The sequence below is a fragment of the Anomaloglossus baeobatrachus genome, chromosome 1 (assembly GCF_048569485.1).
Source record: "Anomaloglossus baeobatrachus isolate aAnoBae1 chromosome 1, aAnoBae1.hap1, whole genome shotgun sequence".
NCBI lineage: Eukaryota > Metazoa > Chordata > Amphibia > Anura > Aromobatidae > Anomaloglossus > Anomaloglossus baeobatrachus.
Window position 1 is genome coordinate 801,004,534 of NC_134353.1, and position 144,179 is coordinate 801,148,712.

At 44.4% G+C, this 144,179-nt stretch overlaps 1 protein-coding gene across 1 annotated transcript; it reads left to right on the forward strand.

Annotated features, from left to right (window-relative positions):
- Positions 1-44,417: 44,417 nt before the first annotated feature.
- On the forward strand, positions 44,418-101,213 carry LOC142254227 (uncharacterized). Its single transcript, XM_075325261.1, has 5 exons — positions 44,418-44,684; positions 45,386-45,536; positions 45,672-46,161; positions 53,218-53,276; positions 101,060-101,213. The coding sequence occupies exons 1-5, from the start codon at positions 44,498-44,500 to the stop codon at positions 101,211-101,213; spliced, it is 1,041 nt and encodes a 346-aa protein (XP_075181376.1). The 5' UTR covers positions 44,418-44,497.
- The last annotated feature ends 42,966 nt before the right edge of the window (positions 101,214-144,179 follow it).

Here is a 144,179-nt window from a genome sequence, read left to right on the forward strand (position 1 = left end):
TATCGTGCTAAACACCACTGTACTGACCATAATCTAAAATAGGTAACATTGCTTGTAAAAGCAAACAACTGTGCAATTTAAATCTTATTAAAAATCTCCTATGTTGTCAAGAACAGAGAGAGTTTTAAAATTTAAAATTGTGACCTACATCAATGGTGGAAATGTTCAGTTTCAGGAATCCGTCTGTGTTATTGACCTGAGTCTAGACAAAAATGAAGCAAATCTTAGTAACCGTAAATCAGGATAATAGTACACGGCATAACTAAATTAACAAGTTCATCTAAACTAATGCATCAATATACTCATATAAGCGGCGTATTATACTTACCATGTTTCCTATTGTAATACTGTAGCTGTCATTTGAGAAGTCAGTGCAATTTTCAAGACCCTTTAAAAGAAAGAGTTCCAATTAGAATTCAATATATAGGGATTTTTCCTGTAATATGTAACAATAATATTTAAATGTAAAATAGATAATATGAATATCAATGCCACACATACATCCAATATTAATATTCTAACATCATATGATATAGTATCATCATAACCATACAAAAGAAATTGCATTTTTTCCTATATAATTCTATGACTATCTGCAAACCATGCACATATGTAATTTCATTTTTTTAGTGTGATAACCATGACAAATACCATGTATATATTATTCTGGTAAGATCATCAACACCCAGCATACAAATATAACATTTTTATATAACCAATACCATACATGATTCTTGTATACTATGATCATCGACACCAATACCATACACGCAAATAGATTATTCTTATATAATATGATGACAATCACCAATACTCTAAATATATCTTACATAGAGAGAATACTATCATGGAAACCAGTCGATGTGTCTACTAGCCCGCTTTGTATGTACTTATGAATTCTACATAGTTATGGGCTTTTAGAAAATATGGCTGTATACTTGTAAACTTACACTCCTCAGCTCCTTGGCAATCTCTTTAGAAATGTTTCTTATATGTGGTACTGAGCAGTTTGGATAATTTCTTCTAGAGACAGGATGACTGTGTAGTGCCATGGATAGTCCAAGCACCAAACTGAACATGAAGGTGATACTGAGAAAAGCTGTGGAAAGAGGTAAGTAAATTATGTATGGCCAAGTTACGCTTAAAAGACACATATAATGTGCAGGAGAAGAAATCCATGTCTCACCCATGACTTGAGGTCCTCTTGAACAGGTCTGCCATTTGCCATGCTGAATTCATGTATATATACACCTTCCTTACGCCTACACTGGACTTTTCCCTTTATGCATCACTATGAATAATGCTAGTGTCATGGATATAAAAAAAACCTTTTATTAGTAGAATTACGTCTTCATTCTCATTAACAGATAAAGACCCCACTAGAAAAACTGAATATTTATAATACTAAGCTTTATTGTATTACAGAGAGCGAATAATTATCTATATAGCTATCATTAATGTGGATACACGATTGTTAAAAATCAATATAGCAAAATGTTTCTTTACCTGTGTATTTTAAAATACAAACTTTGTTTTATGACATTTTTTATTATTAGAATGGGAAAAAAGGTTACTTTTTTTTACTTTTAGAGTAATAAAACATTCAACTCAGAGAGGATTGTCCGCACAGGTTCTGCTCTCAGTTTCTAATACACAGAGGGAAATATTTTAATAATCTTTTCTCTCTGATTAATGAACAGGATGGAGCTCACCTTAATGGGATGTTACAAGGCTGATCATTCACAATCAGTGCAGAATTAAGTGACAGAGACCCCAAGACTATGGATACATCATATACTGGTTGTCTTAATGTAGTTAGCAGAACATCGTTGAGAATCCACAGAAGTAGCCGAGTCCTGGAGTCCTCTATTACGCGTGTATGCACCTATGTCCTCGATGTTCAGGAAGTGCCCTCTGCCAATGATTGGCAGCTTTAATCCTATAATTAGAATAGGGTGAAAGCTGTCAATCAGCAGCATAAGGGCAGGGCTTGTTCTCTGCTCACGTTTTCTGACTACCAAACTGCAAGTTTGAGTACCTGCAAGTATTAACCTAAGACAATCTTCATGATAACATGATGAATCAATCCACATTTTACCAAGGGCAAGCCGAATACATAATATTGATGATTCTGAAATTTTACCGTGAGTTGTGCAATAATACAACAATAATAAGACACATAAGTACTTCCCATATCATATAATAATCAAATAACGTCCAGCATACAATTATGCAAATAATAAGATATGATTTGGTAAGAATTTATTTTTTAGGATTATTTTTATATTATTATTTTATTTTAGCATTTACTGTTGCGTCTCCTATGATGTCGAGGAAACTGACACAGTCAGTGAAGATGCTGATGCACACATTGCTTCTCTCCACTAGAGGGAGTTCTCTCTCTTTTGCGTATTTGTTTGAACAGGAAAAAATCACCAAGAGGCAGCGCATTTGATATGAAGTCATTTTTTCTCATGAAAATTGCATCACTGAAACAACTTCAAATAGTATTATGATGATTCCTCAAAGGTAATAGTCACTCTAGTGTAGAAGGAGATCCCAGCCCCACACATTTAATATTTTGTTTACCTTGGGAATCACCATAAAGTGAGTAAATCATCTAATACCTTCTATATTCTAGAGATATATCTATCTATATATATATATATATATATATATATATATATATATATATATATATATATATATATTATATATCACATCCCGATTGAGCTAAAAATTAAATAAAAACTTTAGAAAATTGAGACGTTGGAAATGAAAAGGGGAAATCTAATTTTTTTCTTTTTTTCCCTAATTCCCAAAAAATAAAAACACCAAGTTTTATGATAACTTCCTGCATTTTGTCCCAGCATATATTTGTGGAACATTGATTGGATGGGCCACTCATTGTGCAAAAAGCTGCACCGCAGTTCTATATAATTGTTAAGGATAGCTTTAAACTAAAGGGATATTGCTATCACATACTGGCAGCAAAATTTGGTGGCAGCAGGCACTACTAACATTTTTAGTTTGCACAATATGATGAATTCTAAATGCTAAAGATTTCCATGCCCAAACCCCAAGCAGTACATAGTCACTGATATAATGTTCGATTGGGGATTTTGTTCTGTGGAGCGATGAAAAAAATGGCACTTTTTGTGCTTATGGATCAGTGGTATGAATGGAACAGAATGATTGACGTTATGCTTAAAAGAGCACACTACCTACCGTGAAACATGATGGTGGCTCAATGGTATTCACGGGCTCCTCCGGAAATCTGCACTGTGTTGAAGGCAAAATAGATTCAAATCAAGTATTTATTTTAGGTTGTAGGCCTGTCAAAAGAGGAAAGTCTTCAGGTTCCTTTTGAAGGTTTTCAAGATAGGCGAGAGTCTGAGATGTTGGGGTAGAGAGTTCCAGAGTATGAGGGAAGCGCAGGAGAAATCTTGTATGCGATTGTGGGAAGAGAAAATAACGGGAGTAGAGAAGATCTAGTGAGGATCGGAGTTTGCTTACAGGTAAGTACTTGTAGACTAGTTCACAGATGTATGGAGGAGACAGGTTGCATATGGCTTTGTATGTCATGCTTACGATTTTGAACTGGAATTTCTGGGCAGTGGGGAGCCAGTGAAGGTAATGGCAGAGAGGAAATGCCGGTGAATAGTGGTGACAGGTTAATTAGTCAGGCAGCAGAGTTTAGGATAGTTTGGAGGCTGTGAAAGTGTTAAAAAGGAGGCAACAGAGTAGGAGGTTGCAGTAACTGAGGTGGAATATGATGTAGGCAAGCACTAGTGTTTTTGCAGATTCTTGGGTAACAATTTTAACAGATTCGGTAAATATTTTTCAGTTGGCGTCGGCAGGTGATGGAAAGGGCTTGGCTATGGGGTTTGAAGGAGAAAGCAGAGTTAAGGGATACCCCGAAGCAGTGAGCTTGCAGGACTCTGGAGTGTAAGCAGCTATAGAGTCTGTTGGATTGATCTGTTGGGGGTTGAGTGAGATGGGGGAAAAAATGATGAAATCTGTTTTGTTCATGTTAAGTTTTTGAAATCAAATAGAGAAGGATGAAATAATAGACAGACATTGTGATGTTCTGGTTAGTAAGGAGGTGATATTAGGTCCACAGAGGTAGATATGTGTGTCATCAGCATCGAGATTATACTGAAAGCAATGGGACTCTATTGTCCCAAGCTGAAGGTGTAGATGAAGAAGGGAAGGGGTCCTAGAACTGAACTTTTGTTAGACACCGAAAGATTGGAGGCAAGATGAGGAGAGGGTGTGTGAGTGGGTGACACTGAATGTCCAATCTGTTAGGTATAAAGAGATCCAAGATAGGAATAAGTCTGTGATACCAAGAGATGAGAGACTCTGTAGTAGAAGGGAATGGTCCACTCTATAGAATGCAGAGAACATGGACCAAAAAGAGGAGGACAGAGTAGTGTCATTTGGTTTTGCTGGTTAGTACGTTATATTGGCGATTTTAATGAAGGCAATTAGAGGAGGAGTGAGGAGGGCAACACAAACCATCCGATATGTAGCACATAAATCTTAAATTTGCTAGATTATTGACTGTCAAAAAACATTTTTTGTAGAAAGATGACTCTCTATCTATAATTGAAAATCAGTCTAATCACATGGATAATAATGATTTTTCCAGCCTTCTATTTAAGGAACAGTTCACATTGCTATCCTTGCAAAAAATACAAAGTGAAAGTTTAAACATCCATCCCCTTACTGATAGGGATATTTATGTTTAATATAAACTCCAGTTTCTATCCACTGGAGTCCTGTGCTTCGGCCCTTGATCTATTCCAAGATCTTGTAGAACGGGACTTAAAAGAATTAAATGATGAAATAAAAAATAAAGACAACCCACACACTAATCTAAGTCCTCGCCAGCTCGTGGCCATGAAGGAGTTAAAGAGTAAAGCTGGGTTCACACATAGCGACAGCGACAACGACGTCGCTGTTACGTCACCATTTTCTGTGATGTAACAGCGACCTTGTATGTAGCTGTTATGATTGCTGCTTAGCTGTCAAACACAGCGATGCAGCAGCGATCATAACGTCGCTACATGTGCAGAGAGCAGGGAGCCGCGCACACTGCTTAGCGCTGGCTCCCTGCTCTCCTAGCTACAGTACACATTGGGTTAATTAACCCGATGTGTACTGCACCTACATGTGCAGAGAGCAGGAGCTGGCAGCGTGAGAGCGGCGGAGTCTGGTAACGAAGGTAAATATCGGGTAACCACCTTGGTTACCCGATGTTTACCCTGGTTACAGCTTACCGCAGCTGCCAGATGCCGGCTCCTGCTCCCTGCTCGCTTCATTTTGTCGCTCTCTCGCTGTCACACACAGCGATCTGTGCGTCACAGCGGGAGAGCAACAATAAAAAAACGAACCAGGGCTGTGTGTAACGAGCAGCGATCTCACAGCAGGGGCCAGATCGCTGCTCAGTGTCACACACAGTGAGATCGCTAATGAGGTCACTGCTGCATCACAAAAACCGTGACTCAGCAGCGATCTCAGCAGCGATCTCGCTGTGTGTGAAGCACCCCTTAGTATCACCTTGTTATTGGGCAATCTGACAAATATGGATCAAAAATAGGAAAGAGATTCCAGGGCACTGCTCAGCAATCCACTGTGTCCAATATAGGAAAAAAGTCTCATGTCCAGAGGCCAGAAACAAAGCAAGACCAGGGTGCATATATATGGGTCAATTGTCATTCAGCATCAACATAGAAAAAATATAGCACTCACCGGTTATTTTGCTGTGCATAGTGCCGTTTATTCAATGGTGGAGGTTACATGTGCGGAGAGGGCTGGTGGGGAGAGGGAGTACACGCCGTACGTGGCAGACGACGGCCGTTTCGCACCTGTCCGGTGCTTCAGCTGGTCTGATTAGGTATGACATCATGTCCGTTTTATCCACAACCAAAATGTGGCTGATGTCAGGCAATTAAAACATATATTAAAATCAAAATATACATACAAAACTTGAACATTAGCAACAATTTGTAGCAAAAGTATAAATATATATATCTGAAGCCAATTGCCTCATAAATCAACCTAGAAACACACTTAGATCATTTTTTTCATTTAACCCTAGAGGGCCTGTTGCATTAAATCTCATAATATATTCAGCTTCCCTCCTCAATAACATTTTATGAGTATCACCTCCTCTAGCACTAGGCTCAATCAATTCGATACCTGCAAAGGACAATACATTACAATCAGAATTATGATATTCATTTATGTGGTTTATTAACCTTGTTGCCCCTATTCCACTATGGATGGAATTCCTATGCTCTCTAAATCTTACAAAAAGCTGTCGTATAGTCTTTCCAATGTAAAAATATTGGCACAGGCAGAAAATCACATAAACGACCATTTTTGTCCTACAGGTAATCAGATGCCTCACATAATGTGAATGGCCACCAATTGTAAAGGAATTACCCGTCATGTGAAAACTGCAAAATGAACAGTTTCGACATCTATAGTTACCTATAGGACCATCCTGGTATAACCAGGTTTTAGGACAGACCTGGGCAAGGGGCGGCCCGCGGGCCACATCCGGCCCGCCTACTCTCTGTGACCGGCCCGCCTGGCTCAGGGCGTCCTTGCTGGCCGGTCACTGATGAGGGCAATCTGACCTGTTGTCCGGAGCTCCAGGCTCCGGGAGGCCCGTGGTCAGATTGCCCTCATCACACGCTGCGTGCCGGGTACAGGAAACAGAGGACAAATCCTGGCTGCAGCTCCGCACAGTCAGTGCAGGCAGCGGAACGCAGGAATCTCTCCTCTGTTCCCTTCGGCAGCTTTTCTCTGTGACACACGCGCGCCCTGATATCGTCAGTACGGCGCGCGTGTGTCATTTGAAAAGTTCCCGCCCAGTAGGAGAAGCTGCAGCAGCCGGGGCCGCACGGAGAGAAGCAGCGGCTCCTAGCAATACAGCGTCGGCGCAGCCCGGGCATCTGAAAGAGAAGCCGCTCAGCAGGGGGAACGTACAGAGGAGCCTGAGCAGGGGACAATAAGAAGACAGGTGAGTGGTTACTAGTAACCTGCGGGGGCAATGGGGGGGGGGTGTTGTTTACTGTTGACAAATATTTGGGGTGTAGGGGTGCAGTATATGGGAATGTAGTTTTACAGGTGTGGTATATGGGGGGGGGCAGGGGGTGTAGTGGTGTACTATATAGTGGTGTAGTATAATACAAGTGTATATAGTGGTGTAGTGATGTAGTATATTACAGGTGTATATAGTGGTGTAGTATATTACAGGTGTATATAGTGGTGTAGTGGTGTAGTATATTACATGCGTATATAGGTGTGTAGTGGTGTAGTATATTACAGGTGTATATAGGGGTGTAGTGGTGTAGTATAATACAGGTGTATATAGGGGTGTAGTGATGTAGTATATTACAGGTGTATATAGTGGTGTAGTGGTGTAGTATAATACAGGTGTATATAGTGGTGTAGTATATTACAGGTGTATATAGTGGTGTAGTATAACACAGGTGTATATAGTGGTGTAGTGATGTAGTATATTACAGGTGTATATAGTGGTGTAGTATATTACAGGTGTATATAGTGGTGTAGTGGTGTATTATATTACAGGCGTATATAGGTGTATTATACTACACCACTACACACCTATATACGCCTGTAATATACTACACCACTACACCACTATATACACCTGTAATATACTACATCACTACACCACTATATACACCTGTGTTATACTACACCACTATATACACCTGTATTATACTACACCACTACACCACTATATACACCTGTAATATACTACATCACTACACCCCTATATACACCTGTATTATACTACACCACTACACCCCTATATACACCTGTAATATACTACACCACTACACACCTATATACGCCTGTAATATACTACACCACTATATACACCTGTAATATACTACACCACTACACAGGTGTATATAGTGGTGTAGTATAATACAGGTGTATATAGGGGTGTAGTGATGTAGTATATTACAGGTGTGTATAGTGGTGTAGTGGTGTAGTATATTACAGGCGTATATAGGTGTGTAGTGGTGTAGTATAATACAGGTGTATATAGGGGTGTAGTGGTGTAGTATAATACAAGTGTATATAGTGGTGTAGTGATGTAGTATATTACAGGTGTATATAGTGGTGTAGTATATTACAGGTGTATATAGTGGTGTAGTGGTGTAGTATATTACAGGCGTATATAGGTGTGTAGTGGTGTAGTATAATACAGGTGTATATAGGGGTGTACTGGTAGTATAATACAGGTGTATATAGGGGTGTAGTGGTGTAGTATAATACAGGTGTATATAGGGGTGTACTGGTGTAGTATAATACAGGTGTATATAGGGGTGTAGTGGTGTAGTATAATACAGGTGTATATAGGGGTGTACTGGTGTAGTATAATACAGGTGTATATAGGGGTGTAGCGGTGTAGTATAATACAGGTGTATATAGGGGTGTAGCGGTGTAGTATAATGCAGGTGTATATAGGGGTGTAGTGGTGTAGTATAATACAGGTGTATATAGGGGTGTAGTGGTGTAGTATAATACAGGTGTATATAGGGGTGTACTGGTGTAGTATAATACAGGTGTATATAGGGGTGTAGTGGTGTAGTATAATACAGGTGTATATAGGGGTGTACTGGTGTAGTATAATACAGGTGTATATAGGGGTGTAGCGGTGTAGTATAATACAGGTGTATATAGGGGTGTAGCGGTGTAGTATAATGCAGGTGTATATAGGGGTGTAGTGGTGTAGTATAATACAGGTGTATATAGGGGTGTAGTGGTGTAGTATAATACAGGTGTATATAGGGGTGTACTGGTGTAGTATAATACAGGTGTATATAGGGGTGTAGTGGTGTAGTATAATACAGGTGTATATAGGGGTGTAGTGGTGTAGTATAATACAGGTGTATATAGGGGTGTAGTGGTGTAGTATAATACAGGTGTATATAGGGGTGTAGTGGTGTAGTATAATACAGGTGTATATAGGGGTGTAGTATAATACAGGTGTATATAGGGGTGTAGTGGTGTAGTATAATACAGGTGTATATAGGGGTGTAGTGGTGTAGTATAATACAGGTGTACATAGGGGTGTAGTGGTGTAGTATAATACAGGTGTATATAGGGGTGTAGTGGTGTAGTATAATACAGGTGTATATAGGGGTGTAGTGGTGTAGTATAATACAGGTGTATATAGGGGTGTAGTGGTGTAGTATAATACAGGTGTATATAGGGGTGTAGTATAATACAGGTGTATATAGGGGTGTAGTGGTGTAGTATAATACAGGTGTATATAGGGGTGTAGTGGTGTAGTATAATACAGGTGTACATAGGGGTGTAGTATAATACAGGTGTATATAGGGGTGTAGTGGTGTAGTATAATACAGGTGTATATAGGGGTGTAGTGGTGTAGTATAATACAGGTGTATATAGGGGTGTAGTGGTGTAGTATAATACAGGTGTATATAGGTGTGTAGTGGTGTAGTATAATACAGGTGTATATAGGGGTGTAGTGGTGTAGTATAATACAGGTGTATATAGGGGTGTAGTGGTGTAGTATAATACAGGTGTATATAGGGGTGTAGTGGTGTAGTATAATACAGGTGTATATAGGGGTGTAGTGGTGTAGTATAATACAGGTGTATATAGGGGTGTAGTATATAGTGGTATAGTATATAGAGGTGTAGTGTATAGGGATGTATATTACAGGTGTAGTATGTGGTGGGTGTAGTGATGTAGTATATGGGGATTGTGTGTATGTATACATTGTGTGTATGTGTATATATTATATACACACACAGTATGTGTGTGTGTATGTATATGTATATATATGTATATATATGTATATATATGTATATACCGTATATGTATATATATGTGTATATATGTGTATGTGTGTATATATATATATATATATATATATATATTTATATTTATTAGTAGAACCGAGTTAATTATAATAGTCCGGTCCTCTAAAACCATCCCAACTTCTCATGCGGCCCCATAGGAAAATTAATTACCCACCCCTGTTTTAGGAGGTATATAACCTTTCTTTACTATGATATCGCCAATATTTTTACATCTTCTATGCGTCACCAGGGGTTTATTAAGGGCCATTTCTCTGAGCTCTGATACTCCTTCAATTATGTGCCAGTTTTTATTTATAATTGTTTTGATCATCCGATCCATTGGGCCATATGTAAAATTAAATATGAAACGATTTAATTTTTTGACAGGTGTGTTACCCAGATTTTTGCTGGAGAGATTTTTCTCAGATTGAATCTTGCATTCTGCTTGTTTCTGCATTAAATTAATAAGATTAGAGGGATACCCCCTTTCCGAAAACCTTTGCCTGAGGTCATTTGTCTGGTTAGCCGAAGTATCAGGATTATTGGTGACCCTATTTAACCTTAAAAATTGGCTGAAGGGAACAGATCTCAATACATGCCCCGGGTGGGCACTGTCATAATGCAACAAAGCATTTACAGTGGTGGGTTTCCTATAGAGTTCCCGTATGATTCTCCCATCCTGGACTGTCAATTTTACATCAAGGAACTCTATAGTTTTATCACCAAAAAAATGTGTAAATAACATGTTGTAGTTGTTGTTCATATTCAGGTATGCCACGAAGGATTCAAATTGAGATCTGTCCCCATCCCACACTATCAGTACATCATCAACAAAATGCATACATTTCTTTATGTGTTTTATAAAGGGATTACCAGGGCCGTATATGAGATTATCTTCCATGTGCGCAAAAAAAGGTTTGCGAAAGTGCAAGCCACCGGAGTGCCCATCGCCACCCCGCTGTTTTGCTGATACCAGGTATGGCCGAATTTAAAGGTGTTATGCTTTAATACAAAAGACAAAGCCTCCTCCACAAAATTTATTAACAGATCATCTTCACCGAGTCCTCTCAGCATCTCAATTATAACATCGGCACCCAATTGCTGCGGTATTCTAGTAAACAAGCTTTCCACGTCCAATGACGCCCAGCAAAAAGTGTCTTGCCATTCAAACTGATTTAATTGTGTCACCAAATCCCCTGTGTCCCTCACAAAGGAGGGAATTGTGCCTAACAGGGGATGTAATAACCAATCAAGGTATGCTGAGAGAGGCTCCGTGAGTGAACCTGATCCGGAGACAATGGGTCTCCCCGGTGGTCTAAATTCAGATTTATGCACTTTTGGTAGCCAATACCAATGTGGCTTTGTCGGGAATAAAGGGAAAAGTTTTTCTGCCCTATTTTTTGTGATAAAACCTGAGACAACATGTCTATTCAGAAGGCTGCGCAATTTTTCTTTCAACTTATTAGTGGGGTCACTCTCTAATTTCTGATATATTTTACAATTATCTAGATGGCGTTTTGATTCCTCCAAGTAGTATTCCGTGGTCATAAGGACCGTGGCCCCACCTTTATCCGCCTTCCTTACTACCACATTTTTGAGGGATTTAATTCTTTTCAAAGCTGATTTTTCAATATTAGACAAATTATTTTTCAAAACCGGGTATTTTAACGCTCTCATATCCCTCATAACAATTTCTTGAAATAAATCAATGTTATTGCCCGGGGATATGGGTGGAACAAATGAGGATTTTAAACCTTTTGAAAATCCTACAATAGCAGCTGCATTATTTTTCACTGAGGGAAAAGGTGCGTTATCTACGCTATTGTCTGTCAAACTCAAAAGCTGTAAGGCGTCTTTCCTGATCTTACTAAATTCCGAACCTTCATATGAAAAACCAAGGGGACTGCTCTGACACTGCCTTTCATTTTTGCAATCTTGCACTGTGCCTTTATTAATGCCGGCAAAATGGTTTTTTTAGGTGTAATTTATGACATGCTTTATAAAGATCTACTTAAAACTGAACTAGATCAAACGGTTTTGGGATGCAAAAGTTCAGTCCTTTCTCTAGGACAGAAATCATTCCTCTATCAAGTGGATAGTCAGTAAGATTGTATATTTTTTTCTTTTCAACATTTCTTGCAGGGTCCGATGTTATTCCATCCATAGTGGAATAGGGGCAACAAGGTTAATAAACCACATAAATGAATATCATAATTCTGATTGTAATGTATTGTCCTTTGCAGGTATCGAATTGATTGAGCCTAGTGCTAGAAGAGGTGATACTCATAAAATGTTATTGAGGAGGGAAGCTGAATATATTATGAGATTTAATGCAACAGGCCCTCTAGGGTTAAATGAAAAAATGATCTAAGTGTGTTTCTAGGTTGATTTATGAGGCATTTGGCTTCAGATATATATATTTATACTTTTGCTACAAATTGTTGCTAATTTTCAAGTTTTGTATGTATATTTTGATTTTAATATATGTTTTAATTGCCTGACATCAGCCACATTTTGGTTGTGGATAAAACGGACATGATGTCATACCTAATCAGACCAGCTGAAGCACCGGACAGGTGCGAAACGGCCGTCGTCTGCCACGTACGGCATGTACTCCCTCTCCCCACCAGCCCTCTCCGCACATGTAACCTCCACCATTGAATAAACGGCACTATGCACAGCAAAATAACCGGTGAGTGCTATATTTTTTCTATGTTGATGCTGAATGACAAATATGGATGTGTGGTGTTTATGGATAAGGCACTATATATTAAAAATGATACAAAAATGGATCCAGCTAACACAGCAGGGTGTTAATAAAAATATTTCTTTCAGCTTTATTTTGAAAAATTTCTTTTAAAATAACTTAACACTAGTTAGGATGTCTCAGACAACATTGTAAATATAAAATATGGGTGATGTAAAAAGAGAACCATACGCGTTTCGAACGAAAAAGTTCTTGAACCCTGGTCTGAGATGTCCTAACTATTGTTAGGTTATTTTAAAAGGAATTTTTCAAAATAAAGCTGAAAGAAAGATTTCTATTAACACCCTGGTGTGTGAGCTGGATCCATTTTTGTATTATTCATTTCTCCATTTGCAGTGCAGCAGCAGGATTCCTGTGCTCCTATCCTGGATTGGAACTACGCCTCAGGGGTGAGTTGACTTTCCTTTTCTTGATACTATATATTAAACAAGCATTTTTTTATACTCGATGATGTAAACACCTATAGACGCTTAGGATCTGACTCCACAATTGTGTTCAAGGAGGAACTAGATGTCTGGATGAAGGCATTGCTTTAGGAGCCATTACTCAAAAGGAGAAAAAACTTTTACTACTGGATTTTCCCACAATAGCAATTTTTAATGGACTTCCTAAGACTTTTAAAAATGCTTTCCCAACATATTTACACCCGATTATTTCGGGTACTGGGTCTCTAAATGAAAAATTCAGTCAGCGGCTTGATGCACATCTTTCCCCTTTGGTGTCTATAATCTCGAGATAGCTTTTGGATAGTTATTATTATTATTATTTATTATTCTACTGTGTTGCGGTTTTTTATAATTTTCATAGGGCTGAAGATCTTAATTTTGTTACGTGTGATGTATCTAATTTGTATTTTAGCATTTCTCACCATCTGGCCATTGATTTGATCCAATACCACATTACTGGATATACCTCTTATTCTGATGAACTTAGACAATTTATCATTATTGCAATACAGTACTTATTGTAGCACAATTTGTTTATGTTTCAAAATGAGTTTTATCTCCAAATTGTTGGCACTCCAATGAGCGCCAAATTCTTGCCGATGGCTTGTTATTCCCAACAGTAATCCTTTTATTGATTCCATTTTGTGGTTTGGCCGATATGTGGATGACCTTCTCCTCATATGTAAACCAAAAGAAAAAAGTGGAAGCTCACCACACTGTATGTAGCAATTTCAGTCCATGAAATGGGTGCCAGATCCTCTGGTAAGGCGTCGACTAGAAAGGTAGAAACGAAGGAGTGAAGGAATGGCATCTTCCAAGGAGCGATGAGCAAATTAAAAAATCTTTATTCAAAGCATTTTAAAAACACTAAAAAAAACTGCAGCATGTTAACACCTGACGCATTTCTGGCGCACAATAAGATGCCCATAGTCATAGGAAACCTATACATGTGATTTTTAATTTTACTCATCGTTCCTTGGAAGATGCCGTTCCTTCATTCCTTCATTTCTCCTCGTATGGTCTGGTGACATATTGGTCATACCACTTTTGAGGCATATTTGAATTCCAATAATTTCAATTTAACTTTACATGGAGTCTACCTTCCGCCTCGGAACCTTTCTTGGACATTTTTTTACAAGGTGAGCTGACATCCAATAGGAAAGAGATATCAGGGAACACCACATTATTGCCATCTAGTTGTCATCCTCGACACACCACCATAGCCATTCCATATGGCGAGCTTATCAGAGCTAAAAGATGTTGTTCATCAGATGAACTTTTTGAAGCAGAAAGTATTACTGTAAAAAACAAATTGATCAGGAGTGAATATAGTAAGGGTCTCATTAATTCTGGCTATGAAAAGGTTAAACATAAACAAGGATCCTCGAATAATACCACTTTGCAGTACATGATTCCCTTGTCACCTTTCCACCCCTTTCAGTTCTCAATTCAACAAAATAAAAAATATATGTAAATATCTACCTATACTAAATCAAGATAGTGATCTTAAAATTATTAAGGGAGATTGTCAGTATGTGGCCAGGTGTTGATTATCACAATATATTATTCCCTAGTATTCTGCCTGATAACCCCATTAAAGATACGTAGTTAACACAGAAAGGTTTCTTTAAATGTGCTGGCAACACCTGTAATATGTGCAAATTTGCCAGGAATAAAACTCCTAATTTCACATTCTCCAATGGTAAAAAATATTTGATTGATGATTGTATCTATTGCAATACACTTCCTATTATTTATTGTGTAGAGCGCAGTGAATGCAATGTAAACTACATCAGATGCACTATTAGAAAACTCAAAAAACGCATTGCTGAGCATGTATCCAACATAAATAATGGCAATAACTCTTACTGTGGTGGGGCCAAGCATTTTAACTGCGTGCACAATAAAGGCTTCACTAATTTTTGTTTTTGCGGCATTGAGAAGGTCAGATGTACAAAGAGAAGAGCTGACTGGCGAAGGCATGTAACCACTAGGGAAGCTTTTTGGATTCTGAATTTGGATACCAAGTTCCCATTAGGCATGAATATTAAAATGATCTCCTATATATTTATTACCATAACATTTCCTTGTGTCTTTTATATTTTTATTTTTTTTTTGCAGTATTTTTGATGGTTTGATGATGGATGAATTTATATACATATGTGTGTTTTTGATTTATCATATTCATGCATTGTGATTCTATGATGACTTAGGTTTACGTGTCACCTGCAATCCTTCTTTGTTTTTTGCAGTAGTTTTCATGGTTTGATGATGGAAAAATTAATGCACTGCAATTCTATGATGATCTAGGTTTGTATCACATGCGATCTTTCATGTATGTATATATATATATATCTATATATATAATTACCTTATTCTGTCTGTCTGTCTTGCTCCAAAATAACGTCATTACAGTGACAACCGTCGCATTGGCCGCTCGGCTTCGCCCGGCCACACCCCCCGCACGCAATGGCCGCTCGGCTCGGCCACGCCCCCCGCACACTGTGCCCACTCAGCCACGGCCCCCGCACACTCTGCCCGCTCAGCCACACCCTCGCACACTGTGCCGCTTGGCCACGCCTCCTGCATACTATGCCCGCTCGTCCACGCCCCCCGCACACTATGCCTGCTCGGCCACGCCCCCCGCACACTATGCCCGCTCAGCCATGCCCCCCGCACGTCATGCCTGCTCGGCCACGCCCCCCTCACATTATGCCCACTCGGCCACACCCCCCACACACTTTCTCTGCTCGGCCACGCCCCCCGCAACCTTTGCCCGCTCAGCCACGCCCGCCGCACACATTGGGCACCTATACACCTCCCCCCACGACTACTCTACCTATTAGTCACCTCCCCCAAGGACTGCTCCACCTATTAGACACCTCCCTCCAGGACTACTCCTCCTATTAAACGCCTCTCCCCCCAGGACTACTCCTCCTATTAAACTCCTCTCCCCCAAGGACTACTCGTCCTATTAGACTCATCCTCCCCAAGGACTACTCCTACTATTAGACTCCTCCCCCTCCAGGACTACTCCTCCTATTAGACTCCTCCCCCCAGGACTACTCCTCCTATTAAACTCCTCTCCCCCCAGGACTACTCCTCCCATTAGACTCCTCCCCCCAGGACTACTGCTACTATTAGACTCCTCTCCCCCAAGGACTACTTCTCCTATTAGACTCCTCTCCCCCCAGGACTACTACTCCTAATGTCCTCCTCTCTCCCCAGGACCACTCCTATTATCCTCCTCTCCCCCAGGACTAGTCCTCCTATTATCCTCCTCTTCCCCCAGGACTACTACTATTATCCTCCTCTCACCCAAGGACTACTCCTCCTATCATCCTCCTCTCCCCCCAGGACTACTCCTCCTATTATACTCCTCTCCCCCTAGGACTACTCCTCCTATTATACTCCTCTCTCCCCAGGACTACTCCTCCTATTATCCTCTCTCCCCAGGACTACTCCTTCTATTATACTCCTCTCTCCCCAGGACTACTCCTCCTATTATACTCCTCTCCCCCCAGGACTACTCCTCCTATTATCCTCCTCTCCACCCAGGACTACTCCTCCTATTATACTCCTCACCTCCAGGACTACTACTCCTATTATCCTCCTCTCCCCCCAGGACTACTCCTCCTATTATATTCCTCTCCTCCAGGACTATTCCTATTATTCTCCTCTCTCCCCAGGACTACTACACCTATTATACTCCTCCCCCCCAGGACTACTCCTCCTATTATACTCCTCTCCCCCCAGGACTACTACTCCTATTATACTCCTCTACCCCAGGACTACTCCTCCTATTATCATCCTCTCTCCACAGGTCTACTACTATTATCCTTCTCTCTCCCCAGGACTACTCCTCCTTTTATACTCCTCACCTCCAGGACTACTCCTATTCTACTCCTCTCCCCCCAGGAATACTCCTCCTATTATACTCCTCTCTCCCCAGGACTACTCCTCCTATTATACTCCTCTCTCCCCAGGACTACTCCTCCTATTATACTCCTCTCTCCCCAGGACTACTCCTCCTATTATACTCCTCTCCCCCCAAGGAGTACTCCTATTATACTCCTCTCCCCCCAGGACTACTCCTTCTATTATACTCCTCTCCCCCCAGGACTACTTCTCCTATTATCCTCCTCTCTCCCCGGGACTACTCCTCTTATTCTACTGCCCTCCTCCCAGGTCTACTCCTCTTATACTCCTCTCCCCCCAGGACAACTCCTATTACACTCCTCTCCCCCCAGGACTACTACTCCTATTACCCTCCTCTCTCCCCAGGATTACTCCTCCTATTATCCTCCTCTCCCCCCAGGAATACTCCTTCTATTATACTCCTCTCCCCCCAGGACTACTCCTCCTATTGTACTCCTCACCTCCAGGACTACTCCTATTATCCTCCTCTCCCACCAGGACTACTCCTCCTACTATAATCCTCTCTCCCCAGCAGTACTCCTCCTATTATCCTCCTCTCCCCCCAAGACTATTCCTATTATCCTCCTCTCCCTCCAGGACTACTCCTATTATCCTCCTCTTCCCCCAAGGGACTCCTCCTCCTATTATCCTCCTCTCTCCCCAGGACTTTTCCTCCTATTGGACTCCTCTCCTCCCAGGACTAATCCAATTAGACTCCTCTCCCCCCAGGACTACTACTCCTATTATCCTCCTCTCTCCCCAGGACTACTCCTCCTAATATACTTCTCTCCCCCCAGGACTACTCCTCCTATTTTCCTCCTCTCCCCGCAGGACTACTCCTCCTATTATACTCCTCTCTCCCCAGGAATACTCCTCCTATTATACTCCTCTCTCCCCAGGAATACTCCTCCTATTATCCTCCTCTCTCCCCAGGACTACTCCTTCTATTATACTCCTCTCTCCCCAGGACTACTCCTCCTATTATACTCCTCTCCCTCCAGAACTATTCCTCCTATTATACTCCTCACCTCCAGGACTACTCCTCCTATTATCCTCCTCTCTCCCCAGGACTACTCCTCCTATTATATTCCTCTCCCCCAGGACTATTCCTATTATTCTCCTCTCTCCACAGGACTACTACACCTATTATACTCCTCCCCCCGCAGGACTACTCCTCCTATTATACTCCTCTCCCCCCAGGACTACTACTCCTATTATACTCCTCTACCCCAGGACTACTCCTATTATCATCCTCTCTCCACAGGTCTACTACTATTATCCTTCTCTCCCCCCAGAACTACTCCTCCTATTATACTCCTCACCTCCAGGACTACTCCTCCTATTATACTCCTCTCCCCCCAGGACTACTCCTCCTATTACACTCCTCTTCCCCCAGGACTACTGCTACTATTATCCTCCTCTCCCCCCAGGACTACTCCTCCTATTATCCTCCTCTCCCCCCAGGACTACTCATCCTATTATCCTCCTCTCCCCCCAGGACTACTCCTCCTATTATCATCCTCTTTCCCCCAGGACTACTCATCCTATTATCCTTCTCTTCCCCCAGGACTACTACTCCTATTATGCTCTGCTCCCCCCAGGACTACTCCTGCTATTATCCTCCTCTCACCCCAGGACTACTCCTTCTATTATCCTCCTCTCTCCCCAGGACTACTCCTCCTATTAGACTCCTCTCACCCCAGGACAACTACTCCTATTATCCTCCTCTGCCCCAGGACTACTCCTCCTATTATCCTCCTCTCCCCCCAGGACTGCTACTATGATCCTCCTCTCCCCCCAGGACTACTCCTTTTATTATCCTCCTCTCTCCCCAGGACTACTCCTCCTATTATCCTCCTCTCCCTCCAGGACTACTCATCCTATTATCCTCCTCTCCCCCCAGGACTACTACTCCTATTATGCTCTGCTCCCCCCAGGATAACTCCTGCTATTATCCTCCTCTCACCCCAGGACTACTCCTATTATCCTCCTCTCTCCCCAGGACTACTACTCCTATTAGACTCCTCTCCCCCCAAGACTACTACTCCTATTATGCTCTGCTCCCCCCAGGACTACTCCTGCTATTATCCTCCTCTCACCCCAGGACTACTCCTATTATCCTCCTCTCTCCCCAGGACTACTCCTCCTATTAGACTCCACTGCCCCCAGGACTACTACTCCTATTATGCTCTGCTCCCCCCAGGACTACTCCTCCTATTAGACTCCTCTCCCCCAGGACTACTCCTGCTATTATCCTCCTCTCACCCCAGGACTACTCCTTCTATTATCCTCCTTTCTCCCCAGGACGACTCCTCCTATTATCCTCCTCTCTCCCCAGGACTACTCCTATTAGACTCCTCTCCCCCCAGGACTACTCCTCCTATTAGACTCCTCTCCCCCCAGGACTACTCCTGCTATTATCCTCCTCTCACCCCAGGACTACTCCTTCTATTATCCTCCTTTCTCCCCAGGACGACTCCTCCTATTATCCTTCTCTCTCCCCTGGACTACTCCTCCTATTATCCTCCTCTCCCCCCAGGACTACTCCTCCTATTATCCTCCTCTCCCCCAGGACTACTCCTATTATCCTCCTCTTCCCCCCGGACTGCTACTATGATCCTCCTCTCCCCCCAGAACTACTCCTTTTATTATCCTCCTCTCCCCCCAGGACTACTCATCCTATTATCCTCCTCTCCCCCCAGGACTACTCCTGTTATTATCCTCCTCTCCCCCCAGGACTACTACTCCTATTATGCTCTGCTCCCCCCAGGACTACTCCTTTTATTATCCTCCTCTCTCCCCAGGACTACTCCTCCTATTATCCTCCTCTCCCCCCAGGACTACTCATCCTAATATCCTCCTCTCCCCCCAGGACTACTACTCCTATTATGTTCTGCTCCCCCCAGGACTACTACTCCTATTATGCTCTGCTCCCCCCAGGACTACTCCTGCTATTATCCTAGTCTCACCCCAGGACTACTCCTATTATCCTCCTCTCTCCCCAGGACTACTCCTCCTATTACACTCCTCTCCCCCCAGGACTACTACTCCTATTATGCTCTGCTCCCCCCAGGACTACTCCTCCTATTATCCTCCTCTCTCCCCAGGACTACTCCTCCTATTAGACTCCTCTCCCCCCAGGACTACTCCTCCTATTAGACTCCTCTCCCCCCAGGACTACTCCTGCTATTATCCTCCTCTCACCCCAGGACTACTCCTTCTATTATCCTCCTTTCTCCCCAGGACGACTCCTCCTATTATCCTCCTCTCTCCCCAGGACTACTCCTATTAGACTCCTCTCCCCCCAGGACTACTCCTCCTATTAGACTCCTCTCCCCCCAGGACTACTCCTGCTATTATCCTCCTCTCACCCCAGGACTACTCCTTCTATTATCCTCCTTTCTCCCCAGGACGACTCCTCCTATTATCCTTCTCTCTCCCCTGGACTACTCCTCCTATTATCCTCCTCTCCCCCCAGGACTACTCCTCCTATTATCCTCCTCTCCCCCAGGACTACTCCTATTATCCTCCTCTTCCCCCCGGACTGCTACTATGATCCTCCTCTCCCCCCAGGACTACTCCTTTTATTATCCTCCTCTCCCCCCAGGACTACTCATCCTATTATCCTCCTCTCCCCCCAGGACTACTCCTGTTATTATCCTCCTCTCCCCCCAGGACTACTACTCCTATTATGCTCTGCTCCCCCCAGGACTACTCCTTTTATTATCCTCCTCTCTCCCCAGGACTACTCCTCCTATTATCCTCCTCTCCCCCCAGGACTACTCATCCTAATATCCTCCTCTCCCCCCAGGACTACTACTCCTATTATGTTCTGCTCCCCCCAGGACTACTACTCCTATTATGCTCTGCTCCCCCCAGGACTACTCCTGCTATTATCCTAGTCTCACCCCAGGACTACTCCTATTATCCTCCTCTCTCCCCAGGACTACTCCTCCTATTACACTCCTCTCCCCCCAGGACTACTACTCCTATTATGCTCTGCTCCCCCCAGGACTACTCCTCCTATTATCCTCCTCTCTCCCCAGGACTACTCCTCCTATTAGACTCCTCTCCCCCCAGGACTACTCCTCCTATTAGACTCCTCTCCCCCCAGGACTACTCCTGCTATTATCCTCCTCTCACCCCAGGACTACTCCTTCTATTATCCTCCTTTCTCCCCAGGACGACTCCTCCTATTATCCTCCTCTCTCCCCAGGACTACTCCTCCTATTAGACTCCTCTCCCCCCTGGACTACTCCTCCTATTATCCTCCTCTCCCCCCAGGACTACTCCTCCTATTAGACTCCTCTCCCCCCAGGACTACTACTCCTATTATCCTCCTCTCCCCCAGGACTACTCCTATTATCCTCCTCTCCCCCCAGGACTGCTACTATGATCCTCCTCTCCCCCCAGGACTACTCCTTTTATTATCCTCCTCTCTCCCCAGGACTACTCCTCCTACTATACTCCTCTCCCCCCAGGACTACTCATCCTATTATCCTCCTCTCCCCCCTGGACTACTCCTGTTACTATCCTCCTCTCACCCCAGGACTACTCCTCCTATTATCCTCCTCTCTCCCCAGGACTACTCCTCCTATTAGACTCCTCTCCCCCCAGGACTACTACTCCTATTATGCTCTGCTCCCCCCAGGACTACTCCTGCTATTATCCTCCTCTCATCCCAGGACTACTCCTATTATCCTCCTCTCTCCCCAGGACTACTCCTCCTATTAGACTCCTCTCCCCCCAGGACTACTCCTCCTATTAGACTCCTCTCCCCCAGGACTACTACTCCTATTATCCTCATCTCCCCCCAGGACTACTCCTTCTATTATACTCCTCTCTCCCCAGGACTACTCTTCCTATTAAACTCCTCTCCCCCCAGGACTACTACTTCTATTCTCCTCCTCTCCCCCTAGGACTACTCCTCCTATTATACTCCTCTCCCTGCTGGACTATTCCTCCTATTATACTCCTCTCTCCCCAGGACTACTCCTCCTAATATCCTCCTCTCTCCCCAGGATTACTCCTTCTATTATACTTCTCTCTCCCCAGGACTACTTCTCCTATTATACTCCTCTTCCCCCAGGACTACTCCTCCTATTGTACTCCTCACCTCCAGGACTACTCCTATTATCCTCCTCTCCCCCCAGGACTACTCCTCCTCCTATACTCCTCACCACCCCAGGACTACTCCTCCTATTATCCTCCTCTCTCCCCAGGACTACTGCTCCTATTATATTCCTCTCCCCCAGGACTACTCCTCCTATTTTCCTCCTCTCCCTCCAGAACTACTCCTCCTATTATCCTCCTCTCCCCCCAGGACTACTCTTTCAATTATACTCCTCTCCCCCCAAGACTACTCCTCTTATTATACTCCTCTCCCTGCTGGACTATTCCTCCTATTATACTCCTCTCTCCCCAGGACTACTCCTCCTAATATCCTCCTCTCTCCCCAGGATTACTCCTTCTATTATACTTCTCTCTCCCCAGGACTACTTCTCCTATTATACTCCTCTTCCCCCAGGACTACTCCTCCTATTGTACTCCTCACCTCCAGGACTACTCCTATTATCCTCCTCTCCCCCCAGGACTACTCCTCCTACTATACTCCTCACCCCCCCAGGACTACTCCTCCTATTATCCTCCTCTCTCCCCAGGACTACTGCTCCTATTATATTCCTCTCCCCCAGGACTACTCCTCCTATTAGACTCCTCTCCCCCCTGGACTACTCCTCCTATTATCCTCCTCTCCCCCCAGGACTACTCCTCCTATTAGACTCCTCTCCCCCCAGGACTACTACTCCTATTATCCTCCGCTCCCCCAGGACTACTCCTATTATCCTCCTCTCCCCCCAGGACTGCTACTATGATCCTCCTCTCCCCCCAGGACTACTCCTTTTATTATCCTCCTCTCTCCCCAGGACTACTCCTCCTACTATCCTCCTCTCCCCCCAGGACTACTCATCCTATTATCCTCCTCTCCCCCCAGGACTACTCCTGTTACTATCCTCCTCTCACCCCAGGACTACTCCTCCTATTATCCTCCTCTCTCCCCAGGACTACTCCTCCTATTAGACTCCTCTCCCCCCAGGACTACTCCTATTATCCTCCTCTCTCCCCAGGACTACTCCTCCTATTAGACTCCTCTCCCCCCAGGACTACTCCTCCTATTAGACTCCTCTCCCCCCAGGACTACTACTCCTATTATCCTCATCTCCCCCCAGGACTACTCCTTCTATTATACTCCTCTCCCTGCTGGACTATTCCTCCTATTATACTCCTCTCTCCCCAGGACTACTCCTCCTAATATCCTCCTCTCTCCCCAGGATTACTCCTTCTATTATACTTCTCTCTCCCCAGGACTACTTCTCCTATTATACTCCTCTTCCCCCAGGACTACTCCTCCTACTATACTCCTCACCCCCCCAGGACTACTCCTCCTATTATCCTCCTCTCTCCCCAGGACTACTGCTCCTATTACATTCCTCTCCCCCAAGACTACTCCTCCTATTATCCTCCTCTCCCTCCAGAACTACTCCTCCTATTATCCTCCTCTCCCCCCAGGACTACTCTTTCAATTATACTCCTCTCCCCCCAAGACTACTCCTCCTATTATACTCCTCTCCCTCCACGACTACTCCTCCTATTATCCTCCCCTCGCCCCAGGACTACTCCTCCTATTATACTCCTCTCCCCCCAGGACTACTCCTATTATCCTCCTCTCCCCCCAGGACTATTCCTCCTATTATACTCCTCTTCCCCCAGGAATACTCCTATTATCCTCCTTTCTCCCCAGGACTACTCCTCCTATTATCCTCCTCTCCCCCAGGACTACTTCTCCTAATATACTGCTCACCTCCAGGACTACTCCTCCTATTATACTCCTCTCCCCCCAGGACTCCTCCTCCTATTATCCTCTCTCCCCAGGACTACTCCTCCTATTAGACTCCTCTCCCCCCAGGACTACTCCTCCTATTATCCTCCTCTCCCCCCAGGACTACTCCTCCTATTATACTCCTCTGTCCCCAGGACTACTCCTCCTAATATACTCCTCTCCCCCCAGGACTACTCCTCCTATTATCCTCCTCTCTCCCCCGGACTACTCCTCCTATTATCCTACTCTCCGTCCAGGACTACTCCTCCTATTATCCTCCTCTCCCCCCAGGACTACTCTTTCAATTATACTCCTCTCCCCCCAAGACTACTCGTCCTATTATACTCCTCTCCCTCCACGACTACTCCTCCTATTATCCTCCCCTCGCCCCAGGAGTACTCCTCCTATTATACTCCTCTCCCCCCAGGACTACTCCTCCTATTATCCTCCCATCCCCCCAGGACTACTCCTCCTATAATACTCCTCTCCCCCCAGGATTACTCCTATTATCCTCCTCTCCCCCCAGGACTATTCCTCCTATTATATTCCTCTTCCCCCAAGAATACGCCTCCTATTATCCTCCTTTCTCCCCAGGACTACTCCTCCTGTTATCCTCCTCTCCCCCAGGACTACTTCTCCTATTATACTCCTCACCTCCAGGACTACTCCTCCTATTATACTCCTCTCCCCCCAGGACCACTCATCCTATTATACTCCTCTCTCCCCAGGACTACTCCTCCTATTATACTCCATTCCCTCCAGGACTACTCCTCCTATTATACTCCTCTCCCCCCAGGACTACTCCTATTATCCTCCTCTTCCCCCAGGACTTTTCCTCCTATTATACTCCTCTTCCCCCATGACTACTCCTCCTGTTATCCTCCTCTCTCCCCAGGACTACTCCGTCTATTATACTCCTCTCTCCCCAGGACTACTCCTCCTATTATACTCCTCTCCCTCCAGGACTACTCCTCCTATTATCCCCCTCTCCCCCCAGGACTAATCCTTCTATTATACTCCTCTCCCCCCAGGACTACTCCTCCTATTATCCTCCCATCCCCCCAGGACTACTCCTCCTATTATACTCCTCTCCCCCCAGGATTACTCCTATTATCCTCCTCTCCCCCCAGGACTATTCCTCCTATTATACTCCTCTTCCCCCAAGAATACGCCTCCTATTATCCTCCTCTCTCCCCAGGACTACTCCTCCTGTTATCCTCCTCTCCCCCAGGACTACTTCTTCTATTATACTCCTCACCTCCAGGACTACTTCTCCTATTATACTCCTCTCCCCCCAGGACCACTCATCCTATTATACTCCTCTCTCCCCAGGACTACTCCTCCTATTATACCCCTCTGTCCCCAGGACTACTCCTCCAATTATACTCCATTCCCTCCAGGACTACTCCTCCTATTATTCCCCTCTCTCCCCAGGACTACTCCTCCTATTATACTCCTCTCTCCCCAGGACTACTCCTCCTATTATACCCCTCTCTCCCCAGGACTACTCCTCCTATTATACTCCTCTCCCCCCAGGACTACTCCTATTATCCTCCTCTTCCCCCAGGACTATTCCTCCTTTTATACTCCTCTTCCCCCAGGACTACTCCTCCTATTATCCTCCTATCTCCCCAGGACTACTCCTTCTATTATCCTCCTCTCTCCCCAGGACTACTCCTCCTATTATCCTCCTCTCCCCCCAGGACTACTCCTATTATCCTCCTCTCTCCCCAGGACTACTCATCCTATTAGACTCCTCTCCTCCCAGGACTACTCCTTCTATTAGACTCCTCTCCCCCCAGGACTACTCCTATTATCCTCCTCTTCCCCCAGGACTTTTCCTCCTATTATACTCCTCTTCCCCCACGACTACTCCTCCTATTATCCTCCTCTATCCCCAGGACTACTATTCCTATTATCCTCCTCTCCCCTAGGACTACTCCTCCTATTATCCTCCTCTCCCCCAGGACTACTCCTTTCCCTCCAGGACTCCTCCTCCTATTATCCTCCTCTCCCCCTAGGACTACTCCTCCTATTATTCTCCTCTCTCCCAAGGACTACTCCTCCTATTATCCTCCTCTCTCCCCAGGACTACTCCTCCTGTTATCCTCCTCTCCCCCAGGACTACTCCTCCTATTATACTCCTCTCCCCCCAGGACTACTACTCCTATTATACTCCTCTCTCCCCAGGACTACTCCTCCTATTATTCCCCTCTCTCCCCAGGACTACTCCTCCTATTATACTCCTCTCTCCCCAGGACTACTCCTCCTATTATACCCCTCTCTCCCCAGGACTACTCCTCCTATTCTACTCCTCTCCCCCCAGGACTACTCCTATTATCCTCCTCTTCCCCCAGGACTATTCCTCCTTTTATACTCCTCTTCCCCCAGGACTACTCCTCCTATTATCCTCCTATCTTCCCAGGACTACTCCTTCTATTATCCTCCTCTCTCCCCAGGACTACTCCTCCTATTATCCTCCTCTCCCCCCAGGACTACTCCTATTATCCTCCTCTCTCCCCAGGACTACTCATCCTATTAGACTCCTCTCCTCCCAGGACTACTCCTTCTATTAGACTCCTCTCCCCCCAGGACTACTCCTATTATCCTCCTCTCTCCCCAGGACTACTCCTCCTATTATCCTCCTCTATCCCCAGGACTACTATTCCTATTATCCTCCTCTCCCCTAGGACTACTCCTCCTATTATCCTCCTCTCCCCCAGGACTACTCCTTTCCCTCCAGGACTACTCCTCCTATTATCCTCCTCTCTCCCAAGGACTACTCCTCCTATTATCCTCCTCTCTCCCCAGGACTACTCCTCCTGTTATCCTGCTCTCCCCTAGGACTACTCCTCCTATTATACTCCCCTCCCCTCAGGACTATTCCTCCTATTATACTCCTCTCTCCCAAGGACTACTCCTCCTATTATCCTCCTCTCTCCCCAGGACTACTCCTCCTGTTATCCTCCTCTCCCCCAGGACTACTTCTCCTATTATACTCCTCACCTCCAGGACTACTCCTCCTATTATACTCCTCTCCCCCCAGGACTACTACTCCTATTATACTCTTCTCTCCCCAGGACTAGACCTCCTATTATACCCCTCTCTCCCCAGGACTACTCCTCCTATTATACTCCTCTCCCCCCAGGACTACTCCTCCTATTATACCCCTCTCTCCCCAGGACTACTCCTCCTATTATACCCCTCTCCCCCCAGGACTACTCCTATTTCCTCCTCTTCCCCCAGGACTATTCCTCCTATTATACTCCTCTTCCCCCAGGACTACTCCTCCTATTATCCTCCTATCTCCCCAGGACTACTCCTTCTATTATCCTCCTCTCTCCCCAGGACTACTCCTCCTATTATTCTCTTCTCCCCCCAGGACTTCTAATCCTATTATCCTCCTCTCCTGCAGGACTACTCCTCCTATTATCCTCCTCTCCCCCAGGACTACTCCTTTCCCTCCAGGACTACTCCTCCTATTATCCTCCTCTCCCCCTAGGACTACTCCTCCTATTATACTCCTCTCCCCGCAGGACTACTCTCCTATTATACTCCTCTCTCCCCAGGACTTCTCCTCCTATTATCCTCTCTCCCCAGGACTACTCCTCCTATTATCCTCCTCTCCCCTCAGGACTACTCCTCCTATTATCCTCCTCCCCCCAGGACTACTCCTCCTATTATCCTCCTCTCTCCCCAGGACTACTCCTCCTATTAGACTCCTCTCCTCCCAGGACTACTCCTCCTATTAGACTCCTCTCCCCCTAGGACTACTACTCCTAGTATTCTCCTCTCCCCCCAGGACTACTCCTCCTATTATCCTCCTCTCCCTTTAGGACTATTCCTCCTATTAGACTCCTCTCCTCCCAGGACTACTCCTAATATTATCCTCCTCTCTCCCCAGGACTACTCCTCCTAATATACTCCTCTCCCCCCAGGACTACTCCTCCTATTATCCTCCTCTCCCTTTAGGACTACTCCTCCTATTATACTCCTCTCCCTGCAGGACTTCTCCTCCTATTATACTCATCTCTCCCCAGGACTACTCTTCCTATTATACTCCTCTCCCCCCGGACTACTCCTCCTATTATACTCCTCTCCCCCAGGACTACTCCTCCTATTGTACTCCTCACCTCCAGGACTACTCCTATTATCCTCCTTTTACCCAGGACTACTCCTCCTACTATATTCCTCTCTGCCAGGACTCCTCCTCCTATTATCCTTCTCTCTTACCAGGACTACTCCTCCGATTATACTCCTCTCCTCCCAGGACTACTCCTTCTATTATCCTTCTCTCCCCTCAGGACTACTCCTTCTATTATACTCCTCTCCCCCCAGGACTACTCCTATTATATTCCTCTCCCCCCAGGACTACTCCTCCTATTATACTCCTCACCTCCAGGACTACTCCTCCTGTTATCCTCTCCCCCCAGGACTATTCCTCCTATTATACTCCTTTTCCCCCAGGACTACTCCTCCTATTATCCTCTCTCCCCAGGACTACTCCTCCTATTATCCTCCTCTCCCCCAGGACTACTTCTCCTATTAAACTCCTCACCTCCAGGACTATTCCTCCTATTATACTCCTCTCCCCCCAAGACTACTCGTCCTATTATACTCCTCTCTCCCCAGGACTACTCCACCTATTATACTCCTCTCCCCCCAGGAGTACTCCTATTATACTCCTCTCCCCTCAGGACAACTTTTCCTATTATCTTCCTCTCTCCCCAAGACTGCTCCTATTATACTCCCCTCACCCCAGGACTATTCCTCCTATTATCCTCCTCTCCCCCCATGTCTACTCCTCCTATTATCCTTCTCTCCCCCCATGACTACTCCTTTTATCCTCCTATCTCCCAAGGACTACTCCTCCTATTATCCTCCTCTCCCCCCCAGGACTACTCCTCCTATTATACTCGTCACCTCCAGGACTACTCCTCCTATTATACTCCTCTCCCCCCAGGACTACTCCTCCTATTATCCTCCTCTCCCCCCAGGACTACTCATCCTAATATCCTCCTCTCCCCCCAGGACTACTACTCCTATTATGTTCTGCTCCCCCCAGGACTACTACTCCTATTATGCTCTGCTCCCCCCAGGACTACTCCTGCTATTATCCTAGTCTCACCCCAGGACTACTCCTATTATCCTCCTCTCTCCCCAGGACTACTCCTCCTATTACACTCCTCTCCCCCCAGGACTACTACTCCTATTATGCTCTGCTCCCCCCAGGACTACTCCTCCTATTATCCTCCTCTCTCCCCAGGACTACTCCTCCTATTAGACTCCTCTCCCCCCAGGACTACTCCTCCTATTAGACTCCTCTCCCCCCAGGACTACTCCTGCTATTATCCTCCTCTCACCCCAGGACTACTCCTTCTATTATCCTCCTTTCTCCCCAGGACGACTCCTCCTATTATCCTCCTCTCTCCCCAGGACTACTCCTATTAGACTCCTCTCCCCCCAGGACTACTCCTCCTATTAGACTCCTCTCCCCCCAGGACTACTCCTGCTATTATCCTCCTCTCACCCCAGGACTACTCCTTCTATTATCCTCCTTTCTCCCCAGGACGACTCCTCCTATTATCCTTCTCTCTCCCCTGGACTACTCCTCCTATTATCCTCCTCTCCCCCCAGGACTACTCCTCCTATTATCCTCCTCTCCCCCAGGACTACTCCTATTATCCTCCTCTTCCCCCCGGACTGCTACTATGATCCTCCTCTCCCCCCAGGACTACTCCTTTTATTATCCTCCTCTCCCCCCAGGACTACTCATCCTATTATCCTCCTCTCCCCCCAGGACTACTCCTGTTATTATCCTCCTCTCCCCCCAGGACTACTACTCCTATTATGCTCTGCTCCCCCCAGGACTACTCCTTTTATTATCCTCCTCTCTCCCCAGGACTACTCCTCCTATTATCCTCCTCTCCCCCCAGGACTACTCATCCTAATATCCTCCTCTCCCCCCAGGACTACTACTCCTATTATGTTCTGCTCCCCCCAGGACTACTACTCCTATTATGCTCTGCTCCCCCCAGGACTACTCCTGCTATTATCCTAGTCTCACCCCAGGACTACTCCTATTATCCTCCTCTCTCCCCAGGACTACTCCTCCTATTACACTCCTCTCCCCCCAGGACTACTACTCCTATTATGCTCTGCTCCCCCCAGGACTACTCCTCCTATTATCCTCCTCTCTCCCCAGGACTACTCCTCCTATTAGACTCCTCTCCCCCCAGGACTACTCCTCCTATTAGACTCCTCTCCCCCCAGGACTACTCCTGCTATTATCCTCCTCTCACCCCAGGACTACTCCTTCTATTATCCTCCTTTCTCCCCAGGACGACTCCTCCTATTATCCTCCTCTCTCCCCAGGACTACTCCTCCTATTAGACTCCTCTCCCCCCTGGACTACTCCTCCTATTATCCTCCTCTCCCCCCAGGACTACTCCTCCTATTAGACTCCTCTCCCCCCAGGACTACTACTCCTATTATCCTCCTCTCCCCCAGGACTACTCCTATTATCCTCCTCTCCCCCCAGGACTGCTACTATGATCCTCCTCTCCCCCCAGGACTACTCCTTTTATTATCCTCCTCTCTCCCCAGGACTACTCCTCCTACTATACTCCTCTCCCCCCAGGACTACTCATCCTATTATCCTCCTCTCCCCCCTGGACTACTCCTGTTACTATCCTCCTCTCACCCCAGGACTACTCCTCCTATTATCCTCCTCTCTCCCCAGGACTACTCCTCCTATTAGACTCCTCTCCCCCCAGGACTACTACTCCTATTATGCTCTGCTCCCCCCAGGACTACTCCTGCTATTATCCTCCTCTCATCCCAGGACTACTCCTATTATCCTCCTCTCTCCCCAGGACTACTCCTCCTATTAGACTCCTCTCCCCCCAGGACTACTCCTCCTATTAGACTCCTCTCCCCCAGGACTACTACTCCTATTATCCTCATCTCCCCCCAGGACTACTCCTTCTATTATACTCCTCTCTCCCCAGGACTACTCTTCCTATTAAACTCCTCTCCCCCCAGGACTACTACTTCTATTCTCCTCCTCTCCCCCTAGGACTACTCCTCCTATTATACTCCTCTCCCTGCTGGACTATTCCTCCTATTATACTCCTCTCTCCCCAGGACTACTCCTCCTAATATCCTCCTCTCTCCCCAGGATTACTCCTTCTATTATACTTCTCTCTCCCCAGGACTACTTCTCCTATTATACTCCTCTTCCCCCAGGACTACTCCTCCTATTGTACTCCTCACCTCCAGGACTACTCCTATTATCCTCCTCTCCCCCCAGGACTACTCCTCCTCCTATACTCCTCACCACCCCAGGACTACTCCTCCTATTATCCTCCTCTCTCCCCAGGACTACTGCTCCTATTATATTCCTCTCCCCCAGGACTACTCCTCCTATTTTCCTCCTCTCCCTCCAGAACTACTCCTCCTATTATCCTCCTCTCCCCCCAGGACTACTCTTTCAATTATACTCCTCTCCCCCCAAGACTACTCCTCTTATTATACTCCTCTCCCTGCTGGACTATTCCTCCTATTATACTCCTCTCTCCCCAGGACTACTCCTCCTAATATCCTCCTCTCTCCCCAGGATTACTCCTTCTATTATACTTCTCTCTCCCCAGGACTACTTCTCCTATTATACTCCTCTTCCCCCAGGACTACTCCTCCTATTGTACTCCTCACCTCCAGGACTACTCCTATTATCCTCCTCTCCCCCCAGGACTACTCCTCCTACTATACTCCTCACCCCCCCAGGACTACTCCTCCTATTATCCTCCTCTCTCCCCAGGACTACTGCTCCTATTATATTCCTCTCCCCCAGGACTACTCCTCCTATTAGACTCCTCTCCCCCCTGGACTACTCCTCCTATTATCCTCCTCTCCCCCCAGGACTACTCCTCCTATTAGACTCCTCTCCCCCCAGGACTACTACTCCTATTATCCTCCGCTCCCCCAGGACTACTCCTATTATCCTCCTCTCCCCCCAGGACTGCTACTATGATCCTCCTCTCCCCCCAGGACTACTCCTTTTATTATCCTCCTCTCTCCCCAGGACTACTCCTCCTACTATCCTCCTCTCCCCCCAGGACTACTCATCCTATTATCCTCCTCTCCCCCCAGGACTACTCCTGTTACTATCCTCCTCTCACCCCAGGACTACTCCTCCTATTATCCTCCTCTCTCCCCAGGACTACTCCTCCTATTAGACTCCTCTCCCCCCAGGACTACTCCTATTATCCTCCTCTCTCCCCAGGACTACTCCTCCTATTAGACTCCTCTCCCCCCAGGACTACTCCTCCTATTAGACTCCTCTCCCCCCAGGACTACTACTCCTATTATCCTCATCTCCCCCCAGGACTACTCCTTCTATTATACTCCTCTCCCTGCTGGACTATTCCTCCTATTATACTCCTCTCTCCCCAGGACTACTCCTCCTAATATCCTCCTCTCTCCCCAGGATTACTCCTTCTATTATACTTCTCTCTCCCCAGGACTACTTCTCCTATTATACTCCTCTTCCCCCAGGACTACTCCTCCTACTATACTCCTCACCCCCCCAGGACTACTCCTCCTATTATCCTCCTCTCTCCCCAGGACTACTGCTCCTATTACATTCCTCTCCCCCAAGACTACTCCTCCTATTATCCTCCTCTCCCTCCAGAACTACTCCTCCTATTATCCTCCTCTCCCCCCAGGACTACTCTTTCAATTATACTCCTCTCCCCCCAAGACTACTCCTCCTATTATACTCCTCTCCCTCCACGACTACTCCTCCTATTATCCTCCCCTCGCCCCAGGACTACTCCTCCTATTATACTCCTCTCCCCCCAGGACTACTCCTATTATCCTCCTCTCCCCCCAGGACTATTCCTCCTATTATACTCCTCTTCCCCCAGGAATACTCCTATTATCCTCCTTTCTCCCCAGGACTACTCCTCCTATTATCCTCCTCTCCCCCAGGACTACTTCTCCTAATATACTGCTCACCTCCAGGACTACTCCTCCTATTATACTCCTCTCCCCCCAGGACTCCTCCTCCTATTATCCTCTCTCCCCAGGACTACTCCTCCTATTAGACTCCTCTCCCCCCAGGACTACTCCTCCTATTATCCTCCTCTCCCCCCAGGACTACTCCTCCTATTATACTCCTCTGTCCCCAGGACTACTCCTCCTAATATACTCCTCTCCCCCCAGGACTACTCCTCCTATTATCCTCCTCTCTCCCCCGGACTACTCCTCCTATTATCCTACTCTCCGTCCAGGACTACTCCTCCTATTATCCTCCTCTCCCCCCAGGACTACTCTTTCAATTATACTCCTCTCCCCCCAAGACTACTCGTCCTATTATACTCCTCTCCCTCCACGACTACTCCTCCTATTATCCTCCCCTCGCCCCAGGAGTACTCCTCCTATTATACTCCTCTCCCCCCAGGACTACTCCTCCTATTATCCTCCCATCCCCCCAGGACTACTCCTCCTATAATACTCCTCTCCCCCCAGGATTACTCCTATTATCCTCCTCTCCCCCCAGGACTATTCCTCCTATTATATTCCTCTTCCCCCAAGAATACGCCTCCTATTATCCTCCTTTCTCCCCAGGACTACTCCTCCTGTTATCCTCCTCTCCCCCAGGACTACTTCTCCTATTATACTCCTCACCTCCAGGACTACTCCTCCTATTATACTCCTCTCCCCCCAGGACCACTCATCCTATTATACTCCTCTCTCCCCAGGACTACTCCTCCTATTATACTCCATTCCCTCCAGGACTACTCCTCCTATTATACTCCTCTCCCCCCAGGACTACTCCTATTATCCTCCTCTTCCCCCAGGACTTTTCCTCCTATTATACTCCTCTTCCCCCATGACTACTCCTCCTGTTATCCTCCTCTCTCCCCAGGACTACTCCGTCTATTATACTCCTCTCTCCCCAGGACTACTCCTCCTATTATACTCCTCTCCCTCCAGGACTACTCCTCCTATTATCCCCCTCTCCCCCCAGGACTAATCCTTCTATTATACTCCTCTCCCCCCAGGACTACTCCTCCTATTATCCTCCCATCCCCCCAGGACTACTCCTCCTATTATACTCCTCTCCCCCCAGGATTACTCCTATTATCCTCCTCTCCCCCCAGGACTATTCCTCCTATTATACTCCTCTTCCCCCAAGAATACGCCTCCTATTATCCTCCTCTCTCCCCAGGACTACTCCTCCTGTTATCCTCCTCTCCCCCAGGACTACTTCTTCTATTATACTCCTCACCTCCAGGACTACTTCTCCTATTATACTCCTCTCCCCCCAGGACCACTCATCCTATTATACTCCTCTCTCCCCAGGACTACTCCTCCTATTATACCCCTCTGTCCCCAGGACTACTCCTCCAATTATACTCCATTCCCTCCAGGACTACTCCTCCTATTATTCCCCTCTCTCCCCAGGACTACTCCTCCTATTATACTCCTCTCTCCCCAGGACTACTCCTCCTATTATACCCCTCTCTCCCCAGGACTACTCCTCCTATTATACTCCTCTCCCCCCAGGACTACTCCTATTATCCTCCTCTTCCCCCAGGACTATTCCTCCTTTTATACTCCTCTTCCCCCAGGACTACTCCTCCTATTATCCTCCTATCTCCCCAGGACTACTCCTTCTATTATCCTCCTCTCTCCCCAGGACTACTCCTCCTATTATCCTCCTCTCCCCCCAGGACTACTCCTATTATCCTCCTCTCTCCCCAGGACTACTCATCCTATTAGACTCCTCTCCTCCCAGGACTACTCCTTCTATTAGACTCCTCTCCCCCCAGGACTACTCCTATTATCCTCCTCTTCCCCCAGGACTTTTCCTCCTATTATACTCCTCTTCCCCCACGACTACTCCTCCTATTATCCTCCTCTATCCCCAGGACTACTATTCCTATTATCCTCCTCTCCCCTAGGACTACTCCTCCTATTATCCTCCTCTCCCCCAGGACTACTCCTTTCCCTCCAGGACTCCTCCTCCTATTATCCTCCTCTCCCCCTAGGACTACTCCTCCTATTATTCTCCTCTCTCCCAAGGACTACTCCTCCTATTATCCTCCTCTCTCCCCAGGACTACTCCTCCTGTTATCCTCCTCTCCCCCAGGACTACTCCTCCTATTATACTCCTCTCCCCCCAGGACTACTACTCCTATTATACTCCTCTCTCCCCAGGACTACTCCTCCTATTATTCCCCTCTCTCCCCAGGACTACTCCTCCTATTATACTCCTCTCTCCCCAGGACTACTCCTCCTATTATACCCCTCTCTCCCCAGGACTACTCCTCCTATTCTACTCCTCTCCCCCCAGGACTACTCCTATTATCCTCCTCTTCCCCCAGGACTATTCCTCCTTTTATACTCCTCTTCCCCCAGGACTACTCCTCCTATTATCCTCCTATCTTCCCAGGACTACTCCTTCTATTATCCTCCTCTCTCCCCAGGACTACTCCTCCTATTATCCTCCTCTCCCCCCAGGACTACTCCTATTATCCTCCTCTCTCCCCAGGACTACTCATCCTATTAGACTCCTCTCCTCCCAGGACTACTCCTTCTATTAGACTCCTCTCCCCCCAGGACTACTCCTATTATCCTCCTCTCTCCCCAGGACTACTCCTCCTATTATCCTCCTCTATCCCCAGGACTACTATTCCTATTATCCTCCTCTCCCCTAGGACTACTCCTCCTATTATCCTCCTCTCCCCCAGGACTACTCCTTTCCCTCCAGGACTACTCCTCCTATTATCCTCCTCTCTCCCAAGGACTACTCCTCCTATTATCCTCCTCTCTCCCCAGGACTACTCCTCCTGTTATCCTGCTCTCCCCTAGGACTACTCCTCCTATTATACTCCCCTCCCCTCAGGACTATTCCTCCTATTATACTCCTCTCTCCCAAGGACTACTCCTCCTATTATCCTCCTCTCTCCCCAGGACTACTCCTCCTGTTATCCTCCTCTCCCCCAGGACTACTTCTCCTATTATACTCCTCACCTCCAGGACTACTCCTCCTATTATACTCCTCTCCCCCCAGGACTACTACTCCTATTATACTCTTCTCTCCCCAGGACTAGACCTCCTATTATACCCCTCTCTCCCCAGGACTACTCCTCCTATTATACTCCTCTCCCCCCAGGACTACTCCTCCTATTATACCCCTCTCTCCCCAGGACTACTCCTCCTATTATACCCCTCTCCCCCCAGGACTACTCCTATTTCCTCCTCTTCCCCCAGGACTATTCCTCCTATTATACTCCTCTTCCCCCAGGACTACTCCTCCTATTATCCTCCTATCTCCCCAGGACTACTCCTTCTATTATCCTCCTCTCTCCCCAGGACTACTCCTCCTATTATTCTCTTCTCCCCCCAGGACTTCTAATCCTATTATCCTCCTCTCCTGCAGGACTACTCCTCCTATTATCCTCCTCTCCCCCAGGACTACTCCTTTCCCTCCAGGACTACTCCTCCTATTATCCTCCTCTCCCCCTAGGACTACTCCTCCTATTATACTCCTCTCCCCGCAGGACTACTCTCCTATTATACTCCTCTCTCCCCAGGACTTCTCCTCCTATTATCCTCTCTCCCCAGGACTACTCCTCCTATTATCCTCCTCTCCCCTCAGGACTACTCCTCCTATTATCCTCCTCCCCCCAGGACTACTCCTCCTATTATCCTCCTCTCTCCCCAGGACTACTCCTCCTATTAGACTCCTCTCCTCCCAGGACTACTCCTCCTATTAGACTCCTCTCCCCCTAGGACTACTACTCCTAGTATTCTCCTCTCCCCCCAGGACTACTCCTCCTATTATCCTCCTCTCCCTTTAGGACTATTCCTCCTATTAGACTCCTCTCCTCCCAGGACTACTCCTAATATTATCCTCCTCTCTCCCCAGGACTACTCCTCCTAATATACTCCTCTCCCCCCAGGACTACTCCTCCTATTATCCTCCTCTCCCTTTAGGACTACTCCTCCTATTATACTCCTCTCCCTGCAGGACTTCTCCTCCTATTATACTCATCTCTCCCCAGGACTACTCTTCCTATTATACTCCTCTCCCCCCGGACTACTCCTCCTATTATACTCCTCTCCCCCAGGACTACTCCTCCTATTGTACTCCTCACCTCCAGGACTACTCCTATTATCCTCCTTTTACCCAGGACTACTCCTCCTACTATATTCCTCTCTGCCAGGACTCCTCCTCCTATTATCCTTCTCTCTTACCAGGACTACTCCTCCGATTATACTCCTCTCCTCCCAGGACTACTCCTTCTATTATCCTTCTCTCCCCTCAGGACTACTCCTTCTATTATACTCCTCTCCCCCCAGGACTACTCCTATTATATTCCTCTCCCCCCAGGACTACTCCTCCTATTATACTCCTCACCTCCAGGACTACTCCTCCTGTTATCCTCTCCCCCCAGGACTATTCCTCCTATTATACTCCTTTTCCCCCAGGACTACTCCTCCTATTATCCTCTCTCCCCAGGACTACTCCTCCTATTATCCTCCTCTCCCCCAGGACTACTTCTCCTATTAAACTCCTCACCTCCAGGACTATTCCTCCTATTATACTCCTCTCCCCCCAAGACTACTCGTCCTATTATACTCCTCTCTCCCCAGGACTACTCCACCTATTATACTCCTCTCCCCCCAGGAGTACTCCTATTATACTCCTCTCCCCTCAGGACAACTTTTCCTATTATCTTCCTCTCTCCCCAAGACTGCTCCTATTATACTCCCCTCACCCCAGGACTATTCCTCCTATTATCCTCCTCTCCCCCCATGTCTACTCCTCCTATTATCCTTCTCTCCCCCCATGACTACTCCTTTTATCCTCCTATCTCCCAAGGACTACTCCTCCTATTATCCTCCTCTCCCCCCCAGGACTACTCCTCCTATTATACTCGTCACCTCCAGGACTACTCCTCCTATTATACTCCTCTCCCCCCAGGACTACTCCTCCTATTATCCTCCTCTCCCCCTAGGACTACTCCTCCTATTATACTCCTCTCCCCGCAGGACTACTCCTCCTATTATACTCCTCTCTCCCCAGGACTACTCTTCCTATTATACTCCTCTCCCCCCAGGACTACTTTTCCTATTATCCTCCTCTCCCCCCAGGACTACTCCTTCTATTATACTCCTCTCCCCCAGGACTACTCCTCCTATTGTACTCCTCACCTCCAGGACTACTCCTATTATCCTTCTCTCTTACCAGGACTACTCCTCCTATTATACTCCTCTCCTCCCACGACTACTCCTCCTATTATCCCCCTCTCCCCCCAGGACTACTCCTCCTATTATGCTCCTCACCTCCAGGACTACTCCTCCTATTATCCTCCTTTCCCCCCAGGACTATTCCTCCTATTATACTCCTCTTCCCCCAGGACTACTCCTCCTATTATCCTCCTCTCTCCCCAGGACTACTCCTCCTTTTATCCTCCTCTCCCCCAGGACTACTTCTCCTATTATACTCCTCACCTTCGGGACTACTCCTCCTATTATACTCCTCTCCCACAAGACTACTCATCCTATTATACTCCTCTCTCACCAGGACTACTCCACCTATTATACTCCTCTCCCCCCAGGAGTACTTCTTCTATTATACTCCTCTCACCCCAGGACTACTTTTCCTATTATCTTCCTCTCTCCCCAGGACTGCTCCTATTATACTCCCCCCCCCTTAGGATTATTCCTCCTATTATCCTCCTCTCCCCCCAGGACTACTCCTCCTATTTTCCTCCTCTCCCCCCATGACTACTTCTATTATCTTCCTCTCTCCCAAGGACTACTCCTCCTATTATCCTCCTCTCCCCCCAGGACTACTCCCCCTATTATACTCCTCACCTCCAGGACTGCTCCTCCTATTATACTCCTCTCCCCTCAGGACTACTCCTCCTATTATACTCCTCTCTCCCCAGGACTACTCCTCCTTCTATACTCCTCGCTCCCCAGGACTACTCCAACACACACACACTGCACAAAACATACCTCCTCCAAAACACACACACTTACCCACACAAACCGCGCAACACTCACAGCACCACACGCACACAACTCTGCAGACACACAGCGCTCCACAAACAATACAACACACACAACGCAACACACAAACAACACTGCTCTCACACACCCTCACACCCAGACAACACCCAGAACATTTACAGCGCCCTACACAAACACTTGGCAACTACACACAACAACATCTATATATATATATATATATATATATATATATATATATAGAACAAAAATCATACATTAACTACACAATAAATTCTAGAATACCCGATATATATGTAGTAGATACCATATACCTACAAAGAACATTGCTACTAAATGTACAACGTTATATATACTAAGAAGGCATACGGTAGGAAAATAACGTCTCATATGAAGGCAGGATTTTACATAAAAGAAATATGTCAAGGATATAGCTAGTTACATGTGAAAAAATTTTGGTACCGTGTTAGCCAGTTGAAAATTTAACTGTTAAGGGTACTTTACACACTGCGACATCGCTAACGAGCTCGTTAGCGAAGTGAAATTCTAGATCGCAAGTGCGATCTTTTGAGATCGCACATGCGTAAAATGACCTATGTGCGCTCTCAAAAGATCGCACTTGCGATCTAGAATTTCACATCGCTAATGAGATCGCTAGCGATGTCGCAGCATGTAAAGTAGCCTTTACATGTTAACTCTGAGGACACAGGACTCATCCTGTCACGAGGATTTACGGCCCATTATAAAATCTGAAGAGTCTATTCCAGAGACTGACCAGACCTCTGATCCTACATGAATATTGGGACAATAAAACTCTTACACTAATCAAAGCTAATTTAGGATTCACTTTCTAAGCTCAGTGTTTGTTTATTTAAATGTTTTTTATTATGCCATCCCCTGCTCTGTTTGTGCATATATTTGTGTTTCTTCAGATATTTTGTCATACCATGCCTGAGGAAGAGACCTGAGATGTCTCGACAGCTTGCTTTGTAACATCACTTTATTTTATTTTAGTTAGCCATTAAAAGGTATCACAAGATTATAATTTTGTTCCTCTCCATGAGAACATTCAATAAGGATATAGCTAAGCAAGTTATATTGAAAGAGGCAAATGGATATAGCAATATTACAAGGATAACAATTCATTAATGCCTATGGGGAGGAACAAAAAAAAAATTCTCCTCTCCCCTTATTTAAGTATCATCTCACTTATGCCCCAGATGTCTCTCTGATTATAATCTATATATATAATTGCCTTATTCTGTCTGTCTGTCTGTCTTGCTCCAAAATGATGTCATTACAGTGACATCTGTCGCCACAGCACGTGCGCTAAAGAGCCTGCGACCAACGGCTCAGCTAAGTGAACAGCACAAAAAACGGCGTGACAGGACAACGCCCGACACCTTTCCCCGCACCCGCACGAGCCCCGACTCCCAGGTGACTGCTGCACCCCTGGGAGCCCACACCGGCAACCCAGCCGAGACACACCCTTGCGTTGCTGGGATGGTGGCGGGAGCCGGCGTACGCTGGTAACCATGATACACATCAAGTAACTAAGCAAAGCGCTTTTCCATAATTACCCGATTGTGTACCATGGTTATCAGCGTAACTCGGCTCCACCCCACCTGCACTCCGCCCTCCGCATGTATACACTGAACACACACACGCGCACACACACACACACACACGAATAGTCACATGTCCCCAGCCATGCAGTCCCCGGCACTGACGTCCTCAGCTCCATGGCCCCGCTCAGCTCCACCCCCTCTTGCATCCTGCCCCCGCATGTATACACTGAACACACACCCCGGCACTACTGCACCCATCATCCCCGCACACACGCAGGCACTACCGCTCCCATCATCCCCGCACACACGCAGGCACTACCGCTCCTATCATCATCTCTGCACACATCCTGCCACTACTGCACCCATCATCCCCGCACACCCGCAGGCACTACGGCTTCCATCATCATCCCAGCACACACCCCGGCACTATCGCACTCATCATCCCTGCACACACGCAGGCACTACCGCTCCCATCAACATCCCCGCATACACACAGGCACTACCGCTCCCATCATCATCCCCGCACACACTACCGCACCCATCATCATCACTGCATACACAAGCACTACCGCACTCATCATCATCCACGCACACACCGCGGTACTACTGCACTCATCATCATCCCCGCACACACCCTGGCACTACCGCCCCCATCATCATCCCCACACACAAGCAAGCACTACTGCACTCATCATGATCCCCGCACACACGCAAACACTACCTGAGTGAAGTCTTCGGTGACAGCGCGGCTCACTTCAGTTGCTGCGTGGAGCTGATAGAGAGCGGTCGTGTTCTACGGCGCTCCCTGTCAGCTTCATGTAACAGAGCTGAGAGCGTTGTGTGGATTACGTCGGACCTGGATGGGTGTTTGGGGATTAATAAAGTGGTAAATGGTTTTTTTTTTGTTTTATTCCAAATAAAGGATTTTTTGTTGTGTGTGTTTATTTACTTTCACTTCTAGGTTACTCATGGAAGGTATCTCGGGGAGACGCCTCCCATGATTAACCTAGGACTTAGTGTACCTTCTTATTACCCCGATTGCCACCGCACCAGGGCAATTCGGGATGAGCCGGGTAGAGTCCCGGGACTGTTGCATCTAATGGATGTGGTAATTCCGGGTGGCTGCTGGCTGATATTGTTAGGCTGGGGGGCTCCCCATAACGTGGCGCTCCCCATCCTGACAATACCAGCCTTCAGCCGTGTGGCTTTATCTTGGCTGGTATCAAAATTGGGGGGACCGCAGTTTTTTTTTATTAATTATTTATTTATTTATTCTACCACACGATATAGACCCGCCCACCGGCGGCTGTGATTGGTTGCAGTGAGACAGCTGTCACTCAGTGTGGGGGCGTGTCTGACTGCAACCAATCATAGGCGCCGGTGGGCGGGGGAAACAGGGAATACGAGATTGAATAATGAGCGACCAGCATTTTTAAAAGCAGGAGAAGCCACCAGAGCAGTGTGTGTGCTGTGCAGCGCGCCGCGCTGGTGATCAGTGAGTATGAGAGAGTGGGTGAGAAGGGGGCGAGAGAGGGGGGGAGAGAGACCAAGAGTGATTTTAAATGATATAGATCGTTCTGCTGGACATGCTGAGCATGCACAGTAGAATTTGACAGGATCCGTCAGTGGATTCCGCCGCTTAGTGCATTGCGGCGGAATCCGCCCCCATAGACAATCATTAGACACCTTGTCAGATTCTAACAGAATCCATCAAGGTGCGATATTTTAAGGACTCAACAAACGCTACATGCAGCGTTCCCTCCGCCCGACGCTTCGTCAAATTAACGACGCAAAGTCCTCCAGCGGATGCAACGCAGACACTTGCGTTACAGTGCGTCATCAATACAAGTCTATCGAGAATAGCGCAGTGCGTTAATGGACTGCGCTATTCTCCATAGCGGTGGATTGCGCTGAATGCAAGTGTGAAAGCGCCCGAACACACACACACACACACACACACTTGGATAGTTACCTGTCCCCAGCCATGCAGTCCCCGGCACTGACGTCTTCAGCGCCATGACCCCGCTCGGCTCCACCCACCCTGCACTCTGCCCCCGCAGACATTACCCCGCAGGATGGGGGCACATGTCAGGATGGTGGCTGCACCACGATGGGGGCACATACCAGCATTGGGCCACATCACAGCATCAGCATATTTTTACTTAACTTTACACTGTTCATGGCCTTCTTTCATTACAAGCCATGGACATCATTAAACATTAGCCTCACCTATTAAAACTGTTCCTTCTGTTGTTTGTCATTTTAAAACCAATAAACAATTATAAGAATAGTAAATTAAACCTAACCCATCCAGTCCATTCATTACCTTATTATTCAATCTGCTAACCTACATACACATTCTAGACTACCCAATACGTTAGAATCGGGCCACCTTCTAGAGTAGAATAATATCCGTACGATTATTGAATCCTAGAGGAGTTCTTGTGCCCATTTCAAATATCCACTTGCTTTCTCTACTTTTTTAGAGAAAGCAAGTGGATATTTGAAATGGGCACGAGAACTCCTCTAGGATTCAATAATTGTACGGATATTATTCTACATTATTGAGACATCTGGGGCATAAGTGAGATAATACTTAAATGAGGGGAGAGGAGAATTTTTTTTTTCCTCCCCATAGGCATTACTGAATTGTTATCCTTGTAATATTGCTATATCCATTTGCCTCTTTCAATATAACTTACTTAGCTATATCCTTGACATACTTCTTATATTTAAAATCCTGCCTTCATATGAGATGTTATTTTCCTATGCCTTCTTAGTACTTATAATGTTGTACATTTATTAGCAATGTTGTTTGTAGGTTCACATTAGCAAATGGTTAACCCTTTTGTCTGTATTCCTTTGCTTTGCTTGAGAAATCATGGGTCTCGTTCTGTGAGAGCCAGTTGATTGGTCTGGGCCTTCCACTGGAGGTTTCCTGAGAAACCTGGAGGTCCAGTGGCCCCCTCTTGAAGAAGGGGTACTGTCACGATCCTTCTGTGCACACAGGTGATGTTTTGCGGTGTCTTCCTGAACTTCAGAGGTGGCAGTTATATGTTTCCTTTGTGCAGAGCATCTTGCATTTGGATATGCTTTTGTCGCAGATGTGTCTGGACCTCTAGGTACTGCTACTGGGACCAGGTGCAGAAGGGGCCGGCGATCGTCCAGACATTATTGGATGCTGTCCCTTTAAGGGCTGGATTTAGGTTTTTTTCTGTTCCTTGCCAGGTTGGAGGAGCCTTTCCTCCAGCTGGTAATTATGGGCCTTTATAAGGTTGGGCCTCTCCTCCAGTGCGGGTTATACTCTTCACTTGGAGAAGTTGCTTGCTCTGGTGTGCATGTTGCTTCAGACTACTGTAGCTGTATTTTCTGAAGATTCCCTCTCTAAGATAAGTTGTTGTTTTTCCTTTTTCCCCTTTTGCTGGTTATTTTTGTTTTTCCCCCTTGGATTGGTGGGTGGTGGGATTTAGTCCTAGGGTCTGGCTAAGAGACAGGGTCACGTTGGCAGGCCACACCTTCTAAGGCTAGCGCCACACATCCGTGCCTCCGGTACGTGTTTGGCATTTTTTACACGTACCGGAGACACGTGCTTATGTTGACACAGTCCTTTTAATATAAATAGCCTCACGTCAGTGTTTTGGCACGGAGCGTGTGTCCGTTCCGTGCCTACGTTTGACCGTGCCGAAAAAGCGCTGACATGTCCGTTTTCCCCCGGCATAACGTCCTCACGGATCCATTAAATCCTATGGGTCCGTGTTTGCACGTACGTGATACGGATGGCCTCCGTATGCTATCCGTGTGGTCCGTGTCCGTGTTTTAAAATTCAAAGTTGTTACAATTTCAAATACTTTCAGGTGGCGTAGCTAACATATTTTTTTTGCACAAAACTTACTGTGCATTTGCAGAAGGAGTGAGCAAGCAAGCAGTTGTAGTTCTGTGTAGTGAAAGAACTTTTTTGAGCACAATTTCTGCTTCCAAATATAATAATGGCTCCACGGGTGGACACGGAGAAACTGATATCAGCTGTCGAGACTCACCCACCATTATGGGATACACGTGTTGATGGTTACCATGACAGACTGACAGTTGACCGCCATTGGCTTCAAGTTGCTGAGGAAGTGTACCCCAATAATGCATGGGATAGATGTTCGCCTTCAAAGCGTGCTAAATATGGTAAGTTTTTATATAATTTTTATAGAGGTTTTTTTTTAATATATATTTTTTTTTTTTATAATTTCAAACTGTGAATGTTTTGTTATTGTAATGTTGTTTTTTATTTAAATTAACTTTGTGAAGAATTGTTATATGTATTAATCTATTTATTGAGTTAATGTTAAATTTTAAAAAAGGTTACCTAACATTTCTAAAGTTCAAAAATTCAAAGTAATCTTTAATTTGTAATATGATTTTGAATTCTTCATGAAGTTAATTAATTAACAGATAAAACTGTCATGTGAATTTCAATTCCATGTTTTATTAGTCTAATTTTTGTATCCCAATTTCTAATCATGTTTGGTTTATTTTGTTTTTTGTGCTTTATTTTAATAACATTTCAATATCATGACCTAAATTATTAAAATAATATTTCTCTTTTTTTTTTTGCAAATTTTTCTTGTTAATAAAAAACCAAAACTTTTTAAAATATATATCACAATTACTTCCAAGAAAATTACTGAGAAATATTATTTTGTTATGTGTGAATGTATAAAAATGCTTTTTAGTGAATAATATCTAAAATAATGAATTTTCCTATAATGTATTTGTCCACCTTTATTATGTAAAATTGTATATTACATTTAGCAAACATTATTATCATTAATGTGTGCAGAATTATGCTGAATGTTGCAAGTGACATATTTTGTTAAATTCAACAGTTGACTTGGTAAAAAGGCGTTGGCGTTCAGCACGTGATCAGTACCGAAGGGAGTACAACCCTATACCATCATCATCCAGCCAAGGCCGCAAACGCAGATATGTTTACTATGAACAAATAAGCTTCCTAGCACCCATCTTAGAAGTAACACAGTAAGTTTTTTGTTATATATTTTTATTTTTTTTATTTTTTTAACAATAATTTTTCTTTACAATTCATTTATTTTCTGAAGTTAATTTTAAAAATATAAATGTTATGATTGTAATATGTTATCTAATTTAATATAGAACGGAGGATAATCTAGACGATTCTGATGAACAACCAACAGCTGGTCCCTCTGCTACAGCCACCTCAGCATCAGAACAAGAACCTGGCAGAGAAGACAGTGAAAATCAAGAGATTCAACAAGATGCAGCAGCAGCAACTGAATCACATGATGGTGGGACAGAGAGTGCACAAACCAACAACCAAGGCACATCAACACAACAAACAACAACACCAGCAACACAATCAACACAAACAAATGTACTTCCACGTTTTGCACCACAACCTCTCCGTGCAAGAAGAATCCGCAGACCTGATGAAATGAGATCCTTACCGGAAATAATTGACACACGCATTATTCACATAATGAACACTTTAATTCCAGAAACAGATGCCGAGCGTTTTTGTCGGTCTTTATCTACTAGCTTAACCAAAATTGCATCCGATAGGCAGGAATGTGTACGTGCTGCTATGCTGACACTACTTTCAGCTAGTCAGGCAGAACAGGAACCAGTGAGAGTTTATGAGGCCATAGAAAATTGGCGGACCATTATGCAACAACATACAGTCCCAAACACAACAGACAATCAAAATACCATTTCAACACAAACAACAATGGCAACAGTAATTGTCACTAATCCAGTATTACAACAATCTGGTCAACCTTCTATTGCTTCAAGTACGGTATTCCCAACACCAATTAGACAAGGGTATGTTTCAACCAATACTGGCACCTTAAGCACTGTACAAAGTGCAACCTCACAGCAACCCATAAACTATATGAATTTACAACCCACTCCAAGTACTAGTTACTTTACTCAACCCACAAATATTGGTGCTTTACCTAACTTGCTTCCTGGTTCAACATACCCACAATCATTCATGATGCCTCATTATCCAATCTCAACTATGTTACCTACACCACACTTACAAACATCAGTCAACTATCCTCAAGGTCAACAACATACACACACACAATACCCACTTACCCATGTAGACCCACAGGTGTACTCAACAACAGGCAATGTGTTGGGCCAAACAAGCATGCAACAGACTGTTCCACACACTACTGTAGTTAGTAATAGGAATGTTGTTCAGCAAACAACTGCTTCCATTCCTGAAAATACTATTTCTGAGGCCACCCAAAACAACATACTCAGCAACACTCAGGTTACTTCCCTAGAAGATCTTGTAGACTTATGATACACATTTTTGTTAATCTTTACATTCAACCAACAAATATGATGAAGGGCCCAAAAAAAAAAAAAATAGGGTTTGCCAAAAATGTTTAAACTCAGAGTCTTAAAAATTTAAAAAAAGGCATGTGTGATTATATTTTGTGCCGGATGACATATATGTTTTATGCCATGGATATGTTTAATTTTTTATGAACACATTTGTACACAAACAATTTGATAGGTAGATGAGTTCTTATATTCTCAAAACAAAGTTTGCAATTATTATGTCTATGTAAATGTCCAACATGAGACCAACATAATTGGTCGAAAATTTCACAACATTGTAAGCAATGCAAACATTTTTGCAAGTGTACTATTTTAAGTAAAGTATATGAAAAATGTTTAAAGAAAAAAAACAAATGTTAATTTTGTAAAAGTTTCCAGAAGATGAGCAAGAAATTAATTTTTTTTTTAAACTAAAAAAGAACATCATTACTTTTTGGAATAATAGGCATATTATTAATAAAAAAAAATGTTTTCAAAATAAATATTGTGTTTGTTTTTTAAATTTAGATATAATATTGCATTTTTCCCATAGACGATTAACATTATTAATTTTGTAAGTTTAAACAAACAAAAAATCATGATACTAAAACAGAAATGTACAAACACATACATACAACATTCAGAAATCCATGTTGTTAACAGAAATGTCAGTTGGTGATTAACGCATTTTCACTTTAATACAAGTAAGCTTTAAGCTCTTAGATTGTTTAAACTAATTAAACATTTTCGTCTAAGTGAAAAAAATACATTTTTACAAAAATAAACCCATAAAAATATTAACAAACATCAATATTATTATTAGCATCAAAACAATTAAAGTAATCAGTAAATAATTTTCTGATTTGTAATCCAGGTGTCACGGAATTATGAGACATAGGTTCACCTGTTGGATTAACAACATGGTTTATCTGAGATTCATCATCAACATAAGTTCCTCCTTCATGTATCCAACAGAAATTGTGAAGCACTATGGTAGCCTTGATGACAGATTTGACAGAGTTTGGCTGCAACTGAATAGTTGTGTGATAAATGCGCCATTTGTTAGCTAAAATACCAAATGCACACTCCACATAACGTCTTGCTTTAGTTAGCCAATAATTAAAGTACTGTTTCCTGTCATCAATTGATCTCCTTGGATATGGTCGCATAACATGTTTGGATAATGCAAATCCTGCATCTGCTACCATGACATATGGTGCCAACGGTCCAGATGTACCAGGTAGGGCAACTGGGGGTGGGATCAATAATGAATTTTCTTGCAGGCGTTGGGCTAATCTTGATGAGCGGAAAATACGGGCATCTGAGGCACTACCATAGGCCCCAATGTCAGCATAAATAAAACGGTATTCTGTGTCAACCAATGCCAAAATAACAACCGAAAAAAACTTATGAAAATTGAAATAACGTGAACCAGAGTTTGGTGGTTTTTTAACTCTGAAATGCTTGCCATCCAAAGCTCCTATGCAGTTAGGAAAGTCCACAGAGTCCTTGAAGCCCTTAGAGATTTTCAACCAATCTTCTCTGTTTTGCTGAGGCATCATTTGGTCTTTTAAATGTTGCCATATCATGTCGCATGTGTGACGTACTATAACGGCAATGGTTGATCTCCCCAACAAAAAATCAAAATGTAACGCACTAAAAGATTGACCAGTCGCCAAGAATCTATGAAAACAAGACAAACAATGACTTTCAATTATCAATAAGTTTTTTTAAAGAAAAGCAAACCAAACAAACCACAAACATTGATTAAAAACATAGATTAGATCAAGAAATATCAATTACACATTTCAATGTGAAACCAAACACATTTCAAAAAGATTAAAAAAAAAAAAAAAATACCTCAGAGTCACCACAAATCTCTCCTCAGGGGAAATGGAAAGCCGCATCCAAGTGTCCTGATGTTGCAAATGAGATCGTAAAATATTTAGTAAGTAATCAAAACTCTCAACTGACAAACGGCAGTATGAAAAAAACTTATCTGGGAAATTCCGTAACTCAAAAAATAAAGTATGGAAATGACCATGCATAGGCCGCATCATGATTAGTGGATGCACCCACAATCTGTTTCTTCTTACATTATCATATTGCAACATGTGCCGTCTAACACCAAAACGACGAGATATAATCCAACATAAAAACACTAAGGCCTCCGTGGATAATGGCATTGCGAAAAATTTGTCACAACACATAGGTGCTCCAAGGCAGAATACAAGCAGGAAACAGTTTATAGGTAACTTATATTTATGTCCTAATCACATACACCTATGTGTCATTTAATTCCAACTGATCACCATTATCTCAATGTGTGAAACATGTTAAACACGCACAAAAAACAGACTGCACACGGAACACACACTGACGTATTTCACGCACAGGAAAACGCACACACGTACACACGTATGACACACGATATGCATACGGACACTACACGGAGGGGAAAAACGGACAGAAAATACGGAACACGGACACAAAAAACGGACTACAGCACACGTACGTTTTTTAAACGTGAGTGTGGCAGAAGCCTAACTATGATAGGTACCTGTGGTTTGAGGATAAGCGCAGGGCCCCCCAGTGTCAGGGTCAGCACAGGAGCCCTTGATTTCCCCCCTCTTTGAATTACAGCCTCCTTTATGCCCTGGAGTCCACTTGCTGGGTGTCTCTCCCCACACCCAACATGACAGCTCTGTTGTGTTTCTTTGAGCACTAGCTTACAGGTTGTTTGACAGCACAGGATTCCATGCAGATTCTGGGAGTTGCTTTTACTCAGGTGTTCCACCTTCCTTGTAATTGCTCTGTTTCATTACTGAGGATGCTCCAACTTTGCCAGTCATACTCTCTGGTTCTGCAGTTGTGCTCTTGGCTTGTGTTTGTGCTTGTGTTCTGATCTAAGTTTTCTGACCCTGCACTGTTGATTGACTCCTGTGAGTGTGTGTAAGTTTGTGGAGTGCTGAGTGCACTTGGAAAGAAAAGGGAAGATAATGTGAGTAGGTTGTGGTCAGCAAGGGGGAGAGGTGAGTTAGAGAGTTTAGATAGGGAACAGAGGCGGGAGAAGATGAAATCCAGTGTGTGGACATTTTTATGAGTGCTGCAGAGGACCATTGAGAGAGGCCAAAAGAGGAAGTGAGTGTTAGAAGCATATAGATAGCTGAGTGGAAGTGTCATTGGAGATGTTTAAGTCACCCATGATGATAGTAGGGATGTCAGCAGAAAGGAAATTAAGTAGCCAAGTGGTTAAAAAGGTGTTTGGCCCTGGGGGCAGTAAATGACAGCCAGTTGGAGGGGGGTAGATGCGGACATAGTGCACCTCAAAAGAAGGGAGAGTAACTAAGGGTGGCAGTGGAATTTGGGTGAAAGAGCAGTTATCTGGCCGCTAGAAACCAACTCTTCCAGCAAGCTTGTGTCTGCGGTGGTGGTGAGAATGATGAACTCAACCATAAGAAAGTTCAGCTGGAGAGGCTATGGCAGAAAGGGTGAACCAGGTTTCTGTGATCTCGAGGAAGGAAAGTTTGTTAGTGATGAAAAGATCATGGATGTATGAAAGTTTGTTGTAGACAGAGCGAGTGTTCCATAGAGTTTCAGATAGAGGGAGTGGGGAAGTAGAGACTGGATGAATGGTTATAAGGTTAGAAAGGGTCTAGAAATTTGTGATAGATGGTGGATGGGATTTAGAAGTGACTGTGAGAATATTGTGAGGAGGACCAGGATTTGGAGCGATATCACCAGAAATGAAGAAGATCAGAGAGTGTTAGTAAGTAGGAGCAGGAGAGGGCATGTGATGGCTGTGTGTGTTTGGAGACAAAAGATTTTAAGTTGAGGAACAGTTCCGAAGAGGAGGTGAGATGGATGGGGAGTGTAGAGGGAGAGATGACCAGTTCATTACTAAGTGGAGGGATTAGGGGGGAAGTGAAGGACTATAGGGGTGATAGAGGAAATAAACAGAAACGTTGTTTACAGTGACTAGGTATTCAGTTCCCTTCTGGTTCAGTTCTGGTCTAATGCATTTTTGTACACTTATACGATGCACAAGCAGACTAAAGTCTATGCAGACTTGTTGCTAACAATATATACGCTTAAGGTACCGTCACACTAAACAACTTACCAGCGATCCCAACAACGATACAACCTGATAGGGATCGCTGGTAAGTTGCTAGGAGGTTGCTGGTGAGAGGTCACACAGTCAGACGCTCCAGCGATCCCTGACCTGGCAGGGATCGCTGGAGCATCGCTACACGGGTTGCTGGTGAGCTGTCAACAGCAACCAGTGACCAGCCCCCAGCCAGCAGCGACGCACTGAAGTGATGCTGCACTTGGTAACTAAGGTAAATATCGGGTAACCAACCCGATATTTACCTTGGTTACCAGCACACGCAGCTACACGTGCAGAGAGCAGGGAGCAGCGCACACCGCTTAGCGCTGGTTCCCTGCTCTCCTAGCTACAGTACACATCGGGTTAATTACCCGATGTGTACTGCAGCTACATGTGCAGAGAGCAGGAGCCGCGCACACTGCTTAGCACTGGCTCCTTGCTCTCCTAGCTACAGCCCACATCGGGTTAATTACCCAATGTGTGCTGTAGCTACACGAGCAGGGAGTAGCGCACACCGCTTAGCGCTGGCTCCCTGCTCTCCTAGTTACAGCACACATTGGGTTAATTACCCGATGTGTACTGTGCTACACGTGCAGAGAGCAGGGAGCCGCGCACACTGCTTAGCGCTGGCTCCCTGCTCTCCTAGCTACAGTACACATTGGGTTAATTACCCGATGTGTACTCTGCTACACGTGCAAGGAGCAGGAGCCGGCACTGACAGTGAGAGCTGCGGAGGCTGGTAACGAAGGTAAATATCGGGTAACCAAGGACAGGGCTTCTTGGTTACCCAATGTTTACCGTGGTTACCATTGTCCACAGAAGCCGGCTCCTGCTGCCTGCACATTTAGTTGTTGCTGTCACACACAGCGATGTGTGCTTCACAGCGGGAGAGCAACAACTAAAAAATGGTCCAGGCCATTCAGCAACAACCAGCGACCTCACAGCAGGGGCCAGGTTGTTGCTGGATGTCACACACAGAAACATCACTAGCGACATCGCTGCTACGTCACAAAAGTTGTCCATCAGCAGCGATGTTGCTAGCGATGTTGCTTCGTGTGACGGGGCCTTTAGAAATGCATTCACGCATAAAACAGAGGGAAGGGGCTTGTACTTCTCTTAATCAGTTAATCAAAGTATCAGGGAATTCTTGAAGAAAGCAACATGTCTTCTGAGAGTGAGCTGAATCTTAGGTGCCATTGATCCCAAGAATACCTCAAAGTCCACCATATCTTGGGTTTATAAGAAATTCTGGGTGATTTTATAGTGCTCATCAAAGTCACTGAGTTGAACCCCATAGACATTTTTTGGGGTGGAAATTAAGAAGATGGTTGTATCACACAAACACAAGAATATTAGTGAACTGGAAGCAATTGCCTATGAAGCATGGGCTAAGATTCCTCAGGTGTACTGCTGGTGTTTGGCTAAGCTTTGTGTTTGCAGAAGGCCATAACAGCAATAGGTGTTCTGCTAGTTCTAAAGACAATTATCATGAATAATTCTGAGACTGCAATAGTCATTAAAAGTTGCATTTTGTACTGAATTTGTTTAGGTGGAAAACAACTTATTATATTAGCTTTGTTGAAGTATATAAATTGTTTGGGCTCATTGATTTATTGCAAACAGTAGAACATTTAGTCAATAAACGTATTAAACGATGAGGAGCCCTCTCCGGTGGTGTCAGTTCTTGGCAATTCAGGAGTCAGGGCAACGCTGGCGGTCCAGACTTCGCCGACATCTGGCATACCTCTGGAATAGGGGACAGTTTAGGGTCCCTTGTCTGAGGGCTAGTTTATGTAATTTTCAAAATCTAGTATGTCAAAATATTACGCACCAATAAAAATAAAAGCTTGCCATACAAAAAAAATAAGAATTCACTCAGCTTCATCAATGGAGAAGCAAAAAAGTTATGGGACTGTAAAATTAACAACACAAACCAATTTTATTTTTTTTTTTTATAAAGTTCAGAATTTGAAAGCCACTAAAATAACGAAAATTCAATATATTTGGTATTGTAATTGTGCTGACTTAAAGAACCATGTTGTCAGGTCATTTTTACTGCACAATAAATGCTGTAAAAACAAAGTAAAAAAATGAAATAAGAGAAACTGTTTTCTTTTTGTTCTTTTCATCATTATCTTCGTCATCAATGCAATCCTATCGACCTGCAGAATAAAGTTAACATGTCTATTATGTTGCATTGTAAACTCTGTAACATATAAAATATTACAACAATTCCAGATTTTATGTTCTTTGGACATGCCTACTACCAAAAATGGAATTAGTCGTAGCAGTCAAAAGTAAGTACAGTTATTCACACGAAAAAACAAGCCATAATACATTTCCATCTACATAAAAAAAGTTTTAAGTGTTAGAATATAGTGACCTTCCAGTTTTATGTTTTGTTTTTTTTAAAGGGAATCTGTTATTAGGTTTTTCCCATATAAACTGCGGCCAGCACAAGTAAGCCCTTATTTACAGCAGTCTAGAATACGGTATATAAGTGCCCAGGCAGATCTGATCCCCAGTACAATGGGCATCACTGATCTTGATCCGGCACCTTTGTTCTGCTTGTGATCGCCGTCCTCCTTCCCTGTCAATTATTCTAATCACCGCACACTCAGAAATAGTTTGCAAAAGTGTTCAAAGTTTATTTACAAAACATGGTATAGGGCAGTAGGTGCTGCTGGGCATGAGCGACTAAAACACAAAACGTTTCGACCCAACGCAGGTCTTGTTCACGTTGACACTGAAAGAGTGAATAAAAAAACATCTACTTACATAATCACCATTTTTTTCTGTTCTCCTATTCTGTCATGCACTGCGCCACTATCAGTAGCGCAGGTGCAGTTTGCACTGCCCCTGTGCAACTGACATAAACGTCACCCGCAGCTCCACACGCGGGCTCCGGCCCCCCGCACATTACATGACACCCGCACTCCACCCCCCGCACTTTACATGACACCCGCGGCTCAGCCACCCCCGCACATTAGATGACACCCGCGGCTCTGCCACCCCCGCATATTACATGACACTTGTGGCTCTACCACTTCCGCACAATACATGACACTCACTCTCCGCCCACCGCACATCACATGACACCCGTGGCTCAGCCACCCCCGCATATTACATGACACCCGCGTTCCGCCCCCGCACATTACATGACACCCGCGCTCCGCCCCCCGCACGTTACATGACACCTGCGCTCTGCCCCCGCACATTACAAGACACCCGCGCTCCGCCCCCACACATCACATGACACCCGCGATCCGCCCCCCGCACATTATATGACACCCGCGCTCTGCCCCCTGCACGTTACATGACACCTTGATAGATCGGGCATTTCTGAACACACCAATACCAAATATGTGTATATTTTTCTTTTTTTAACCCTTTAATTTTCAAAGGGTTAAAGGGGGGTGATTTGAACTTTTAGGATTTTTTTTATTTTTTAAAACTTTTTTTTTTTACTTTTTTTTTTTATTTTTCTAGTCTCCCTAGGAGGCTATATGGATAAACATTACGATCGCTCTGCCCTATCTGTAGATCTCAGCTTCAGAGCTGAGAACTGCAGAAATGCTGCTTTACTCTCAATGCCGGAAGTATGCCGCCACTGAGAGAAGTGACTCATCACATGACCCTGTGATACCATGGCAACCACCAAAAGTCATGTGATCACGCACGTGACTTCCGGGGGGTCGGCGGTAAGTGAAAGTAATATCCGCGCGCACATACATCTCGCTGCCAGACTTTGGCAGCGAGATGTAAGGGGTTAAAAGTGTCAGGTGGAAGCGATTCCACTCGTAACTTGCAGGCACACGTCAGTTGTTAAAAACAGTTGATGTGTGCGGATCGCCGCAACCTGCCCACGGCAGGGGTGGGGATTAGCCTCACACGATCCATGACGGATATATCCGTCATGGGTCGTGAAGGGGTTAAATGTCCATGCAGATTACTCTAATTAGGGGAAACTACACAAAATGTTAAGGAGAGAATAGCAAGTCACAAATCCACCATCAGATGCAAAAATAAAAACCTGGCTACCCCTACGACACCATTTCAAAGAAGCACGTCACACCATAGCACAATCACGATTCCAAATCATGAACACATTCCTAGACCTAGACGAGGGGGCAACCACATTAAGATCCTAAAACAGCGAGAAATCCACTGGATCCACACACTCCAGACATTGTTCCCAAAAGGTCTCAATAGGGAAATCGATTGGCTAATGTAAAATCTCTCCCCCAGACACGCTGATATATCCACGAGCCACGATTGGTTTTGGGACCCTCCTTCCCTACGACCTTGTTAGGTGAGTAAATTCCAGTGCCTATAAATACATTTAATTTATAAATGCTTTTCCCAGATGGCCTTATAAACCGTACTTGTTATGGGCATCCCACAAGCTGGACCCCACGGATCCCTCTAAATATCAATTGCCCTTGTGTTTTTTTTAATATATATATATATATACATATATATATACAGTACAGACCAAAAGTTTGGACACACCTTCTCATTCAAAGAGTTTTCTTTATTTTCATGACTCTAAAAATTGTAGATTCACATTGAAGATATCAAAACTAGGAATGAAAAGATGTGGAATGGAATACTTAAAAAAGTTTGAAACAACTGAAAATATGTCTTATATTCTAAGTTCTTCAAAGTAGCCAGCTTTTGCTTTGATTACTGCTTTGCACACTCTTGGCATTCTCTTGATGAGCTTCAAGACGTAGTCACCGGAATGGTTTTCCAACAGTCTTGCAGGAGTTCCTAGAAATGCTTAGCACTTGTTGGCCCTTTTGCCTTCACTGAGGTCCAGCTTACCCCAAACGATCTCGATTGGGTTCAGGTCTGGTGACTGTGGAGGCCAGGTCATCTGGCGTAGCATCCCATCACTCTCCTTCTTAGTCAAATAGCCCTTACACAGCCTGGATGTGTTTTTGGGGTCATTGTCCTGTAGAGAAATAAATGATGGTCCAACTAAACGCAAACCGGATGGAATAGCATGCCACTGCAAGATGCTGTGGTAGCCATGCTGGTTTAGTATGCCTTCAATTTTGAATAAATCCCCAACAATGTCACCAGCAAAGCAACCCCACACCGTCATACCTCCTCCTCCATGCTTTACGGTGGGAACCAGGCATGTAGAGTCCATCCGTTCACCTTTTCTACAAAGACACGGTGGTTGGATCCAAAGATTTCAAATTTGGACTCATCAGACCAAAGCACAGATTTCCACTGGTCCAATGTCCATTCCTTGTGTTCTTTAGCCCAAACAAGTCTCTTCTGCTTGTTGCCTGTCCTTAGCAGTGGTTTCCTAGCAGCTATTTTACCATGAAGGCCTGCTGCACAAAGTCTCCTCTTAATAGTTGTTCTAGAGATGAAAAGGTGTGTCCAAACTTTTGTACATCTAATATATAAAGCTGAATGTGTGTGTGTGTCTGTGTGTGTGTGTGTATGTATGTCCGGGATTGGCATCTGCACCGTCGCAGCTACAGCCACAAAATTTTGCACTCTCACACGTCTGGACCCTGAGAGCGTCATAGGCTATGTTTTGAGGGGAAATTTTAACCCCGCGCTTTACAGTTATTCACCAAAAAACCTGCCTCCATTAAAGCGAATGGAGCTGGGAGTCGCAGTGCGGCCAGAACTTCAGAAGAATGCGCAGCCACGCCCTTAAATGGAATGTTGGCATGTCACAATGCAGCCAGGGAAAGAGACAGACACAGACAGGGAAAGAGGCAGACACAGACAGGGTAAGAAACAGACATAGACAGGGTAAGAGACAGACACAAAGAGACAGGCAAAGACAAAGAGACAGACTGACAGGGAAAGAAAGAGACAGGGAAAGAGAGGGAAAGAGAGAGACAGGTTAATAGACAGACACAGACAAGTAAAGAGACAGACACAGACAAAGAGACAGAGACAGACACAGGGAAACAGGCAGACCGGGAAAGAGACAGACAGGTAAAGAGACAGACAAAGAGACAGACACCGAGAAAGAGAGAGAGGGAAACAGACAGGGAAAGAGACAGACGGAGAAAGACAGAGACAGACAGGGAAAGAGAGAGAGACAGAGAGATATATACAGAGGGGGAGACAGACATTATAATTACATTTATATCTATTTGTATTGTGGTTTTTGTGTGCAGAATACATTTTTGTTAATAGATTCTATTTTGTTAACAGCAGTTATTAACCCGAGCAAAGCCGGGTAGTACAGCTATTTTATATATATATATATATATATATATATATATATACAGTCAGGGCCAGAAATATTTGGACAGTGACACAAGTTTTGTTATTTTAGCTGTTTACAAAAACATGTTCAGAAATACAATTATATATATAATATGGGCTGAAAGTGCACACTCCCAGCTGCAATATGAGAGTTTTCACATCCAAATCGGAGAAAGGGTTTAGGAATCATAGCTCTGTAATGCATAGCCTCCTCTTTTTCAAGGGACCAAAAGTAATTGGACAAGGGACTCTAAGGGCTGCAATTAACTCTGAAGGTGTCTCCCTCGTTAACCTGTAATCAATGAAGTAGTTAAAAGGTCTGGGGTTGATTACAGGTGTGTGGTTTTGCATTTGGAAGCTGTTGCTGTGACCAGACAACATGCGGTCTAAGGAACTCTCAATTGAGGTGAAGCAGAACATCCTGAGGCTGAAAAAAAAGAAAAAATCCATCAGAGAGATAGCAGACATGCTTGGAGTAGCAAAATCAACAGTTGGGTACATTCTGAGAAAAAAGGAATTGACTGGTGAGCTTGGGAACTCAAAAAGGCCTGGGCGTCCACGGATGACAACAGTGGTGGATGATCGCCGCATACTTTCTTTGGTGAAGAAGAACCCGTTCACAACATCAACTGAAGTCCAGAACACTCTCAGTGAAGTGGGTGTATCTGTCTCTAAGTCAACAGTAAAGAGAAGACTCCATGAAAGTAAATACAAAGGGTTCACATCTAGATGCAAACCATTCATCAATTCCAAAAATAGACAGGCCAGAGTTAAATTTGCTGAAAAACACCTCATGAAGCCAGCTCAGTTCTGGAAAAGTATTCTATGGACAGATGAGACAAAGATCAACCTGTACCAGAATGATGGGAAGAAAAACGTTTGGAGAAGAAAGGGAACGGCACATGATCCAAGGCACACCACATCCTCTCTGTAAAACATGGTGGAGGCAACGTGATGGCATGGGCATGCATGGCTTTCAATGGAACTGGGTCACTTGTGTTTATTGATGACATAACAGCAGACAAGAGTAGCCAGATGAATTCTGAAGTGTACCGGGATATACTTTCAGCCCAGATTCAGCCAAATGCCGCAAAGTTGATCGGACGGCGCTTCATAGTACAGATGGACAATGACCCCAAGCATACAGCCAAAGCTACCCAGGAGTTCATGAGTGCAAAAAAGTGGAACATTCTGCAATGGCCAAGTCAATCACCAGATCTTAACCCAATTGAGCATGCATTTCACTTGCTCAAATCCAGACTTAAGACGGAAAGACCCACAAACAAACAAGACCTGAATGCTGCGGCTGTAAAGGCCTGGCAAAGCATTAAGAAGGAGGAAACCCAGCGTTTGGTGATGTCCATGGGTTCCAGACTTAAGGCAGTGATTGCCTCCAAAGGATTCGCAACAAAATATTGAAAATAAAAATATTTTGTTTGGGTTTGGTTTATTTGTCCAATTACTTTTGACCTCCTAAAATGTGGAGTGTTTGTAAAGAAATGTGTACAATTCCTACAATTTCTATCAGATATTTTTGTTCAAACCTTCAAATTAAACGTTACAATCTGCACTTGAATTCTGTTGTAGAGGTTTCATTTCAAATCCAATGTGGTGGCATGCAGAGCCCAACTCGCGAAAATTGTGTCACTGTCCAAATATTTCTGGACCTAACTGTATATGTATATATATATATATATATATATATATATATACACGCACACTATACATATTTTGTATTATAAACGCCTTTTTAAATGGCAGCGCAGTTTTTAATTTATGGCAACAGACATCAGGTTCAGCTGTACATTATCTTCCTCATATCAATTATAATGCGTGTTTCCTTGTTGACTGTACCAATTACAGTGCGCAACAATGATTTTGCTGCTAAGAGAAAAAAAATGTGATTTATACTAAGTTGAATGCACTGATTCCAATATGAACTTTGAATTTGCCTGGCACGTCTAGCTGTTGGCTGTCCACTATAGTCAGGGCCGCCATCAGGGCATTACTGCTGTGCCTGGTGTACTGGGCCCGGTGAAGAAGGGCCCGGCTGAGCCAGGGGCAATTACTTAGTTTTATTATGCCTCGTGCCAGCTGGGCCCTCCACCCTCTTCACCGGGCCACAGTCACAGTCACAGCAGAGGGGCCTGGCAGTGCTGCTTTTGTCACTATACACGTGGCTAATTTGCATAACATGCAAATTAGCGATGTGTGCTGGAGATACCGCTTATGCAGCTGCACTGGGCCCCGAGGTTCAGGGGGACTCTTCCTGGTCTGTCGGTAATGAGGGCAATCTGACCTGTAGCTGCTCAAGGCTTTGGGGGCTTCTGGCCAGATTGCCCTCAGTGCATGCAGCGTGCCGGGCAGGGAGCGATCCACAGCTCTGTACAGTGTAGAGAGCGGAACTCAGGAGTCCGTCCTCTGCTCCCTGCCCTTTTCCATGTGACACAGGCGCACACTCCTTGATGACGTCATCACGCTGCACGCGCCTGTCTAATTTGAACAGAACGCGGGAGCTGGGAGGTGAAAAGACGGTGCGGCGCTGATCCATACATCCGGTACAGGAGAGGTAAGTTTTAATTACATTTTTTTTTTTTTTAAATAGACTGAGGAGGGGATAATTAGGAGGGGGACTATTGGTATTGGTAGAGGGGATTCAGGGACTTATGGTGATCGCGGGGGAGGGGAAAATCATGTGTGAATTTACAGGCATCCTGTCAGGTGCTCTCTGCCCTCCAGCAGCATTCACACACATTATATATATATATATATATATATATATATATATATATATATATATATATATATCTCAGAATTCCCTGCCTCACCAACTTTGATGCAAGAAGGCCTGCGGAGACACCATCACATGTTTCTCAACGCTGGCAGGAAACTAGCCAGGTCTTTCACCGGGAAGGAACAACCACGGGAAGGGCAGTCTCCAGTCAAGGAGACCACCTATGCCAAACATGGTATCCATCCACAGACAGCCGTTTCGGGGTATTTGCCCCTCATCAGTGTGGAGTAGGAATCTGGCTAGTGGGACATTGCCTAGTAAAAGACTATGTGAGCAAGGATGGTTGACCTTAGGGAGATCAACATCCACCACTGCGGAGACACCATCACGTGTTTCTCAACGCAGTGATTCTAGAGCAATGCCCCCTGGGAAATATTCAAAGCAAGAAGGCCTGTGGAGACACCATCACATGTTTCTCAACGCTGGCAGGAAACTAGCCAGGTCTTTCACCGGGAAGGAACAACCACAGGAAGAGCAGTCTCCAGTCAAGGAGACCACCTATGCCAAACATGGTATCCATCCACAGACAGCCGTTTCGGGGTATTTGCCCCTCATCAGTGTGGAGTAGGAATCTGGCTAGTGGGACATTGCCTAGTAAAAGACTATGTGAGCAAGGATGGTTGACCTTAGGGAGATCAACATCCACCACTGCGGAGACACCATCACGTGTTTCTCAACGCAGTGATTCTAGAGCAATGCCCCCTGGGAAATATTCAAAGCAAGAAGGCCTGCGGAGACACCATCACATGTTTCTCAACGCTGGCAGGAAACTAGCCAGGTCTTTCACCGGGAAGGAACAACCACGGGAAGGGCAGTCTCCAGTCAAGGAGACCACCTATGCCAAACATGGTATCCATCCACAGACAGCCGTTTCGGGGTATTTGCCCCTCATCAGTGTGGAGTAGGAATCTGGCTAGTGGGACATTGCCTAGTATATTTCCCAGGGGGCATTGCTCTAGAATCACTGCGTTGAGAAACACGTGATGGTGTCTCCGCAGTGGTGGATGTTGATCTCCCTAAGGTCAACCATCCTTGCTCACATAGTCTTTTACTAGGCAATGTCCCACTAGCCAGATTCCTACTCCACACTGATGAGGGGCAAATACCCCGAAACGGCTGTCTGTGGATGGATACCATGTTTGGCATAGGTGGTCTCCTTGACTGGAGACTGCCCTTCCCGTGGTTGTTCCTTCCCGGTGAAAGACCTGGCTAGTTTCCTGCCAGCGTTGAGAAACGTGATGGTGTCTCCGCAGGCCTACTTGCTTTGAATATTTCCCAGGGGGCATTGCTCTAGAATCACTGCGTTGAGAAACACGTGATGGTGTCTCCGCAGTGGTGGATGTTGATCTCCCTAAGGTCAACCATCCTTGCTCACCAACTTTGATAGCAGCTGTTTCTGTGCTAATTAGGCCTGTGACTAGTTGCAGGGGCCGTTGTTTCCCCAGATTAGTCGGCCGTCTTTCCATGCTATCCCACCCCTCTGGGCATAATAACATGATTTCCACAAGTCGGCGTCACCACTAACTCCTGGAAATTTTGCGCATGCACGCCGCTGTGCTCACTCACCCACACGTCCCGGCTACATTGAGGCGCACTGAGCATAATTAGAGGTGCAGAAGCTGTTCCTCCGATCATGTACAGTGCGCCTCTCTGAAGCCAGGACTTGTACACCCAACTTCAGATGAGGCTCAATGTGAGAGAACACAGCAGTGCACATGCGCAAAATTTCCAGGGGCTGACGATGACGCCGGCTTGTGGAAATCATGTTATTATGTCCACAGGGGTGTGATAGCATGGAAAGAGGACCAACTAGTCTAAGGAAACAATTCCCCTGCGACTAGTCAGAGATCTAATTAGCATACAGTAGAAACAGCTCAGTTTATAAATTCTCTTTTTTTAAACATTCATTTTAGTGAATAACATTACACAGGGCTGGTGAGCCCGGGAATTTCAACATACAGACGTGAATGCTGCTGAAGGGCACAGAGGACCTGACAGCGGGTTTCCTTTAAAATGAGTTGGATGGTAGGTGAGGATGCTAAGTTCCTCATAGCTTCCGCTCGAAAATGTATTATATGGCCCTGATAACCTCCTACACAAACTAAAATTCATTATAAAGCCCTAGTTGTGTCTTGTGCCCCCCCTACAATTCATTGTGAAGCTATTATGGACGTATGATAAATTGTAGGTGGAGGACACATGACAGGGACTAAAGGGCACTTTACACGCTGCGATATCGGTACCGATATTGCTAGCGAGTGTACCCGCCCCCGTCGGTTGTGCGTCACGGGCAAATCGCTGCCCGTGGCGCACAACATCGCTAGGAACAGTCACACATACTTACCTGCCTAGCGACGTCGCTGTGACCGGCGAACTGCCTCCTTTCTAAGGGGGCGGTTTGTTCGGCGTCATAGTGACGTCACTAAGCGGCCGCCCAATAGAAGAGGAGGGGCGGAGATGAGCGGGCCGAACATCCCGCCCACCTCCTTCCTTCCTTAATGCCGGCGGTCGCAGGTAAGGAGATGTTCCTCATTCCTGTGGTGTAACACATAGCGATGTGTGCTGCCACAGGAACGACAAACAACCTCGTTACTGCATATACAACGATTTTTTCTAAATGAACGACCTCTCCAAAACCAACGATTTTTACCTCTTTTGCGATCGTTGAAGGTCGCCCATACGTGTCACACGCTGCGATGTCGCTAACGGCGCCGGATGTGCGTCACAAACACCGTGACCCCGATGATAAATCGTTAGTGATGTTGCAGCGTGTAAATGGCCATTAAGGCTTTGTGCACACATTCAGTATTTGCAGCATAAAATTGTGCTGCAAGTGCTGATGTGTTGGCAGGAAGAACACTGCATAAAATATGCGTTTTGCTTGCAACTGTAAAACGCTTCGTATTTTCCGCTACAAAATCGCAATGTGTGCACATAGCCTTATAATTAATTGGGGGAGTGTCACATAGACTGATTAGTTTATATGTATTAGGCGACAGATTATAGCTAATGGGGGGCACAGTGCGGCTTATTTATCACCTTATATTCTGAATGGTATGTGCTCATTGTATAATGTATAGTCTGGTACATATTTATATTCAGGGGCACAGTGTGGGGTAAATGTATGTATACAATATATGTGACCTTGTTATTTTCAGGGCTGCGGTGATCAATGTGACAAGAAGAATAGTGGCTGTAAGATGGCAACATGAAGGTCTGACCAGATGGTGAAGAAACAACAGAAAATAACTTACCAGATGAGACGTAAGCGGTAGGTAACTTTCTGAAAACATTTATTCTGTACTGTATGACTGTATTGCTGTTATTTGTTAAATCCGTTATTATTTGTATAATATTATTTATTATAAAGCCACATTATCATATTTGTGTGCCATTTTTGTGTGTTGCCAGCCTTTTTTTTTATCAGACGGCACGCGGACCCCTAGAGTTTCATAGATTCATTCAAATATCTGTGAAAATCACAGCTCTGAGAATGAGTTCTGCGAGTCTCGGAGCATGTGCTGTTCTGATCTGATTATGAGGAATAGGACAAACTGCATGGGTCTGTGCGCTGTCCGAGAAAAAAAAGTCAGGCCACACACTGACACTGCACAAGGATGCAGGATGCAGCCTCATTATTTAGTGTACTTACTATGTAAAGTGCTGTCCTTAAGTACATTATTTCTCCTTTTATTATGTATAACACTCCCTTATTAGCATCCTCGCTAGTTATGTATGGTGTGGTCCTTTATTATATAGTGTCCTCTTTTTTTCTGTATAGCACCATCTCCTATATAGCATATTCTCGTTATTTGTGTTATTCACAGCTCCCTCTCTTTATTATATAATCCTCTCTTGTTAGATTTAAAATGACTGCTGATGGAGCAGCATCTGACCAGCAGACCAGTACATCAGAAAAGAAGCTTACCATGTTCCATCAGCAGTCATGTCATTTTATATCTAACAAGAGAGGATGCTATGAAATAAAGACAGAGCTCTATAAATAACAAAAATGACAAGAGAATTTAATATGTAAGAAATGGTGCTGTACATAACAAAAGAGGGCACTATGTAATATATATGTATATACATATAAATCTGCAGCTTTGTCACCATAAAAAAGGGAGGCCTAGGCACAAATTCTTGCACAGCTTTCAGTGTCCACTCCTGTGCTGGAGGCAGGGGCAGAGCAGGGATTAGCGTGCAGCAGTGTGATGAGGTCATCACATTAATGCAGGAAAGCAGAGCCGTGGAGGTGGCAAGGACTCGGCAACCGGCGGAGATAGGTATTCGCTCTGTGAGCCGAAGACGGGTGCGGGACGATCGCCGGGGGTGTTGGAGGGGCCCGCCGACCCTGGTCCTCACCTTGCTTCAGCTGGATGTGCATTGGAGGGCGCATATCCAGCTGAAATGCATCGTGGCTCAGAGAGGACGCCGCGCTACTTGTGAGCCGGGGAGGGTGAGTAAAATATATATTAAATATATAAATAAATTGTGTGTGTGTGTATATATATATATATATATATATATATATATACATATATATGTATGTATATATATGTATGTATGTGTTTTTCCAAGAGTAGTGGCAGACTGTGGAAAGTTTGCGGGGTGGAGGGTGGAGGTGGAGCGGGGTGGAGCCTGGGCGGAGTCCCTTAGAAAGGAGGCGGTTTGCCGGTCACAGCGACGTCGCCGGGCAGGTAAGTACTTGTGATGGGTCCGGGTGATGTTGTGCGGCACGGGCAGCGATTTGCCCGTGTCGCACAACAGATGGGGGCGGGTACCCACGCTAGCGATATCGGTACCGATATCACAGCGTGTAAAGCCCGCTTTACTCCAAGCGCAGTCTCCCTTTTTTCCAAAAATTGGGCCACACAGACACCCCTTCAGTGGCAGCACTTGTGCCCCAGTCGTACACTTCACAGGTAGATTTGAATCAAGCACATTCAAAAATACGCCATCCTTAACCGTCCCCAGGATGACACCGGTGTAGGTAGCAAAGTCTTTCCTGATCCCAGATCTGTTCATCTTGGATCATTTTTAGAAACACTGCAAGCAAGGGTTACTCCAAGCGGAGTCTCCCTTTTTTCCAAAAAATTGGGCCACACAGACACCCCTTCAGTGGCAGCACTTGTGCCCCAGTTGTACACTTCACAGGTAGATTTGCATCAAGCACATTCAAAAATACTCCATCCTTAACCGTCCCTAGGATGGCACCGGGGTAGGTAGCAAAGTCTTTGCTGAACCATGACTTGTTCATCTTGGCTCATTTTTAGAAACACTGCAAGCAAGGGTTACTCCAAGCGGAGTCTCCCTTTTTTCCAAAAATTGGGCCACACAGACACCCCTTCAGTGGCAGCACTTGTGCCCCAGTTGTACACTTCGCAGGTAGATTTGCATCAAGCACATTCCAAATCCACAAGCATTTACTCTCCCCAGGATGACACAGGGGTAGTAAAGTCCTTGCGGATCCATGACTTGCTCATTTTGATGAACGTTAGTCTGTCCACATTGTCACTGGACAGACGCGTGCGCTTATCTGTCAGCACACACCCAGCAGCACTGAAGACACGTTCTGAGACAACGCTGGCATCTGGACACGACAAGATCTCCAAGGCGTAAGTGGAGAGCTCTGGCCATTATTCAAGATTTGAAGCCCAAAATGAGCAAGGCTCCATTTGCAAAGTCATGGCATCGATGTTCATTTGGAGATACTCCTGTATCATCCTCTCCAGCCGTTGACTATGTGTCAGACTTGTTGTCTCTGGTGGCCTTGCAAAGGATGGTCTAAAAAAATTATGAAATGATTCAATAAAATTGCTGTTACCAGCACCAGATACGGTGCTGCTGGTACGGGTAGACTGTTGATGACGAGACAGTCCCATGTTTGTCAAGTTACAACTGGGAGATTCACTCCGTGCACCACGGTTGTTTGGTGGAAAAGCCGAGCTAAGATCGAGTAACAGCTTCTGCTGATACTCCTGCATAAGTGCGTCCCTTTCTATGGCTGGAATTATGTCACAAAATTTGGACTTGTACCGGGGATCTAATAGTGTGGCAAGACAGTGGTCATCATCACTTCTAAATTTGACAATACGAGGGTCATGTTGGAGGTAGTGCAGCAAGAAGGCGCTCATGTGTCTTGCGCAGCCATGCGGACCAAGTCCACGCTGTGTTTGTGGCATAGAGGTGCTAACCGTTCTTTCTTCCTCTGACATCTCCCACCAACCTCTTTCAACTGAAATTTGACCAAGGTCTCCCTCATCCGCTGAGTCTTCCATGTCCATGGACAGTTCGTCCTCCATTTCTTCATGTTCTCCTGCACCTTCCTCAACATTTTGCCTGCTACCATGCGCCCTTGTTGATCCCTGTCCCCCATGGTCCCATGCCTGCCGCCTTGGTGATGATGAACGTCTGGACCTTGGTGATGTTGTTGTCCCTTGCACATATGAATCCTCCTGCACTTCCTCCCTTTCCTGTTGTCCCACCCCCTGACTCCGAATAGTGTTTAGCGTGTGCTCCAGCATGTAAATGACTGGAATTGTCATGCTGATAATGGCATTGTCAGCGCTAAACATATTCGTCGCCATGTCGAAACTGTGCAGAAGGGTGCATAGGTCCTTGATCTGAGACCACTCCATGAGGGTAATCTGCCCCATCTCTGCATCTCGTTGGCCCTGGCTATACGTCATGACGTATTGTACCAGTGCTCGGCGGTGCTGTCACAGTCGCTGTAACATGTGGAGAGTCGAATTCCAGCGTGTCGGCACATCGCATTTCAGGCGATGAACCGGCAGGCCGAAAGACTTCTAGAGCGATGCAAGTCGTTCAGCTGCGGCAGTTGAACGGCGGAATTGAGCAGACAGTTTTCGTGCCCTGTTCAGAAGGCCAACTAGGCCAGGATAGTGTTTTAAAAATTGCTGGACAACAAGGTTCAACACGTGAGCCATACAAGGCACGTGTGTCACCTTGCTCAGGTGAAGGGCCGCACCCAGGTTTGCAGCATTGTCGCACACGGCCTTACTAGACTGCAGGTTGAGTGGAGACAACCATTTACCAAACTCAGTCTCCAGAGCTGCCCACAACTCAGCTGCTGTGTGACTCTTATTTCCAAGACATTTCAAGATAAAGACCGCCTGATGCCATTGCGCTCTGCTGCCAGCATAGTAATGAGGGGTGCGTGATTCCTTCTGCGCAGTTACAACGCTGGTGGCCTGACCAGGCAGGCTTGGGGCGGAGGTGGAGAACCCAGACGAGGTTGAGGAGGCAGAAGCAGTGGAGGAACTTGGACAGACAGAGGATTGACACACAAGTCATGGGGACGGCAAGACTTGTGCAGCAGACCCTTCACCATCTATCACTATAGTTACCCAGTGCCCAGTCAGCGACATGTAACATCCCTGTCCATGCTTACTGGTCCAAGTATCGGTGGTGAAATGCACCCGTTCACACACAGAGTTTCTCAAGGAAGCGGTGATGTTATGTGCGACATGCTGGTGTAGCGCAGGCACACCTTTCTTAGAGAAGTAGTGGCGACTGGGCATCTGGCACTGGGGCACAGCGACAGACATAAGGTCTCTAAAATCCTGTGTGTCCACCAGGCGGAAAGGCAGCATTTCGGTAGCCAAGAGCTTACAGAGGGATAAAGTCAACCTCTTAGCTTTGTCATGGGTCGCAGGAAATGGCCATTTATTTGTCCACATCTGAGAACAGAGATCTGGCTGCTGTGTGTAGATGGTGGTGAGTAGGGTGTCCCTGGAAAAATCCAGGTTTGTGAGGAAAGTGCAGGCGTAGACATGATGTTGCCTTCATCCAACGTTGGTGCTATCGATGTCTGAGAGAGCTGTACACACGCACTTGTTTCCCCTTCCAAACCAACTGACGACCTACCAAGCAAACTGCCTGTTGCGGTTACAGTGGTGGAAGGTGTGCGTGGAAAACCAGGTGTGACAGCTGTCTTCACAGTCCTAGAAGATGAAGAGCGCGCGGATGCACTGGAAGGGGCAGGCGGTGGATGGTCTGCTCCGCTAGGCCGCATTGCAGCACGGTGAGCTTCCCACTGGGACATATGATGATTCATGGAAGAAGTTATCAAACTGCTGAAGTTTTTACCTCTACTAACAGATTCCCGACAAATTTTACAGATCACATGATTTGGGCGATCCTTTGCAAGGTCAAAAAAGGACCAGGCTAGGCAAGGCTTAGAGGACTTGCAACCTGCTGAGCCACCCGACTAGTGCTCAGAGGCAGAGTGGTGGCTGAGGATGCAGTTGTAGACGTGCTACCAGTACTCCTTTGTCCAGGAAGGCGCAAGGTAACTTCATCGTCAGTTGCATCCTCCACCGTCTCTGTTGACCTCCTCGAGTGCCTGACTGTGGGTTGACAGTAGGTGGGATCTAGAACTTCCTCATCAAGCGTTGTGTTTGCACTCCCCTCACCCTCAGACCTAGCCTCTTCCTGCCCTGACCGAATATTTAAGTTGTCATCCCAATCTGGTATCTGCGTCTCATCGTCATCAGTATGTTCCTCATTGTCTCTAACAACAGGTGTTACAGTTTGTGACTAAGGGTCAACATTATGCTCAGAAACTTGGTCATCAACAGCTCTGCCGACTCAGCCATCTCTGGTCCACCATACTGTGCAGGGCGGATGGAGACTTGAGAGCTGGGAGAAAGCAAGTGTAATTGGGATGACAACTCAGAGGACTGGTGTTTTTTGGATGCGGTAGTTGAGGTAGAGGAGAGGGCACTTGTTGGAGCACTTGAGATCCATTCAAGCATGTGCTTTTTTTGTGCATCATCTACCTTTGTTACAGTTGTTCGGGTCCCTAAAAAAGGGAGCACATCGGATTGTCCATGGAAAGTAGTGAACATCATACTTTTGCTGGAAGATGGCCTATCTTCAGCAGATGTTAATGTAGCTTTGCCACCTTCCCCACGGACAAAAACTTTTTTTCCTTTTCCAACACGCCTGTTCCCCTTTGCACTAGCATCTGTCATTTTGCCACTCATTTTGATAGCGACAAGATTGTCCACTTAAAATGTGGTAGTAAAAATTGAGAGGTGGTGTAGATTGCAGAGGTGGTCTTGCTTTATTGACAACTGAAGAAACAACACTGACTATCCCTGACAATGCAACTATGGCCCTTAAAGTTTCAGCAGTGTTTGCTATTATAATAGCTTAGTAAAAATAAGCAGGAGGGTGTAATGCAGAGGTGCTGGAAATTGCTTGGCACCAGTGGGACACTAATGGAGTCCAACAGCCACTTTTTGGATGCCACTAAGTTTCAGCAGTGTTTGCTATTATAATAGCTTAGTAAAAATGAGCAGGAGGGTGTAATGCAGAGGTGCTGGAAATTGCTTAGCACCAGTGGGACACTAATGGAGTCCAACAGCCACTTTTTGGATGCCACTAAGTTTCAGCAGTGTTTGCTATTATAATAGCTTAGTAAAAATGAGCAGGAGGGTGTAATACAGAGTTGCTGGAAATTGCTTGGCACCAGTGGGACACTAATGGAGTCCAACAGCCACTTTTTGTATACTGTCTTTATTTATAACAGGGAAGAGGGAAAGGGGAAACATAAAATGAGGTGTAGCAAGCATTGAAATTACTTATTTTACAATTTTTGTCATTTTTTAACAAACAATAGGCTTTAGATATAATTTGAAAGGCAACATTAAAAAAAAATCCGACTGCGGTATATCCTTCGGTTAATAATAAGTTGATTCAATGCTACATTGTCCACCAGGCATACCTTACTCCAACTCGATTATTCAATATGGGCCATTCTCGTACATCAGAGTGCCCAAGGTGTCATCTCTCAGGGGCAAATTTCATACATATGATTTGGAGCTGTCCCAATATATTTTCGTACTGGCGGGGAGTGACATCTCTGCTGACATCAATTGTGTCGATTCCTGTTTTGTGTGACCCTTTGATATGCCTGTTTGGGGTGGTGGAGGAAGAGTCCTGGGATCATTACATGACAATATTCCTCAGAGAGGCATTGTTTCTGGCTAGAAAATTAATAGCTCTGAGGTGGATGGCAGATTCAAATCCAACTGTGCGGTCCTGGGTTAAACTAGTCAATGCGACCATAGTCTATGAGCAGGTGGTATATTATAATAGAGGGTGCCCAGAAAAATTTAACAAAATCTGGGGTTTGTGGAATTCTTCTCCAGACACACTTGCGGAGGTTTGAGGGAGAGTATGTGGATAATGGTGGTTCCCGTTAGATGTTGGAATATGAAACACTGTCCAATGGTATATTGTGGTATAATAATGCAATGTGGCTGCTGTTGTTGTTTTTTCTTTCTTCCTTTTTCTATTCCTATTTCTATCTTGTTTTCAAAATATGGCCATGCTGATGGATAGAGCTGTTCTTATGCTCAATATAAAATTAGATATATATGCAAATGATAAGAAGTATGGATAATAACATTGTTCTATCTTAAGTGCTAAAGATATTATGGACTTTATATGACTATTGACATTGACATTGTTATATTCAAATATTACTATCTATATACTGAGCTATTTTTATATGGCAAATGTCAGTTGTACCATGTTTGAAATTGTTAATAAAACGAAGTAAAAAAAAACATTAAAAAAAATAAATAAATAAATAAAAATATAGAACTCCAGGATTCCTAGCAACTGTTACTATGCAAAAGAAACATACTGCAAATATAAGGCAAATTTTGCAAACAGTAAGAAAATTCAAACAACTAATATATGTAGAAAAAAAACAAAAAACAAGAGAATAACATCAAAGGTCGTATATCTTAAGGGTTGGGTTAAATTTAAGAGACCACAGATACCACCTCTCAGCATATCTAGAAGAGTTACCTTCCTTCAGGGCTATGTTGTACTCATATATGTTGTGTAAGGAAACCCTATCTATAACTTCTTGTATTGAGGGGACATCTATTTCCTTCCATTTGGACGCTAGTAAAGATTTAATGACCAAAAGAATATGGCAAGTAATTTGTTTACACCGCTTTTTCAACTCCAAACCAGTAGATAGGAGAACTAGCTCAGAGGTCAAATGAATTCTAACTGAGGTCACCGTATATATAAGATGTTCTGTGTCTTTCCATAGGGTACCCAACAAAGGACAACTCCAAAAAATATGGAAAAAAGAGCCAGTACAGCCACAACCCCTCCAACAAAGACTTGAATTAGAGGATGAGATGACATTCAATCTCTGAGGCATATAATACCATCTACTAAGTAATTTATAGTATGATCCTGCAAATTAGCACAATTACAATTTGTATATGTGTTTTTCAAGGAAGTTTGCCATCGTTTAAGTGAGAATAAGCAATCCAGATCTCTTTCCCAAGATTTCATATACTGTAATTTAGTCAATTGGAGATCATCATTGAATATTCTGTAAATGTTACTTGTTTTCCAGAAGATCTCATTAGTCGGATTGTGCAAATGAACATTCAGTAATCTCGGAATCTTGAAGGCAGAAGTTGTTGTATCTGCCAAGAATTCATTTATCCTAACCCAATTAATCTTTTCTGCATCAGGCAAATGGTATACCTCAGCAAAAGCCTCAAATTCATAGTTTCATAGTTTTTAAGGTTGAAGGGAGACTCTAAGGGCGGCTTTGCACGTTGCGACATTGCACGTGCGATGTCGATGGGGTCAAATCGAAAGTGACGCACATCCGGCGTCGCAGTCGATATTGCAACATGCAAATCCTTTTTGATACGATGAACGAGCGCAAAAGCGTCGTTATCGTATAATCGCTGCAGCCTCCGACATTTCCATAATGCCGGTGCAGCGACAGGTACGATGTTGTTCCTCGCTCCTGCGGCAGCTCACATCGCTGTGTGTAAAGCCGCAGGAGCGAGGAACTTCACCTTACCTGCCGCCGGCTGCAATGAGAAGGACGGAGGTGGGCGAATGTTTACATCCTGCTCATCTCCGCCCCTCCACTTCAATTGGCCGCCTGCCGTGTGACGTCGCTGTGACGCCGCACGACCCGCCCCCTTAGGAAGGAGGCGGGTCGCCGGCCAGAGGGACGTCGCACGGCAAGTATGTGCGTGTGAAACTGCCGTAGTGATAATAATCGCTACGGCAGCTTTCACTAGATATTGCACGTGCGACGGGGGCGGGACTATCGCTGCAGCATCGGTAACACATTGTTACCGATGTCGCAGCGTACAAAGCCGCCCTAAGACCATCTAGTTCAACCTGTAGCCTAACATGTTGATCCAGAGGAAGGCAAAAAAACCCCAATGTGTCAAACAAGCTCCAATGGGGAAAAAAATCCTTCCTGACTCCACATACGGCAAACAGACTAGTTCCCTGGATCAACACCCTGTCATAAAATCTAATATACATAACTGGTAATATTAAATTTTTTAATAAAAAGGCATCCAGGCTCTGCTTAAATGTTAGTAGTGAATCACTCATAACAACATCATATGGCAGAGAGTTACATAGTCTCACTGCTCGTATAGTAAAGGATCCTCGTCTGTGATTATGATTAAACCTTCTTTCCTCAAGACGTAGCGGATGCTCTCATGTTCCAGTCGCAGGCCTAGGTGTAAAGAGATCTTTGGAAAGGTCTCTGTACAGTCCCCTCATATGTTTATACATTGTGATTAGATCCCCCCTAAGCCTTTGTTTTTCCAAACTAAATAACCCCCAAGTTTAATAACCTGTCTTGGTGTTGCAGCCCACCCATTCCTCTAATAATCTTGGTCACTCTTCTATCTACCTGTAAGATTATGCTATTTATAACCTTCTATACTTTTGCTATCAAGAAAAGCATCCATTCCTCTCTTAAATTCATTCAGTGAATTGGCCATCACCACTTCCTGAGGAAGAGAGTTCCAGAGTCTCACTGCTCTTACCGTGAAGAACCCTCTTCTATGCTGATGACGGAATTTTCTTTCCTTCAATCGAAGAGAATGCCCCCTTGTTCTTGTCATAGTCCTTAGTACAAACAGATCATGGGAGAGATCTCTATATGGCCCTCTGATATATTTGTACATATTTATTAGGTCTCCCCTAAGTCTTCTCTTTTCTAGAGTAAATAGACCTAATTTTGTTAACCTTTCCGTGTATTGTAATGCACCCACTCCATTTATTATTTTAGTAGCCCGCCTCTGAACCCTTTCAAGTTCAGTAATGTCTTTCTTGAGCACAGGCGCCCAAAATTGCACACAATACTCCAAGTGTGGTCTGACGAGTGATTTGTACAGAGGGAGAATGATGTTTTCATCCCGTGTCCCCAGACCTCTTCTAATGCATCCCATCACCCTATTTGCTTTGGTGGCTGCTGCCTGACACTGGACACTCCAATTTAGCTTCTTATTGACTAATATGCCTAAGTCTTTTTCCATGTCTGATTTCCCCAGCAGTTTTCCATTTAGTAAGTAATCGTAGCATCTGTTTCTCCTTTCCATGTGCATAACCTTACACTTATCTGTGTTAAACCTCATTTGCCATTTTTCAGCCCAATTCTCCAATTTACTCAAATCCATCTGTAGTTGCAAACTGTCCTCCTTTGTGTTAACTACCTTACATAGTTTTGTATCATCTGCAAATACTGATATTTTACTCTGTAAACCATCCAACAGATCATTAATAAATATATTAAATAGTAGGGGGCCCTGTGGCACCCCACTAGTAACCCTGGCCCAATCTGAGTATGCGCCATTAATAACCACTCTTTGTTTTCTATCACTAAGCCAGCTACCTACCCATCTACACACATTTTCCCCGAGCCCAAGCTTTCTCATTTTACTTATCAGTCTTTTATGTGGGACAGTGTCAAATGCTTTACCGAAGTCGAGATAAATAACATCCAATGATTCTCCTCGGTCCATGTGAGAGCTTACATCCTCATAGAAGCTGATCAGGTTAGTTTGACAGGAGCAATCTTTCATAAATCCATGTTGATATGGAGTTAAACAATTATTAACATTGAGACATTCCATAATAGTATCCCTTAAAAACCCTTCAAACATTTTACCCACAACAGATGTTAAGCTTACCGGCCTATAGTTTCCAGGTTCCCTTTTACACCCTTGAATATTGGTACCACATTTGCTAGCCGCCAATCCAGTGGAACAGACTCAGTTTCTATAGACAAAAAATAGGAGTTGCCCAGCTCACCTAATCCGATGGAAACCCAGATGCCATGGATAGTGCACGGAGGAAGAAAAAGGTCAGCCAGTCCTTGTAGGAATGATAAGAGGGAAAATCACCAGCACTTAGGTCCAGGCAAAATGTTTCTTTAAAATGAAAATTCTTTATTTACATATCATTAAAAAGTCCATGCTTATGGTGACAAAGCCCATGTTAGAGAGGACGCGTTTCGAACATCCAGTTCTTATTCAGTCTCTAAACCATCTAGTCATCGGACTGTTTAAAAAGGGCTGAACCCAAACACATGATCAAATGGATAGAGAGAGCATAGTAACTGCAAAGAAATTAACCCCGTAGGTTAAACCAATTTGTATTTCTATATAATGGTATAGTAAATATATATATATATATATATATATATATACAATGACAAACAGGTTTAATAAGCAATTCCTTTTATTCAAACCCATAGGGAATCTTGTGCCCATTAGAAAAATCCATTTTATTTCTCTTTGAAAGAGGATATTTTTTAAATTTCCACCTCTTTTAGGTAATTTGACTTTTTCAATGGCATTAACTTTCATGCCATTAAAATTACCAGCATGAGCGTCGCGAAAATGCTGAGACGCACCTGATAATTTTCTGGTGGTGGCATTATTCACATCATAGATGTGTTCCGATATCCTCTTTCTAAGCGGTCGACAAGTGCTGCCTACATATTGCAACTGACAGATTGTGCAAGAGGTCAGATAAACTACATGATCCGAACTGCAGTTTATCAGGGACATTATTTCATAAGTTTTTTTGTCCGTATATGAAGAAAAGTTTTTAACGTTTGACATATAGCCACATAATCCGCAGGTTTTATGTCCGCATTTATAAGAACCTGTGGTAGGTAACCAGTTACAGGTATTTTTTTCCACATTAAAAAAACCGCATCTATTGGTATGGTCACTTGGTGACAAAATAGATCCCAAAGTGGTGTTTCTCTTTGAGACAAATTTAACCCCATCTTTCAAAATTTGATGCAAAGTATCATCTGTAGATAAAATGGGTAAATATTTTTTGATGATTCTGGTCACATCATAATAGTTTTTACTATACATAGTGGAAAAAACGACCGGTAATTCCTTCTGAGGGCTGATTTTATTCATTTCAAGGTATTGTGAACTACTTTTAATACTGGCTTTGGTTCTGGCTTTTTGAAGATTTTTTAATTTGTACCCTCTGGCCAAAAATCTTTTTTCAATAGTGTCACATTCTGTCTCAAATTTTTTTTGGGTAGTACAACACCTGGCACGGATATATTCCCCTGTAGGAATGTTTTCTATGACATGTCTTGGATGGCAACTTCCCGCATGTAATAGGAGTTTCTATAGAGTCTTTAAATATAAGGAATAGAGGCCTGTCTATCACATTACTTAACATTACTTAACTCCCTTAATACCCGAGGGTGAATGCCATCAGGGCCTGGTGATTTGTCAATTTTAATGTTACTAAGTCGGTTCTGCACTTCTTCCTGGGTTAGGCAGGTTGTACTTAATGAAGCGTTTACATGATCACTCTGCATTTCCCGTGGCATATGCTTTTCCTGTGTAAACACAGTTGAGAAAAAAGTATTTAAAACATTTGCTTTTCCCACATCGCTTTCTATGATTTTACCCTCATTGTTCTTTAAAGGGCCAACACCATCAATTTGAATCTTTTTTCTGTTTATATAATTAAAGAATAGTTTGGAATTTGTATTGCTTTCCTTAGCAATGAGTCTCTTAGTTTCTACTTTTGCTAAATGTATTTGTTTTTTACACATTTTATTTTTTTCTCTATCTTTTTAATGCTTCTTCGCTGCCTTCTTGTTTTAGCTTTTTAAATGCCTTTTTCTTATTATTCATTGCCCCTTTTACATCCTTATTTAGCCACATTGGTTTTCTCCTGTTCCTAGCCCTTTTATTTCCGTATGGTATGGGTTGCTCGCAGTGAGTGTTTAATACCGATTTAAAAATTTCCCACTTATTTTCTGTGCTCCCATTTTTGAGGACATTGTCCCAATCAATTTGGCGAAGGTCTTCTCTAAGCTGGTCAAACTTTGCTTCCCTGAAATTCAGCGTTTTTGTAACCCCCCTCCAAGGCACCTTACTGAAGGACAAGTGGAATTGTATTATATTGTGGTCACTATTCCCTAGGTGCCCATCTACTCGTACATCTGTTATTCTATCTGGCCTGGCCTGTTGCTTAAAATTAAGTCGAGAAGGGCTGCCCCTCTAGTTGGGCCCGGCACAAGTTGGGACAGATAATTATCCTTAGTTGCTGACAGAAGCCGGTTTCCTTTCTGAGATACGCAGGTTTCAGATTCCCAGTCTATATCGGGGTAGTTGAAGTCCCCCATAATAATCACCTCATTGTAATTTGCTGCTTTGTCTATTTGTTTCAATAATAAATTTTCAGTGGTTTCTGTTATATTTGGTGGCTTATAACAAACCCCTATGAGGATTATATTAGTTTTCCCTCCTTGTATCTCCACCCATAGAGACTCTACCTCTTCATTTCCCTCTTGGATATCTTCTCTTAGTCTGGGCTTTAAACTGGACTTTATATATAGACAGACTCCACCCCCTTTCCTTTTTTTACGATCCCTCCTAATCAATTCATATCCTTGCAGGTTAGCCGCCCAGTCATAACTGTCATCTAACCATGTCTCAGTTATTCCTACTATGTCGTATTTTTCCTCATACATTACCAGCTCCAGTTCTTCCATCTTATTGGTCAGGCTTCTTGCATTGGTCAGCATGCAGGAAAGAAGTTTTGCTCCCCTTTTCTTAGCTTCCTTCTTAGTACCATGTCTTGGGTCCTCTTTACGGCATCTAGTGCCCTTGATTAGTTTGTCCTTCTGCTGCATGTTCTTGTCTGCTGTTTTTTCTCCCATCCCCTCTTGTTCTAGTTTAAAGCCCTCCTGATGAGTGTGGCAAGCCTTCTGGCAAACGTGTGTTTCCCAGGTTTTGTGAGGTGTATCCCGTCTCTTGCGAGAAGTCCATCGTAGAGGTAATTCACTCCATGGTCCAAGAATCCAAATCCTTGCTGCCTGCACCATCGTCGTAGCCAGTTGTTCAAATCTAGTATCCTATTCCATCTTCTGACACCATGGCCATCGACTGGGAGGATTGATGAGAAAACAACCTGTACGTTCCGTTCCTTTATTTTCTTCCCCAGAATTTCAAAGTCTTCGCAAATAGTTTGTAGATCATTTCTTGCCGTGTCGTTTGTTCCTACATGTATCAATAGGAATGGGTATTCGTCCTTGGATCCGAGGATAGTTGGTATCCTGTTGGCCACATCCTTGATTTTTGCTCCCGGGAGGCAGCATACTTCTCGTGCGGTTATGTCCGGCCTGCAGATAGTTGCCTCCGTGCCTCTTAGTAGTGAGTGAAAAAAAAGAAAAAATCCATCAGAGAGATAGCAGACATGCTTGGAGTAGCAAAATCAACAGTCGGGTACATTCTGAGAAAAAAGGAATTGACTGGTGAGCTTGGGAACTCAAAAAGGCCTGGGCGTCCACGGATGACAACAGTGGTGGATGATCGCCGCATACTTTCTTTGGTGAAGAAGAACCCGTCCACAACATCAACTGAAGTCCAGAACACTCTCAGTGAAGTTGGTGTATCTGTCTCTAAGTCAACTGTAAAGAGAAGACTCCATGAAAGTAAATACAAAGGGTTCACATCTAGATGCAAACCATTCATCAATTCCAAAAATAGACAGGCCAGAGTTAAAAAAAAGTGGAACATTCTGCAATGGCCAAGTCAATCACCAGATCTTAACCCAATTGAGCATGCATTTCACTTGCTCAAATCCAGACTTAAGACGGAAAGACCCACAAACAAGCAAGACCTGAAGGATGCGGCTGTAAAGGCCTGGCAAAGCATTAAGAAGGAGGAAACCCAGCGTTTGGTGATGTCCATGGGTTCCAGACTTAAGGCAGTGATTGCCTCCAAAGGATTCGCAACAAAATATTGAAAATAAAAATATTTTGTTTGGGTTTGGTTTATTTATCCAATTACTTTTTACCTCCTAAAATGTGGAGTGTTTGTAAAGAAATGTGTACAATTCCTACAATTTCTATCAGATATTTTTGTTCAAACCTTCAAATTAAACGTTACAATCTGCACTTGAATTCTGTTGTAGAGGTTTCATTTCAAATCCAATGTGGTGGCATGCAGAGCCCAACTTGCGAAAATTGTGTCACTGTCCAAATATTTCTGGACCTAACTGTATCTTGCAGTAATCTCCACGCTTTTATTTCTGCCTTGGTAGTTGGATTATCCACTAAACGTTTGTTTCTTTTTATTAAATATGACAAGATCACATCCCGTTTATGATGATTATGGCACAGGCCTTTCTCAATGTACATCCAACTATTGTTGAAATGATCCAGTAATGTGTTTTGGGTTTGCTTGACCAAATTCTTCAAATAATAGGCTTGGATATTAGGCAAGCCAATACCTCCATTTTTCTTATGCTTAAATAAGGTAAGTTTAGAGATTCTGGGAACCTTCCCCTGCCAAACAAAAGATGAGATCTGTGCTTGTATTTTAATCAATATTTATTTAGGGATAGTCAAGGGCAGACAACGCATTATATACAAAATTTTTGGTAGAATAAGAGCTTTATAAGAGACTATTTTCCCTACCCAGGACGTTTCAGTGATTTTTAAGGTATTCAAAGTGGCTTGAATTACATCTAAGGTGTGCCTGACATTAACTGAAATTATTTTCTGGAAATTACAAGGGATAATTATACCTAAATATAGAAGCTCATTGGACGACAAGTCGAACGTAAATTCTAACTGAAAAAAAATGACATAAATGTGGGTCTAAATTATACTGCAACATTTTAGATTTGGAATGATTAGATTGATAATAGGAAATATTAGAAAAATCTGTAATACTAGAACTAACACGCCGCGAAGACTCCAACGGATTGGTTAGCGTCAAAAGAATGTCATCCGCATATAATGAGATCTTGTATTGTCTTCTATTATAATGGATGCCCCTAATATTTTCATCTAATCTAATGGATTCAGCAAGCGGTTCTATCAGAAGGGCAAAGAGTATAGGGGACAAAGGACAGCCATGTCTAGTACCATTAGAAATACGAAACTTATTTGAAAGGAAATGATTCACCAAAATCCGTGCCGTGGGGGTAGAATATAATTTTAAAATTAAATTTAAAATTTTCCCATGAAAACCAAATTTGTCAAGAGTGGCGGACATGTAACCCCAATGAATGCGGTCAAAGGCCTTTTCGGCATCTAAGGAGAGCAAAATGGTGGGCAGTTTCTCTTTTTCTACATGGGACAAAAGATTAAGTAATCTTCTAGTAGCATCTGAAGCCTGTCGATGTTTAATAAATCCAACCTGATCCATATTAATTAAACTAGGGATAATTGGCAGCAATCAATTGACTATAAATTTAGAAATGATTTTGGTATCAGTATTAATAAGAGAAATGGGCCTATATTTAGAAATGTTTAAAGTATTGTCTGTGCTCTTTGGGAGCAATATAATGTTGGCTTCCAGCATTTCATCCGGGATATTTGTTCCATTCAGAAAAGAAATTATGAGCTTGGTAATATAAGGGCATAGAGTTGTATCAAATGACTTGTAGTACTCATTATTAAACCCGTCAGGACCAGGTGATTTTTCTAACTTTAACTGTTTAATAACAGTCAATACCTCCTGTTCAGTGGCAGGCTGATTAATAATGTCCAAGTCTACCTTATCAATAACAGGAAGATGTAGGTTTTCTAAAAAGGTATTGATCAACTGTAAAGTAGGCTGAAATTGATTGGGGTTGTCTTTCAACAGCCACTTTTTGGATGCCACTAAGTTTCAGCAGTGTTTGCTATTATAATAGCTTAGTAAAAATGAGCAGGAGGGTGTAATGCAGAGGTGCTGGAAATTGCTTGGCACCAGTGGGACACTAATGGAGTCCAACAGCCACTTTTTGGATGCCACTAACTGGCAGCACTCTTCAATTAAAATTGCTTTGCAAAAATGTGCAGGAGGGGAGAATGCAGAGGTGGTGGGACTTGCTTGGCATAAGTAGCACAATAATGTAGTACAACAGCCACTTTTTGGATGCCACTAACTGGCAGCACTCTTTTAAATTAATAATGGCTTTGCGAAAATGTGCAGCAGGGGTGGAGAATGCAGAGGTGGTGGGACTTGCTTGGCACAAGTGGCACAATAATGGAGTAGAACAGTCACTTTTTGGATGCCACTAACTGGCAGCACTCTTTTCAATTAAAATGGCTTTGCAAAAATGTGCAGGAGGGGAGGATGCAGAGGTGGTGGGACTTGCTTGGCACAAGTGGCACAATAATGGAGTACAGCAGCCACTCTTTGGATGGCACTAACTGGCAGCACTCTTTTCAATTAAAATGGCTTTGCAAAAATGTGCAGGAGGGGAGAATGCAGAGGTGGTGGGACTTGCTTGGCACAAGTGCCACAATAATGGAGTAAGGCAGCCACTCTTTGGATGGCACTAACTGGCAGCACTCTTTTCAATTAACATGGCTTTACAAAAATGTGCAGGAGGGTACAGTGGCCGGGTTGTGGGTCAGTGTAGAGGAAAGGAAGCCTCACTTTCTATCCCTCCTAATGGTGAAATGCAGCAAGGAATTCCCTGAGCTTTGGTACACAGACGCTGTTATCTGAAGCTGTGTACAGTGTTTCCACGGACCTGACTGTCACCTATGGCTCTGAGCCAGATGAAATTAGCCCTGAAAAGGGCTGAAATAAACTTCTGTCCCTAATCTGTAGACCGCTGTGTGTAGAGCGTGTGCAGCAGGACCAGCGACAGGAGCTGCGTGAGCGGTGACTGTCACCCAGGCGCAGAAAGCAGATAATGGCGTCCTGAGGGAAAATGTCCGTATTTATAATGCAAGCACATGTGACATGGACAGCCTATGACACATGCCCTTGCTTGTCTGGCAAAAAGTCCACTTAGCCGTGTGTGTGTCTAGGATTGGCTGACATGCTGGCCCGTCCCACTACACGCGCGCTTAGGAAAAAAAAAATGGCGATCGGCATTTTCTCAGCAACACAGATCTAAAACCTGTCCCCCCCCCCGCACACTATACGCTGAAATTTGATAATAGTGTGAATGACAGAGTGACTCACACTATTACAGTGAAAAGCCAGCTAGTAATTAGCTAGGCTTTTTTCTGATAGAACCGTTCTCGAACATAACTCGAGCTGCCGAACTTTTAGCAGAAAGCTCGAGTTCTAGTTCTATCTAGAACACCCCCAAAATCACTCGAACCGCGAACCACGAACCGTGTTCAACTCTAGTTATTGTACAGCACCTCTTTTCTGCATTAATAAAGAAAAAAGATCAAGATTAAATCAACTTGTATCCGTATAAACCTTTTTTTAGGGAATTATACAGTGTGCCGGAGTTATTTTTCCTTTTGTACCCTCCTTTTTCTCCTGAGCACCTCACTAAGGTGAGGCTAGGTCTCCTTTTCTATTTTGGTTTCAACAACCATCTCTACTTGACTCCTATGCATCTTCCCTCTTTCTGGCCCTAATTCCATCAGATTAGACCCTTTTGTATAGGGTATAACTTACTGATTGTTGTGAGACTATCCACTGGGACCCTCAATGATCTAGAAAACAGAGTTGTTGATCCCTGTCCCAATTGTAGGTGTTCGCCTGCTTGACCTCTGCACATCTTTTGTCTATCACACTGCTGAAAATAGCTGAGTTAAGCGGGCTTTACACACTGCGATATCGCCCGAGCTTTGTCGTTGGGGTCACGGTTTTGGTGACGCACTTCCGCAATCGTTAGCGATATAGCTTTGTGTAACAGCGTTCAGCGATGTAAAATCGTCGCAAAAGCGTGATTTATCGCTAATCGGCTACACGGGTCCTAATTCCCAAAAATCGTTGTTATTTCTTTGTAACTATCGTTGCTCGTTCCTTTCAACATACTTTTCGTTACGTGTGACACTACTAAAGCGACTTAAAAAATTGTTGCCTCTTGCGTCATCATCGATACGGGCGTGTATGGTGGTTTAAATGTTCAATACGCCTACTTGTTTCCTATTTGCTAACGCATCTGCTCCATGATTGGACCATAATATATGTAATACGCTAACATCCTTTTAGCGTTTATCCATTTGGTGGGTTCATTTCCTAGGTTCATTTCGTAGGTTTTGGACGTGTCCTGCTGCCTCCGTGTCCGGCGTATAGTTTGGCGTCATTCGTCCGTGAGATAAACTTCGCATGTGAGTTTGTTTGGTTTTTTTTCCTTTTTTTTTTTTTCAATAATTGTTGTATATTTTTCCTCTTTTTTTTTGGTTTATGTCTTCCTTTGTATTATAACATTTAAATATGTTAGTATTTTTAATTTGGGTTTATCCTAATTTAGTAAATAGCCTATATTATGACTGTATTTGTGTTTCTTTAATACATTACAGTTATATCTATTATATTAACCATTATTGTATGTTAATCAAGATTGCACGCATCCAAACTTTAAAGTTTAAAAGCCGTCAAACATTACTGTGACCAATAAGAATAAGATTCATATCTGTTAAAGGTTTTTATTGTGAGAACCAAAAAAAATGGTTTATTATTTTAAAAAAAAAAAAAAATAAATAAAAACCTAAAAAATTACTATATTATTCTCTGTTATACAGGCTAAATATGCGTAGTGAGCCTGAAAATGCCGTCATAGCTGCCATGCTTGTAGCCGGAGGAGCCCTTGCACTTGCCGAGGATCATGACATGCGATGCAGAACTAGAAAAAGACGAATTTGTGCACGCAAATGGCTACTAGAGAGACAACGCTATACACACATGCACCTTGTAAGAGACCTACAAGAGCATAACCCACATGACTTTCGAAACTACTTACGCATGTCTGAAAGCTCGTTCTCATACCTTTTAGAGAAAGTCCGCCCTTATATCATGCGCAATAATACCGTAATGCGTCAGGCAGTACCTGTAGACGAGCGTTTGGGGGTGACTCTTCGATTCTTGGCTACAGGACGCAGTTTGACTGACCTTCAATATTCATCAGCAGTGTCCCGCTCTCTACTTAGCTCATTAATTCCAGAGACATGTTTGGCAATAGCACATGCTTTACATGACTACATGCATTTGCCAAATAGTCCTAGTGATTGGGAAAAAATTGCAAATACATTCAACCTATTATGGCAATTCCCTAATTGTGGTGGCGCAATTGACGGCAAACACATAAGGATAATGCAGCCACATAATTCTGGCTCATATTATTACAACTACAAGGGCTACCACAGCATTATCCTTATGGCGGTTGTCAACGCCACTTATGATTTTCTGTACATTGATATCGGCATGAATGGGCGAGTTTCGGATGGTGGGGTATTTGAACATACGGAGTTTGCATTACGGCTAAAACAAAATCAACTACAATTACCCACAAACCAAAATACCATTGGAAATTTAAATTTTGTTTTTTTGGCGGACGAGGCCTTTCCATTACAACGTCATTTGTTACGGCCATATCCACTTACAGGCTTGAATGTAGAAAGACGCATTTTTAATTATCGTCTATGCAGAGCTAGAAGAGTTGTCGAGAATGCTTTTGGCATCTTAAGCAGTAGATTTCGTATCTTTTCCATGCCAATCAACTTAAAACTTGAATCCATTGACAATGTTGTGCTTGCATGCTGTTATTTGCATAATTTTCTCAGAAAAAGAGATGGCCTTGAATATGTTCCACCTGGCTTTGTTGATGTAGAACAGGGGTGGGGAACCTCCGGCCCGCGGGCCGCATGCGGCCCGCCATGACCTTTTATGTGGCCCCCGGGCAGATTCCCGGGGGAGGCAGTGCTGGTGCTGTCACCGCAGTTTGCTGCCGCCGGCCCTTTAAATCCACACATTGCTGTTTGTGCTGCAATGTGTTCTCCCGTCGGCCAGTGCCAATTGTGGGCGGGTCCACAGCAGCCTCACAGCTTCCTGCCTTGTGTGTCCGCCCCCTGCCCTCCGGAGATCAGTGCCTGCCTTCTCCTTCTGATGCAGTGTGTCCGGCTCCTGCACTCCGGTGATGTGAGTGCAATGCTGCTGTGAGTCCAGCGCCGACCCTCTGCTGCTATGTGCCCTGCCCAATGCTTTGTGCCTCCCCACACCAGTTCTGTAAACCCTCTCCCCCAGAGTTGCATGAAACTCTCAGCGCAGTGTGGCCCCCAATGTCCTGTGTGCACCCCTCCCCCAGTCCTGTGTGCAGCCCCCCCAATGTCCTGTGTGCAGCCCATCACCCAGTAGTCCTGTTTGCACCCCCCCAATCCTGTGTGCACCCCTCCCCCAGTCCTGTGTGCAGCCCCCCAATGTCCTGTGTGCACCCCCACACAATCCTATGTGCAGCCCATCACCCAGTCCTGTGTGCACCCCCCAGTCCTGTGTGCACCCCCTCAGTCCTGTGTGCACCCCCTCAGTCCTGTGTGCACCCCCAGTCCTGTGTGCACCCCCCCAGTCCTGTGTGCACCCCCCCAGTCCTGTGTGCACCCCCCCAGTCCTGTGTGCACCGCCCCAGTCCTGTGTGCAGCCCCCCCCAGTCCTGTGTGCAGCCCCCCCCCAGTCCTGTGTGCAGCCCCCCCAGTCCTGTGTGCAGCCCCCCCAGTCCTGTGTGCAGCCCCCCCAGTCCTGTGTGCAGCCCCCCCCAGTCCTGTGTGCAGCCCCCCCAGTCCTGTGTGCAGCCCCCTCAGTCCTGTGTGCAGCCCCCCCAGTCCTGTGTGCACCCGTCCCCCAGTCCTGTGTGCAGCCCCCCAATGTCCTGTGTGCACCCCCAAACAATCCTATGTGCAGCCCATCACCCAGTCCTGTGTGCACCCCCTCAGTCCTGTGTGCACCTCCTCAGTCCTGTGTGCACCTCCTCAGTCCTGTGTGCACCCCCCCAGTCCTGTGTGCAGGCCCCCCAGTCCTGTGTGCAGGCCCCCCAGTCCTGTGTGCAGGCCCCCCAGTCCTGTGTGCAGGCCCCCCAGTCGTGTGTGCAGGCCCCCCAGTCGTGTGTGCAGCCCCCCCAGTCGTGTGTACAGCCCCCCCAGTCGTGTGTGCAGGCCCCCCAGTGATGTCTGTGCAGCCCCCCCAGTGATGTCTGTGCAGCCCCCCCAGTGATGTCTGTGCAGCCCCCCCAGTGATGTCTGTGCCTCCCCCCCAGTGATGTCTGTGCCTCCCCCCCAGTGATGTCTGTGCCTCCCCCCCAGTGATGTCTGTGCCTCCCCCCAGTGATGTCTGTGCCTCCCCCCCAGTGATGTCTGTGCCTCCCCCCCAGTGATGTCTGTGCCTCCCCCCCAGTGATGTCTGTGCCTCCCCCCCAGTGATGTCTGTGCCTCCCCCCAGTGATGTCTGTGCCTCCCCCCCAGTGATGTCTGTGCCTCCCCCCCAGTGATGTCTGTGCCTCCCCCCCAGTGATGTCTGTGCCTCCCCCCCAGTGATGTCTGTGCCTCCCCCCCAGTGATGTCTGTGCCTCCCCCCCAGTGATGTCTGTGCCTCCCCCCCAGTGATGTCTGTGCCTCCTCCCCAGTGATGTCTGTGCCTCCCCCCCAGTGATGTCTGTGCCACCCCCCCAGTGATGTCTGTGCCTCCCCCCCAGTGATGTCTGTGCCTCCCCCCCAGTGATGTCTGTGCCTCCCCCCCAGTGATGTCTGTGCCTCCCCCCCAGTGATGTCTGTGCCTCCCCCCCCAGTGATGTCTGTGCCTCCCCCCCAGTGATGTCTGTGCCTCCCCCCCCAGTGATGTCTGTGCCTCCCCCCCCAGTGATGTCTGTGCCTCCCCCCCAGTGATGTCTGTGCCTCCCCCCCCAGTGATGTCTGTGCCTCCCCCCCCGTGATGTCTGTGCCTCCCCCCCAGTGATGTCTGTGCCTCCCCCCCAGTGATGTCTGTGCCTCCCCCCCAGTGATGTCTGTGCCTCCCCCCCAGTGATGTCTGTGCCTCCCCCCCAGTGATGTCTGTGCCTCCCCCCCAGTGATGTCTGTGCCTCCCCCCCAGTGATGTCTGTGCCTCCCCCCCAGTGATGTCTGTGCCTCCCCCCCAGTGATGTCTGTGCCTCCCCCCCAGTGATGTCTGTGCCTCCCCGCGTGTGGTGTCTGTGCCTCCCCGCGTGTGGTGTCTGTGCCCCCAGCCCCGCGTGTGGTGTCTGTGCCCCCAGCCCCGCGTGTGGTGTCTGTGCCCCCAGCCCCGCGTGTGGTGTCTGTGCCCCCAGCCCCGCGTGTGGTGTCTGTGCCCCCAGTTAATTAATTGCTTCACCCAATATAGCAGGGTCATTTAAACATTGATAATTTTGTGCGGCCCCCGAAGGTTGGTAGAAATTTCCAAATGGCCCCCGACAGAAAAAAGGTTCCCCACCCCTGATGTAGAAAATCAAAGTAATGGTGTTGTTGAGCTTGGGGCATGGCGTCAGCAAGTTAACCCACTGGATAATCTTTTGCCACAGCCACCCCTGACACGTAGTATGATGGATGCAATGGAAAACAGAACCAATTATTGTAATTTTTTTAATGGCCCAGGGGCTGTGTCATGGCAGCATGTTTCTAATTAATTAATGAGTTTAGGTGATCATTAAACATGAGATTGCATGTTTGAGTTAAAATATTGTAAGTAATATTTTTGAAAATGTTATTATTTTAAAAGAAATTGCCTTAAGGGTGTAAAGAATATGATTTTGAAGGGAAAAATGTTTATTCTGTTATGAAAGTAAATTTTTTAATTTTACTTAATACAACATTGGGAATATGGTTTTTTTTTAGTGTCAAAACATTTGTAATCATCACAAAATAATGTATGATTGTAAACCAAATATTTCTTCTGGAAAACATATTAATTAAAAAAGGAACAAAAAACAATAAAAAACTAATTAAGCATTACAAGCATTCTGTCAATCATTTATCTCGTATGATAATTTAAATTTAATAATATGTTTGATTTTTACATGACATAAACCATTATGATTTCAAAAATATACACCACATTTCCTTTACTAAAATATAAATCACATACAAAATTTTTTATAAATTAAACAACAAAGTGTTAAAAAAAACAACGCATTTGCGCATACAAAAATGAGCACATAAGTATTATTAATGTACATTACGGCGTAATACAATGTTCAGTTTGTTAACATGTAAATAAAGAAACGTCATGACGTCCAAACGTCTAAAGGACCATGTGACACGCCACACTGTGTACCTGCTGATCTAAAGCGAAACTGAAAGGGAAAATGTCAACCAACAAACGTGCAAAGGTCTGGGCCAAGGGGAGGTCCAATACTTGGTGAAAAGGATGGATGCACTGGACTATATATGTGCAAAGACATATCAACGTCCTATGGGACATAAAAGAAGTGTTGTTAAAAAAATATGCAGGGGCCTGTACCGTAAATTTCATATCAGACGCACATCAACGCAGGTACTGAAGAAATGGGCTGATTTAAAGTACAGGGATAAGGAGAGAATAGAAGAAATTCGAAGTAACCTGGTAGTGATAGCTGGTAAGATATTTTTTCATCCTTACATAATATATTTTTTTGATTTATAATATCAAAACATTACAGTTGTTGTTTTTAAAATCATTTAAGGTCTGCTGTGATTTTTTATATCAAATAATCACATCATATTTTGTTTTTTTTGGTTTAATGAAATTTGTTTTTATTTAATGTTAACAGATGTAAATTCATTGAATAATGAGTCAAGCCAGCCCACTAACAATAATGAAGAAAATGTGGTACAGCAGCTGGCTCCAAGCATGGATTCCAACCGTGAAAATAGCCTACCCATTTTAAATGAGGAAGCAGACAGCCTTGATTATGATGTCATTTCACCATCATCAGGACATGCTGATGCTGATGTAATGTCTGAAGAGAATATGGAGGACAATGGTACTGATGTGGTTTGGCAAAGTTAGTACAGTGGTAAATATTTTGCTACATGGATAAAACACTAACAAAATTAACTTATGTTGAAATTAGGTGGGAAAGGATCAGGTTGGGACATGAGCGCATCATCCGGAGATGAACGTGAAGAACAAGTTGTAAGTAATGGTAAGTTTCATGATTGTACAACATAATGGTCAATGTAAAAATTTTTTTTTTTTTTTTTTAAAACCAAACGCTAAAATATTGACCAAATAATGACATTTGTTTTTGATTCTTTTCAGAAATAATAACACTATATGATATTTATGTGTCTGCGAACCGACTAAAAGAAGCCTCTGCGGCGCATGATGCCCTAATCCATAAATATATTAATCAACGTCATAAATAAATGATGTTTGTTTTGTATTTTTCTATGTTTAACATGTATGTAGAAAGGTTTTAAAATGAATAGTTAAACTAAAAAATATTTAAAAAATAATAAAAATTTATACAAGTTCATAAATGAATCTAATTTAAAATAAAAAATTTACAAAATTTTAAAAAAAATGTGCGTAATTGATTCAAACAACACATTATTTCATATGCCAGGTTTATTCTCTAGGGAAATTGGTATAGTTACAAATTTGTTTTTTGTCACAAATATGCACTAAATATCATGCAACAGAAAGAATACAATAATAAAAAAAAAAACTCGAAAAAAAAAAACAAAAACATTATAAACTACTTCTTTTTGCGTTTGTTAACCAAACTCATGCGTGACCTACGGCCACGCACACCACCCTTTGGAAGTGGTTGTATTGATGGCTCTGCTGCAGCTTGAGGATTTTCAGGGGCATCAACAGGATCAACAGTATCAACAGGATCAACAGGATCAACAGGATCAACAGGATCAACAGGATGAGAAACCTCGCCAATGGCAACATAGGATGACTCTGTTAGTTTTTTAGCTCTTGCCAAACGTAAGACATCCTGGATTAAACATTGGGCAATGTATTTTTGGTCTGGGGTAAGTTCACGCATTTCATCATCCACGAACATAGCAATACCAGAAAGGGGTGGTCTGTTGTGCTGGTCTAGGATGTTTTGTGCCACTCCCATCAGTTTGGTTACAGCTGTAGTAGTGTTTGCAGGGATGGTTTTTTTTTTCCTTTGCCAACTTTGTGTGTATAACACATTGGATGGGCCTGCCTCAACCAAATCAACATTGGTTAATTGGCTAGCAGGAGTTTCCATTAGGTGTTCAGATGATGATTGTTGACTTGTTGTTGGCTCCTGCAATACAAAAATAACATAAATAAATAAACTTGTCATTTAAAAATATTTTTTAAAAACAAAATTTGAATACTTTTGCATATATTGAAAAGTATACAAATATTCATTTCATCATAATTAAAAACAACACACATTGTTTATGACAAATTATGACAATAATAAAAATTATACCTCAGATATAATCACTTCTTTATTAGCATCTGGGGGAATATCACCACCAATATTGAGGCTACTGGTTGATGGCCTGTGAAGCTCCTGGTCCCTTGTGAAATTCAATAAATCAAAATACCAGAGCGTTGGGACGTAGACATCACCAGTGCCAGCACCAGAACGTTTGGATTCCTCTATTTTGTTCAGTTCTTTCTTATAGGCCCCCTTCACACGTCCGTGATACACGTGCGTGTTTGGTCCGTTTCCGTATATACCGGAGACACGGCCAAACGTGCACCAATGTTAATCTATGATTGTGGTCACACGTCCGTTATTTCATTATGTCCGTGTGTGCGTGTCCGTGATCCGTATGTGTTTGCGTTTGGCACGGATGCATGTCCGTTATCTGCACGGAGCACGCACACGTGGACACAATGAAAGTCTATGGGTATGTGCACACACGTTAGTAAACACGTATGCATATACCTATAGTCCGTGTCCGTTTGGTGTTTTTATTTCTAGTGATGTCGGCTATTCTTTCTATTTCTGTGTATGTCGGTCAATCTCCCTGAGTCCGTCGGTCAGTCTCTCTGTCTCTCTGTCGGTCTCTCTGTCTGTCTGTCCCTCTCTCACAGTCTGTCGGTCAGTTTCCCCCCCTCTCTCATACTTACCGTTCCCCGATCTCCGGCGCAGCGCTGCACGGCATTCACACTGCTGCGGCGGCTTTTACTATTTTGAAAAAGCCGGCCGCCCATTAAACAATCTCGTATTCCCTGCTTTCCCCGCCCACCGGCGCCTATGATTGGTTACAGTGAGACACGCCCCCACGCTGAGTGACAGGTGTCACACTGCACCCAATCACAGCAGCCGGTGGGCGTGTCTATACTGTGCAGTAAAATAAATAAATAATTAAAAAAAAACGGCGTGCGGTTCCCCCCAATTTTAATGCCAGCCAGATAAAGCCATACGGCTGAAGGCTGGTATTCTCAGGATGGGGAGCTCCACGTTATGGGGAGCCCCCCACCCTAACAATATCAGTCAGCAGCCGCCCAGAATTGCCGCATACATTATATGCGACAGTTCTGGGGCTGTACCCGGCTCTTCCCGATTTGCCCTGGTGCCGTTGGCAAATCGGGGTAATAAGGAGTTATTGGCAGCCCATAGCTGCCAATAAGTCCTAGATTAATCATGTCAGGCGTCTATGAGACACCCTCCATGATTAATCTGTAAGTGACAGTAAAAAAACACACACACCCGAAAAAATCCTTTATTTGAAATAAAAAACACACACAAATTCCCTCATTACCAATTTATTAACCCCGACAAACCCTCCATGTCCGGCGTACTCCACGGACCTCCAGCGTCGCGTCCAGCTCTGCTGCATGGAGGTGACAGGAGCAGCAGAAGACACCGCCGCTCCGGTCACCTCCACACAGCAAATGAGATGAGTAGCGCGATCAGCTGCTGTCAGTCAGGTAACTCGCGGCCAGATTAATCATGGAGGGTGTCTCATAGACGCCTGACATGATTAATCTAGGACTTATTGGCAGCTATGGGCTGCCAATAACTCCTTATTACCCCGATTTGCCAACGGCACCAGGGCAAATCGGGAAGAGCCGGGTACAGCCCCAGAACTGTCGCATATAATGTATGCGGCAATTCTGGGCGGCTGCTGACTGATATTGTTAGGGTGGGGGGCTCCCCATAACGTGGAGCTCCCCATCCTGAGAATACCAGCCTTCAGCCGTATGGCTTTATCTGGCTGGCATTAAAATTGGGGGGAACCGCACGCCGTTTTTTTTTAATTATTTATTTATTTATTTTACTGCACAGTATAGACACGCCCACCGGCTGCTGTGATTGGGTGCAGTGTGACACCTGTCACTCAGCGTGGGGGCGTGTCTCACTGTAACCAATCATAGGTGCCAGTGGGCGGGGAAAGCAGGGAATACGAGATTGTTTAATGGGCGGCCGGCTTTTTCAAAATAGTAAAAGCCGCCGCAGCCGTGTGAATGCCGTGCAGCGCCGGTGATCGGGGATCGGTGAGTATGAGAGAGGGGGGGACACTTCAGTCAATCGGGGGATTAGCGGTCACCGGTGAATCCTTCACAGGTGACCGCTAATCAGTACTCGACACAGACAGAGCCGCGGTATGAGGATGAAGTCGGGTGAAGTTCACCCGAGTTCATTCTCATCGCGCAACTCTGTCTGCTGTCAGCCGACATTTATAAACGACATTGTGCATCACACACACGGACATTCCACACGGACATTCCACGTACACATACACGTTAATTCCACACGCACACACGGACGTTCTGCACACAAACACGGCTAGCATACGCAATTCACACAGGTGCCACACGGACCATAAAAACGGACACAAAAACGCGACACGGACCCGAAAAACGGCCCGTAACACACGTGCGTGTTTTTCACGGACGTGTGAAGGGGGCCATAAACTGTGCGTATTGCCTGTATTTTTCTTTTCACGAGATCCTCGGTACCTTTTTGATTAGGATGGTATTTGTCATATATTACAATCATTTTAAGGTACGCATCCTTTTTAAGTTGCCTATTGCTGTACTCGGGGGATTTTATTTTCCATAAGGGTGTTTGCGTCTGGTACACCTCTATGAATTCACGTAGGAATTCCTCCTTATTAGTACACATCTGGAAAACATTAAATTGGAGATAAATCAGTACAAACACTGATTTAAAAAATTTTACAAAAAAATAAAAAAAAAAAAAATAATCTAAAAAAAACACATATTGAGTAAATACTATAACACATACCTTGCAGCAAAGATTCGCAAGTCCAGATGACAGTTGTTTTCAAAATTCACTTGTGCGAGGACAAACGCTAATGGGTAGACAAAAGCTGCAAGAATGAACACGCATCTGCGCACATTTATACTACCAACATCCAATGAAAATCAATAGCGCTGATTAAACAAATGAGTCGAGGCAAGAAGGGGTGTAGCGAGTTTACAATTCTACTACATCAAGATGCACTTTGTGTGGGGAACCAACGCCCATATCGCCATGACAATTTGAAATCCATGCGGTGAGACCGCTACACAACGATGCTAATGTTCCTCATTACATCGGGAAACGAGAGAGCTTGGAAGGTGACTATAAAAGAGATTGTGACATGTGACCGTAAGCACACGACTAAAACATGGACACACAGCGATGAACACACATCGCACTAACGAACAGGGCGTGCCGCACATACGACGATATTGCGCCCGATATCGCAGTGTGTAAAGTAGCCTTTAGTGCTCTGCTTTCTCTGGCAGTGTGTGATACACAATGAATGGAGCCGAGATTGAGCATGCTTCTACAGTGGTGTGAAAAAGTCTTGCCCCCTTCCTAATTTCTTATTTTTTGCATTCTTGTCACACTTAAAGGGAACCTGTCAGGTGCAATATGCACCCAGAACCACAAGCAGTTCTGGGTGCATATTGCTAATCCCTGCCTAGCAGTCCAAGTCTATAGTAGCATATATAAAGTGATCTTTAGAAAAAGTATTTCTAAAGATCCTTTATAATAGGCTAATGAGGCCAGTGACTAATCGCAAGGGCATTACTTCCCTTGGCTAGTTGGCTTCCTTAGCATGTAAGCACGCCACTGTGGGCGTGCTAACATGCTAATGATATGCAGCATCAGAGGCATGGTCAGTCTCACCGCTCTCTGCTGCCACCACTCCTGACACTGGATTTCGACTCAGTGCACATGATCCGAAGTCCTGGACTTCCAGTCATGCGTACTATAAGCCGGGTGTACAAGTCCCAGCTTCAAACTGGTGTAATGCACATGACTGGAAGTCTGGGGATGTTCTGATCGTTGGCATTGAGCCAAAAACCAGCGGTGGCAGCAAAGGTTAGAGTGGCATGTATACTTTTACTTTGAGTGGTGAAAAAAATCAGGAGTTTGTCCAAAAAAAGAATTGCGCTTTTGTCGCTATTTTACGAGACCCATAGCATTCTAATTTTTCAGCATCTTTTGGGACAGCTTATTTTTTGCGTATCGAGCTGTCATTTTTAATTATAACATTTTTGGATAAATGCGATGTTTTAATCACCTGCTATTGCATTTTTATGCAATGTTGCATTGACCAAAAAAAAGATAATTTTGAAGTCTGGATTTTTTTTTTTTGCTTCTCCATTCATCAATCAAATGACTTGACTTTATATTTTGATAGATCTGGCATTTCTGAATGTGGCGATAGCAAACGTGTATTTTTTTTTCTATTAATTGTTTTATTGTCAATGGGACAAAAGGGGGGTGATTTGAGCTAATTTTTTTTTAATTTTTTCATATTTTTTAAAACTTTTTTCTTACGTTGTTACTGATTTTACTATTCCCCCTAAGGGACCTTATGACTGTACACTAAGATCGCATCTACTGATCACAACAATGCTGCAATATCTCTGTGACCAGTTGAAATGCTCATCTCTTATGAGTGTCAGCGCTTTGCCGACTCTCACAGGAAGTGACTCATGACAGCATCAGGGCTTATCATCTGACCCCACACTGTCATGGTAACACATTAGCGCCCCATGATAGCTTAATGGGGCCACCGATGGAGGCAGAGAACAGTGCAATCGCTACTGTGGTGCTTTAAATTGCGCTTTGACAGCGCAATCTAACAGGTTAACAGGCGCGGGTGGATCTGCAATCCAACTGCGCCTGTTAGCCTCACATGTCTTCTAATCAGATCAGCAGACATGTGCGGGGACTATCGTGGGGACACGGCCAATGACGTACTAGTGCGTCATTGCTCATGAAGGGGTCAAAGAGTAAGTCGTATTCTCCTATTCTTTACAATTACAGTATCATACATGAAGCAAAAAAATATGTTTAGACACACACACACACACACACACACACACACACACACACACACACACACAGACTCACTCATATACTAATCTATTATAGAAATATTATACAGTATCTTTACCCTGCAGATCTATACATAGCTCCCTCCACCATCCCAGGCTAGACATAGAGTAGTTCGGTCATGCAGTTCAGAAAAGGGGATGCAGAAAACTCTGTGGACGGGGACACAGCACAGACATGACTGAGAAAAGGTCGCATCTCCTCCTGTGCTGTCTCGTGCTGTGAGTCTCTTCAGCTGTTCCCTGCATGTTGTCTCGTGATGTGAGCCTCCTCCCTCATCCTCCACTATAAGGTTACATGCGCACTCTGCATTTTTTGGCGTGTTTTTGTCACTTTTTTGGTGCAGTTTTGTTGTCAGAACTTTCTGACATTTGATTTCCCAGCAAAGTCTATGAGAAGTCAGATTTGCTATGTGCACCTTGTAGTTTATTTGTCAGCGTTTTTTTGTCAAAAGTTTGTGATAAAAAAAGATGCAGCATGTTCATTCTTCTAGCGTTTTTGTCAACATTTGTCACAAAAAAACGCATCAAAAACGCATGCTGTCAATTTGGTGCGTGTTTGGAGTATTTATTATGCGTTTTTTATGCGTTTTTGGTGCATTTTTGGTGCATTTTTGTGACAAAAATTGCATCAAAAGTGCATCAAAAACACAGCAAAAATGCACCAAAAAAGCACCTACATTACAAGCGTTTGGTTTTTTTTACATTTCCAGGCTCTCTCTGACAAGGTGCAGTTTGGGTGCAGTTTTGGTTGCGGCTTTTGTGCAGAAAAAACTGCAGCGTGCGCATGTAGCCTTAGTCCTTCTATGCTTCCTCCACTGTTTTCCCTTGTGTGCTGTGCAACCCCTAACTTTACTGGTAAGCACTAGGGATGGGCGAATCTAAACTGTAAAGTTCGGGGTCCGTACCGAACACATGGTGTTCGATCACGAACCTTACTGGGAAGCTGGTGTTAAAGTTCAGATCCAGTTCGGGTCCAGGGGCTGTAAAAAAAGCACATTATTAAAAAACATTATGATCATACTTACAGGTCCCGCGTCGCGTCCTGGAGACTCTGTCTCCTGGCTGCTTCTGTGTCCGTCCAATCATTGCTGTGTCCTCCCTGTAACCACATTAACTAAAGGACTTTCCATGATGTCATGGCCATGTGATCAGTCATTTGTGCATGTTGTATTACCTCATTGGCTACAGATTGGTAACGTAACTATGACGTCATCAAAGGTCTTGGTGCGCCGTGATACGAGTGTCGCATCATATCACAGTGCACAATCTCCTGACAGCAGTGGGTCAGCTGCATTTTGTTCCATGCAGCTGAGGCACTGCTGTTGGGAGAGTGGGTGATGCAATGCGAGACGCAAATGCAATCATACCCTCACTGTCAGCCTGCTTCTTGCTCTGTACAGAGTGATGTAGCAGAGCTGATATGGGTCTCTTTGCTTTTCACTCTGTATAGACACTGTGTGTGCACAGTGATAAAGCAAAGTTGACATTGTTGTCCCTGTGGATTACGTCGGACTAAGGAATTTTATCATAATAAAGATGGAGTCTCTGAATGTTTTTTTTGTTTTAATTCTAATAAAGAATTTTTTCTCTGTGGTTTTTTTTCCTAGAAATTCATGGTGGCCATGACTAATTTGATGTGACACAATGAATTTCGGGCTTAATACCATCTGAGAAGACAAAGCTGGTATTAACCCCTTTATTACCCAGCGTGCCACCGTCACCAGGGCTGCTGGTAGAGCCATGTAAAGCACCTGGAAATGGCACTAAGAAACAATGCGCCATTTCCAGGGTCGGCTGCGGAGAATCCCAACTCCCAGCTGCCACTACACTCTGGGCTTGAACAAAGGAAAAGGATAGAATGTATGGTCTCTTTCTAGGTATGACATCATTTCCCTCATGTGATGGGGAGTGTGCAAAAAGCTACCCGATGTTTCCAGACTGAATTGACTTTATTTCATAAAATCCACATGGACAAGGAGTTTTTATACTATAAGTGAGTATCTGGTGGCACCACTCCATTGATTTTATACTTATAGTGGATGGGTGGTAACGTAGACACTCCCACTAACCTGGAAGCAGACTCCACATTACACTGTATGCTCCACCCTGTGAAGGCATCAGACCCAAGCTGCCTGAGATCATCAAATAGTGAACATAAGATCGTCAAATAGTGGTCATGGACATGAATATGAACGTGGACATGGTGCAGCTAGAGGTGCTGGTGTGGTGGCTGCAAGGAGAGGACATGCTGAGCCAGTGCCTGTTATGCCATCAACCGAAACACCTTTCTAAGAAGCACACCAGCACACCAGCGACAGAGCAGTCTATTTAATTTCGTACACCAAGTGCTGCTGGGCAGATGGTGAGCACAGAATATTCTGTCTTTTCTTCCACCCAGTCGTCTGCAGAAAGCGTATATTTTGCACCTGTGGGCCGTAGGCATCCGTCTTCCTCACCACCTTGCAAATCAGCCAAGTTGTCTGAGACTGACCCAAGGCATTTAGCAGACTCTAATGCTTTTTGATGATGACTCTGCTGCCTGGGGCTCCGTTTCCCATCCACATGGCCCTGTCCCAGAAGTGGAAGACAGTGAGTGACCTGATGCCCAACCATTTTTTTTCTGTTGGAGGATGAGTCCATGGAAGGGCCAATGCATACGGTCAGCAGAGCACCACACAACGTCGCCGATAATGATGAAACACGGGTGACAACTGCTGTGGATGTCCACAATGTGCATACCTGCAAGGAGTACAGGAGTGAGGAGTGTCTGGACGATGATTAGGGCTTAGACCCCACATGGACTGAAGAACATCATAGTGACATGCCGAGTTCAGACAATGAGGTGACAGTCACACTGCCCCAGCAACACAGCCACAGACGGAGAGGGGTGGAAGAGGACAGTGGCTGAGCCCAAACCAGTACGTCGGCTGCTACTGCCCACCACGACGATGAACTGAGCACACCTAAACTTGCTCTAAAGACATCCTTGGGGTGGCATTTCTTCAAACAATGTCCTAACAACAGGATATGGGTGATTTGCAACCTATGCCATCAGAGCTTAGTTCAAGGACAAAATGTTCTGAATGTGGGCACCATCTGCATGATCAGGCATTTGCAAGCAAAGCACTCGATTCAGTGGAATGCATACAGTCCTTGACAGAAGTTCTATCGCTTATCCATGTTATGTAAATAAAAGCTTATAACCTGACTTTAAATTCATCCATTGGTTTTATAAATTACTCTTTTGAACACTGAAGCCCTCCCAAATTTGGTTTAGGTTATGAAAATAAAGTTGCTGCAAAGATGAAATATTGATCATTTAATGAACAGTCAGATTTTGGCAAGACAAAAGTTTTGTCGCCTTGTCATATAATGCACCCAATACTAGTTTACATCCTCACCTGTGCTCACTAATGATCGGTTAATTAGTGGGTGTGTACAAAAAGAAACCCAGCACCCCAGACCTTCAGTTGAACTGCAACTTGACCTCTGACAACATGCCAAATATCCACCCTGCAACCATAGCCCTGATTATCAAGAGGCTGAAGACTAGATCCACTGCAGAGGGGGCTGGCACATTTAATGTGTCTCAGCGTCAAGTACAAAGAATTAAAAAAGATTTAAAGAGACTGGAGATTTTTTGACAAGCCCAGGACCCCACAAGACATCTGCTCAGGAGGAACGTTTGTTGGTTAGAAAATCCAAAGCCAGCCCCTCTTCCACTGCAGCAGAGCTCCAAAAGACCTGGTCACATCAAGTCCCTGTGTCAACTAGAACAGTTCGTAGGATTCTGTCTCGAAATGGCCTCCATGGTCGAATCAGTGCCCAGAAGCCAGCAATTAACAAAAGGCAATTAATCCGTGTGTCATTTGCCAAGTCCCACAGCCTGCTAAACAGATGGACGCTGGGAAAGTGGCAGAAGGTGGATTTTTCTGATGAATCTTAAGTTAAATTACACCACAGGCACCGCAAATACTGCAGGAGACCTACTGGAGCACATACGGATCCAGAAAATAGTTAAGTTTGGTGATGGAAAGATCATGATCTGGAGTTACATTCAGTATGGGGGTGTTCAAAACATTTGGAAGGTGGAAGGCAATATCAGTACTCTAAAATATCAAGAAGTATTAGCTACCTCTTACATTCCCAATCATGAAAGGAGTCAAATTCTGCAGTAGGATGGTGCTCCATCTCATACATCCATCTTTACAACAAAGTTCCTCCTGGCAAAGAAGATCAAGGTACTCAAGGACTGGCCAGCCCAGTCATCAGACATGAACATCATTGAGCATGTTTGGGGTAGGATGAAAGAGAAAGCTTGGAAGACAAAACCAAAGAATCTAGATGAACTCTGGGAGGCATGTAAGACAGCACTATTTGCTATTCCTGATGACTTCATCAATAATGTTTTTGAATCATTGTTGAACCGCATGGATGCAGTCATTCAAGCTCATGGAAGTCACACAAAATATTAAATATGGCTCTAATAGCACCACAACTTCATTCACCAATGTTATGCAACATATCTTTGTATTAGAAGTTACCATATTTTTTGCTTTATAAGACGCACTTTTGTTCCCCCAAATTTTGGGGGAAAGTAGGGGGTGCGTCTTATAATCCGAATATACGGATTATATACTGCAGGGTCCAGGGGAGGTGGGGGCAACTCTGGAGCGGTGCTGGGGGGGCTGGTGGAGGCTGGTAGAGGCTTGTGAAGCTGCGGGAGGGAGCCTTTGATCTCCTGCTCCCGCTCATATAATATGCACAGCCGCTGTCCATCACCGTGGTGCTGAAACCACACCGCGGCGATGGGCTGGGGGAGCGGCGCATATTATATCTGCCTGCGCTCCCTTTGATCGCACATGCACCCCAGTGTTAGCTATGGCCCCCATGCTGCTGCCCATAGTAAAATAAAAAACTTCTTTCCTTACCTCCTCCTGCGTGTCTCCCTCCTGCCGCTGTGATCAGTCACGCAGAGATATCTCTCTGTTGTGCCGATCACATGACCGGCTCCGAGAACCAGGAAGTAGGAAGTGCAGGAGACAGGAGGAGCTCAACCCCATGGAGGGACACACGAGAGAAGACAGTGCTGGAGAAGGTAAGGAAAGAGTTTATTTTACTAAAAGCAGCAGCATGGGGGCGATATCTAACACAGGGTGATGTGTGCCAGCCACAGGGGGCCATGTGCCAGCCATAGGGGCCGTATGCCAGCCATAGAGGATGTGTGCCAGCCATAGGGGACATGTGGCATCACTGGGGGCCATGTGCCAGCCATAGGGGCCGTGTGCCAGCCATAGGGGCCATGTGCCAGCCACAGAGGGCCATGTGCCAGCCATAGAGGACGTGTGCCAGCCATAGAGGACATGTAGCATCACTGGGGGCCGTGTGCCAGCCATAGGGGCCGTGTGCCAGCCATAGGGGACATGTGCCAGCCATAGGGGACATGTGGCATCACTGGGGGCTGTGCGCCAGCTCCAGGGGGCTGTGTGCTAGCCATAGTGGCCGTGTGCCAGCCATAGAGGACGTGTGCCAGCCATAAGGGACATGTGGCATCACTGGGGGATGTGTACTAGCACAAGGGGGCTATATTCAATATAAGGTGGCCATATCCAGATTAAGCGGGCTAATTTTAGGATGGAGGGGCTATGAGAGACATATACCCTATATGATTTGTTAGACGGACACTGGCATTATAAGACGTACCCCATTTATTAAAAAAATCTCTATTCCTTCACCAAATTTGGGGGTGCGTCTTATAATCAGGTGCGTCTTATAAAGCGAAAAATACGGTAATTATTTGTTTGAATTTTACATTACTTTCTGTGGGCGACAAAACTTTTATCTTGCCAAAATCTAACCTTTCTGTGTTCTTTAAATGATCAATATTTCAGCTTTGCAGCAAGTTTATTTTCATAACCTAAACCAAATTTTGGAGGGTTTCAGCTTTCAAAAGAGTAATTTAGAAAACCAATGGATGAATATAAAGTCAGATTATAAGCTATTATGTACATAACATGGATAAGTGACAGAACTTCTGTCAAGGACTGTATTTGACAAGCCTCGTCCTGCTCCCACTTCGCCTGGGTTCTCACACTCTTCATCACAAGCCACAACATTGTCACTGACTTCCTCGCAAACAGAGGATGTGACTGTACGACCACAAACACCATTGTCACCAACCATGTCCACAGTCCACATGGACGTGTTCAGCTCTCCATCAAACAAACCCTTGACAGAAAGAGGAAGTACCGCCCTACCCACCCACGAGCCATGGTTCTGACTGACAGAATTACAAAATTGCTCGCCTTAAAAATGCTTCCGTTCCAGCTTGTGAAAACAGACTGTTTCAAAAATCTGATGGTGGCGGCTGTACCACAATACGTTGTTCTGAGCCGCTACTATTTTTCCAGGCAAGCCATGCCTGCCTTGCACACACAGGTTGTGGACCACATCAAGTGTGCACTGGGCAACGCATCAGTGGAAAGGCTTACATTACCACTGATATGTGGACCAGTAAGCAAGGGCAGGGACGTTACATATCACTAACTGCCCACTGGGTAAATCTAGTGGCTGCTGGCCCACAGGCGGGAGAAGGCATAGCACATGTTCTACCACCACCTAAGATTTCTGGATGATTGTCGGCCCGAGTTGGCTCCTCCTCTTACTCTGCTTCTTCATGCAGTTACAGTGACACCTGCACCAGCAAGTTCAGCACAGCCAAGGGGAAACGGCAGCAGGCTGTTCTTAAGCTCGTCTGCCTGGGCGACAAATCCCATACCGTGCAGGAGCTGTTTAAGGGAATAAAACAGACGAGTGGTTGTTGCCAGTTAACCTGAAGCACGGATAGGTGTGTGATAATGGGCGAAATCTATTAGCATCTCTGGGTCTTGCCGGTTTGACACACATCCCTTACCTGGTGCATGACCTTAATTTGGTGGTGCAGACATTCCTAAAAAATTACCAAGGTATGTCTAACCTGCTGGTGAAAGTGCGGTAGTGTGTGCTTTCTTTAGTCGTTCTCAACCTGCAGCTGCCCGCTTGTCTGTGCTGCAGTGTCTCTTCGAACTTTCTGCTCACTGTCTGATATCTGACATACCAACAAGGTGGAACACCACCCTGCATATGCTGGAGAGACTGTAAGAGCAGCAGCAGGCAATAGTGGAGTTTCAAATGCAGCACGCACGGCAGAATCTTTCAGAGGATCAATCCTACTTCACTATCAATGAGTGGGCCTCCATGCGGGACTTGTGTACTGTGTTGAGTTGCTTTGAAATCGCCACCAACATGGTCAGCGCAGATGACGCCACAATCAGCGTCACTATACCAATTTTATGCCTGCTGCAAGCAACTATTGAGTCCATGATGCAGGAGAGGGAGGAGCAGGAGGAACTTACAACATTAACACCAACATCAGGCCCGGAAGGTGGTACAGTTTTAGAGGATGAGGATGATTATGAGGAGGAGAACAAAGACAAACCTTGCTCCCAGCAGGGTGGTACTCTAAGCAGGTCACGGACATCACTTCAGCGTGGCTGGGGAGATACAGAGGACATAGACATTACACCTCCCACCGAGGATAGCTTGTTGACTCTGGGCAGCCTGGCATACATGAGCCAATACATGCTGCTGTGCCTGAAGAATGACCGCCGAGTTGCCAGGATTGTAAACAATAATAATTACTGGCTGGCCACCCTGCTGGATCCCCGCTGCAAGGACAACGTAGCATCATTAATTCCATTCATGGAACAGGACAGATGTAGGAATACAAGCTTGCATTGGTGCAGGCACTCAGTACAGCTTCTCCACCTAACACTGAGGAGTCAGTGGAAGAACGAGGAAGACCATCAAGGCAACAATGCAGCTTGGGAACCCGCACCATGTTTCCAGGCAGGGCTGGCCTGACTGAATTTTTCATGAACACACCAAAAGTTCATGAACACACCAAAATATCAGGCACCAACATGTAGTACATCACAAATCAGCAGGGTGCAACGTTTTCAGAACATGGTGCAAGAATACATGTCTACGCATCTTGATGTGCAATCTAATGGGTCTGCCCCTTTTAACTTCTGGGAATCAAAATTGGACACCTGGCCCGAGCTTGCCCTTTATGCTTGTGCTGGCCTGCCTTCCGGCAAGTGTTATATCTGAACGCGTGTTCAGCACAGCAGGGGGGTCATAACAGACAAGCACACACATCTGTCCACAGGCAACATGGGTAAACTGACTTTCCTTAAAATAAACCAGGCGTGGATCACACAGGACTTTGCGTTACCTTTGCGTTACCTTTGCGTTACCTTTGCTGACTAGAGAACTATTACAGCCACACACAGCCATGGTTAGACTTTAGTTCATGTTACTGTTACTTTGTTGTGTCCCCAAATTTGAACCAGATCCCCCCAAAAAACAGTTTTGTATCTCCACCCACAATATCTATCTAACCATCTATCTATCTATCTAGATAAAATTTGGAAGTGGCCTCTTAATTTTTTTCTCCTTAATTTTTCCAGAGCTGTATACTATCTCTCTCTCTCTCTCTCTCTCTCTCTCTCTCTCTCTCTCTCTCTATATATATATATATATATATATATATATATATATATATATATATATATATAGAGAGAGAGAGAGAGAGAGAGAGAGAGAGAGAGAGAGAGAGATAGTATACAGCTCTGGAAAAATTAAGGAGAAAAAAATTAAGAGACCACTTCCAAATTTTCATTTTTTCTGATTTTTCTCTTTATAGGTATATTTTTGAGTAAAATGTAAATTGCTGTTTTATTCCATAAATTACTGACAACATGTCTCCGATTTTCGAAGCAAAAATTTTTGTATTTATTTTCTGAAAATAGTTTATAGAATAAAACAACAATTTACACAGATATATATATATATATATATATATATATATATATATATATATATATAAGCTGTACTACCCAACTTCGCCCGGGTTAATAACTGCTGTTAACAAAATAGAATGTATTAACATTCCCGGGTTAGAATGTATAAATGGAATGTATTACCGCCCGGGATAGTAACTGTCTCTCTGTTTCTCTCCCATTCTCTGTCTGTCTCCCCCTCTGTATATCTCTCTGTCTCTCTCTCTATCTCTTTGTTTGTCTGTCTCTTTCCCTGTCTGTCTCTGACTGTCTCTGTCTCGTTCTCTGTCTGTCTCAATCTCTTTCCCTGTCTATCTATCTCTGTCACTTTCCCTGTCTGTCTCTTTCCCCATCTGTCTCTTTCCCTCTCTTTCCCTGTCTGTCTCTTTCCCTCTCTTTCCCTGTCTGTCTCTTTTCCTCTTTCCCTCTGTCTCTTTCCCTGTGTTTGTCTCTCTGTCTGTCTTTTTACCTGTCTTTGTCTGTCTGTTACCATGTCTGTCTCTTTCCCTTTCTTTCCCTGTCTGTCTGTTTCCCTGTGTCTGTATCTGTCTCTTTGTCTGTGTCTGTCTCTTTCCCTGTCAGTCTGTCTCTTTGTCTGTCTCTTTGTGCCTGTCTCTTACCCTGTATATGTCTGTTTCTTACTCTGTCTGTGTCTGCCTCTTTCCCTGTCTGTGTCTGTCTCTTTCCCTGGCTGCACTGTGACAAGCCAGCATTCCATATAAGGGCGTGTCTGCGCATTCTTCTGAAGTTCTGGCTGCACTGTGGCTCCCAGCTCCATTCGCTTTAATGGAGGCATGTTTTTTAGCGAATAACTGTAAAGCGCAGGGTTAAAATTTCCCCTCAAAACATAGCCTATGACGCTCTCGGAGTCCAGACGTGTGAGTGTGCAAAATTTTGTGGCTGTAGCTGCGACGGTGCAGATGCCAATCCCGGACATACACACACACACACACACACACACACACATTCAGCTTTATATATTGTACACAATATTTAGTTGTATAAAAATAAGTAATTTAAAAAAATGACGTAGCCCTCCACGGTATTTTTGATTCTCAGCGCACATAAAGCGCACGGCTACGGGCTGCCACCCCCATCTGCCTGGCTTTACCTTGGCTGGCATTCAAAATACAGGGAAGCCCATTTTTTTTTTAGTTATCTAAAAAAAATAATTAAAAAAAAATGTGTGGGCTCCCGCTGCATTTTCTATTGGTAGCTAAGAGTAATCCAAGCAACTACTGGCTGCTAACTCCCAATGCTTGCTGTTACCTTCACTGGCAATGGAAAATCCAGGGAAGCCCTTTTTTTTTTACTTTTTTTGCCAAAATTTAAAAAAAAAAAAAAAAAAAATTAATGTGGGCTTCACCATATTTTTGTATGCTAACCAGGTACAGCAGGCAGGTACGGGCTGCCCCCAACCCCCAGCTGCCTAGTTGAACCTGGCTGGGAACTAAAAATATAGGGGAGCGCTTTTTTTAATTATTTCATGAGTTTCATGAAAATTTAAAAAAAAAAAAAACAACGTGGGCTTCGTCCAATTTTTGTGTCCAGCCAGGTACAACTAGGCAGCTGGGGATTGGAATCCACAGCGCAGGGTGGCCCAAGCTTTCTGGGCCTCCTCTGCGAATTGCAGTCCGCAGCTACCCCAGACAATGGCGCTTTCATAGAGGCGCCATTTTCTGGCACTTTGTCCAACTCTTCCAGCGGCCCTGGTGCCAGGTGGCACGCTGGGTAATAAGGGGTTAATACCAGCCTTATTTTACCAGCTGGTATTAGGCCCGAGATTCTTAATGTCAGGCCAAGTTTGACCCGGCCATTAAGAAATCTCCAATAAAGGGTTAAAAAAAGCACCACACAGAGAAAAAATACTTTATTAGAAATAAATACACAGACACACATAGGGTCTCCATCTTTATTACTGTTACGGAACAGCCTGATAAAAGGTGGAATCAGGTTATCAGGCAGTCAGGGTCCACTGTGCAGAGAAACCTGCTGCTTGTGATAGCAGAAGGTTGGGGAAACCTGTACCACAAAAGCTGTACTAGTCGCTTTTACCTCACAGCGGCACTAGGGCCAACTGCGACACTCACTGTTTAGCTCACAGCAACTACTGGATTAGCATAAACGTAAATAAGGGAATGCGAATAAACTTATGGCAAGTGCCTAAGTAATAATAGAGGTGGACCTGTAGTTCCTGTCTAATCACAGGAACTACAGAAACGTGCGGAAGGTAACCCCAACCATAGTCCACTAACTAATTCCTCTGTTGCCTCACAGCGGTAAGTATTAGATATAGTGTGAAGATAGGAAATCCATTACAGATCACGGAGATCCCCGACGCTAACCTCTATTAGCTCATAGAGGGTATGTACCTAAGGTGTAGGTGCAAACAGTACTAGCCATACTGTCTAGGCTCAATGTATAACTCCCTGCCCAATCCCTTGTGCTAGCCGCACTATAAGGATCGAGGGATCTCTCTATGCTAGCCACAGAGAATCACCTGAGAGCACAGTGACAGAGTTCCCTGCCTAAGCCCGGTTCCACTAAGGTGCGAGGAAGTGGGCACTAGTAGGTAGGTAGCGCTTGACCAGCGGGTGTACACTGGCTTGTGACAGTAGTGTGGGCTAGCTAGTATGAGAGGTCACACATGAGGTGTCTACCCCATGCATGCACCAAGAGCGACTGAGCGCCGAGCAGCGTGCTGCAGGGTTCTTTATAGATAAAGCACCTCCCACAAGATGGAGGCGCCCAGCAGCCAATAGGCTCTCGGCAAATAGGAATCGAGAGCATCATCAATTATGTCACCCGCAGCCAATCAGCAAACAGTGCATCACAGTCATGTGATCCCGCATCATCAATGACGTCACTCGTGGCCAGTCAGCAAGAAGTGCATCACAGTCATGTGATCCCGCATCATCGATGACGTCACCCGCGGCCAATCAACGACTGCCATGTGGTGAGCATGCTCAGAACGAGCCCAAGCTGACTTAGTGCAGAAAGCAGCTTGTCTACCCACGCATGCGCAGAAGCCCCATTTCAGGACTTAGCCTCAGCCGCTAATGATTTCTCAGGCGAGTAGAACGCTGTGGCAGAGCACCAGAGGGAGAAGGAGGACATGGGGATCCACGACCCGTAACAATTACTCCCTCTCACCCCTCCACGATCCTGGTCTTCTGTTTTCTTCAACTGATCTAGCTCTGTTATATCAGAAAGCACGGGCGGAGGGGGGGAGATGCTTCTGTTCCCCGTGCTGTCTAATCACTCAATGAGTGAGCAGAGCCTGTGGATTAATAAGCGGTGACGTCACCGCTGCCACCGTTGCTATAGTAACTGAACGAGCGGGTTACTATAGCAATGTTAATCTGCGATCACCTGATTCCCGGCGCCACTATTCACTGGCTGTGACATTACAGTGTGTGTCAGATAATCCCTGCATGTGGGCTGACTCTGTAAAATGCACCAACATGCAGGGAGGGGGGCCGAGCATGTGCCTGAGCAACTTGCTGGTACACGGCACTCACCGACTATACCGAGTACTGAGATGCTCAGATGAGCACTGAGTAACGGCAAGCATGCTTGCCCTTCCCTATCCACTGACACTACAGGACCTTGCATGATGTCATAGCCATGTGACCAGTCTGTAACCAACGAGGTAATACAACATTCACACATGACTGGTCACATGGCTATGATGTCACGGAAGGTCCTTTCGTCAGCGGTGGTTATCGGGAGAGCACAGCTATGATCAGAAGCAGAAGCAGTGTGAGACAGAGTCTGCAGGACACGGGACCTGTAGGTATAATGACAATGTTTATTATTAACTGTATTCTTTATTTTACAGCCCCCCACCATCCCATCTCATAACTGTAAAGTTCAAGATCGGTGTTCGGATGCAAGTTCGCGTTATCTCAGAACCCGAATTTGAACTTTACAAAACGTTCGGGCGAGTCTCCTGAACACAAACATCGGGGGGTTCGGCCATCACTAGTAAGCACTCACCATTGGGGCGCAGTGAGCGCACTCATCAGTGTGATGGGGATGCGTTCATTGGTCAGTGCTCCTCTCTTCCTGCATGATATCGCCCCCTTATTAAATGCCCACAATGCTCAGCCTATTCTTATGATATTAGGATGGAGGGAGGGGCCTAATGCCAAGCAGTGTCAGACCCCTTGTTTCAGGTGCCCCATCGCAGCCGTGTGATCTACTGCTATGGGCAGTGCACCCTGGGTGAAGTATTGAACACTGACTTTAATTTAAGCAAGTGATGCCTGTAGTTCTTTGAATGTTGTGGGGTCCCCTATGACCTTTTTGATGAGTTGTCGCTGCGCTCTTGGAGTAATTTTGGTTGGCTAACCACTTGTAGAAAGGTTCACCACTATTCCATGTTTTCGCCATTTGTGGATAATGGCTCTCACTGTGGTTCGCTGGAGTCCCAAAGTTTTAGAAATGGCTTCAGAACCTTATCCAGGCTGATACTTGTAAATCTCAATTACTTTGTTTCTCATTTGTTCCTAAATGTCTTTGGATCGCGGCATGATGTCTAGCTTTTAAGGATATTTTGGTCTACTTCCCTTTCTCAGGCAAATTCTGTTTAAGTGATTTCTTAATTGAGAACAAGTGTGCTAATAATCAGGTCTGGGTATATGGCTAGGGAAATTGAACTCAGCTTCTCAAAGATGTAATAAACCACTGTTTATTTATGTTTTAAGTTGGGGGAGTGTCAATCACTTTTTCAACACAGGGTCCTGTAGGTTTGGATTTCTCTTTCCCGTAATATTAAAGTTTCTTCATTTATAAACTTCATTTTGTGTTTACTTTTGTTATCTTTGTCTGATATTTAAATTTGTTTGGTGATCTGTAACATTTATGTGTGGCAATCATGCAAAAAAATAAGGAATCAGGAAGGGGGCAAACACTTTTTTACACAACTGTATTTTCTCCCTTCAGGATGAGCTGCAGAGCCTCATTCTAAGGGTTCAGTCACATCTACGTACGTATAAAATGTGCAAGTTGAAAACAAAAGAGAGCGCAAAATAGGCCTTTATCAGATAAATGGTGAGTTAGGTAAAATTGAAAGCACTCACCTGGCAGGGCTGCGGCAGGCCCAACTCCTATATAAGGTATAATTTAATGGCGGTTGCTGCAGCCCCACGTGAATAATCTGGAAGGTACTGGAGAAAGAATGGATGTATTGCCGCGCTACCATCAATGCGAAGATGTGTCGATTAATATTAGTCATTTCTTTTACAGCTTGACCCGTTTCTGGGATCAAGTCCCCTTCCTCAGGACCAATGAAATCAACAATAGTTGATGATCATCTGTGGTCTGATATTTTCAGGCTGGGGAGGCCCTTGGTTATTGGGCTTTCCCTAGCCTAATAGCCAGCCGCAGCTGCCCCAGACATTGCGCATCCATTAGTTGCGCCAATCCTGGCACTTCCCCCTCGGCTCTTCCCATTTCCCTGGTGCAGTGGCAAATGATGATAAATGGGGTTGATATTAGCTGTGAATTGCCAGCTGACATCAAGCCCTGGTATTAGTAATGGGTGGGTGTCTATCAGATAGTTGTAAAAAGGAAAATACATTTTATTTGGATGAACACCTCCAGACTTCATCCCTCATTTACCAATTTATTACAAATTTTTGCAAAAAAAAAAGTCTAACGTAATCCATAGTGAGGTCCCACAATGTTCCCCAAAAGCGAACCAGAAAGACATAAAAAGAGGAAATATTAAAGAAATAAAAACAAGGGACAACCTTTTTCACCAATTTATTTCACTGGTAAAACCCTAATACTCTAATCAGAGTTTGAGCTTAGTGTCATTAGTATAATCGGGCTGATCCTCTCGGAAGAGAGAATCATTGCTCATGTGAAGACAGCCATAGTCATAGCCTGACATATGATGTTATGAAAGCAAAGGAGGAGAACAATTGTGTTCCTTTTAATTTGAAAACCAGCTTGAGCTAAATTAGGAATCTCAAATTGGCTCATGTTTTCATTGATTATATTATTGATGTATCAGTTTGTTTCTATTGGTTTCGTTAGAAAGTGTTTGACCTTTTTAATATGATTTCAATTTGTATAATAGACTATGCTAAATATCAGAAACCACAGACACTGTACATGATTAACTATATATGGGTGATTCAGTCCTGGCTGCATTTCAATGGGTCTGTTACAGGAAGCTAATATATTTGCATGTAATCACAGACAATCATAAAATATATTGTGAATGTTTTTTTGAATATGAGTATTTAGTTGTTTCCAGACTGATCTCTTGGTTTTTTTCATAAATAGTAGCTGTGTTTTAGTCCAATGATTCTCAACTTTTCGAGAGTATCATGGCAGCTGGAAACCCCACTGAAAAACCCTAACCTGCTGTGTATAGTGATGATTAGTGATGGGAAAACCCGAATGATAAAGTTTGGGGTCCATATCAGACACCTTTTGGTTACTGTCACAGATGTGTCATGATTGACAGACAACTCTGTGGTATCAGGCTGCAGAAGGTCACTGCGTTTGGCTGCACAAACTGTTCTTTGTTATTCCATTTTTTTCCTTGGTGTGAAAGGCGTTCTATGTATATTACAGTAAAAATAAATAAATAACAAAAAGATAGCGTAGTGTCCCCCATATTATGATACCCAGCACAGATAAAGCATACAGGTACAGGTGGCAGCCCCCGTGCGCTTAGCAAGGATGTGTATCAAAATAAGAGGAGCCACATGCGGGTTTTTTTAAAATAATTTAATTTCAAAATCAAAATCAATTTTGATATGCAGCCATGATAAAGACAGACAGCTGGGAGATGGTATTGTCAGGCCCATGATTATTGCCCTCCCCCAGCCTAAAAATAGCAGCATGCAGTCGTCCAAGATTGCAGCATTCATTAGATGTGACAATTCCAGCATTTTACCCGGCTCTTACGATTGCCCTGGTGCGGTGGCAATCGGGATAATAAGGGTTTAATCGCAGCTCACAGCTGCCATTAAGCCCTAGATTAGTAATGGGAGGCATCTATGAGACCCCTTCATTACTAATTTGTAAGTGAAAAGAAATAAACATAAACACCGAAAAAACCCTTTATTTGAAATAAACGACAAAAAATACCCTCTGTCACCACTTTATTAACCCCCAAGACACCCTTGCAGGTCCGATGTAATCCACACTAAGTCTCACGATGATTCCAGCTCTGCTATGTCACTGAAGGGAAAGCGAGTAATCATGGTATATAACCGCCCGCTGCGGACTTCAGGCAGACACTGAGAAGCAATCAGTGATGACGTCACTCAGGTAAGTTGCGGGCACAACTGGAGGTTCCCAAAGCCCTCCCCCTATGACCGCAGGTCTCTCAACCTCAGATAACCTCATTAAACTCAGTGACTTCACCTGAAGTGGGGTCATTGAGTTCATTGAAGTCCCCCTGAGGTCAAGGTGCAGGGCTGTGTGAACCCCCAGCTGTGCCCACAACTTACCTGAGTGACATCGCCACTTATCACTTAAGCTTAGTCTCTGCCTCAAGCTCACAGGAGGTTATGTTTCATGATTGCACTCTGTGACTTTAGATGTAGCAGAGCTGGAAGAATCATAGGACCTCGTGTGGATTATGTTGGACCTGCATCGGTGTTTTGGGGGTAAATAAAATGGTGAAAGAGGGTGCTTTTTTGTCTTTTATTTCAAATAAAGGATTTTTTGGGTGTTTGTGTTTATTTACTTTCACTTACAGATTAGTAATGGGGGGATCTCATAGACACCTCCAATTTCTTATTTGGACTTAGTGGCAGCTGTGAGCAGTGATTAAACCCTTATTACCTTGATTGCCACCACAGAAGGGCAATCAGGAAGAGCCGGGTAAAGTGCTGGGATTGTCGCATCTAGTGGATGTGACAATTCTAGGTGGTTGCAAGCTGTTATTTTTAGGCTGGGGGGACCCAATAACCATGGGTCCCCAGATCAAGAACACCAGCCCCCAGCTGCCGGGCTTTATCATGATTAGGTATCGAAATTGGAAAGACCGCACCCTGGTTTTTTAATTATTTCTTGAAATAAAAAAAAAAACGCTGCATGCGGTTCCTCTTTTTTTGATACACAACCAAGATAAGCACTTGGCTGGGGGCTGCACCCCGTAGGGAACCCTATGCAAAACATTTTATTTATTTTTTTATTTTTATACCTTGAAAGATGCATTTAGCGTCTGTGATTGGAAGCAGTCAGCTGACACACTGCCACTCAGAGTGGGGGACGCATCTGACTGCAGCCAAATATGGATGTCGATTGGCAGGGAAAACAGTGCATATGTATGAAAGTAATGAACGGCCCCGGAAGTGAATGAGCAGCCAGGAAGCAGTTACTGCCTCACTGGAGCCTCGGTAAGTACAACCCGCTTGCTCCTATCCCCCTATCCCTTCTACCACCATTTTTAATTGCTGGATTCTGGTCCCCATAGACTTATATCTGGCCTGGTATCTGGGACTAATCCCGGGTTGAAACCAGGTTCTTTTTTTTTTAACCTGGTTAGACCTGCCGGTCTTCATGTCATTAACCCCAAGTGCAGTGTCTATAATGGCTAACATCTAGAAGGCTCCAAAATTTGGTACCAAAGTGGAGAATGAAAAGAGCAATCAGACACACTAGAGAAGGTGTAGGAGAAGTTTGCTTATAATGGTAGATGGGCAGAATGTTAGGCGGGCTTTGCACACTACGACATCGCAAGCCGATGCTGCGATGCCGAGCGCGATAGTCCCCGCCCCCATCGCAACTGCGATATCCTTGTGATAGCTGCCGTAGCGTACATTATCGCTACGGCAGCTTCACATGGACTCACCTGTCCTGCGACCGTCGCTCTGGCCGGCGACCCGCCTTCTTATTAAGTCACACGGCAGGCGGCCAATCGGAGCGGAGGGACGGAGATGAGCGGGATGTAAAGATCCCGCCCACCTCCTTCCTTCCGCATATCCTACGGAAGCCGCGGTGACGCCGGTAGGAGATGCTCCTCGCTCCTGCGACTTCACACACAGCGATGTGTGCTGCCGCAGGAGCGAGGAACAACATCGGACCGTTGCGTCAGCGTAATTATGGATTTCACCGACGCTGCACCGATGATACGATTACGACGCTTTTGCGCTCGTTAATCGTATCATCGAGCCTTTACACACTACGATGTCGCATGCGATGCCGGAAGTACGTCATTTTCAATTTGACCCCACCGACATCGCACCTGCGATGTCGTAGTGTGCAAAGCCCGCCTTAGAGCTGGCAGCAGATGGTCGGAAAACAAACTATATTAATATCAGAATATACAGAACAGAAGCAGATCCATTCCTAATATAGTAAAGAAACCTGAAAGGGCTTGTCCAGTCAGAATAAATTGGTGACCTATTCACAGGTTAGGTCTTCAACATAAAATTTTTTGGCATATTAAAGCATATTAAACAGAACTACAGTGCTCGGCTCCATTCATTGTGTAGTTTTCACGGCCACATACTGCAAAATATCTCATGATCAAAAGAATAGGAGCTGTCCTGCTGTAATAGGTGTGCCCTGTGTCATAACCATATTATGTTTTATGTATTTACTGCCATATATTATAAAAGCATGTGTTGGTAATTAAGTGTTTTACAGGGGAATACCCTTCGGATGTAGTAGAGCTAGGCTTGTTCAACAGGTTACCAAAGGCTGCATCCAGCGTCTGGTTAGCTGGCACTACAGCAAGTTTAGAAGGGGAGTTAGATAAGACAGGGTTAAAGTAGTTAAGGCCAACATGCAAGCAGAATAAAATATAGCGGCACTCACCATCCCACAGGAAAATTTTATTACAGCATTACACTCGGTGTGGGAGAGAAGTAGGGAACAAACAGGACCTGCTTCTTTCCCACACTGAATGTAATGCTGCAATAAAATTTTCAGAGATGGTGAGTGCTGTTATATTTATTTCTGCTTGCATGTTGGACTCATTTATGGTATGTGTGCACACAGTGTTTTTGGTTTAACAAAAAAACTGTTCCCTCTGGCAGACTTTAACAACTTTGACAAAAAAAAAACCCCACAGTAAAAACGCATCTGATTTTGCTGCATTTTTGTTAATGCGTTTTTTAAAGGTCAAAAAAAAATATGATAGGACTAGGATAATTGATTGATAGCTATAATAGATAGATAGATAGATAGACAGACAGACAGACAGACAGACACACACACACACACACACACACACACACACAGATAGATAGATAGATAGAAAGAACATATAGAATAAATAATAAGAAAGAACAAAGAATAGATAGAAAAAATAACAGAATAACTCAATAGAGGGATAGCTAGCTTGGACAGATGTTTATTTTTAATTTTCGGAGGTAAAAAATGACATGGAGTCCTCCCCGTTTTTCATACCCAGCACAGGAACAGCAGCAGCTGCAGGCTGCAACCCTCAGCTGTCTACTGTACCTTGGCTGGTTATGAAAAATAGAGGGATCCCACGTTTTGTTTTTTTTTAAATGTCGTGCGGTCCCCCCATTTTTCTAAAACCAGCCAAGGTACAGCATACAACTGGGGATGATACTGTTAGAGTGGGAAGGGCCATCGTTATTTGGTCCTTTCCAGCCTAACAATAGCAGGCCACAGCCGCCCCAGAAGTGGCGCATCCATAAGATGTGCCATTTCTGGCACTGGACCCAGCTCTTCCGGTTGCCCTGGTGCAGTTGCAATCAGGGTATTAAGGAGTTAATGGCAGCGCACAGTTGTCACTAAGTCCTAGATTATTGATGGCAGTTGTCTATGAGACCCTGCCCCCATCACTAATCTGTAAGTAAAGTAAATAAACAAAAAACAAAAACAAAATTCCTTTATTTGGAATAAAATACAAAAAGCAACATCTTTCACCACTTTATTAACCCCCAAACACTCCTGCAGGTCCAAAGTAATCCACACAATGTCCCAGAGCAATTTAGCTCTGCTGCATCCCTGTCCTTTCACAGCAAGCATCATAGGACATTACTGCTCTCTGTGAGTGCAGGCAGAACCGTAAAATCAGAATGAACTCGAGTGAACCCTTGACATCACAACTGTGTGCCTCGGTATATGGCATGTGTCAAAGCAGTGACATCACGGGTTCACGGCTGTGCGGTTCAGGCTGCGATTGAAGTGAGCCATGCAATCAGCAGTGACATCACTCAGGTAAGTCTTCCACCTGTGGCTCACTTCAGTCGCGGCTTGAATGGCGGTCACAAATGGAAGACTCCAGCTGGGAACGCAAATCACCCGAGTGCTGTCACCCCTGGTCGTGTGACTCACTTCAGTCACTCGGGTAATTTTCTGTCATGGGTGGAGGATTCCAAATGTGGCCGTGGCTAACCTGACTGACGTCACTGCTGACCGTGTGGCTCACTTCAGTTGCTGCGTAGAGCTCACAGCTGGCAGTGTTGTTCTATAGTACTTGCTGTGAGCGTCAGATGTAGCAATGCTGGAAGTGTCGTGGGAACTCATATGGATTACGTCGGACCTGCAAGGGTGTTATTGTGGTTAATAAAGTGATGAAAGAGGTGCTTTTTTGTCTTTTATTTCAAATAAAAGATTTTGAGTGTTTATGTTTATTTATTTTCACTTACAGATTAATGATGGGGGTGTCTCATAGATACCTGCCATCACTAATGTGGGACTTAGTGGCAGCTATGAGCTGCTATTACCTCTTTATTACCACGATTGCCACTGAACTTTGGCAATCGGGAAGAGCTGAGTAAAGTGCTGGGACAGTCACATCTAATGGATGCGGGAATTCCGACGGCTGCTGACTGATATTTTTAGGCTGGGGAGAGCCTAATAACCATATTTTAGGATGGGGGGCTCCCCATAACGTGGCGCTCCCCAGTCTGTTAATACAGCCCCCAGCTGTGGGGCTTTATCTTGGCTGGGTATCAAAATTGGGGGAACCGCACACCATTTTTTTAAAAATTATTTATTTACTGTACGATATAGACCAGTGTCTGTGATTGGTTGCATACCGACAGCTGTCACTCACCGTGGGGGCGCGTCTGACTGCAACCAATCACAGACACCGGTGGTCAGGAGAAGCAGTGCATATATATGAGCCTAATGAGCGGCCCGGAAGAAAAATGAGAGGCAGTGCGAGCAGGGTGACAGCAGCATCGGTGATCAGTGAGTATGAAGTTCTTGGGGAGAGAGAGAGAATGAATTTATCCTGGAAAAATGTCAGTGACCTGTGTTTTGTTGACAAAAACGGATCAAAACGCAACAGAAACAGGGGCAAACGCACTGCTAACATTTTTGTTGTGTTTTGACACACCTCATTGATTTTAATGGGTGACAAAATGTGACAAAAATGCAGAAAAAATGAACATGCTGCTTTTTTTGTCAAAGATTTTGACAAATATTTGTCAAATAAAACGCTGACAAAAGAACTGCAACATTCACATGGAAATTCTGATTTCTCATAGACTTTGCTGGGGAAGCAATAGCATGCAGTTTGTCATTGACTCAGTGCAGTTTAAAACGTAACGTGCGCATATAGCCTTACACTTCATGGTGTCCCATGTCTTACTACATTACAGGATGGGCAGCAGGGGTAATGGACACCGGCTTGAAACAACAACAAGTAAGTGTTGTGCACCCCGCCCGAAGTCAGTTCCGTACACAGTCTCCTTAGCAAAGAAGAGCGGCACAAATGCAGCCTGGGACCGGCATCCTCCTTCAATGCAAAACCCAATAGCTTCTTTTACAGATTGAATCAATTTGTACATTGTAGCATCAATCAATTCATTTACATCTGGTCATTGCTGGAACTTATAACAGTTGGCCAGTGGTGATACCACGTGTCAGATCCTTACATGTCTGAAATTAAAAAACTAGCCTCAGTATCATATTGCTCAAGCTTAAAATAACCTTTTTAATATCTAGGTCAACTGGTTATTGTGGAATTTAACAGGGAATCAGTGCTACTAGCCTTCTAAGAGCTAAGCAGATGTGTGTGGCTTAGCAGAGGAGACCAAATAACAAGGAGATAAACAGCGGCTGGGGCTAGAGATGAGTGATCCTTCAGTTTTGAGGCTCGGGGTTTGGGCTCGGAAAATGACGTGAAATTCCCCGTGGTGAGTATCACACTGTGCTGCACAGCATTGTGCGAGCTGCGAGATGTATGCAATCAGCTCAGATTTGACTTACCTTCGGCATTCTAAGATGTTTTGTTCACGGAGAAATAAAAAGAAAGCACAGCCCGCCCACCTCTGGAAGTGTTTTGCTTTGAGCCCCCAGCAAAACACTTCCGGAAGTGGGTGGGCGGTGCTTTTTCTTTTTTAAATTTCTCCGTGAACAAAACATCTTAGAACGCAGAATGTAAGTCATATTTGAGCCAATCACATACTCACCACAGTGATTTTCACATTTTCACATCATTTTCAGAGCCCGAACTCAGAGCCTCAAAACTAAAAGGTTTGCTCTTCTCTAGCTAGGTCAAACTTAAAGTGAACCTATCACCAGGATTTTCGTATATAAGCTAAAGCCAGTGCTATACTGGCACTATCAGGCTGAGTCTTTACATACCTGTAGTGGTCAGCTCGGATGTTTAGGTTTTGAAATCCAAAAAAATAGTTTAGAAAATTAAGAAATCAGGAAAAATTACAGCGCTCACAGTTAATGCTGGACTATAGAATAATGGAAGTGCAGCAAGGACATTGCATTTCCATTATTCTATTGTCCAGCATTAACTGTGAAATGTCCTTGCTGCATTTCCATTATTTTATTGTCCAGCATTAACTGTGAGTGACACGCCCGCCCCAGGGCCGGGGGCACTCGGAACCAGGCTGGACTAGTCCGGGGATGTCAGCGGTGGCGCGGTCCGGCTCCGTGACCCTGGCGGTGTTTTTAATAATAAAGGGAAGATGATGATGGGAGTTGTAGTTAATATTTAGTAAAATTCGTGACAGTATCAAAGTCAATTTTGGGAGCCTGGTGGACTTCAGGGTGCGGGACCGGGATACGGATAATAACAGACCAACACAGCAGTTTCTTTACCTCCTTCCTTTTACACTGCAACAATCGGGGAAGTCCTGGGAGACCGGTACAGATGGTGGTAGCGGTCTGGTTGGCCTGGAAGCAGTTGGGGGGTATCTCCATGGCCAGGTGAGTATTGAGGCCTTCTCCCTACTCCCTTGTTCTCTTCTACAGGACCCCTCTGCGTTAGTTCGATGGAGGCCCTCTCTGCTGGGACTTGTGGTACTTCCCGTTCCTGTATGGTAGGCTGCGCGGGCCTTCACTGATGCCACTCTGCTGGAGACAACAACGGGCCCCTGAAGTGCGGCTGTACCTTTGGTTGTTTTGGGGCCAGGAGACCTGCAGTCCTCCTGCCCTTCGGATTCGGTTACCGGGATTCAAGCACCCTGTCAACCACAGATTCCGATGTCTGATTTTTAGCATTTTCTTATGAGGCGAGCCGGTTCAGCTCCACTTTCCCCAAAATCTACTTCCTGTGCCTCTCTGCAGACCTTGCTTTTCTGGGCTGAGCTATCTTAGCCCCAGACCCCAGCTCGCATGTCCGCACTACTCCAGTTCCTCACTCAAGCTCCTCTCTCCTCAGCCGTCTGCCTTCAACTCCTCACTGGACTGGACTCCTGAAATGGATCTGTGAAAAAAACGGAATACGTTTTCTTTTTTTTTTTTTTATGTGTGTGTGTGTGTGTGAAAGGTCATTTGGTACTGAAAATGTATGTGAAGCAATCCCGGAGAGAGAGAGAGAGAGAGAGAGAGAGAGGGAAGGGGTGAGAGAGAAGGAGAGAGATTTTTCCAGAACATCATTTACGCTCGATCTGGGCATGCCCAGAATACAAAGACGTCTTTATAGAAAAATAAAATATAAAAACCCGACAGATGCCGGAGCATCCATCGGCATCCGTTTTTCCTTCGCTGTCAAAAAAATGTTACATTCAGCGTTGCTCCCACCTGACGCTCAGTCACTAAACGACTGATCCGTCATGCGGCGGATGCAACGCAATGCCATCAGTCACAATCCGTTGCTATTACAAGTCTGTGGTGAAAAAACAAAATCCTGCAAAATAGTTTGCAGTATACCGTATTTCCTCAAGGTGACGGATTGCAACTGAAGGAAAACAACGGAAGTGTGAATGTAGCCTTAATGAAAGTTTAACAAAATTGGAGGATATTAGCACCTCTACTAAGGAAAGCAAATTTAAATGTGATTCTGCCAATTACGATAGCAATCATATTTACAACTGGCATGTTTATCAAAAGAAAAGCTTACGAGGTCCCAAGTCTATTCTCAAACATAGAAATGAAAATATAAGAGAAATGGATTCCTGTAGCGTAAGGGCGGCTTTGCACGTTGCGACATTGCACGTGCGATGTCGATGGGGTCAAATCGAAAGTGACGCACATCCGGCGTCGCAGTCGATATCGCAACGTGTAAAACCTTTTTGATACGATGAACGAGCGCAAAAGTGTTGTTATCGTATCATCGCTGCAGCCTCCGACATTTCCATAATGCCGGTGCAGCGACAGGTGCGATGTTGTTCCTCGCTCCTGCGGCAGCACACATCGCTGTGTGTAAAGCCGCAGGAGCGAGGAACATCACCTTACCTGCCTCCGGGCTGCAATGAGAAGGATGGAGGTGGGCGGGATGTTTACATCCTGCTCATCTCCGCCCCTCCACTTCAATTGGCCGCCTGCCGTGTGACGTCGCTGTGACGCCGCACGACCCGCCCCCTTAGGAAGGAGGCGGGTCGCCGGCCAGAGGAACGTCGCACGGCAGGTATGTGCGTGTGAAACTGCCGTAGTGATAATAATAGCTACGGCAACTTTCACTAGATATTGCACGTGCGATGGGGGTGGGACTATCGCTGCAGCATCAGTAACACATTGTTACCGATGTCGCAGCGTGCAAAGCCCGCCTAAGTTATTCTTCTGTGGATTTTTAATCTACGGATCTTAATACTGATCTGTCTGACGTAGCTACAAATTTACCTTCTACTTCAAAAACATTTTCTGCCACACAATCAAAAAACTTTTCTGCAAGGACAAAAAATGTTTGAAAAAAAATGCAAAGAGCTGGACGTAAACATTGGGCCAAGAAAAACTTGCAGCTTCTCTACCAGGAGGCAGAACTACTAAATGAGGAAAACTTTACCGTTATAAACCAGTCTGCATTAGAGTTCGGTTTGGTTTGTCGAACGGAGGCCGCGTTCGACGAACCTCTCAAACCCCATTGAAAACAATGGGAGGCAAACACAAACACATAAAAACACATTATAAATGTACACATACAGTTAATAAACATTGCCATAACACTTTCAGGTCCCCGTGATGCGTCCTGCACTCTGTCTCCCGCCGCTTTTCCTTCCGATAATCGCTGCATCCTCCTGGTAACCAGCACTGATGATAGGACCAATCGTGACGTCAAAATAGCATGTGACCAGTCACGTGTCTATTATCTCATTGGCTACAGACTGGTCACATGGCTAGACATCTTAATAGGTCCTGTCAGTGCATCTCTCCGGTACGCGGTGATCGTTTGTGTATCTCCGTGTACCGGCGAGATGCTCTGGCACACGGTCAGCTTCCCCGTTCTGCTTCCCCGTTCCGTTATTCACCGGCTGCCACAGCCAGTCAATAACTGAGATCACCGTTGCTATAGCAACACGTCTGTCAGCGGTGACGTCACCGCTTGCAGCCTGCAGCCTCTGCTACTCACTGAGTGATATAGACTGCACGGGAAGCAGCAGCGTCTTCCTTCCATACAGTGCTGTCTGATGTAGCAGAGCTGCATGGGTTGAAGGAGAAAGAAGACCATGGATCGTGGAGGGATGTGAGGGAGTAATGAACATGGAGTCTCTAAGTGTGTCTGTGTATTTATTTCTATTAAAGTATTTTTTCTCTGTGTGGTGTCTTTTTTTAACCCTTTATTGGAGATTCTTAATGGCCAGGTCAAACTTGCCTGACATTAAGAATCTCTGACTTAATACTAGCTAGTAAAACAAAGCTAGTATTAACTCATTATTACCCAGTAAGCCACCCGGTTTCAGGGTAGCTGGAAGAGTTGGATACAGCGCCAGATGATGGCGCTTCTATGAAAGCGCCATTTTCTGGGGCGGCTGCGGACTGCAATTCGCAGCAGAGGGGCCCAGAAAGCTCGGGCTAGCCTGTGCTGCGGATTCCAATCCCCAGCTACCTAGTTGTACCTGGCTGGACACAAAAATGGAGCGAAGCTCATGTCGATTTTCTTTTTTAATTATTTCATGAAATTCATGAAATAATTAAAAAAAGGGCTTCCCTATTTTTTAAGTTCCCAGCCGGGTACAAATAGGCAGCTGGGGGTTGGGGGCAGCCGTACTTGCCTGCTGTACCTGGCTAGCATACAAAAATATGGCGAAGCCCACATCATTTTTTTGGTGGGCAAAAAACTCCTGCATACAGTCCTGGATGGAGTATGCTGAGCCTTGTAGTTCTGCAGCTGCTGTCTGCTCTCCTGCATACACTAGTGAATGGAGCATGCTGAGCCTTGTCATTCTGCAGCTGCTGTCTGCTCTCCTCCATACAGACAGCAGCTGCAGAACTACAAGGCTCAGCATACTCCATCCAGGACTGTATGCAGGAGTTTTTTGCCCCCCAAAAAATTATGTGGGCTTTGCCATGTTTTTGTATGCTAGCCAGGTACAGCAGGCAGCTACGGGCTGACCCCAACCCCCAGCTGCCTATTTGTACCCGGATGGGAACCAAAAATATAGGGAAGCCCTTTTTTTTAAATTATTTCATGAATTTCATGAAATAATTAAAAAAAAAATGACGTGGGCTTCGCCCAGTTTTTGTGTCCAGCCAGGTACAACTAGGCAGCTGGGGATTGGAATCCGCAGCTCAGGGTGCCCAAGCTTTCTGGACACCCATGCTGCGAATTGCAGTCCACAGCCACCCCAGAAAATGGCGCTTTCATAGAAGCGCCATCTTCTGGCGCTGTATCCAACTCTTTCAGCTGCCCTGGTGACGGGTGGCTCGTTGGGTAATAATGGGGTTAGGGCTAGCTGTGTATTATCAACTGGCCCTAAGCCCGAAATTCATGGTGTCACGCCAATATTAGACATGGCCACCATGAATTTCTAGTACAGATAAAAAAAAACACAACACACAGAAAAATATTTTTATTAGAAACAAAACACAACACAATTAGTGACTCCATCTTTATTGAAATAAAGAACCCCCCTCCGCAGTAATCCTGGGTCAAGGGTCCCGCGCCGTCCAATCCGGATCCAATATCATCTGATCGGTTTGCTGGAAGGCAAAGCGATCACATAATGTGTCAGGTTCAAGGGACTGAATCACATGACACAGCAGCTGATTGTATAAACGGCTTTTATACAATCAGCTGATCCATCAGTGCGCAAAAAAACCCAAAAACTATACACTTCAGTGCAGACTCCTGTCCGACAACATCAGCTGATAGTTTAGCCAGCCGGGCGGTAAAAAGCCGGCCACACCGCTCGACTTATAGTGTCAGCTGATTCCGTCAGGTGACCGCATCAGCTGATCATCGTCAGGTCTGAGAAAGAGAGAGAGAGAAAGAAGAGAGAGAAGATAGACAAAAGAGAGAGGAGAGAGAGGAGAGAGAGAAGAGAGAGAAAAGAGAGAGTAGAGAGGAGAAAGAGCGAGAGAGAGAGGGAAAAAGAGAAAAAGAGAGACAGAAAAAGAGAGAGAGAGAAAAAGAGAGAGAGAGAGAGGAGAGAAGAGAGAGAGAAGAGAGAGAAGAGGAGAGAAGAGGAGAGAAGAGAGAGAGAGAAGACAGAGAGAGCGAGAAGAGAGAGAGAGAGAAGAGAGAGAGGAGGGAGCGAGAGAGAGCGGGAGAGAGAGAGGGAAAAAGAGAAAAAGAGAGACTGAGAAAAAGAGAGAGAGAGAGAAAAAGAGAGAGGAGAGAGAGAGGGAGGGAGAGAGAGAGAGGGAAGAGAGAGGGAGAAGAGAGAAAGAAGAGAGAGAGGAGAGAGGAGACACAGAGAGAGAGAGAGAAAGAGAGACTGAGAAAAAGAGAGAGAAAAGAGAGAGAGAGAGAAAAAGAAAGAGCGAGAAAGAGAGAGAAAGAGAGAGCGAGAAAAAGAGATAGAGAAAAAGAGAGAGAGACAGAGAGGGAGAGAGAGGGAGAGAGAGAAAGAGAGAGAGAGAGGAGAGAGCAATGCAGCCTCATTCCGTGAACTTCTCCGATTTTAGAGATGTGTCCCGTGGCTCATGGCTGATGTCCAGCTCCTCCCCTCAGTGCATAATTAAATTAAATTATAATTATAAATATATAATAAATATAATTTAAAATTATAAATAAAAAAAAATAAATTCAATTCTTTACCGGGACCAAGACTAGAACTCGTGAAGTTATGCTATTTAGGCGAGCGCTCTATCCACTGAGCTACTGCTTCTAATGATATTGAAGTCTGCATTGCTGAAGTCTCTGCTGACCGCGCGATTCACTTCATTGCTACGTGGAGCTGATACAGAGCACTCGTGTTCTGTAGCAGAGCTGACAGTGTCGTGTGGATTACGTCAGACCTGGAGGGGTATTTGGGGATTTTAATAAAATGGTGAAACAGAATGTTTTTTTGTCTTTTATTCCAAATAAAGGATTTTTCGCTGTGGGGGTTTCTTTACTTTCACTTTCAGTTTAATCATGGAAGGTGTCTCGGGGAGCCGCCTGCCATGATTAACTCATTATTACTTCGATTGCCACCGCACCAGGGCAATTCGGGATGAGCTTGGTGAAGTCCCGGGACTGTCGCATCTAATGGATGAGGCAATTCCGGGCAGGCAGTCTTTTTCATAAGAGTTCCTCTGGAAATTCGCTATTAGGCTATGTGCGCACGTTGCGTACTGTCCCTGCAAAAATTTCTCAGCGATTTGAACAGCACACGTGCGCTTCAAATCGCTGCAGAAACAAAAGCCGATTTCATGCGCTCTGCATGTAGCCCCTCCCAGCCCCACCCATAGACAGAGCGGGGGCTGCATGCAGAGTGCAGGAAAGAAGTGACATGTCACTTCTTAGAACACGCACTTCGGGCAGCAGCCGAAGCGCTGCGCTCTAATACACCACGAGCGCACATTTCCTGCATGTTCTTCATAGATTATGCAGGGGATGCAGGACGCAGTGTAACTGCATGTATTTGGGCAACGTGCGCACATAACCTTACATGCGAAACGTTGGCACCCAAAACAATTTACCGGTGGGTGAATATATACACGCTAAGAGATTCTGTAGCGATCAAAAAATGTTTGAGTTGGAATGTCATAAAACTGATAGGAGGTTGCACATTAGAGGCTATTCACAACATATTATATGGTAGATATGGCTAAAGATAGAACTAATACTAAAACTAGATCCCAATATTTGGATAATAAAAACGCAGCCTCAAATCTGGAGATTCCATGGTAGTGTTCTCTACCAAGTTCAGTAGGGATTTCTACCAGGTCACTCACATTATCAAAAAATTTCTTCCCATTTTATTTACTGATGCCACTTTTAAATGTATATTAGAACCACTGGTTAAATTTGTCTCCAAAAAAAAAGTAAAACATTGGGCAATATTTTTTCTCCAAGTGACCATACAAGCAGACAAATTTTTATCACAAATAAAAACAACAATACGATGTGATTACCAACTACTGGGTCTGTTAAATGCTTATAAAGAAATTGCAGACTTTGCAAATATATGATTAATACTAGAGAGGTAGTTTCATATGTTTCCAACAAAAAAATATAATATCAACACTTTGATTAATTGTGGGACAAATAATGTGATTTATTTGTTGTCATATATTACATGTAAAACCCAGTATGTTTGGAGCACTACACTTACTTTGAGACGTCGTGTGTCTGAGTACATCTATAATACTACCAGATGTCTTGAATGTGCATTATGGTGATTTCAGTAGCCTCAGGGTTAGTGCAATAGAAAAGGTTAATTTACCCAAAAGAGGTGGTAATATAAAGGAAATATTACACTATAAAAAGGCCAAGTGGATCCTTTATATGGGTACTAGATCACCTGGTGGTATGAACCTTAAAAATGATGTGGTATATCTTTCTTAATATATGTAATTAAATGCATGTGACTTTTTTTTTTTTCATTTGTTTTTCCCATGTCATTTCCTGCTTTACCTCACCCTACCCTTTGGGTTTTATATGGTCAAGTTCACAAGGCTATAGTTAGACTTTGAATAAGGACACAGTCTGAAACATGTCCTCTATAATGTTTTTGCCTTTATTTTTATCATCTATTTTTTAATGGTTTAAATAAATTTCTACTATTTTTCTTGGATATCATTGATGGATTCCTCTTCTGCCTCCTGCATATATGCCATTGTATTGGAATTTTTGAGTGTCTGCAGTGAGGCTATGTGTTGTTCACACCAACAGTCTATCTATTGTTACGGCATAAATAGATCCAGTTTTCCACAGTCAAATAAAGTCTCTTCCGGATCACTGCCGGTGCATATAAACAAATCCTAAAAGTCTTGTTACCTTAGGACCCCGTTAACTGCAGGGATCTGGTTAGGTTCTCCCAGGCTCACACTCCTGGCCAGTGTTCACTCCACACAGAGCCAGCTCACACAGCATGTGTTTGCTTCAACAAGCCTGGCTCTCAACTGAGACTGAATTCCAGAGCCCTGTGTTCAGCCTCCACACAGGCTGATACACCCAGAGCTCCCTGCTCTGCCCTCACACTCTGCAAAACACACACTGACAGTCTTGAGCCAGTCTCCCCTAGACTGCCCTAGACACTCTGCAACAGGTTCAGAATCACAGGATTGTTTTAACCCTTGGAGCCCCACTCACAGATGGTAAGGAGTGTTTAATCAGCCTCACACACCCTTCCATGACTCTGCATGTAATGCAATCCTGTGGAACCACAGGTCCCAGCCAACTTCACGTTGCAGAGTACTAATGCTTCTGCAAAACATACCGGCCATTTACAATACTGCCGGTTGATGCCTCACAAAGCTAATATGTCCTCTCATCAACATACCTGCAGTGTGGTGTTTGTTGTGTGGACCTAGTCTTGCTGTGAAATAATGTGCTTCCAGGTGAGGGAGCCGGCACTTTCAAGCTGGTGCCCATGTGATATTGTACACATTTGCGCTACAGTGCACATGACGGAGAAAGCCAAGCCAAAGCCCAAGTCCAGAGGCATTCAGTTAAGTTGCAGCGCATGCACAGACCACTGAACCCTGTACAAGCAATAAACCTATGGGGAAAAAGGTGCGCAACTGTCTCTTTGAATGGTATGCAGGATGAACTCATGGACTAGGAAAGATGTATAGATGAAAAAATGGAAAAAGCAGGCAATATTACCAAATGAGCATGCAAATACTAGGAATAGAGGCAGGCCCTAGAGGAGCATGCAGAGAGGAAAACAAGGAGGGAATAAATAGTTGCCAGATGACCTCCAAAAAACAGTCTAAGGACATACTGATAGAAATGGGAGATTACAATTAAAGTTCACAGACCATAGAGACATAAATGTCTTACCATATCAAGAGAACTTAAATGTGAAAAGATGAATAAGTGAATGCTGGATAACTTCCATAAATACACCTCACAATCACCTAATAATGTTTTATATATCAAATAATGGACAAGTAACCAGAAATTAATGGATGTAAAACACCTAAACAAGATCAATCATAGACTCACTCCTCATACAATATCAATGAGTACCCCAGTAATTTTAATAGTATACCTCTTACTCTCTGTTTATGCGTCACTGTTCCAATGTTTGAAGTGTATATGTCCAATATGCTTCGTGGATTCTAAGCAATTTAGATCTGTTACCCCTTCTTCTTGACATGTTAAGTTGTTCCAAGACCTAAAACCATAATTGGGCAACTGAGTGTCCGTTCTTTACCACTTTTACTCTCTTCAGTTGCTGCGTGGAGCTGACAGGAGCATCTGTGTCTTCTGCAGCTCCGGTCACATCCATGCAGCAGAGCTGGAAGCGACGCTGGACCATCTTGGATTCCACCGGACATGGAGGGCTTTTTGGGGCTGATTAAAGTGGTGAACCAGGGAATGTGTTTGTGTTTTTTATTTCTAATAAAGGATTTTTCAGTTGTGTGTGTTTATTTACTGTAATTTACAGATTAATCATGGAAGGTTTCTCCGGGAGACGCCTGCATGATTAACCTAGGACTTAGTGGCAGCTATGGGCTGCTGCTATTAACTCTATTGCCACTGCACTAGGGCAATTCAGGATGAGCTGGGTAGAGTCCCGGGACTGTCGCATCTAATGGATGTGGCAATTCCGGGCGGCTTCTGGCTGATATTGTTAGGCTGGGGGGCTCCCCATAACGTGGGGCTCCCCTTCCTGAGAATACCAGCCTTCAGCCGTGTGGCTTTATCTTGGCTGGTATCAAAATTGGGGGGGACCACACGTCTTTTTTTTTAATTATTTATTTTACTGCATGATATAGACCCGCCCACCAGCAGCTATGATTGGTTGCAGTGAGACAGCTGTCATTTAGCGTGGGGGCGGGTCTGACTGTAACCAATCATAGGCGCCGGTGGGCGGGGGAAGTAGGGAATACGAGATTGAATAATGAGCAGCATTTTCAAAAGACAGACCAGGAGTGATTTTAAACGATTTAGATCGTTCTGCTGGACATGCTGAGCATGCTCAGTAGAACGTGACGGAATTTGTCAGCAGATTCCGCCGCTTAGTGCATAACGGCTGAATCCGCCACTGGAGACAATCATTAGACACCTTGGCGGATTCCAACGGAATCTGTCAATGTGCGTTATTTTAACGACCCAAAAAACGCTACATATAGCGTTCCCTCCGCCCAACGCTGCGTCAAAATAACGACTCGGTGTCGTCCAGCGGATGCAACGCAGACACTTGCGTTACAGTATGTCGTCAATACAAGTCTATGGAGAATAGCGCAGTGCATTAACGGACTGCGCTATTCTCCAAAGCGGCGGATTGCGCTGAACGCAAGTGTTAAAGTGCCCTTCCCCCGCAGGATGGGGGCACATGTCAGGATGATGGCTGCACCACGATGGGGGCACATACCAGCATTGGGCCACATCACAGCATCAGCATATTTTTATTTAACTTTACACTGTTCATGGCCTTCTTCCATTACAAGCCATGGACATCATTAAACATTAGACTCATCTATTAAAACTGTTCCTTCTGTTGTTTGTCATTTTAAAACCAATAAACAATTATAAGAATACTAAATTAAAGTTAACCCATCTAGTCAATTCATTACCTTATTATTCAATCTGCTAACCTACATACACATTCTAGACTACCCAATACGTTAGAATCGGGCCACCTTCTAGTATATACATAAAGAGGAAAATAAAAACATAAAGTAATTCACTATGTGCATGCATGAATCAAAAATCAATATCTGTCATATAAAAAGGTAGACATACATCAAATGAAGCAACTTCATGAAAACAAATTCTGGTACATAGGTAAACTAAAACCGCCACAAAATAATATAACTGACAGTAATAAAATGACATTGATAAACTAAAAACAAGATCTGATAAAGACAAAGTTGTTATGCTGGTACCTAGAAGTGAAAGTCACACGAATAAGGGTGCCTTCACACTTTAGCGATGCAGCAGCGATCCGACCAGCGATCTGACCTGGTCAGGATCGCTGCTGCATCGCTACATGGTCGCTGGTGAGCTGTCAAACAGGCAAATCTCACCAGCGACCAGTGACCAGCCCCCAGCCAGCAGCGACGTGCAAGCAACGCTGTGCTTGCACGGAGCCGGCGTCTGGAAGCTGCGGACACTGGTAACTAAGGTAAACATCAGGTATGGTTACCCGATGTTTACCTTAGTTACCAGCTCACACCGCTTAACTTAGCGTGTGCAGGGAGCAGGAGCCGGCGCTGGCAGCGTGAGAGCTGCGGAGGCTGGTAACGAAGGTAAATATCGGGTAACCACCTTGGTTACCCAATGTTTACCTTGGTTACAGCTTACCGCAGACTGTCAGACGCCGGCTCCTGCTCCCTTCACATTCAGGATTGTTGCTCTCTCGCTGTCACACACAGCGATGTGTGCTTATCAGCGGGAGAGCAACAATAAAAAAACGAACCAGCACTGTGTGTAACGAGCAGCGATCTCACAGCAGGGGCCAGATCGCTGCTCAGTGTCACACACAGCGAGATCGCTAATGAGGTCACAAAAAACGTGACTCAGCAGCGATCTCAGTAGCGATCTCGCTGTGTGTGAAGTACCCCTAAGGTAAGTGGTTGAATGCAGAGTAAAAGTTCACACACTAGAGAGGAAACAAAATCCAAGTGAATGATTTACATACAGATCCTTATCAAGGCCTGTTTAAATGCTAGCTATATGATAATTTAGGAGAGACATCCCTTACCAAAACCTCACTTTCCTCTTGTAGACCCAGTCTAAAATAACATAGATTTATCTGTACATGAAAGACTCACAGAATCCAACTTAGTGAACGTCACAAGGATATTTAAAAGATATAAGCTAATATGTGTCCCCTCATCAACATACCTGCTGTGTGGCGTTTGTTGTGCGGACCTAGTTACGCTTTGAAATAATTTGCTTCCAGGTGAGGGAGCCAGCATTTCAAAGCTGGTGCCCATGTGATGTTGTCCACGCCAGAGCTATAGTTTGCATGCGCTACTAGCGGTCAGAGACCGCTGGAGAAAGCCGAGCCGAGGCCCGAGTCAGAAGACAATCAGTTAATTTGCGGCGCATGCGCAGACTGCTAAAAGCTTTACCAGCGATAAACCTATGGGGAACAAAGGGTAGGCACAACAGTGTGTTCGACACTATCTCTATGACTGCCCAGGAGAGATTTATAGAAGGGACAAGGAGGTAATGTTAGCAAAGGAGTGTGGATATACTAGGTATGGAGGCAGGACTAGAGGAGAATGCAGAAAGGAAAGCAAGGAAGGAATAAATAGTTGCCAGATGACCATTAGAAAACAGGTCTAAAGACATACTGGTAGAAAAGGGAGATTACAATTCAAGCACACAGACCATAGAGACATAAATGTCTTACCATATCAAGAGAACTAAAATTTGAAAATATGAATAAGTAATTGCTGGATAACTTACATAAATACACCTCACAATCACCTAATAATGTTTTAGATATCAAATAATGGACAAGTAACCAGAAATTAAAGTATGTAAAACAACTAAACAAGATCAATCATAGAGTCATTCCTCATACAATATCAATAAGTATCCCCCAGTAATAGTATACCTCATATTTGCTTGTCATGCCTCCCGGTTCCAATGTGTGAAGTGTATATATCCAATATGCTTCCCGTATTTTAAGCAATTTAGATCTGTTGCCCCCTTGTCTTTGCATATTAACTTGTTCCAAGACCTATATCTGTAATTGGGCAACTGAGTGCCGGTTCTTTAGGAAATAGAAGGGGACAAGTAGCATAGTTTTCTTGCATCTGATGGTTGACTTGTGACGTGAGATACATTCTTGGATATGTTGCGTAGTCCCACCAACATATCTGCGACCGCATGGACATTTGATCAAATAAATAACGTGATGAATCCCATGTGAAGAAGCCTTTCACCGGGTATTTTTTTACCAGAGCAGGGATGTGTGAAATGTTCACCCTTTGTCACATTTGAGCACTGTAGGAACCCCAAATATGGAAACATCCCTCGGTGTTGTTGAGCCAAAGTGCCCTGGGATTGTCCTATTTACATTGGGCCTATGGCGGGCTTTACATGCTGCCACATCGCTAGCATTTACTAGCGATGTCCAGTGCAATACCACCCGCCCCCGTCGCACATGCGATATGTGGTGATTGCTGCCGTAGCAAACATTATCGCTACGGCAGCTTCACACGCACATACCTGCTCGGTGACGCTGTGACTGCCGAACTATCCCTCCTTCAAGGGGGAGGTGCGTTCGGCGTCACCATGATGTCACTAATCGGCCGGCCAATAGAAGCGGAGGGGCGGAGATGAGCGGGACATAACATCCCGCCCACCTTCTCCCTTCCGCATTGCCGTCGGGACGCAGGTAAGGAGATGTTTGTCACTCCTGCGGGTTTACACACAGTGATGTGTGGAGCTGCAGGAACGACAAACAACATCGTACCTGCAGTCGAACCGACATTATGGAAATGAACGAGGTTACACAGATCAGCGATATTGTACGCTTCTGTGCTCGTTCATCGTCGCACCTAGGATTTAAACGTTGCGATGTCGCTACCGGCGCCGGATGTGCGTCACTAACGACGTGACCCCGACGATATATCGGTAGCAATGTCGCAACGTGTAAAGCCCCCCTATGTCTGCCATAACCAATGTATGCCTCCAATTGGCTGACCTCTTATTACACATAATTGGTGGCAATGCAAACTTATGCAAATAATTTTCACGGGATACTATAAAAATAATCAAGTTTAGAAATGGCTCTCTATGAATACATTGAGAATAGGACAACCACAAAGGAGAAATTAGTGTAGCTCTACTACATCGGCCAGTTCAGATGACAAACATTTCCAACACCATGAACATCAGACCAGCAACGGAATTGTGGATCAAGAAGGAAACAACAGGGAGGATCTAATATGGACATTAATTGTGCTAATATGGCACCTTGCTTTCAGGTAATCATGCAAAATATTGTGTACAATATTTCATCTGTTAACTTATTTCCAGTGGAATTACAGTTCACCCAAAGATGTCTTTCATTTTGTCCCACCTCGTCCTTTAATATCTTCAGATTAAACCAGGATCTAGCATGACTGTATCGGTCATTGAGACTGAAAGTACACTTTTTTAAAAAATAGCGCTCCCGGTCCTGATAGAAAGTCCAGAGACTCCTGAGAGTGAGACATTTTCTATTAAATCCCTGAAACTTTAAATAAAGAGGAAATGTATTCCCCCTGACAATTATCATCCTATTGCGAAGTACCGTATATCTCTTTGGTTCAGAAAGATGTGGAGAAGCAATTAAATAGTATCTGTCAAATTAAACTGACATCAACACATAATTTAACGATTGAGGAGTCCAGGGCCCTTAGGGATCTACAGCATAACTAAGGACTAATCTTTAAACCTGCTGTTAAAGGGCATTCTATAGTGGTCATGGATTGCTCATATTACATCTCTGAGATTTTCTCTCAACTTGGGAATAGAATTAAAGGGGTGGTTCATCCATAATTTTTATTGTCTAGTTCGATATTATATTGAGAAATAATATTTATCTCAAATACCTTGTGTTGGCAATAGTGCCTGTGAGAGGCGCTATTGCACACCGCTGTTCCCGCTCCAGTGACGTCACCGTCAAGTGCCGCACACGTCACATCCGTGCAGCCGGCTGCATTCTTTCAGACTCACTGAGCTGTGGGCGGTGTTTCACCGCTGTCAAAGCCCATCTGCTCCCTGCTCCCCCCTCCCTCCTCCCTCACAGCACAGACCGTCGCGTCTCTTGTTGTAACATTCTGCTGTGAGGGAGGAGGGAGGGGGGAGCAGGGAGTAGACGGGCTGTGACAGCGGTGAATCACCACCCACAGCTCAGTGAGTCTGGAAGAATGCAGCCGGCTGCACGGATGTGACGTGTGCGTAACTTGACTGTGACGTCACTGGAGCGGGAACAGTGGTCTGCAATAGCGCCTCTCACAGACACTATTGCCAACACAATGTATTTGAGAGAAACATTGTTTCTCAATATATTGAACTAGACAATAAAAAATTTGGGTGAACCACCCTTTTAATTATGAGATGATTCCTAGTAATCCTACAACCAGTATTGCTATTCATATTAGGGATTTAGTGGAAAGGTAAAGTTTACAGGGTAATGTCATTGACAGCAAATAAGCTGAATTTTTAGTCTCTCACCTTCTAATCACTGCTGTTTTTTACACCTTACCCAAAATCCATAAAAATTTACATCAACCATCAGGCCGCCCGATAGTCGCCTCCACAGATTCTGTTCTTGCTCCACTAGCTATTGTACTGGAAAAGAATATACCTTCCTATCTAAAGGATACATCACATTTTCTGGCAGGTTTAAAAACCCTCAGCCCAGTACCCACGAATTGTCTTCTGGCCACACTGGACGTAAGTAGTCTTTATACTAGTATTGATCATTTGGCAGGTATTACAGCAGTTAAAAATTTCTTACAACAGAGAACATCCTTCAATAAAACACAGATAGATATCTGCATGGATCTACTGAACACAGTCCTGACTAAAAATGTATTTTTATTTGGGGTCCAATTTAATTCTCAAAAATGGGGGACAGCTATGGGCTCAAATTAGCCCCCCCATGTGAATATGTATATTGCATCTTGTTAGAAAAATCACATACATGAACAATGTCTATTTCAACAACTATAAACCTGGAGACAGTTCATTGATGATATTTTTATGATTTGGCAAGTGATTCTAATTCAATGAATGATTTCTTTCAGGATCTTAATACTAGTGTCCCTGGCCTCAATTTTATGCTACATTATGATAAATCCACAATTAATTTTTTAGATACACAGGTCTCCATTTCAGATAATTGTATCATTACCCCTGACTTGTATATAAAACCTATTGATCAAAATAGCCTCCTCCACTTTCAAAACTGCTTCCTTTCCCATATGAAAAAATCCCATCCCAAGTCCCAGCACTGTCGGATTGACCGTATTGTGAGTGATGAAAACATTCGGAAACTTCGCCACGGTGAGATGAATCTCACGTTTAGAGCTAGTGTGTAACCTGAGAATATCCTAAAATCTGTTAATCCATCAGGTTTACCAATGTCACACCAGCAGAGGGACAGGCAAATGTTTTTTGTCAGTACTTATCACCCTTACATGCCCCTATTCAATATATGCATCAACAAGCACTGGACACTTTGACATGAAGCCTATCCAGAAATACCTGAATTTGCATTACCACTGATTATATGTAATAAGAGGTCAGCAAATTTGAGTGATACATTGGTTAGGGCATATATAGGCCCAATATCAAGCGGACAATCCCAGGGGACTTTGGCCACACAATACCGAGTGACGTTTCCATGTTTGGGATGCATAAAATGCTCAAATGTGACAAAGCATGACATTTCACCCATTTTCTTTTTGGTAAAAATTACCCAGTGAAAGGGTTCTTCACATGTGATTCATCACAAGTTATTTATTTGATAACATGTCCATGCGATCTCAGATATGTTGGTGAGACTGCCCAACATATCTGAGACTGTATCTCACAGCACAAGTCAACCATCAGATGCAAGGAAACTATGCTACCTGTTCTCTTTCTTTTCTTAAAAAACGGGCGCTCAGCTACCCAATTACAGTTTCAGGTCTTGCAACAAGTTAAGATGCCAAGACGAGGGGGTTATATATCTAAATTGCTCAAAAATCTGGGAAGCATACTAGATAAATACACTTCAAACATTTGAACCAAGAGGCATGAATCGAGAATAGGAAGTATACCATTAAAATTACTGGGGGTACTCATTGTTATTGTATGAGGAGTGAGTCTATGATTGATCTTGTTTAGATGTTTCACATCCATTCATTTCTGGTTACTTGTCCATTATTTGATATATAAAACATGTGATAGTGAGGTGTATATTTATGTAAGTTATCCAGTATTCACTTTTTCATCTTTTCACATTTTAGGTCTCTTGATATGGTAAGACATTCTTGTCTATGTCTCCCTGGTCAATGTGCTTTATTTGTAATCTCCCTTTTCTGTCAGTATGTCCTTAGACCTGTTTTCTGGATGTCATCTGGCAACTATTTATTCCTTCCCTGTTTTCCTCTCTGCATGCTCCTCTAGGCCTGCCTCCATTCCTAGTATTTGCATGTTCCCTTGGTAATATTGCCTGTTTTTTCTTTCTAAACATCTCTCCTAGGCTATGATTTCAAACTGCATATCAGTCATAGAGATAGTGGTGCACGCGCTGTTGTGCCTACCCATTTTTCCCCATAGGTTTATCGATGGTATAGTGTTCATCCGTCTGCGCATGCGCCATAAGTGAATGCCTCCGGACTAGCGCTTTGGCTCGACTTTCTCTGGCAGTCTCCGACCCCTAGCAGTGCATGCGCACTGTAGCGCCGATGTGAACGACATCACATGGGCAGCAGCTTTAACATGTCGTCTCCCTCACCCGGAAGAACATTATTTCACAGCGCGACTAAGTCCGCACTACAAACACCACACTGCAGGTACATTGATGAGTGGACACATATTAGCTTATATCTTTTAAATATCCTAGAGACAGTCACTAAGTTGGATTACGTAAGTGTCTTTCCTGTACAGATGAATCTGTTATTTTAGAGTAGTTTTGCAAGAGTAGAGTGAGGTTTTGATAAGGGATGTCTTTCCTATATTATCATATAGTCTAGCATTTAAACAGGCCTTGATAAGGATCCCTATGTAAATCATTTACTTGGATTTTGTTTCCTCTGTAGTGTGTGAACTTCCACTCTGTATTCAACCAGTTACCTTATTCGTGTGACCTTCACTTCTAGCTACCAGTGTAACAGCTTTTTCTTTGCCACTCTAACCTGAAGGCCAGCATCGTGTAGTCGCCTCTTCACTGTAGATGTTGACACTGTTGTTTTTTGCTGGTACTATTTAATGAAAATGCCAGTTGAGGACCTCTGAGGCATCGATTTCTCAAGCTAGAGACTCTAATGTACTTGTCTTGTTGCTCAGATGTGCAGCGGAGCCTCCCACTTCTCTTTCTACTCTCGTTAGAGCCTGTTTGTGCTCTCCTCTGAAGGGAGTAGTACACACCGTTGTAGGAAATCTTCAGTTTCTTGGCAATTTCTCACATGGAATATCCTTCATTTATAAGAACAAGAATAGACTGTCGAGTTTCACATGAAAGTTCTCTTTTTCTGGCCATTGTGAGAGTTTAATGGAACAACAAATGTAATGTTCCAGATTCTCAACTAGCTCAAAGGAAGGTCAGTTTTATAGCTTCTCTAATCATTAAAACTGTTTTCAGTTGTGCTAACATACTTGCACAAGGGTTTTCAAAGGATTTCTACACATCCATTAGCCTTCTAACACAGTTAGCAAACACAATGTACAATTAGAACACTGGAGTGGTGGTTGTTGGAAATGGGCCTCTATACACCTATGTAGATATTGCATTCAAAACCAGACATTTGCAGATAGAATAGTCATTTGCCACATTAACAATGTATAGAGTGTATTTCTGTTAGCTTCATTGAAAAAAATGTGCTTTTCTTTCAAAAATAAGGAAATATGTAAGTGACCCTAAACTTTGAATTGTAGTGTATGTACCAGAATTTGCTTTCATGAATTTGCTTCATTTGATGTATGGCTACATTTTATATGATGGATATTAATTTTCGATTCATGTATGCATATAGTGAATTACTGCATTTTTTTATTTTCTCGTTTATGTACAGTTAGGTCCAGAAATATTTGGACAGTGACACAAGTTTTGTTATTTTAGCTGTTTACAAAAACATGTTCAGAAATACAATTATATATATAATATGGGCTGAAAGTGCACACTCCCAGCTGCAATATGAGAGTTTTCACATCCAAATCGGAGAAAGGGTTTAGGAATCATAGCTCTGTAATGCATAGCCTCCTCTTTTTCAAGGGACCAAAAGTAATTGGACAAGGGACTCTAAGGGCTGCAATTAACTCTGAAGGCATCTCCCTCGTTAACCTGTAATCAATGAAGTAGTTAAAAGGTCTGGGGTTGATTACAGGTGTGTGGTTTTGCATTTGGAAGCTGTTGCTGTGACCAGACAACATGCGGTCTAAGGAACTCTCAATTGAGGTGAAGCAGAACATCCTGAGGCTGAAAAAAAAGAAAAAATCCATCAGAGAGATAGCAGACATGCTTGGAGTAGCAAAATCAACAGTCGGGTACATTCTGAGAAAAAAAGAATTGACTGGTGAGCTTGGGAACTCAAAAAGGCCTGGCCGTCCACGGATGACAACAGTGGTGGATGATCGCCGCATACTTTCTTTGGTGAAGAAGAACCCGTTCACAACATCAACTGAAGTCCAGAACACTCTCTGTGAAGTAGGTGTATCTGTCTCTAAGTCAACAGTAAAGAGAAGACTCCATGAAAGTAAATACAAAGGGTTCACATCTAGATGCAAACCATTCATCAATTCCAAAAATAGACAGGCCAGAGTTAAATTTGCTGAAAAACACCTCATGAAGCCAGCTCAGTTCTGGAAAAGTATTCTATGGACAGGTGAGACCAAGATCAACCTGTACCAGAATGATGGGAAGAAAAAAGTTTGCAGAAGAAAGGGAACAGCACATGATCCAAGGCACACCACATCCTCTGTAAAACATGATGGAGGCAACGTGATGGCATGGGCATGCATGGCTTTCAATGGCACTGGGTCACTTGTGTTTATTGATGACATAACAGCAGACAAGAGTAGCCGGATGAATTCTGAAGTGTACCGGGATATACTTTTAGCCCAGATTCAGCCAAATGCCGCAAAGTTGATCGGACGGCGCTTCATAGTACAGATGGACAATGACGCCAAGCATACAGCCAAAGCTACCCAGGAGTTCATGAGTGCAAAAACGTGGAACATTCTGCAATGGCCAAGTCAATCACCAGATCTTAACCCAATTGAGCATGCATTTCACTTGCTCAAATCCAGACTTAAGACGGAAAGACCCACAAACAAGCAAGACCTGAAGGCTGCGGCTGTAAAGGCCTGGCAAAGCATTAAGAAGGAGGAAACCCAGCGTTTGGTGATGTCCATGGGTTCCAGACTTAAGGCAGTGATTGCCTCCAAAGGATTCGCAACAAAATATTGAAAATAAAAATTTTTTTTTGGGTTTGGTTTATTTGTCCAATTACTTTTGACCTCCTAAAATGTGTAGTGTTTGTAAAGAAATGTGTACAATTCCTACAATTTCTATCAGATATTTTTGTTCAAACCTTCAAATTAAACGTTACAATCTGCACTTGAATTCTGTTGTAGAGGTTTCATTTCAAATCCAATGAGGTGGCATGCAAAGCCCAACTCGCGAAAATTGTGTCACTGTCCAAATATTTCTGGACCTAACTGTATATAGATAAACCTTGAAAAAGGCACTGACGCCAAAATGGTTTGTTTTATCATGAGTGTACAGGCCACAATAAAAGGACTTCATTTGATTTAATCATGTACTGTCTATTGAAGAATTTTTGTGCAATACACAAAATCTTTTCTATTTGTATATATTATTTTCCTGGGCACGCTATACTTTATAGAACGGAAAGTACAAAGATAACTATATCTACCAGACAAATTGTTAGCACCCTCAACTTAATATTTGGTTGCACACTCTTTGGAATAAACTGCACTGTATCGCTTCTTATAACATCAACAAGCTTTTTACACCTCTCAACTGGAATTTTTCACCACTCTTCTTTTACCTGCACCAGGTCTCTCATATTTGAAAGATGCCTTCTTCCTACAGAAATTTTAAGATCTCTTCAGGTCCACAGGTGTTCAATGGGATTTAGATACTGACTCATTGATGGGTTTGTTTCCATCCATTTCTAGATGCTTCTTGAAGTATGTTTGGGGTCATTGTCTTGCTGGAAGACCTACTGTATGTCCTAGGATGCAAACCCAGCTTTCTGACACTGGGCTGTACATTGCGACCCAAAATCCTTTGCTAATCTTCAGGTTTCATGATTAATTGCATACAGTGAAGGCAAGGCACCCACTGACGGAGACAGTAAAACAACAATATTTTGTACCTCCAACATATTTGACTATAGTTACTGTGTTCTTTTTTTTGTAGGCCTTATTCTGTATTCGGTAAATAGTAGAATAATCTGTTTTACCAAAAATCTGTATCTTGGTCTCATCTGTCCACAACACGCTTTCCTAAAAGGATTTTGGCCTACTCATGTACATTTTGTCAAACTGCAGTCTAGCTTTTTTATGTCTTTGTGTCAGCAATTGGGGTCATCTTGGGTCTCCTGCCATAGCATTTCATTTTATTGAAATGTTGACGGATAGATCACTATGACACTGATGTATCCTGAGCATACAAGACAGCTTGAATTTCTATGGAACTTGATTGGGGCGGATGATCCAACATCAGAACTCCCTTGCATTGCAACCATTCATAAATTTTTTATTGACGTCGATGTCTAGGGAGATTAGCTACAGAGAAATGGGTTGGCATCTTAATTATATTGCACACCATGGACAACAGAACATTAACATTCTAGAGATAAGGGTGCTTTACACGCTGCGACATCGCTAACGATATATCGTTGGGGTCACGGTGTTTGTAGCGCACATCCGGCGTCGTTAGTGACATCGCAGTGTGTGACAGCTAGGAGCGATGATCAACGATCACAAAAACGCCAAAAATTGTTGATTGTTGACACGTCGCTCCTTTTCATAATTTCGTTGGTGGTGCATGCCGCTGGTTGTTCGTCGTTCCTGCGGCATCACCATCATCATCGCTATGTGTGACAACGCAAGAACGATGAACATCTCCTTACCTGTGTTTACCGGCAATGAGGAAGGAAGGAAGTGAGCGGGATGTTCCGCCTGCTCATCTCCACCCCTCCGCTTCTATTGGACGGCTGCCGTGTGACGTCGCTGTGACGCTGCACGAACTGCCCCCTTAGAAAGGAGGCTAGTGAGCGGGTACGCTCGCTAGCGATATTGATAGCGATATCGCAGCGTGTAAAGTGCCCTATAGACTTGTAACCTTCCTATTGCTTATATTTTTCAAAAGCTTTGGTTTTCAAGCCCTCAGACAGTTCTCTTCTCTTTGTGTTCTCTATGCATTGGGTGGCACACATAGACACAATATGCAAAGATTGAGTCAACTTCTCCCCTTTTTATCTAGTTCCAGGTGTTATTTTACTATTTGCCCACACCTGTTACTTGCCACAGATGAGTTTGGAAGAGCAACACATGCTTAAAACAAAGTTGATTACGCACAATGTTGGAAACAATATTGTCCAGTTGATTTTGTTTGAAACTATGTCCAATTTGCCTTTGTTATACTTATTTTTTTGTATTGTTCCAATACACACTAAGGGAATAAACATGTGTATAACAAAACATGTAGTTGCAATAATTTACTTGAGAAGTACTTCATTTTCTGGATTTTTTTCAAGGATGCCAACACTTTCATCCATGACTGTATGTATGTATGTATTTATTATATACATTGACGAGCAAATGGGTTACAATGTTTTGAACTTTTGACTTTCAGGCTTCATATATCACCATTCACTACAGCTTTGAACTTGAGACTACCTTCAGTTTATAGCAAACATCTTGGCTATCACATACATACCGTATTTTTCGGACTGGAGCATGCAATTTTTTCCCCCCAAATGTTGGGGGAAAGTGGGGGGGTGCGTCTTATAGTCTGAATGTAGGGCTGCGGGGAATGAGGGTGCTGCGGTGGAGCGCGTCATCGGCAGCATGAGCAGGCTGCAGCAGCGCCTGCCGTGACCACGTGGGACTGCTCATTACATATGCATGCATCCTCCCGCCCATCTCTCAGCGCTCAAGACGGCGCTGACAGGTTGGCGGGATGATGGGCGGGGGGTGCGCACATACTAAACAGCCAGCCCGCATGGTTACCCCTGGCAATTACAGCCTGGAGTGATCATGTGCGGCTGTATTCACTGCTCCCCGCACATCACCATCAGTGCGGGGTGCAGTGAATCAGTACACTCACCGTTTCCCTGCAGCATCGCGATGTCCTCCTGTCTGCCGGCTGCGCTGTGTGGAGACTGGCGGTGTTCACAGCGATCACGTCATCGCTGTGCGCACGTGTCCACACAGCCGCCCGCCGGCACAGACAGGAGGACATCGCGATGCTGCAGGGATCGTGGCCGGCTCCACACAGCGCTGGCGGCACAGACGGAGGAGGAGCGACGCTGTGTGGAGCGAGGAAAGGTGAATATAAATGTTTATTATTTTTTTTTCTGTGTGTGCCACAGGATGCAGGACATATAGCAGGATGGGGGTATATGAGCAGGATGATGGCATATGAGCAGGATGATGGCATATGAGCAGGATGGAGGCATATGAGCAGGATGGGAGCATATGAGCAGGATGATGGCATATAGCAGGATGATGGCATATGAGCAGGATGATGGCATATAGCAGGATGATGGCATATTGCAGGATGATGGCATATAGCAGGATGATGGTATATAGCAGGATGGGAGCACATACCAGGATGGGGGTATATAGCAGGATGCGGCCATGTGCCAGGATGGGGTATATAGCAGGAAAGGATGCGCAATATGCCAGGATGGGGTATATAGCATGATGCGGCCATATACCAGGATGAGGTATATAGCAGGATGGGAGTACATACCAGGATGGCAGTACAAAGCAAGATGGGGCTATACCAGGATGAGGGACATATATATATACAAGGCAGGAGGATCATTACCAGGATGGGGTACCTCAGTAGAGAATTTGGGGACATTACCCCCATAATAGTGTCAGCAGCAGATCCTCGCCCCATAACAGTGTGTCATGACCACATTTTTTGCTTAAATTTTATATTCCTATTTTCCTTCTCTAAAACCAGGGTGCGTCTTATGGTCCGGTGCGTCTTATAGTCCGAAAAATACGGTAAATGTGACTTGCAACTATTTAGCATATGATGTGTTATGCAGATTCTTGTCATATTACTACATTGATACTGGTTTGTTCCTGGTGTTTGAAAGTTTTTATTCTTCCTGTATACTACAAATTACAACCTCTTCTCACTTTCCTTAACACCTCTGTCTTTTATTACATTGATTCCTAAGCAAAAGGTCACTGGTTTGAATTGAGGAGCAGCCATGCAGAAGATTCCCCAAGAAAAGAGAAATAGCATCATCCAACTCATCAATAGTAGTCTCTCAGCCAAGAAAATTGTCAAATTGCATCATGTGATTGCCATGACAATAGGAAGAATAAGTACTGCGGTCTGTCCATCCACTCAAGAGTAGTCAAAGTGTGGAATGCCCTACCGCAAGAGTTAGTAATGGGAGATGCTATAACAGCTTTTAAAAAAGGGCTGGATGATTTCCTCAGTACACACAATATTGTCGGTTATAAATGACTTAATGACAAAATGTATAATTGGTGGAGGAAGGTTGAACTAGATGGACCTAGGTCTTTTTTCAATCTATGAAATTATGAACTATGTTTATTATGATGCGGCAGTGATGCAATGTTTTTGCAAGAGGTGTAGAATGGGTGCATAAATATGGTGTAAACATTTTTGCACCAAATCTTCATCTCTTGCCAAAAATGTGGTTTTCTGTCGGGAGATGCAGGTGAGTTCACTGAGTTTAATAGGGTCACGTGAGGTCAGTTTACCTGTGGTCACAGGTGGAGGAACGTGGGAACCTCAATATGTGATTGCAACTAACCTGAGGGATGTCACCACTGATCATTGCAGCTCATTCATTTTCTGCCTGGAACTCACAGTGGGCAGTCATGTTCCATGATCGCACACTGTCAGTTGAGATAAAAGGAAACAAATACCCAGATTAGCCATATTCATATATTACACGGGTAGTTCCATATTGAAAGAAAAAAAACAGTGAAGGGCAAAATAACTCCAAAAGTACATAAACAAGACAGAAGAATCAGGAGTATATGGTGCCAAATACAAAAATATACTTTTTTGAAACAAAGACAGTGGTAAAGACAAACTCAGGTTAAAAATACGAACAAAAAGTGACAGCAAGTAGAAAATCAGGGAACAGATATGAAAACTATTGTTGGGCAAATAATGAATATAAAATATCAATTAACAGTGACAAGTGCTTATTTATATTTAAATAGCCCATGGGAACAATAATGGACAAGGTGAATCATCCTATGTCCGCCCCAACACAAACGCAATTAATCACAAGTACATACGCATGGCCTGAGGCCTCAAGGGTATTAAATGCTGTCACCACCAGATCACAAACCCTACATATGTTTCGCATTGGTAATCTAAGGTAGCCACTGTGGCCGTCGCTTCATCAGAGAGAGGAGTGATTGGTGCACTCCGTGCAGCAGATTTTTTAGTCCTCAAAGCTATTGGAACACGGAATGTAGTTCCACCTGTCACTATTAGCGGTGCATGCACACATGTCAGAAACTTCCTGGGTGGGCGGTCAGGCTGTCACTGGAGCCGCGCATTCGCGGGAGCGGGGACACAGCACCCTGGCTCCCAAGCATGCACAGATCACATATTGGCAGGCCGAGCACCGGCACAGAGCAGAACAACGTGCACGCATGCGCACAGTGACAGCTGCAATTGATGTAACAGAAATAACAAAAGAAGAGGTATAGCTGGCTATATATGCCCATATGACTATATTGCTAAGCCTGTACTCAATTTCCCAAAGTGCTAAAGGAATAATAATGCTGCATAAACTACAATATGTAAATTTACCATTCCAGGTCCAATATGTAAACATGTCACTCGAATCAACAATATGTAAACATATTACTCTTGATCATAATGCATAAACATATGCAGTACTTTTAATCTTCGCACACAAACATATTGCTCAATGTAAACATAGCATTCTAAACAAAATATTTAGTATGTAAACATATCACTCCAATCTTAATTCATTATCAATAAATAAACAGATAATTAGCAGCAGTCAGCTAAAGATAATTCATTAAACAGGCCAGTGATGGTAAATATGTTGACTTGTGAAGCTTTCGCCGGGCAAGAAAGTTCATATTTTCATATAGCAAAATATATGATACCTAACAAAAATAAATGAAATAAATAATGAAAAAAAATTAAATTAGAATATATGGAAACCACACTACCCTAGAGATAGTGATCCATAAACACAAAGTATAAAAAAATAGACGCAAAGTAATAACAAGGAGACACATAAATAAAATCCAAGTAATGTGACACTTTATAAAAAAGAAACAAAACTAACCGCTTCATTTAAACCTTTCGGGATGAGCGGATCAAGAGTGGCAATCCACTTGGCCTCACATTGGGCAAGTCTCCTTTTTAGATTGCCACCCCTGATACCACCATGTATAACATCAATGCCATGGACTTTCAATAAGGCACAATTATGTTTAAACTTAAAGTGCTGCGGCAGCATCTTAAGCAGAGTGATGTCGTCCACTGCCCTGGCTGCACCAATGTCCCGGACGTGTACCCTGACCCTCACCCGGAGCTCACGTGAAGTGAGGCTCACATAGATGAGGGGACAGGGACACGTTTAAAAAAAACCACATGGGTACTACCGCAGGTGATGTGATGTCTAATGTCAAACGACCTACCAGTGCTGGAATGAAAGGTGGTGCAACGCAAGACATTGGTGCAAGCCAATCAGTGGCTGCACTGAAAACAGCCATGCAATGGACCCCTTGACACAAAGGGGTTACATGGAGGAGGAATGTAGTGGCTATGTGATAAGCTGTCCTTAAGAAATTTGGCACTCCTAGCATGAATATAGTGTAAAAAGTTTTGCACCAAATCTGCATCTCTTGGCAACAATGTGGTTTTCTGCCAGGAGATGCAGGTGAGTTCACTAAGTTTAATAGGGACACCTGATGTCAACTGAGGTCAGGTTACCTGTGGTCACAGGTGGAAGACCGTGGGAACCTCCCGATGTAATCGCAACTAACCGGAGTGACATCACCGCTGATCGTTGCAGCTCATTCATTCTCTACCTGGAACTCACAGTGGGCAGTCATGTTCCATTATCGTGCACTGTCAGTTTAGATGTAGCAGATATGGAATCATCGTAGGACTTTGTGGGGATTACTTCAGACCTGCTGGGGTGTTTTGGAGTTAAAGGGAACCTGTCATCAGAAATTTAGCTTGAAACCTAAAAGTTTCCCCCTCTGCAGCTCGTGGGCTGCATTCTAGCAAGGTTCCTGTACTTTTTGTGGCCCCTTTTAAACCAAATTAAATACTT

What these genes read in the sequence shown, in the direction of transcription:
- LOC142254227 (XM_075325261.1), top strand. Translation starts at nt 44,498, where the DNA reads ATGGCTCCACGGGTGGACACGGAGAAACTGATATCAGCTGTCGAGACT. An exon ending in TTCAAAGCGTGCTAAATATG is followed by an intron (nt 44,685 to 45,385) that starts GTAAGTTTTTAT and finishes TAAATTCAACAG; the next exon opens with TTGACTTGGTAAAAAGGCGT. An exon ending in CCCATCTTAGAAGTAACACA is followed by an intron (nt 45,537 to 45,671) that starts GTAAGTTTTTTG and finishes AATTTAATATAG; the next exon opens with AACGGAGGATAATCTAGACG.